Here is a 144,179-nt window from a genome sequence, read left to right on the forward strand (position 1 = left end):
TACATACATACATAGAATAGTAATGCTATGACAGTTAATAAAAAATAAATGTTTATACATAGAATAATAAATGAACATATATGTAATAGTAATGATATGACAGTTAAAGAAAACATAGCAGTTAAAATATGAATAAAGTAAAATATTAGTTAATATCAAGCTTATAAAAGAGTCTAGTTATTTTCAATTGGAATTAGCTGTAAATAGATACTGAATAGGAGACACTGAAGTAATTATAGGATGAAGATGGTTACAATTTATGAAGGAGTATTGAGGTGGTCCAGGTAAAATGGAGACAAGCGGTAGTAGTGGAGAGAGATAGATGACATTATAAAAAAGCAGCTGTTTTATTACCAGTTATATACAAGAGTGGTTACAGTTAGTAAGGGTTTGAAGATTATTCAGGAACATAACAGTTACAGAGCTGGTAACTGAGTGGGCAGAACTTTAGTTGAGTTTTAAATGATTTTAGGGAGTGTTCTTATCATATTACTAGGGGGATAAAGTTCCAGGATTTAGTGAGGTGGTGGGAGAGTAGTGATTTGCCAGTGGAATTGTTGGGTTTGGATATGATACGATATGTTTGTATGAGGCTGGAGATGCATGGACAGTTGTTAGGTTTATACACAATGTTATGGATCTGTAGAAGCTGTATTTAAGTTAAATAATATGGGAATTCTAGCCACAGTAATTCCCTTTGGGCAGCACACTGGTGGGTTCAATTTGGAAAGTTGGCAGCAAATCATGCTATTTTGTAGCAACATTGCTCAAGTTTGTCTGGCAAGGTCACTTGGATGTTGTTAAGGATCAGTGCAGAATATGTTAAAGTAGGCAAGAGGAGAAAAGACACAATGTGTTTTCTTATAGTGTCTAAGAGGAAGGGTTTGGCTCTGGAGAGAATGCCATTTCTGGTGTATTTTTTCACTATATTTTGGATGTGTGTTTCAAATTTTAGGTTTTCATCTATACAGATATCTAGCAATTTAATATGTGTGACAAGTTCATTTTTTCTTTTGTAGGATGAGGTAACTGAGAAGGAAGCTTTGTTGATTGTAAGCTGCTTGGAAGTAAATATGATTATTTTGTTTTTACTTGGGTTTAAGAATAGCTGAGCAGATGTCAGCCAGGTTTCTATAGAGGAGAAGGACTCAAGGGGAAGTTCTTATAGTTTGTTAATATTTTTGGTGTACAGATAACTGTGGCATCATCTGCATACTGTATAGGGATGCGGTTTTACAGGCTTTATGTAAGTCGTTGATGAAGATGTTAAACAGAATCATTCCCAAGATTGATCCTTGTAGTACACTGACAGGGACAGGAAAGAAGGATAAGCTGTTTTTTGCCACTTGACTTGATCTCTATTTTGGAAGTAGCTTCGGAACCATGATATAGCAGTGGTGTTGAGTCTTAGATTATGAAGTTTGTGTAGGAGAATAGAGTGAGAGACTGTCAAAGGCCTTGGATAAATCAAGGAAGAGGGAAGACACTAGGTTTCCATCATTCCTATCTGTGTTTACTATATTGGTGACACTAAGTAAAGTGGTACAGGTACTGTAGTGGGGACGTAAGCCATGCTGAGATGAAGAGAGGAGTTTATTTAGTGTGAAGTAATGCAAGAGTTGTGACTGGATGCATTTTTGGATTATTTTGATGGGGGAGAGAATAGACAGGAATAGGCCTATAGTTTGAAAGTTCAGTTGAATGCACTCCTCTGTGGAAGGGGAAGAATGTGGCTTTTTTTCCAGAGGGTAGGTACATATGTTTCACTGATGGAGCAATTTATTAGAATTGAGATAGGGTAGTCTATTGCTTCTGCAACCATCTTAAGGTATTCACCAGGTAGGCTATTGGGGGCTAAGGCAGTGGGTTTCAATTTAATATTGCTTTATGTACGTAGTGGGGACTGGTTGGAAGGAGAGGTCATGAAGAGGCATGGTAGGTGGTGCTGTTGTCTGGTTGTTGGCATTAGGGGAATTTTGAAGTAGTGATGAGACTGATTGAATGAAATAAAAGTTGAAAGCATCAGCACAGCTGGTAGAGATGGCTTAAGAGGTACGGCCGGGACTGAGCAGATGGTTTATAAAGAACCAGAATGTTTTGGGATTTTTGTAGTTTTTATTCTGCAGGTCAGTATAGTATGTTTTTTTATCTAACTTGATTTGAGTTTTAGTTTGGTTTCTGAGTTCTCAGAGTTTTTGGAAATTTGTTGGTGTTTTATTGGATAGCCATTATTGCAGTCTCTGTCTCTAAGTCTCATAAGTTGTTTTGTATTTTGAGACAACCAGGGGGAAGCTTTGGCCCTAAGTCTCTTTTTTTTCCTGAATGGAACAAGTTAATTTGCTATGTTCAAGAATGTAGAATTAAAAAGAACAACAGCATCATCTAGTGGAATGCATTTAAGAGCATTCCAGTGATATAGTTTTAAATAGGAAATAAATGAATCTGTGTTGAAATGTGTGAGGTTATGTGCTGTGCTGAAATGTAGCTGCTTTGCTTTTGAAAATTAGCTTACCTTCTTATTACGTAGGTAGGGAGATGATCACTTAGGATATCTGGAAATGTACCTGAGGTAAAGATTTTATGAGACCTAGAGGTAAGAATCCAGTCAATTAATGTTCCCTTAGTGTTGTTGTTATTATAATGGGTGGGAGTGGTGATTAGCTGTGAGAGATCATAGAGTTTTATTTATTGGTTAGGTGAGTCAGAGAGAGAGAGAGAGAGAGAGAGAGAGTGAGAGAGAGACACACACAGTCAATATTAAAATCACCCAGTATGTATTTTTCTTGGGAGATGTTGGGTGAGACCCACCAGAAGAAATCTGCTGCAATACAGAGGTTATTACCAGTTGGCAATTAAGCACCTGTGATGGATAACATCTTGTTCTGGTTGAGTTTGAGGGCAGATATTAGAATTTCTGCCTTACCAAATTGTAGTGGATTTACTATTGCTACTCCACTGGCCATTTTATTTTCTATGACTGCTTTTAGTATATTAGAGTTTGGGTAGAATTTCATTATCTTGTTTTTTTTTTGAGCCAGGTTTCAGTTAGTACTATTATATCTTGAACATGTATGTTAAGACAGGCATGGAACTATGATATTTTATTGTTGATATGTGTAAAGTGAAGAGAAGAACAATTAGTGTTATGTTGTATTGGAGGGGTATGGTTTGTGGGGGTTGCAGTGTTAAAGGTTTGTGGGGATTTAGCTGGCCCAGGGATTGAATGGATGTCATCACTGAGTTTTAGATTGGGGGAGATATGATGGTTGTAGGATAAGCATTTCATTTTAATTTTAGCTTATGCATTATGGGGTTGTGTAAGTGTAGGTTGTGTTTTAAAAAGTCTGTGGTATTGGGAAAGTATAAGGTGGATGTTATCTTGGGTGAATTAAGGGTTGAGTATGCTACAGCATGTTGAGTAGTACAACTAGCATGATGGTGATGGGTTGTGTGGAAGTGTGCAGGTAAAGATGTTATGTGAGAGAGTCAGCATGGATATTAGTATCATGGTGGTTAGTGGTAGAATGATATTTTGACAAGTTTAGGGACAGAGGAGAGGTGGAAAAAGAGGAGGTGATGTGCTGTACTGGGAAACAATGTGGTGTTGAGACGGTGGTAAGTAAGAGGGCAGTGAGTATGTTATGACATACAGGACAGAAGAGAGAACTGGATAGTGGACAGAGTAATGAATGAAATATGGGAGGGACTGTAGTTAGTCAATGTGTGCAGGCATTATAGACTGGGATTGTTTGACCTTTGAGGTAGGTGGAGATAAGGGATTTTAAATTTAAAGTAAGTGGGGGTGGGTAGGAATAGGTGGTAGGGAAGGGAAGCAGAGCAAGCCCAAGCAGCGTAAGGGTGAACAGAGTGAGTTCCACTTGCTCAGAATATTGTGTGACAGAAAACAATCAATAAGTGAGCTGGGCAAAAGAAGGTAAATGTGTGTAACTGTTACTGTTTCCAGTTTACTATATAAATTAATTATATAAATCAGGGAATTAATTAGAAAACTTATACACTTGTTACATAGGGCACTGGTAGCAAGAATAGTTTAATACATAAATTTAAGATGAGAAAAATAATAAGAGAAGTGAGATTAGGGGTGGTTTGACGAAATCTACTCCTTATGTTGGGAACCATTAAACAATGAAAAAGTGAAATTAGATTAATAACAAAAAACTGCTAGTTAATTACCCAATGTTGAAAAAATATTAATGTTTAATTTTTATAATGTATAACATTTTCTACTAATGTTTGTTAATAGAACAAGGATGACCCAGTGGTAAGTAGATTGCAAGAAAATACTACTGGTGTTAGTGTGTTTTGATGCAGAGAAAGTATTTAACAGATTAAGCTAGGATTTTATGAACAGGACAATGAAAGCATTGCATTCCCTGATATAGTAATCAGGTTAATTAGGAGGATATATGAAAAACTGCAGGCAAGAATTAAAGTGTGGGGGTTCCTCTCTGATAAGTTGTGTTTGAAAAGAGGAATCAGGCAGGGGTATCCTCTTTTGTTATTTGAGTTATACTTAGACATTCAGTGTTGTGGAACAATTTGAGACTGTCTCAGGTCTTTACAGGGTATACAATTAAAGAAGATAAAACAAGGGCTATAGCCATAAATTATGTACCCACACATGGATTGGTTCAGCAATACTTGTATTTAGGGGGCACGATAAGATGGAGTATTTAGGAATATGGATTAAAAAGGACTGTTAAAGCAGCTAAAGATATGTGGTAAGAGATCAAACAAAAGATAACACAAAAACTGAGAAATTGGAAGTTTTTATTTAAAGATATGGATAATAAAATACAAGCAGTGAAAATGTTTTAGTCTCTTTAATTTTATATGGGTCAGGCATATTTTATCAATCAGAGGAAAAGTTGTGAACAATAAGTAATAAAGAGTTGAAGGAATTTATCTTGGAGGTGAAGAGGGCTAGACTTAACTAGGATAAGCTGATCCTTATTTGACGCTGCAGATACCACACGTTTTCGTCCATAAAACCATAGACTTCATTAGAAATGCATTAAGTAAAACCATTCATCTTATATACCTGTAAGGTAAAATGGTGCACCAATCAAACACCCTCTTCAATTACATAATTCCAGAATTAATTAAAACATTAATTAAAAACAATTTGTGTTTGGAAAATCTGTTCACCAAGGACCACGTTCATAAAGTAACCCAATAATATTTTGAAAAACATACATTTACCTAAATACAAGTTAAAATTCATTTTGATAACTGTTAAAAACAAAAATATGTGAAATGAACTTCTACACAAGTTGTTGTTGTGTCTTTCGGCTTTTTCCCGGTTAGGGGTCGCCAAAGTGGAACTCCAGTCCGCTAATGATTGGCTGTAGATTTTTACGTGCTGAGTTGCCAGCCCTGATGCACAACCTTCAACGAAGGTACACCCATTCACGCATGTCTCCACACAGAAGACGCTCTAGCTGAGAATCGAACAGGACAACGTCTTACTGTGAGGCGACAACGCTACCGCAGCACCACCACCACAATTGAAATTCTACACTAGTATTAAATGGAAATAAGAATCAATACAACACCCCCACCTACTGGCCAAAAAGTTGAAATATCATAAATGAACAATAAATAACAAAGTATTTAATCCAATGTCCAAATGCTTAAAATGTATATATATATATATATATATATATATATATATATATATATATATATATATATATATATATATATATATATATATGTAATAAAATACAATAATAATAAATACATGTTACAATTTAGCAGCCCTTAACTTTAAAAGTGGGGCAATGCTAATATTTTCATTTAGACCTGGTGTCATTCCTGCATCAAGGGTAACCTGCCAGTAAAGTTCCCTGTATTCCAACAGGTTTTCCCAATGCCCACCACTTTGGTCAACTTGCACTTGTTCAAGAACAAAAAAGTGAATTTTGCCTGTTCACAACACAAAGTATGTTTAAAAAGTGCATTTTTATCATTTTTTGTGTTAGTCTCATAAATATGTTCATAGATATGTCTTTTTATCTTTCGCTCCGTCTTGCCAATGTAAAATGCACCACAGGAAGAACATATGGCCAAATTAACAACTCTTTCACTGTTACAATTAAAGTGTGAATGGCCAGTAATCTTCCTGTCTCTACTAGGTACATAAACCCATTTACAGTGTGCAATGTACTGACATTGGGAACACGTCCCACACCGGTAGGTTCCTTTACGTTTACCACTTAAATCCTTTTTCTTCCTTTTTCCACGAGCAGTTTTTTTAAATTCCTCCCCTTCTTAAAAATAAATTTCAGAGGCAAATTTTTGTCCAAAGGTAAGTCAGTGAACTCCAAAAAGTTGTTCCATTCATTTCTCACTATATTATTACAGTGAAGGAAATCAGTGTTGTACTCAATAATAAGAGCCCTATTAATTTCAACACTATTCTTTGTTTCATGAATGACCTGGTTGTAATCACTAGGAATACCCAACCCTAACACAGGGCAAAATTTGTTGGCTCTGTTAGAGGAAACATCAACTCTAATCTCATGTAGGAAATCAACCGGGTACCCCTTTTCCCTAAAAAGACGATCAAGAAAGTCACATTCTATTTCAAAATCATAGTCTAAGGAGGTCATCCCACTGGCTCGAATGTATTGCCCTCTCGCCAAGCTCCTTTTTTGAAACATGGGATGGGAACTATTAAAATGTAAAATGGAGTTCGAATAAGTACTTTTTTGAAAAACCTTTGATTTAATATTCCCATTTTCCATTTTTCAAGTGATACATCCAATAATTGTAGGATGTTCTTGGAAACATTACTTGTAAAATGCAAAAAAATTGTGGTAGATTCGATGTATAATAAAAATTCATGTAACTTGTCATCAGACCCCACCCAAAAAACACAAATATTGTCCAAGAATCTGAAATATTGCTACCAATGGTTCTTGAATTCAGATTCCAGTATAAATTCTTTTTCCCACCAAACTAAAACTATATTGGTGTATGTGGGGGCACAATTGGCCCCCATCGCAACGCCCTTAATTTGGTGGAAGAATTCTCCCCCAAAAAATATGAAGTTATTAAACAGGACCAACTCCATCAAGTAAAGAACCAGGTGTAAATCATTGGTAGAGACCTTACATTTTTCCACCAGTGAGGTTTCCAAAAACTGAAGACCAATGTTGTGGGGGATGACAGTGAATAAATCTTTGATGTCAATAGTGACAAAAGTCACTTGTTCATAATTTGCATTAGGGTCCACCCCCTTCAGAAATTCCCAAGAGTCTTTAAGTATCTGGGAACTAGTACCCCCAATTTTTTAAGTTTCACATCAAGAAACTTAGCAAGTGGTGAAGTTTTAGAACCATCGGCCAAAACAATTGGTCTAAGGGGTGGGTCATTTAAATCTTTGCAAACTTTGGGTATGCCAAATATTGTAGGGGTCTTAGGTCGAACATTTGTCAGGTAATTAAAATCATTGAAATCAATCAACTTTTCAAGAAGTAAATCATTTAATGCCAAATCAATTTTTTTATAGGCAATATTTATCTTGTTTTTAGAAACCCACCTGTAAGTATCATTGCCCCCCAATAATTCCAACATTTTTCCTTCATAGATCAAAGTGTTCATGATAACATCTCCACCCCTCTTATCAGGTTTCATAACTCGAACATTACGATCAAATCTCAAATCATTCAAGACATCCCATTCTTTTTTGTCAAGGTTCTGCTTTTTGTTTTGCTGTTTTCCAGATTGCCACTGCCTAATACGCTTGTCAACCATTAGCTCAAGGTTTTTTTAACTGGGGATGGATATGGGGATTGAAGGTAATTTTCCACCTCAAAATAGCCATATCATGTTGTTGATTCTGACCCTGAAATACAAGTGAAAGGTTGATTTTTCTCAAAAACTGCTTAAAATCTAATAAAAGATTACTAATTTCGCCTCTAGTGTTAGGGATATATTTAAATCCCTTAGCCAGTAGCTTAAAGTGGTCTTCAGTAAGTGTTACCTCACTATAATTGAAAATATTAAAATTGTTATAGGTCTGTTTAACCCCTTCTTTATGAATAAGTGGGTTCTGAAGAACTAATACAATACTCCTACAATTTTTGGATGTATTACTTGAAAAAATGGAAAATGGGAATTTTAAATCAAAGGTTTTCCGAAAAAGTACTTATTCGAACTCCTTTTTACATTTTAATAGTTCATATCCCATGTTTCAAAAAAGGAGTTTGGTGAAAGGGCAATACATCCGAGCCAGTAGGATGACCTCCTTAGACTATGATTTTGAAATAGAATGTGACTTTCTTGATCATCTTTTTAGGGAAAAGGGATACCTGGTTGATTTCCTACATGAGATTAGAGTTGATGTTTCCTCTAACAGAGCCAACAGATTTTGCCCTTTGTTAAGGTTGGGTATACCTAGTGATTACAGCCAGGTCATTCATGAAACAAAGGATAGTGTTGAAATTAATAGGGCTCTTATTACTGAGTACAACACTGATTTCCTTCACTGTAATAATATAGTAAGAAATGAATGGAACAACTTTTTGGAGTTCACTGATTTGCCACTAAAATTTATTTTTAAGAAGGGGAGGAATTTAAAAAACCTGCTCGAGGAACAAGAAAGAAAAGGAATTGTAAGTGGTAAACATAAAGGTACCTACCGGTGTGGGGCATGTTCCCAATGTCAGTACATTGCACACTGTGAATGGGTTGATGTACCTAGTAGAGACAGGAAGATTATTGGCCAGTCACACTTTAATTGTAACAGTGAAAGAGTTGTTTATTTGGCCATATGTTCTTCCTGTGGTGCATTTTACATTGGCAAGATGGAGCGAAAGATAAAAAGATGTATTTATGAACATATTTATGAGACTAAGACAAAAAATGATAAAAATGCACTTTTTAAACATACTTTGTGTTGTCAACAGGCAAAATTCACTTTTTTTGTTCTTGAACAAGTGCAAGTTGACCAAAGGGGTGGGCATTGGGAAAACCTGTTGGAATACCGGGAACTTTACTGGCAGGTTACCCTTGATGCAGGAATGACACCAGGTCTAAATGAAAATATTAGCATTGCCCCACTTTTAAAGTTAAGGGCTGCTAAATTGTAACATGTATTTATTATTGTATTTTATTACACACACATATATATATATATATATATATATATATATATATATATATATATATATATATATATATATATATATATATACATACATTTTAAGCATTTGGACATTGGATTAAATACTTTGTTATTTATTGTTCATTTATGATATTTCAACTCTTTAGCCAGTAGGTGGGGGTGTTGTACTGATTCTTATTTCCATTTAATACTAGTGAAGAAGTTCATTTCACATATTTTTGTTTTTAACAGTTATCAAAATGAATTTTAATTTGTATTTAGGTAAATGTATGTTTTTCAAAATGTTATTGGGTTACTTTATTAACGTGGTCCTTGGTGAACAGATTTTCCAAACACAAATTGTTTTTAATTAATGTTTTTATTAATTCTGGAATTATGTAATTGAAGAGGGTGTTTGATTAGTGCACCATTTTACCTTACAGCTATATAAGATGAATGGTTTTACTTAATGTATTTCTGATGAGGTCTATGGTTTTATGGACGAAAACGTGTGGTATCTGCAGCGTTAAATAAAGAGCTTTGTACACTATTTTTTCTGGGTGCGATCTCCGCTTCTTTCGCCTTGTTATCTGGTTACTGGTTGCTTTTGGCAGAATTACTCCAGGTTGTTTTATTATAAGCTGATCCTTCCAACAGAACAAGGTGGTTTAGGATTACCTGATTTGAAAGGCTATTTTAGAGCTACACAGCTAAGGCTCATATACATAATATTCAGGCAGAAGGTTATAATTCAAAATGGTAAGGGATGATAATGAAACCTGGAGGGTGGAGAGCTCAAGAAAAAAAAGAGAGAAAATGTGATTTTGGAAGCAGATCCTTAAGTAGAATAATAACAACCATGCAGAATATTATATCCGTAAAGTAACAGAAAGTATTCAAAGAACTATGCCAACACAAGAGTGGACAAAGGAGATTTTTGCCAGTAGGTATGACTGTAAGTAAGGGTACAGAAAATATGCAAGAGGGGGTGGAATTTACCGGAGAAAACTGGCAGAGGAACTAAAGCACTGGGAGCAAATAACTAGAGAGGAAAAGGTAAGAGAGTGGGATGAGACCGAAGACATGTTTGGACTGCAGGCTAGAAACTGCCTTCTCTCTTAAAGATTGATATCAGGGTATAGGCAAAGAAAAAGGGGTGGGAGAATCTTAAGTGAAAGACCTTCTCTGATAAGTGTTTTTAGTTAAATCTAGAACATAAGCTGATGTTAAAAAAGGGATACTTAGTGCAGCATGTAAAATATTTTATGGTAACTATAAGAATCAATTAGAGGAGATCAGACAAGATTGGGAAGAGAGACTGGAAAAGTAATTTACAAGAGAACAATGGTAGGACATATATACGACTCCCAAGTATGCAATCCAAAAAGTAACACTCAGAGCTGGAAACCAAGAAAGTAGCACCAAAACTAAGCTTTATTCACCACAAGTAAGCTCTTTTGTCTGGTGGGCGTCACCAGACTTCTTCAGACAAAGTAAACCATACAACAATGAAGTTGTCTCAATTCTTATTCTGCCCTGCCTCTTTCTTAGTAATAGAACCCTGCCCTTCATTTCCTTTTTAAAAACTGAAGCAAAGTATTCATTCAGTATCTTTTCGTTTTCCTGTTCATCTTTGATCTCCCACCAATCTTACACAGCCTGACTAATTCTACTCCACCCTTCCTTCTGCTATGTACCTTAAAAACCCCTTGCTTCCATTCTTTATATCCCCTGTTAAATGGCTTTCAGTTGTTCTCTTTTTGCTAGCCACTTCATACTGTGCCTCTTTTACCTTCTCCCCCCAACTTTTGTTGGCCCTATCTTTTGCCCTGATTGCTAGTCTCATAGTCCTATGTAGCCAGATAGGCCACCTTCTGTTTCTTACCTTCTTGCCTTTTCTTTATACCTTTGTCCATAGCCCTAAATAGTCCATCCCAGACCCATTGTTTACTCCTGTGATTTACTCTCAGCCTCTTAACTCATCTTTGTACACTTCCCCTAACACAACATGATCCACTTTTCTAAAATCCCACAGTATTATTACCCTTCCTTCATATTCTAAACCACACAATTACATGATCCCTGTGGGCTATCAGAGCCTTAACCTGGACACCCATGGCATCCTCTACACTGGTTAGGACAACATGTAGAATTCTATCCTTTCTGGTACAGTCCTACACCAGCTTGTTGAACCACTAATGGTCCAAGACTACAATGAACTGCCACTCTACCTTGGAGTTTAGAATATCTCAATCTGCTACTAACAGATTCAGATCACATTCACATTTCGATTCATATGAATATTATCCTATTCATCCTACTCCACTCCTTTATTCTGTCTTCCAGAATCCTTTACTCTTTCATCCAGCTTCATACTGAAATGTTGGGACTTGCAACGCCGAATCACAAAACATTGAAAATAAAAATGAAGAATGAATTTCAAATAACACTGTTCTCCTTCAAGCTTGTTTTTTTTTTTTTTTTTTGCAAGGGACAAGCCCCCAGTTCATCACCAAATGTCTGCTCGGTTCTTCATCTCATTTTGGCTTCTGTCTACGACCTAAACACTTTCCTCTCTTTTACTTCTGTCACCCTTCTTGTTGGCATGGCATGACATGATAGATGTCATGCTGTACTTTGTATTCATATGTAGTTCTTCATGAGTGCAGTGGACAGACAGAAGAAAAAAAAAAAGACAAGCATATTATGATTCAGATAATTTATCTATAGTTCTGTATTCCAAAGACTATACCTATAAAACCATAAACGTACCTCTAGGACCAAACAGAGATAGGTACACTAATAAAATGGGGTGCTGCTCAATAAAGTACAAGGTCTTATGCTATAATGCCGGTACTGCTAGTGACATATATGTATGGAGCTAAGAAATGTACATTATGACTACACGTGCCTTGTGTGTGTCATCCACAGCCTGTTTTGTGAAAGTTATAGCAGAATACTTTACTTACATGTATTAGCAGAGTTTACTCATCTTACATTCTACTAAAAATTCACAAGGTATCTCACTTTTGAATTACACAGATGAACTGAAAAAAAGCCTTTTGAAGATGCAAGCTTACAAGGTATGGTATACATTAGCACAGTCATGCTGGCAAAAGTCCTGAAGGGAAGCATGTAATCTGAAATCATCCATGTGTCTGTGTAACAAAGGGAAACACAATACATACATTAAAGAAGATAAACATCTTCTACCTAAAGTACTCTCAGTAGTTGTGCATGTATTGATCTCTTCCAGGCTAGAATTCCCTGTACCTTTGGCTGTGTGAGAGTCTCCTCAAGGGCCTCCAGCAGTTACATAAAAAAGGCTTTTTGGCAAATTTTACATCTTTACAGTAAGACAATTACATATTTTGTACACTTTTGTACATAGTGTTTCACACTAAACAGTTAAATAATTTTTGTACATTATTTTCTATTTTATACTTTTGCCGTATCTTTACTAAAAAAAAAAAAAAAAAAAAAACAGACGCAGGTAATATTTTGCAGTATCTCAAAACTCAAAACGAACAGCAAACTTCATTACATAAAAAAGGAATTAGAAGATACATAAATATGGCACATTTTCCAAATTTCACTACCCTTTCTTGAGTAAATGCAAGCTAACTGTTTCCCGGCTTTGGCAGGCCATCTGTACTAGTATTATTGGAACCACTCCATTGGCCACACTAACAAGGACAAAAGGGAGAGGTGTTGAGCTACATTAGCAAAACATATACCTCAAGGTTGATTAAACAGGATGATACCCTGGAGTTAATCCATGTGCAGATCACCCTAGAGTTCCTTATCATATCTTAACAAACTATAGGTCACCATCTGTTCACAAGAATCACGCAACTCTTATCTACTGGAGGCATTCTCCATCCAAACACTCTATTCACATGAGACTTTAATTACCACTCTATAGACTGGGAAACATGCACTGCCTCCAACTTGCAGGCACAACATTTTCTGGACTTTATTACTCCAACCAGAGGTTCAAACATACTAGACCTAGTCCTCAACAATTTGGAAGAGCACTATATCCCCCCATTTCATGTCCTCACTGGTGAGGTCAGACCACAAAGCTGTCTCAGAAATAAAAATTAAAGTGGAAAACCCAACAAAATCTGTTACAGTTAGAAACTGTTCTAAAGCAAACTATTTCCTATTACGCAACAGTTTGCTAAAATTCAAGGCCCCAACTAACCCTGAGTTCAGAACAGTCTATGCAGAATTGTTCACAGAAACTCTGGGCTAACATGTAAATGGCTGCATAGAGACTGATATAACTTCCAGAAAAAACAAAAAACAATTGCAAAATACAAACCACACTGGTGATCTCATAATCTTAAGAGAGTATATATCAAAAGGAAAAAAGTCATCACCAAAATCAGAAAGAGCAACTGTCATAATGACAGGAGCTCACTAATTAAACTAAATGGGAAGCTAAGAGGACTAATTACATCCAACAAGGTCAATTATGAAGTCAAGTTAGCCTCTCAGGCTAAAGAAAATTACAAGGCCTTTATCTACATCTGTGACAAATTCAGCTCAGTCTTCACCCCCATCACACCAACATCCTGGATTAAAATTCAATGTAAAGAAGTGCATTATAGTGTCTTTTAGGAAAACAGTAACCCAGGCAAATTACTACATTGATAAAACACCCCTAAGACTTGACCCGCTAATTAGAGATCTGGCTTTTGATCAACACGTAGCCAATGTGGTAAGAAAATCATTCTACGTTCTCTGGCTTATAAATAAAGGTAAAGAATCCAGGTCCAAGAAAGTTATAGTCCCACTCTACTCAGCCCTTATCAGACCCATCATTGAGTACAATGCTCCCTTCAGCATGTACCTAATTATGCATATGCAACAGTTGGAATGCAATCAGAGGTTCCTCACCAAGATAATCCAAGGAATTAACACATTGTCCTATACAGATTGCCTTACAGTCCTGTCTCTATACTCTATCTCCTAGAGGTTGTTGGGAGGCGATCTGTACTTAGCATATAAGACATCCTTTGATTCAGCCCTATTGGAACTTTTACACATCCTCAAAACTAACAGCACCAGAAATACTAGATCCATGGATTTTAAACTTTGCTTGCAACATAAATAGACCATGCTGGCAAGACAGATATTTGTCTCAAAGGATCCCCTTGCTCTGGAATATGCTACCAATCCATGTGAAGCAGAGACAATCCCTAACCCTATTCAAACATACCCTTGACCATTAGATGGGAAATCATAAATTCACCCCAGGCTGGCCCCCATGTTTCCTGTAGACAGAGGCCAACAGTAAACATTCCCTAACTAACATATTCCCCCATGTAACTTTTAGCAGCCCCCTCACCAACATATCCCTCCTAACTAATATAGCCCTCCAATTAAATGCACATGTTACAAGAGGATGTAATTGGACTGGGTTGCACAGCTAGGCTTATAAAGGTCCTAGTCATCTTTCTTTAGCACCAATACTACTTGTGAGATGCAGAGATTGTTAAATTCAGATTACCCCTGATCCAATGTCTCCTGTAGTTCCTGTGATATGGTTTTCATGACTTGTTCAGGCACCTTGTTTTTTTGGACATTTGGTCCCTGAATTCAGATGGTGCTTCTCCATTTGGATACTACCTGACTTGACAGTGAACATGTTCCCAAACTACTTTCATTTTGCTCAGATTTCAGCAAAGGTAGGATATAGCTATTATGAAAGTACTACCTCATTCACTGAGGTGTTATGAGGTGTCAGACCAAGCCTCACTGAGAATGTCTATTACAAGATCACCCTCTTATTCTTCCTGGCACCAAGTACCAATACTAATTACCTGTGTCTATCTGTCTTGGTAAGGCTTAATCATATTAAATGGGTAGAGTTTGTTTTTCTGTCTCCTGTCTGCCAACAACACCATGCAATTAACATCATATACCTTCCTCACAACAATGAAAGAGCCCTCCCATGCCTCCTGCAGCCTATGTCATTGAACAGGAATATGTATCTTTACATTTTGTCTAACAGTATACTTTGGGGTTCAGCTGTTCAGTCATACCAGACCTTTTATTGCATCTTTGCTTGGACTAAGTGCTCCCATGCCAAACCCATAAGATCAGCAGCCCTGACATGAAATTAGCACCATTATCTATCAGCATTTCCCAGAGAAAGCCTACCCTGCAGAATCCTTCTAACAGAGCATTTGCCACATTCTCTCCCTCAACAAACCATCTCAGGGAATCTAGTAGAACAAACCACCACCATTAAAGCACACCACTTCCTTGTGGTGTTAGATGTACTAAGAAGCCCCACAATATCCATGGCTACTCCTAAAAATGGCTCTTCAATGACAGACAAATGCTCCAAAGCAGCGCTAGCTATATATCTTGCCTTGGCAACCTTTTGGCGCTGCTCACATATCTTACAGTGCCCTCTTACACCTTTTGTAGTACATGGTCAATTTAAATTTTTCATAAGCCTCATTTTTGTGTGGTTTCTGCCCATATGCCCTGTAAAAGGAATATCAAGGGTTGTGGTCAGAAATGCTTATCATTAGACCCTTGACTCTACTAACTAATGTATTACTTCTTCTTCTAGCCCATTCAGGAGTTCATTTTCTCTACAATAACCCTTTGTTCCAGTACATGAACACTTCCACCTTTAAAAATCAGGCACCTCCTTGGCTACCTTCCTCTACTCCTGTAAGTTGGGATCTGATATCTGTGACTGTCACAGCCAGTTCTTTGTGACCATTCCTAACTCCCTTTCCACTGCAGGTCTTGTGTCTTTCATCAGTTGTGCTTCACAGTCAGGCTTGGTACTACTACCCAACTCTTTCTCTGAAATCGCCTCGCCAGCATACTCTGTCAAAGTTGTGGGGACTGGCGGAGTCTCCCCTCTGCTACCATATCACTGTATCTGCATGCATGCTTAGCTGTTTGTACCTGCACATACATAAGGCATTGTATTATCAGAATAATTTCCTGTTAAAACACCTGTTGGAGTATTGTCAAGCACTGCCACCTGCTTGCTACCTTGTTCTTCTTCCCAATCCATGTGAACTATGGCCAGTGGTACCTGAAAAGGTGTCCCTCCCAGAGTTCTAACTGAAGTAGACTACCTTGGTACATGCTCTTCCTTTTTAACAAATACAGTCTTAACAATAATTATGTCTGATGCAGTATCCCTCTTAGCAATTATCTATTTCATCTCTATCAGCTAGGGTTCAGACCCATATGGTACATTACACCAGATACAGCAGTTGTCTCCAGACACCCTCCCCCCATTACCATGGTGCCACCTCTGCTAGTGGCATTTCATGACTTTTGTTCCCCATCTTGTTGTTTTGGACATATGTACAATATATACTCCACCTGGTTACATTGAAAAGATTTAACACCAAAGCCTTGGCATGTACTGGAAATAGTAGTTTCTTCTTTAGCATGTGAAATCTGCTGGAATGATTTAGACTGTGCCTATGAATTCCCTGATACCCATGTATGGTGCTAGGTATGCTCCTTAGTAATGGTACATTCCGGGTCTGGCAACCAGATTCTCATATCTCCAAGTACTAAGTGGTTGCTTCATCATCATAAGCTCTCCCAACATTTCAAAAGTAGTATATTGCCAGCCTCTCAGGCACCTGTTAAATAAGTGATTAGTTCTGCAGTGAATTCACTGACACTGTTTTCTGCTTTTCTACTTTGTTCTATAAACTGTTTTCTATAGGCTTCAAAAGTTTATAACAACCACACAGAATATGCTTTACTTTTTGATGATGAAAATAATCAGTTACCTTCATTTTTGCTAACTTTATCCATTGCCTTATTCATAAGCAGAAGGGTCAAAAACCTCATCCATTACCTCTAGTCTACTTGGTGCTGGTTACACACACTTTCAAATGCCAGAATAAAAGCACCAAAATCACCTCTCACTTTATAATGAGGAATACACATCTTGTTGCTAGGTGTGATACACTAATATCAGACAGCCTGTATACTGAAAAACATAATAATGTGGCAAGACTGTTGTTGTTGTGTCTTTCAGCTTTTCCTGGTTAGGGGTTGCCACAGAAGAACTCTGGTCCGCTAATGATTGGCAGTAGATTTTTATGTGCTGAGTTGCCAGCTCTGATGCACAACCTTCAACGAAGGTACGCCCATTCACGCATGTCTCCACGCAGAAGATGCTCTAGCTGAGAATCGAACCAGACAGCATCTTACTGTGAGGTGACAACGCTACCGCAGCACCACCACCGTACTAATAATGTGGCAAGACTGTTGCATTGTGGATTATGCAAACATTAGTATATTGAAGTAGCTGAGAAGCATTGGAAAATATTAGCCACAGGGCAACATAGAAAATTATGAGGTTTATATCACATGGATCACCCATTACCAACAGTTCAAAAAATAGATGTGAGAAAATCAGATATAGTCCATAAAAAGAAGACAAATGTAGAATTGATCACTGAAATTGCAGAAATTACACCCAGTGATTACAGTGTCTTACGTACAGATAAACACAAAGTTGTAAAATACCAGAATTTGCAGGTAGAAATGAGGACAATGTGGAAGGAGGATACCTAGACAGTTCCATTAGTACTAGGAGCAATGAAGTCTGATAAAAAAGAATTTACAGTCTTATTTAAATATGTTACCAATACATGTAACTACATATGAATTGCATAGAGTCATTTCTGGGCACATTGCGGGTACTGCAAATAGCACTTTTGTCTAATATCAAAGACTGAAACAATACTAATTTCATGAACTTTAATCATATTTTGACTTAGGAATAGGGCCCATTCCCATCATAGTATTAGAAGAACAAAAGAGTTGGAGAAATTAAATCCAGGAATACAGGCAAAGGCACCAGGATATGAACAATTTCACAATAGAAAAAATAAGAAAATGAAGTGAGAATATAGAGAAGAGGATTAGTAAGGTATAAGTTAAACAAATAAAAAACAAAGTCATGGATTATCTGCAAAATGAAGGATTTATTGCAGAAAATCCAGCACAGGCAATGTCGCAGCATGATGGAACAGTGAGTCCCCAGATTAAGGAGCAGTAAGTGGAGAGGGAGGATTCGGATGAATTGCGGACATGGGAAAGAAAAAGAGATCTGGTATGATGCACTATTTATGCAAACTAAAGATGAGTAAAACTGCAAGGAACCACCATGAAAAGTAAAAACGTTTTTATTGTAGAACGAGCGCTTTCACGCACACACAGGTGCGCTTCATCAGGTTACAATTAAACAAAGAAGCCTCACTACTTATATACAAAATCTAAATACCAATTAAACAATTAACTAACCAATAATCAAATAATTAAAACAATAATCATTCTACAATTTAAAAGGACAGATTCATGATATACTATAGTATATCGCCCATATTGAAGCACATATACTCTATTGCCAAACTGTGCTCCAAATATATTCATCAACAGAAATTATAAAAATCATTTTTAAAAAGACATATAATGTATATCTCAGAGACTAAGTACTCTAAAAGATTTATTACTCTACACATCATTTATAGGTCCAGATGGCAAAATACATCATGTCGTGATTCACTACGAATCAAGAACAGCATCTGCTAAATTAATTAAGTATATGCAGATATATGCAGATATAATATTAAGCGGCTTCAATATAGCATATTAGCCTTTTAATAATAATATAATGCTTAGCCAAAGGTTATATTAGCTAAGTATAGGAAACCCTTATTGCATAAGGAAAATGGACCATATTAAGATCGCTAAAATTATTCCGCTGTTTGCGTAAACAAATTCAATATTACCTTAAAGATATATAGAACAATAAAACCCTATTTACAAATATCAACATCAAACAGGCTAACAATAATCATCAGGTACAGAAATATATAACGGATCCATCAAAATTCAAAAACATTAAAGATGCATCACGTTAGAACATAATAACGGAATATGCTTACAGTATGCATTCAGATTGATATTCTAAACGCTTATCCAATTTTATGGTGCATATTTCAAGCAATATTACAAGCAATATTAGTTGTACTGCTTAGCATCATACATTAATCTAAAAGTTAAGTTACTGCAATAGATAATGCCAAATGCATGCAATATGTATTCAAGAATTAAATATGGGCATAAGCTTATATAATCAATGCCATATGAATGCATACCATTCTAGTATGTGGTAGGCAATGATTATCAAAATGCAAAATGCAAAATACAATATGCATGTCTAGAGCATATATAAGACCACCAAGAAAACTGGGATACGATGTAAAGAGTGTGCAAGGCCAAAGAATACTCAAAAATTGTATAACAGCCTGTGTGTGTTATATGGGTGTATAATGGTTGGAAGAAACAAAAGGATGCCAATGTGTCATAGGGATCCTAAGAGGACAGGGCGGATACTAACCACCGAATTCAGCCCAGGTGGAACATGGGCCTTTAATCTCAGTATGAATTGCGGACATGGGAAAGAAAAAGAGATCTGGTATGATGCACTATTCATGCAAAGCAGAAAGCAAAACTAATCAGTATAAAAAAAGGAGCACCAAAGATATTTGAGGACAAATACAGGCAAAGGCACCCAAATATGAAAACTTTCACAATACAAAAATAAGAAAACAAAGGGGGGAAGTATAAAAGAGGATTAGTAAGGAAGAAGTTAAATGAATAGAAACTGAAGTTTTAGATTATCTGCAAAGTGAAGGGTTTAATACAGAAAATACAACATAAGTAATGTCACACAGTATGATGGAACAATGTGTCCTAAGATTAAAGAGAGACAGGTGGACCATGAATTATCTGAAGACTTGCCACATGGTGATGTTCTGGAGCCTTCTGTAGGAGACTGGTACAAATTTTATTTATTTATTTTACATTTGTTGACCAGGAAAGTCCGACTGGACACAGGCCCATTTTCAGTGGAGGACCGGGGAGAAAAACTTCACTTAAAAACAATCTAACAAATAACAATTTTATGAATTACAACACTTTCTCCTAAATGCATACAATATTATACAAGAACATATTTTACATTTCTTCACAGATATATGTATACATACAATTATTATATTCCAGAAACATACCACTTGTATGTAGGTAAATGTTTAACTGTCCTCAGAGATGAATAAGTATTTACGAACAGAATAGAACATCGTTAGTTAAGAATTAATATACAGAGGTTAGGCAGTATTAGGTGATCCTTGGTAGAATCATTGCATCACTGCAAATGTAGTGGATTAGCCTGGGGAGTCACATGAGCATATCCAGTTGTTAAAGTAGTGGGTTTGAGTAGTTTTTTAAATTTTGGAGCAGAACCTGTAGAAGTTATGTGTTTTGGAAGTGAGTTCCAGACTTTTGCTATAGAGCAGGCAAAAAGAGATTTGCCAGCCTCATTCCTATGTTTGATGACATTTATGTGATTTTGGTCTGTTGACCTTAAGGCTCAGGTGGTGGTTTAGGGTTGTATTAGGTCTTGTAAAATGGGGATTTTATTTGGGAGGTAATATAGTTTGTGGGCTTTGGAGAGTTGAATGCTAAGAAGTAATTGAGGCAGCTCAAGCCAGTTGAGCTGTTTGAGGGAAAGACAGTGGTGGACTCTATTAGAGGCACCTGTGGCAAATTTGGCAATCTTGTTATAGCAAGATGCCATTTTGTGTTGTTCGCTGTGGCGAAGATTAGTCAGGATTGGTGAGGCATACAGTAGGGTGGATAATAGGTGGGTTCTGGCAATGGTGGCTTTGGTATAATTGGTCATGAATTGCTTATTCCTATACAAGAGACCTAGCTTTTTGTGAACTTTTTTGATTGTTTCGGCTATGTGTATATCAAATTTGAGTTTGTTATCGATTACTACTCCTAGGAGTTTAGTGTGTGCTGTTGGGGTGGTTGAGGTATTGTCCTTGGAGTTAATGATGAAGTCATTGAGTGCAGGGGATCTACCTGAGCTGAAGAGAATTAGTTTTGTTTTTTGGGATTGAGTAAAAGTTTTATGGTAGAAAACCATGCTTCAGCCAGAGTGAAGCTGTGTTGTGTTATTGTTTGTAGCTTGGTTAGGGTAGGGGCAGCACAAATGATAGTAGTGTCATCAGCATATTGCACTATAGAGGCAGAAGGAGAGGAAGCAGCTATCTGATTTGTAAATATGGAGAACAGTAAGGGACCAAGAATGGAGCCTTGAGGGACTCCAATAGATACAGGTAGAAGGGAGGATAGTTGGTCCTGCCATATAACTAATTGCTGTCGACTTGATAAATAGCTGCTGAACCATGATATAGTGAGAGAGTTTAGGTTGAGGGTAGATAGAGTTTTGAGAAGCATACTGTGGCTGACCATGTCAAAAGCCTTGGATAAGTCTAAGAAAACAGAGGATACAAAAAGTCTGTTGTTTCTGTGGGTGTTGATTATGTTGGTATAGGATAATAGGGCTGTTGTGGCACTATGAAAGGGACGAAATCCATGTTGTGATGCTGATATAAGGTTATTTTCTAGAAGGTATTGCATTAATTGTGTATGTACTACTCTTTCAATTATTTTTGATAGGGGTGATAAAATTGCAATTGGCCAGTAGTTGGTGAGCTCAGGGGAGTTTCCACCTTTGTGGAGTGGAATAATATGAGATATTTTCTAGAGGTTAGGTACTTTAGGTTCAGACATGAATCTGTTAATGAGGACAGACACAGGGTAAGATATGGCATCAGCTGATAGTTAAGGAAATCAGCGGGAAGTTTATCAGCAGCCAGTGTGGTAGGTTTCAATTTCTTGAGGAGTTTAGTAATGAGTTGTGTGGGTGCTGGGGAGAAGGAGAAGCTGGGGGGGGAGGTTGTTGTGTAACAGGGGTAGTAGGGGTTGGTGAAGGAGTGGGAATGGTGGTGCTATTTAGGGTGTTGGATAAGGCTAGGACTGTTTCGGTGAAGAATTTGTTGAACTAGGTAGGGATGTCCTCAGCATTGGTTGGTACTATGGGTGTGGGAGTGCTGGTTTTACCTGGGTGCAGTAATCTATTTACTGAGGACCAGAATTTCTGAGGGTTGTGTGTGTGTTTGTCTTGTAAGGTTTTATAGTAATTGGTTTTGTTGAGTTTTATAAGTTTTTTGGTCTTGTGCCAAGAAGATTTGTTTTGTGGTGGTGGTTTTAAGTTTATGAAATTGAGCCCAGGCTCTATCTCTATCTTTCATTATGGTTCTGGTTTCTTTTGTCTTTTGTTAGCCAATGGGCATAGTTAGTTTTAACTCAGATGGTACGGGCTGGTGCATGACTGTTTAGGATTTTGAGAAACGTTGAGTTAAAGTAGTCTACTGCCTCATCTAGGGGTAGGTGTTTAAGGGGAGACCAGTCACAGTGTTTTAGTTTGCTGTTCAGGTCCTTGGTTTTGAAGTTTTTTTTTGTTGTGAACTATTCTGAGGATGGGTTATTTATAATGTTGGGATTTATTTCTAATAAGGTAGGTTGGTTGGTGATCACTTAAATTGTAGCAGCCTGCCTGGTTTGCCAAGGTGTGGTCAGACAGAAGCATCCAATTTAAGATGGATTGTCGTTTGGTTTTCTTATCAATTCTTGTGGGGGTATCTATGACTTGGGTAAACCCATGTAGGTTAATGTGGGTAGAGGGATTGTACTTGGTACAGTCAGACCAGTCAATATTAAAATCCCCTAGGAGTATGGACTCATGAGGATGGGAGATAGTCATCCAGTGTAGCAGGTTCTCCATAGTGTCAGTATTGTTTCCTGGGGGGATATAGGCACCTGCTATGACTATGTGTTTGCTAGAGTTTAGTTTTAATTTAGCAAGAATGAGTTCTATGTCATTGACATCTTGGGAGTTGTAGTTAAACTGTTCTACTGTGAGATTATTTTGAAACAAAATGGCTATACCTCCTCATTTCTCCCTTGTCTATCCTTCTGTATAATATTGTAACCAGGGGGTGTTATCTCATTATCATGGTGTTCTGGTCTAAGCCACGTTTCTGTAAGTATGGCTAAATCTGGTTTGTATAATGCCAATAGTGCATGGAGGTCCTGAACTTTGTGTACATTAATGTTTAAGAGCAGAAGAGAGGAGGTTGGTCTGTTATAAAGAGGATTTGGTTGGGTTAGGTCTTGGTGGAGTGAAGTAATGGGTCCTGGATTGGGGTGTATGTCTCCACAGCAAGAGAGTTTTAGAGTTAGGTATAGGTAGAGCTTAAGTAGTTTTTGTAGTATTTTATTTTGTTTCTGGGATAAGTAGGGGTTAATTTTGTTTGTTGGTTTATGATTAACATAGGGGTTGAGTTGAGTTGGGGTAAGGTCAAATGGAGATATAGGGAAGTGTGTTAGCTTTAGTGTATTGGCTGTGGTTTCTGTTTGCCACTGAGTTGGATAGGTGAGATGAAGTTGTGTGTGGTAGGATGTAAGGATGGATAACCAGAGAAGAACCAAAGTAGTTAATGTATAGAAAGCTTCCTTTAAGCGTAGGAGAGCCATTGTATTAGTTTGTTTCTTCTCCTTTGATGTTACTTTTTGTAGTGGGAGAGCAGTGGTGTGTGATAGTAGGAGGTGTTGAGTGGGTGGTGGAGGAGAAGTTAATGGTGTTAGTGAAAAGGGTGTGGTATGTGTGAGTAAAGACTGAGGGTGTGGTTAACAAACCAAAGTTATTTATACTAACAGTTTCCATTCAAAAGTTGTCATTTATATATAATAGAAGGAACCCACTTAGACAATACTGAACAGCATCAACTCTGTGTTTGGGTGAAATTGCACAGAAACAGGAAACAGTGGCAACTCAGACTCAAGCAATGGTGTGGAGTGATGGATCAATGATTTCCCATATAAAGGAGCTGCAGATGAAGCAGAATGCATATGAAAAGGATATGTCACAGGAAGATGTTCTGGAGCTTTCCGTAAAATAGCCACAGAAAACAGAGAGCAAAGAAGGTGCTCTCAGTCTAGAAGCAAATGATCTAAGGGAAGAGCTGCTTCATTTAATAGAGATGGATAGACATATTAAGATCGATAAAAGAATTCCATTACAGAAAGTTAATAAGACCCAGAATGTTAGATGTTTGATACAACAGATGAACACAGTAATCAGGACTATTGAGAGATATTCGTCTGATATAACAAAAATAAATAGAATATATTGCTATAAATTAATAACAGATAAAATATATCCAAAAACTATAGCCCAATAAAGAAAAGGCAAGGAAGGGAAGAAGTAAAATACCAGCATGGAAGCACTGAATTGAGAAAACCATAAATCAATTAAGACAAGAAATATCACTGTTAGAAGCATATAGAAGAGGGAAGAGATGATAAAATCTACTCAGATAGACATGGTAAAAGCAATGCACAGTATCAAAACAGACTACACTCTATCATACACTATTGTAAATAATAAACAAGAAATATCAGCACCGGAAGAAACACTTAAAAGATATGCAGATAAATATAAAAGTACAAAATAAGCAATTCACCGATGACCAAAAATGTTTTGTTTGTTTGTGTCTTTCGGCTTTTCCCGGTTAGGGGTCGCCACAGTGGAACTCCAGTCCGCTAATGATTGGCAGTAGATTTTTACGTGCTGGCTTTCCGGGCCTAATGCACAACCTTCAATATAGAGAATTGGGAAATAAAGCAAAAGGAATACAAGTATCACCAAAAAAAAAAGAAGAAATAGACATATTTTGGAGAAATATTAATGAAGACCCTGTGCATAACAAAGATGCTGAATGGGTAGAAAAATTAAAAGAAACTGTAAAAAGTTCTAATGAGGGGTATATGAAATGGGATGAAGTAACAGTCAGAGAAATTGAAACAAAATTGAGAAACGCTCATAATGGAAAACCCCAGGCCCAGATGCAGTATCTAACTTGTGGCTAAAAGTGTTAATACCTTTACACAAACATTTAGCACTGTGTAAGAATTACTTATCCTGAACAGACACCAAGCTGATTAACAACAGGAAAAACAATACTCCTCGTTAAGAGCGAACCTGTAAGTCATCCTAAAAACTATGGACCAATAACTTACCCACTGATGATATACAAGCTATATACTGGAATTGATGTAGACAGAATTTGTAGCCATTTAGAAAAACTCAGTTATGGTAATAGAACAAAAGGGAACAAAAGAAAGTCATATGGAACAAAAGATCATTTGTTGCTAAATAAAGCCATAATAGAGAATTGTAAAAAGAGGAAGAATTTAAGTATAACACGAATAGATAAAAAAAAAAAAAAAAAAAAAAAAAAAAAGCAACTGACAGCATTCCACATTCATGGATAAAGGAATGCCTGCAGATGTATAAGATACACCCTACGTTGATCAGTTACATTATTGTGATCATGAAGCAGGGGCAAACCACTTTGCAGTTAAACCATGACAAAGGGCGAATTATCATCTCAGGGTTAAACAATCAAAGGGGGATAATACAGGTTGATTCTTTGTCACTATTTTGCCCTTAACCCATTATGATTAGACCATAGCTAGATCCCAGAAAACAACCTTATTTAAAGACTTCTCATCTACTTTTGTGGATGACTTAACACTGCATACTTCATCAGATGAGGAGATTAAAGCACAACTGCAAGTGGTTAAAACTGTTTGAGATTACATAAGAATGTTATTTGGTCTTGATAAATGTGTAAAAGCAATGTCTAAAGCAGGGCTGCATTATCAAGAAAACATCAGTCTGGGACAGGAATGTGATATAAAGGAATTTAAGTAGGAGAGAATGTATAAATATTTGGAAATTGATGAACGATTAGCAACAAAACATGAAGAGTACATTTGGCTAACATCAAAGACTGAAACAATGTTAATTTCATGAATTTAATTTACAAATGGACCATTCCTGTCATGGTATTAAAAGCCCGGAAGACTTGGCAAAATTAAATTGAGGAAATACTTTAGTAATGACCTTGTTTTCCATAGCTGGGTGTTCGCGCTTGCCACTTTCATATACTAGGTAGATGGTGACTGTCCCCTTCTCATGCAGATGTCATCTTTCTCTTTAGTCTCACTCCTTCCTCTCTTGCATCTCAGGCTTTTTCTGCAACTAACATTCTAGTTTCTGTAAGTCAAGCTGTATTTTGAGGACATCTGTGGATGGATTGAGTTGCCCTGTTTCTGCAGGATGGACACCTACAGTCCTTGTAAGATTTTTATTTATTGACTGGACTTCAACTGTACCTGTGGTGGCTTTCAACACCTCCTTGGTGAAATGAGCATGTGAAAATCCTTTGAAATTTTTCCTTTAATGAGTTGTACCACGAATACTTTTCCTTACCCTTTAGAGCTCATTTGCCTGTTTCCTACCTATTCTGTCTAAAAATAAGATAACTAATATGAATGTATACCTCAGTGTACTTACTTTTCTGACTTCAATGGTGCACACAGCTTTGGTGGAAAAACTGTTTCATAGGCTAAATAAATCTAGTTATATCATCCATATCACTATTAACTGTTTAATATGTGATGATGAAGGATACTATCTTATTAGCCACAACTCTGTTGCTTTTTAGTATGTGATATCACAGGGGTACAACACAGCTACCCCCACTAAATACATAAATAAAAAAAAACTATAAGTATAAACAAACAAACAAAAAATAAAATACAGGAGATAAATTGTCCTTAAGAGCATCTAGCACATGAACACTGCTGCCTTTGAACATGACCCACACAAGCCTTACCCTTAAGAAGGTCACAACAAACAGCTAAGCTACAAAGCAGAGTTATAAACACTGGCTCTCAGAAACTCATGTGCTCAATCTGTTCCCAGTGCCTTATAGTGGTCAAGAGTAACTGCAACCTGACTAAACAGACATATGCACAGACACACACACACACACACACACACACACACACACACACACACACACACACACACACACACACACACACACACACACACACACACACACACACTAATTTACAGGAGAGATTAGCAATATATTCCAATGCTATAACCTTCTTTTCTGTTTTCACAGTAGTTTACTTCCATGGTGCCATCAGCCAGACAAGTCTAGCAGGCAAACTTTACAAGACACTGTACCACTCTTGAAAATAAACCAACTGTAATATGAAATCTTATGGCAGGTAAGCTAACTAGTCTCTCTCTCACTCTCTCTCTCTGCCTCTCTGCCTCTCTCTTTGAAAGGTGGATGCCAGCAAATAAAGATTGTCAGCAGAAGTTGCCATACATTATATTAATAAGCAACCAGCCATAAGCTTTTGGGAGTAAATAAGTAAAATTGTTTACTAAATGATGTTAAGCAATACATTTTGAGAATTTGAATATACAGACAGATCAGCAAATTTATAGAGAACATATAAAATAAGTTTTAAACAGATAAATGACCTTCAATTAACTATCTGGCAGTTCTAACATTAACCTCTAAAGAATTATTAGAAAATTGTCTGCTGCTTCCTTCCTCAGAAATACAGAATATTAGAGGCAAAGAAAAAATGGAAAAGAAAATTACTGATATAGAGATGCATACAGTCTTGATGCAGGTGTACCCAAGCAAGAACTGTATTGAAAATGGCTGCTGGCCCAGAATTCTAAGGTGGGAGTCATGCATCCTTAAGAACCATGGTATAGGTAAAGTAGGACTGAGACATTACTAAGTAGTGTTTAGCTAAATTATTTCTTTCAGATTGTTCCCCCTTCAGGGAGTCCATGGTACTTTTCTTTCTTGTCTTTCAAAAATCAGATTCAAACAACAGATTTTCTAGAATGTTCTCCAGAAAACTAAAGCATTACATTGACTGTTAGGAAGTAGCTGTTAAGAAACACACACCTTTGCTGATGCGATTATTTCAAGTGCATGGCTGGCTCCCCCTTCTACCCACAAAACAAGTAATAGTTTTTGTTGCATTTTATACTGTGCATTTTACATTTTGCTGCAGCTTTGTCATAAAACTGTTACATGTTTTGTATGCTGTGTCATTTAGCTTTTCAAATTAAACAGTTATAATTTCTGTACAACTTGTTTGTTATATATAGTTTTACAGTATCTTTACAGAAAGAAAGGAGTTTCAATCTATACATCTTTCACATTTCTCACATAGGACAGGGTTTGAGAGGCATGTGTCAGTGAGGGGTGCCGCTAGAAAGTTTAGAAGGCATGGCACTCCATATATGTACAGGTAGTATTCTTAAATCTGCCATGACTGCATCTGCAGCAGTATTAGGAGATTGCATTTTGATAAACTGCAGTGATGTAGTGTGCTGTTTCTGTATGGAATATAGGTGTGGTTATACAGAAGGTGGGTGCAGTGGAAGATTGCTTTTCATTCTGTGGGGCCACAGGGGTGATAGGTTAAGCTGCTACATGGACAACATCAGCCCTCTCTACAGCAGGCATGGACTGTGGAACAGCAGCCTGTTACACCGTGTGGGGATGGCCAGTTACACTCATGCCACACCAGTGTTGTGCATTGAGACTGCAGGCTATATCATTTGTATTTTGTCTCACAGGAACCAGATGACGTATATTTGGCAATATTGCTTATATAACTTTCTAATTCATAGATTTGGAACCATAATGCGCAATGCCCAGTCACGAGTTATATTTTGGAGGCCCAAGTGTCAGCAGACTGTCTCTTTCTAACTCACATTACAACTCATTGCTCAACTGTGAAGCCAGCTACATTTCCCCAGATAGGTCATGCCATAACAGTGCTGAGCTGCAGCACCTGTACATACAGGCATCACCCCTGTGCCCCTAATAAATGTGATGCTGACTGAGAGTACAGTGGCCCACACAAGCCACACCAATTAAGGGGTGCAGGAAGTGGCCACTTTATGGCTTCACTGTAATTATCATTGCTCAAGCAGGCAAACGTTGGGTCCAACGTTGTTTTGGCAACCATAGTAACAGTACTACGTGTTCATCCCTCATCAGATGAGACCACCACATTGTGTTGTGATGAACCCACTGGTTGCATGTCCTGCACATTAGAAGATATATCTATTATCTGAGTGTCATTATAAAATACCTCATCTGTGTTTTCACCACATCTACAAGGTAACACATCAATACCTGCAAGACTGTTTTTACCACATCTACAAGATAGCACATCAATACCTGCAAGACAAGTGCTAGGAAATGTGTCATCTCTGATATGTGGATCAACTTCAGAAACCTCATGTCCTGACGATGTCATGGAAAATAATTTATGCAAAGGCACAGGCACTTTGAACTGTCACATTCACACATACATGTACATTATGCCATGGCCACATGCTTGGATATTCCTTTATTAGAATCAGTACAAGGCAGACTGGAGTTTCCAGCAATGTGATGCACATATTATGATTATACTACTGATAATACAGATGACATGTATGCAGTTTGAACATGGCAGCAACCACCTAGGGTATATGTGAAGAAATCCCTGCTACCTGTGCCATCTGCTGATTCTGTAACATTATAGACAAGTTGCCACTGGAGTTCACTGATGAACAGGAAGTCTTATAGGTTCATAGATGAATATTAGACTAACTGCCCTTGTGAACCATTTTAAGCCTAGCCAATTATCCCAAAAATTCGAATTACCCTTACCCATTTCCAAGATATATATTTATATACTGCCAAAGGATAGTGATTAATTCTGGGTGAAATGTGTCTTAGATGCATGTTACAGGCCTCAGCCTTCCTTTAGCTGCCCATTATACCTTTACATTCTTCAAACCTTCACGTTAATGCCATAAATCCATAGATGACTATAACAACCTTCAAATTTTCCCTGTGCTTATATTAATATTATGTTCCTTTCTTTGTTTACTCTTTTTCCATCAAGGATGTTCACAGTTTTTAAAGCCTGGTCCATGTTTGATTCCTTTATTTTTTTTTTATATCTTTTTTCTTGTCCCCTTTTCTATCGCAGCCCAAGTTTACACTGCCTTGCATCCTGTGTACCCAAATAGCCATTTTGTGCATTCTAATCCTTCCCCCACAGACACACACACACACTTCACTGTCTGGCAGTCTATAAACATAATCTCTCTTGCATGATAAAATTGTTTCCAACTACATTGAAGTCTTTTGTTAAATTCACCTGTAAATAGGCTCATAGATTCATAGGTTCATACTAAGCAGCTGATAAGAAGAATCATCAGCAGTTTAGCCACTGTAGTTTACTCAATAATCGTGTCCATAAGGGACCTGACACCAGCAAAATTTACAGTTAACCATCCAGTCAACTAAAACTAATTTAAAGAGAGCTAAGGATTTGTTTTGTTTTACATGGAGTGAGAACTTTTACCAGATATGTAGGATACTTTTGGAGAGGTATATGTCAGTAAAGATACTGTTTATACTGTGGCAAATATTTGGGTTCCCAGAGTAGGTGTTTATTATTTTTGCTCTTTTAAGACTCTGTAGAAGGTTATGCAGCTCAGAGATATTTGTTTCTTTTTATGCTAGATAACAATTATCACAGATATTTCAGTAAGGGACAGAATAGATTGACACAGATCTTTTAAACATTCTCTGTAACTTAAGGTGCTCATACCTGTGATTTGTTGTGAGGAAATGCTGTATTTCTTTCTAAATGAACCATGAGTTGGGTAGATACATGCCAAAGAGGGCATTATATTCAATTATAGGCCTAATAAGAGCACGGAAGAGGAGGATTAATATTCCTTTGGTGATTAGCTAGACTAGGTAGAAAACATTTCTAATTATAGTGGATATGTGGTATTTGGAGGAGAGTTATTGTGCATGAATGTGCCCAGGTCTCAGAAGACAATATTCATTTTAAGGGGAGTATCACTTATTTGGTAGTTGTACAGGTGATTCTTTTTGACAAATAATACATAGCTATATTTTTAGCAGTAAGTTTTAGTCCATGGTTCAGATATCTTATATTTGTATGGGTTAGGTCCTTGCCTAGGATGTGTGTGTGTGTGTGTGTGTGTGTGTGTGTGTGTGTGTGTGTGTGTGTGTGTGTGTGTGTGTGTGTGTGTGTGTGCTCGTGCCTGCTGTCTGGGGTGTTACTGATATATCTAGCTTCTCAGTCATCAGTAAGCTTGATCAGCCAGAGACTCTCAACATCAACGTTGACATCAGCAAAGTATATGCTGAAGAGTGATTACCACAAAAATTACCAAAGGGTGCCACCATAGGTGACAAATCTTTTTGAGGAAAACATGACACCTGTACTAAAAGACTGGTCTCTGTCTGCTGATTATTTTGCTATCCGATGAGTTATGTAGGAATTGCTTTTTAGTTTGATCACTAAATCAATAATTCCAGAATGTGCGATAGTGTCAAAGGCCTTTGATAGTCCATTTACATTGTATGTACTATTTTACATTCATCTAGCATCTACATGACCCTTTCATAGACATCAGCCAGGTTAAATAATCAAGATATGCCTTTTACAAAACCACATTTGACAGGATCAAGAGATTGCAGGCTTCCAGCATCTTTGTTTATAAACCCATGATGATACATTCCATTGTCTTCACATGAGGGTAGAGGCTAATTGGTATGTACTGCCTGATTAATAGTTAGTCACCCACAAAATAAATGACTTGTCACTTTCACTCTTAGCTGGCTGTACCTGGTACGTTTTCTTAGATTTCTTCTCTAGAGACCCTATGCACTTTTATGTCAAAATGTACTCTGATAGCAAATACTGTCTTCTGTACTCTTTATTTACTTTAACTTTTTCTTTTACTCACATACTTGTGGTAGAAATTGTTACCTTTTTCCCTATTGTTTTGTATTTTATGCCCCTTTTTCCCTATTGTTTTGTATTTTATGCCCCTTTTTCCCTATTGTTTTATATTTTATGCCCCCTTTTCCCTATTGTTTTGTATTTTATGCCCCCTTTTCCCTATTGTTTTGTATTTTATGCCCCCTTTTCCCTATTGTTTTGTATTTTATGCCCCTTTTTCCCTATTGTTTTGCATTTTATGCCTGTATTAATCTATCCTCATTTTCCCATTGATGTTCCTGATTTCATATGAAACAACCTGTGTGCTATTTTCATTGTTTTTATTGTTTTCAATGTAGTGAATGATCTTCTTCAGGGAAGGTCACTGTACAGTAATTCACAACATTTCAGGTTACAAACATTATGAGTGTCCGTTTCTGTGGAAGTAGAGGCATCTTCCCTACAAAGAACCAGAACGCCTCTGGAGGGAATGAGTTTACCTCATCAGTAAGTTAGTTGCCACAGTGATAAAAGCAGTACCAAGTTTACAACCCAAGTAACTTTTAAACCTGTTTAGGTGAAATTTTCTTTTTTATGCACTTAATCACAGTTCTGTGAGCAGGTGAAAACTTGTCTCACATTCTGATAACATTTCAATATTGCCACCATGAAATAGCCAGGACCACAATGTCTGTTCAGCTGTTTCTTTTTTATTCTACTTTTGAACAGTGCAGCACACATAAAGATGCCTTAAACAATATCTTGATTTTCACAGCATATCACAGCTTTGAAGAACATCAGCAGCTGTCTTCTTGCTTGAAGTCTTTCCATTCTGTAGACTTATAATGTCAGAAAGACCTACCCTGATACACCAAGCTCGACATAATGGATGTGAACGCTATCACATACAGCTACATGGCATGAGTATATAACTGCTTCCAAAATGAACATGCGGTCACATATAGCTACATGGCATGAGTATATAACTGCTTCCAAAATGAACCCATCAGCATATGCTATCACATACGGCTACATGGCATGAGTATATAACTGCTTCCAAAATGAACCCATCAGCATATGCGATCACATACAGCTACATGGCATGAGTATATAACTGCTTCCAAAATGAACCCATCAGCATATGCGATCACATACAGCTACATGGCATGAGTATATAACTGCTTCCAAAATGAACATGCGGTCACATACAGCTACATGGCATGAATATATAACTGCTTCCAAAATGAACATGCGGTCACATATAGCTACATGGCGTGAGTATATAACTGCTTCCAAATTGAACCCATCAGTACATGTGATCACATATAGCTACATGGCATGAGTATATAACTGCTTCCAAAATGAACCCATCAGCATATGCGATCACATACAGCTACATGGCATGAGTATATAACTGCTTCCAAAATGAACCCATCAGCATATGCTATCACATACGGCTACATGGCATGAGTATATAACTGCTTCCAAAATGAACCTATCAGCACAACAAATTTCTAATCCTACTGACCCCAACAGAAGCACTATATAAAACAAAATTATCTCCCAATAAATAGAACTGGAACCTAACTAATAAAAATAATTTCAGACTAACTGATTTTCTGTACAGTTCTGCCATACAAACTGAACCCAAACTAAAAGACCCCCCCCCCCAAATAATCTAAACCACATCCTCCTTCCACCAAGCCATACCACAGGACCAATAATAATAATAATAATAGTAATAATAATAATAATAATAATAATAATAATAAAAAAGAAACTAAATTATTAAAAATACTACAAAATGGCATGAAATTACCAACTGTGGAGTAAATCTGCTTTTCTATGCTAAAGCCTCTTCACAAAACGTTCTTAGAACTGCATTTAGCACTATTCTACAAGAGAAATGGTATAAAACCAACTCACACTGACCACAATGGGAAAACAAAAATGTACTTATAATATGGAGAGAAAAAAGGATACATGGAATTTTGGGGGGGGGTAGTGTTAGATGAATGAAATATTTTACACTTTTGGGTTAAGGGACATGCTTATTTTCTACAAGACATGAAATGTGTCCCTTAAACTTAGAGTACAATAAATCAAGATATTTAAAGAATCTAACAGTATACCCAGTCCTAAACACACACACACACACACACACACACACACACACACACACACACACACACACACACACACACGACTGACTGAGCATATAGACTATAGAACTTTTATGTACATTTTCTTGTTTATCAAATACAAACATAAATGTACAGATAAATACATAAATAACATAGATGGATATAGACAGGGGTACTGATAGATTGTTAGATACATACGTATGCCCTATACTGACCAAAACCATTACCAGGGTATGGAATCATTGTTAGGGCTATGAAGCCAGCAGTTAGCCGGCTGTTTTGTTATAGTGCAGATTTGTCAGATGCAGTAAAATTGATGAATCTTAGCTATAACCGTGCACCATAATCAGTCTTTATTCAGTTGCAGACATATTAATTTTATTAGATAATCTGATGTCAGAAAAATGGTTTAGTTAAATATGTGTATTAAGTAAAACTGGATACAGTTCAATTTAGTATTCATATCTGTGAAACTTTATTATCAGTTCAGTTCTCAAAGCGCATACAGGACCTGAATGTTACCTACATCACATGACTAATTCAGTGAACTGAATGGCCCTTTCACAAATCTTTGTGGAAATAATTCTGAGGACAGAGTCTTAACAATATCACAGTGAACCATGTGACATTCCTGACTGCAAGTTGTTTAGTAAAGCAACAGATACTGAGGCAGTTCCATGACTGCCCATTTATGTGCCTAGATCTGGAGGAAAGCCTGCTGCCTTAGGCACAAGAAAATCAAATAGATAAAACCATGGGATGCATTTCATTATCTGAGTCTATAGACGCTAGAACATCAGAAAAGTACATTTTGTTGTTGATCATCAAATTAGATAGCAAAACTGTGTTGATTTCATTTTGTGTGATGTGGAGGGGGGTCAAATGTATGCGTGCAGCATATCAGGAGGAGTGTAATTTTACTGATGGTAATAAATGGTTATATTTTGTTACTAACTTGAAGAATATGTGTGTGTTTACACACAAACATACACACACACGCAGATATATATATATAGAGAAATAAATATAGACATAAACACATAGGTAAAAAAATCCTTTTAGACTTTAACAACAGTTAAATGCCAAAGTAACTACCAGACCCACATAAGTAATTTATTTTCGCCTTTCTTTATCAAGTAAGAATTCTTTCTGGGTTAATTATGGAGGTCTAACCTAGTTAGATAACTTGATCAGTTATGTAGTTCAAGTACTTCAAGTTTTTGGAATAAAACAATCATTTTCAGTTTATTTCCTTAATCACTAAGCTGTGCTATCAGTCATTGCTGTCTTTGATTAAATTGGGATGTGTTAAAACATTTCTCTTCCTCTTTCGCCTTCTTAATGACTCAGTTCACTTGTTGCATAGCTGCTCATAGCTATATATAGACTTGCTATGACTACAGGATAAAATAAAATGTTTATAACTGTTGTGACTATTTCTGAATCTTACAGTTATTTTTTTTTACACAGAAATGCTAACTCATCAGGGAATTGGTGACTTCAGCTGACAGCAGTATCTGCAGTATTAAAGCAGTTTTACATATCAGCTTAAAACAAGCTTTCTTCAGTTCAAAACGGCTTCATTTGCCTACTGTTTTTTGTCATTTCTCCTTATAAGGCGCAAGTAAGATCACTGTAAACCATGGAAAATCTGTAGCAACATTTGTTAGCATGTCTTAATAATAATATTAAAATGAGTAACAGTAGTATGTGCTTTGTTAAAAGGAAAGAAACAGATTAGGAAGTACAGATGAAAAAATCTTTGAGGTCTAATGCATATGGTACACAGAACCTGCAGAAGGTTAAAGACTGTAGCTAAAACAGGGCTACATAGCCATGAAAAATTAATGTTGTCAAAAAGTAACAGAATAATTTCAAACAAATGAAAGAGGTCAACTATGGCTAGACAAAACAGAAAATCAAACTCAGGAAGAATAAATAGCCACTAAAACCAAAAATAACTACAAATCCTTCTTTAACTATGCGAGAAAGTTAAGATCTAAGTCCTAACAATGTTTGGAGCTAGTGCACAATAATACCACATTCTCTGACCCAAACAAAATAGCTAATATCTTAGCTAACAAATTTAGTGCAAATTTTACTTCACCACAATTACAGCTATTCCACACGTTTCACAATTTCAGCCACTCCCTTCAATTACTAAGCAACAAATTCTTGCAGCCCTCTAAAAAATGAAGAATACTTCACCCATGGGCCCTGATGACATACCAGTTTGCATCATTATCAGTACTAAATATGGCCCTTCTGAACCCCTACTTGGGTCTATATTAGATGATCGAACTTCCAAAAGATCGACCATCATATGGTCGACACCATATGATCGAACTTTTAAAAGTTTGAACATCTAATAAAAAAAATAAACTACACAAATAACCTACCTGAACATTTTAAGAAGGGGGCAAGCCCCCCTTCACCCCCACACCCCCCACTCTTTAAATATATACCAACTCCGAGATCACACTACAGTGCAGAAAAGGGAAATCTTCCCATTCCGCTCTGTATAGAGCTCTCTGTTAAAATGTTCAAACTTTCAAAAGTTCGATCATATGGTGTCGACCATACGATGGTCGAACTTTTGGAAGGTCGATCAACTAATATAAACCCCCCCCACCACTTAACCTCTTTAATCTAAACCTCTCCACTGTTTACATTCTTGAAGCCTGGAACCAACTACAGACCCTAGTAAGTACAGACCCATTAGTCTTATTAGCCTCGTATGTAAATCTATGGTGCGCATTATATCAGACCTTATTAATCTGCGCATTGAAAATTTCTTATTCCTGGATCCTCATCTATTCAGCTTTGTCAAAGGAAGGCCCTGCCTCTCTGACGTCATTAATTTCTTTGAAAAAGTAAACAAAGCAGTGGATAGTGCTTTCATACTGGTTATACAGTGCATGCAGCATATCTAGACCTGGCCAAGGCCATTTGACACTACTCCCCATATAGGCATTATTGACAGACTTGTAAATCTGAATATAAATCCTTACATTGTGTAGTGGAGAACTGACTGGTTGTTTGACAAAACCCATGTAGTTAGAGTCGCAGGTGCTACTTCTGAAAACAAAACAGCTACCAGCGGTGTACCTTAACCTCAGTTTTGAGCCCTCTCATATTTGGGATTTATTTCACAGACCTTTAGGACAGCACTCCTAGCCTATGGTTAACTAAGTCTGAAGATGACTGTAATTTGAGCATTGTTATTCTGTCTTCACCTGACTCAGAATTGCTCCAACATGGATTAGGCCATGTTAACAACTGATGCAGGGATAATTGTCTCAAATTAAATGTAAAACAAATGTAGCATAGTTCACTATGGTAAACAAAACAGTTTCACTAACCATATAGGTGATACCATTCCTCTAAACTGTCCAGATTTCTGCAGAATTTCCAGATTTTTCCTTCATATTTTTTATCTGTTCTTCATAAAATTTCTGGTTTTTCTAGCAAATCACTAAGGCTTGAAGTCGCTAAATAATGACAGAGTTTCAGACTTCATACCATGTAGAAAATGCATGCTAAAACCAAACCGATTATTCTATCATCTTTAAAGTTTCTAATAGTAATATTTTAAAAAATTGTCCCTATTTTGGGGTTTAATTCCCAATTATTTTTGGCTTTGTCCAGAATTCTTCAGCTAACAGGTTGAGAAGTATGGGTGATACACCGCTCAAATCAGACACTGTTGTAGGGGATCTAGCCACTGTTGTTGATAACTCCTTATCATTTGACCAGCATGTCTCCACAATAGTTTAGAAAGCCTTTTATCTGGCTCATACAATTTCCAAAGGCTTCTCCACTAGATCCAAATAAGTCTTAATTCTTCTTTACTGGTATCTTATCAGACCCATTATTGAATATAATGCACCTTTTGGCATCTATTTGTCTAAACGTATTGCACAACTTGAGTGACCTCATTGATTCATAATTAAAAAGATCAGCAGACTCAAAAATCTTAGTTATCAGTTGAGACTGTCAGTCCTTTCTCTGTACTCAGTCTCTTACAGACTCCTCCACGGAGATCTGTACCTAGCCTTTCGAGCCATGAAAGATTCAACCCAATTTGACCTCCTATTCCTTTGCAGAACTAGTGATAACTCAAATACACGATTAAAATAATGAAATCTTTATCAGCAGATAAACAAGACATGTTGGTGTGATAGATTCACCACTGTATTCCTCACTTCTGGAACAAGCTTCCACTACATGTCAAGCAGAGAAGCCCTTGCCACCTTCAATGTCAACCTACATAATTGGATGGACAGCCTCAAACTCTCCCCCAGTCTATCTTGTCTTGCCTCCTTGAAGCTAGAAGTAACTTTTGAATAGTGTTTTTTGGCTAGGTTTGTAATGGTCTGTAGACGGATTGCCTAATACTTACCTATGAACTTATGAACCTAAGACAACAGATATTGCTGTTACTCTCAGTTTAAACTTATACAGTGGGATGGATTTCTACTTATATCTTTCTTATTAGGGTCACTAGTCACTGTACTGCAATGGCCAATTATGTGATTTGAGCTAGTGCGAAGCCAAACTTAAGAATGAAGAGAATAGACTGGGTTAAATGGAGGCCAATGGTTCAATTTGACTTTATTAGTGCTAGAGTAAAAATGTAGATAAACTACTTACCATGAGATCTGAACATATTGCCTTCTGTAGTAGCAAAAATACTGCAGTTACCTTAATTTCTGTGCCTCATTGTCAGGATGCAGGATATTGTGAGACTCCAGAACGCAAACATCTTCTGACTGTCACTGATGCTTTCTACTATCATCTCAAACTTATAACCCCTTTTAGGATATTTTTTTTCCATTTAGGTGCCATCAGCACGGGTCAGATATCCTTCGGTTTGATCCGCTGGTTTTAATTTAATGGAATGTACAATGTCCCATTGTTATTGTTTCTGTCTGCTACATTGTATGTAAAGACATAAGTTAATAAGAGATTACGCAAAGTGATGGTAAATTTCAAATCTGAAAATGTTTTGTTTTTTACATCCATCACCTTCATAACAGGTGAAGTCAGGGAATGTCTAAGACATAAAAGCAGCAAACAAAATGAGGCCCTAACTACCATGCCTGAGAAGGAATAAAGCAGAAATATTCCTGTGGTACTGGGACTGACCAAGTTTTGTGGAAGCCATAATCTGCTTGTAAACATGTCACTTTGTCAGCACAGTCAGGAATAGAAAATGACTCTGGAAGCTAAGCAGTATTTGGACTCCAGAATGGAGAAAATTTATGAAAAAAATTGTAAAAGCTATGAAAGAAAGGAAACACGAGTACACTAATACAGTGAAAAGGACTGGTGCATATGAAAGATTATTGTAGTTTCATGGTGTTCTGTATTCCAACAAACTATAATGTCTAGACATGCATTCCTAATTGGTATAGAGGGCATTCAGTGCCTCTTGAAAGAAGCACAATGTTCAAAAAGGACAATAAAAAAGACAAATAAAAGTGTTTCTAAAAGCTGCAGACACTCATTCTTGATCTAACAGATTCAAGGACCTACAAATCTCTAAGGGACTTGTTAGTAATACACTCATAGATTGATAGAGTGGTACCAAATGAGATTTGTCACTACCGGAGTAAAAGGGGAGCACAGGGTGGTCTATAAGTAGTGTGACTGAACTAACAAAACAGACATAATCTTGTGTGCGCACGCCCACACGCCCACACACTCACACACACACACACACACACACACACACACACACACACACACACACACACACACACACACACACAGAGCTGTTTTCATGGAAAAGACAAGTAAAAGCATGGAAACACTTGAAAAAATGTCAGTATTGCTATTGTCGCACTGGTAGCCAATGGGTAATGGAGAAATGAGGTAGAGTATTTAACAGCATCTCAGGGGCACTTCCTAATATCCACCTGAGAGAGCTGCAAATGGAACAACATCCTTTCCAGTACTGCATAGGAGTCATAACTGTGTGTGCAGGGGGCTATATCTGTGTTTTTATTCCAAGTACAAAATGCACAACCTATACAGTAAAATGCTTCTGTCATAATACTTGCAGCTGTAGTGAGTACATTTGCCTCATATCCACATTCCTACAAAAGCATATTTCATACTGTAAAGCTTGTTTAAATTGCATGGAGCTTATCTGTCAAATAATAGTAGACAAGCAAGCTTACTGCATCCTGAATTAAGTATTAACTGCTGGTTTCTTGTGGAACTCGGAAGCATTCTAAAGAAAAGGAGATTGGACAAGGACCTTCCAATCAGTAACAGTGCAGGTAGTCATGTGTCCAGGAGAGATTGAACAATAGGATCCCTACTAAACAAGCAGGGGATGAAGTGACTGGACAGGAGCATAGACACCAAGCTGTCGGAACAGGTTTACACTAAAGTTCTACCATTAAAAGGTAGTGATGGGAAGACTAGAGGCAATAAGGCATAAATATAGGACACTTTTGCAGACTTTTAAAAAGTGGTTAGGCTGGTTGTATGGGTAAGGCTGAGGGAGACTAACATTTATATAAACTTAATCAAACCACATTAACAAGTTCACATTTACAAACATTGTGCAACACATATATTGTTCTATGCCATATAATCAAACAACATTACATAAATTGTTCATTTCTGCCTTCTCTTAAACCTCATTCCTTCTCTACATTTATTTTGCATGTATTGTTTCCACAGTTTCCATTTTTTTCTGAGTAATTTACTCCTACCCTTTTCTAGAGATTCACTTCCTGTTCTTTTATCTCTGTTACAATATTCACTACTTCAAGTGTAGTTGATTTAGACTTTGATTTCCATTTTGTAGTAATTGCTTGTTTGGCAGTTACCAGAGTTAAACTTAACGAGCTCTTAGTATGTCTAGGCTATTCAGATCCTGTATCCCAGCTCAAATAATCATTTCTTTAGTTACTCTCATTTACTCACTCAGCATTCCTGATAGAGTACTCTGTGGGGAATTTTTAAAGTCTGTCAACTCATTACACTTCGAGAACATATGCTGCAAAGGTACCTGTTTCTTCCCCGTTACACCTCCAACATTTGCCATCTGCCTGGGGAAAATTCTTTGTAGTTTGCTTGGGGTATATCTGTGCCAACACTTCCAGGCAAAATCCTAAATCTTCTAGATTGTATTGCTTATTTGGGAGCCATACACATGTCCTCCCATTGTTTCTTTGTGAATTGCTTATCTAATCTCTCTTCTCAATCCTTTCTGACCTCCTCTGATCAATTCCTATAGTTATTTGTGATATTTTTGTGCCCTACTAATTATCCCTTTTTTAATAGCAGCTTCTCTTCTAGATTCAATTAAAAACTCAACCAGTGCAGGTCTTTCATTTAAGATTCCCCTATCCCTTTCTCTTTGTCTATATCCTGATATCAGTCCCTAATTGGGAAGACAATCACTAGCCTGCAATGCAAATGTCTTCTTTGCCTGTTCACATTCTATTATCTTTCTCTGTCCAATTATTTGTTCGCAATAACTTGGCTCCTTTCCAGCTTCCTCCAGTAACTTGCAGCCCCCTCTTGCTTATTCTCTGTACCTCTAATTGCAGTCATCACTATATGCAGAATCTCCTTTCTCCATTCCTATGTTGGCTTAGTTCTTAGTATTCTTTATGCTACTTTATGAATATAATAGTTTGTATGACTGTCATTGTATTCCTTGAGGATCTGCATGTAAAATCCCAATGTTTCCTTATTTCTTGAATTACCCCTTCTTCATTGTCACTTTCTTTCCACTTTGAATTGTAGCTTTATGCTTGCGTTATGTATAAGAACCTTAGCTGTGTAGCTCTAGAATATCCTTTCAAATAAGGCAATCCTAAAATGCCTTGTTCTATTGGAAGGATAAACTTATCCCACTTGACTCTTGACCTCTTCCCCGCCCAGATAAAATCCTTTACGTCTTTATTAATTACTATCCACAACATCTCCTCTGGTTGATAAAAATATGTCTGATCTGTGTATAAAACTAAAGGGACTAAAATATTTTACTGCTTGTATGTTGTTAACAATATTCATAGGTAAGAGCTTCCAGTTTCTCGTTTTTTGTATTATATTTTGTTTAGTCTCATCCCACATATCCTTAGCTGCCATAACAGAATCCTTATTAATACATGCTCCCAAATACTTTATTGTATCATGTCCCCACAATATGGGTATAACCTTTGTTTTATCTTCATTAGTTTTATATCCTGAAAAAAAAACTGTCTCAGAATGTTCCATAGCAACAAGCTATCTTTTATGGATCCATCAGGTATAAAATAGTAACATCTGCAAATAAACCCAACTTTTCTTGAACACTATACCAATTATATCCTTGAATTTATGAGTCTCTTATTTTCTTTGCCAGTTGTTCTAACTATACAAAGGGGAAAGAGGACACCCCTATCTGGTTCCTCTGTTCAGACACAGCTTAGCAGAGAAGAACCCTCCCACTTTTATTTTTGCCTCCAATCCCTCATATATCCTCCTGATTAACCTCATTATTCTATCAGGAAATGCAAATGCTTCCATTGCCCTACTCATAAAATTCCAACTTAACCTGTTGAATGCTTTCTCTGCATCAAGACCCACCAACAACAGCAGTATTTTTTTTACATTCTGCTTCCCTCTGGAACATCATTGTTGTATTAATGCTGTCAAATGTTTGCTTCCCCTCTACAAAATCACATTAATCAATATCTATCAATTTTGTCATCATTTTTGCAATTTTTTAGCCAATATAGACATAAATACTTTATAGTCATTGTTTAAAATTGAAATGGGCCTATATGAAGCTGGATCTGAAGGTTCTTTACCATCTTTAGATATTACATCCACTACAGCTTTTTTTCCAGGATGTTGGTGTCTCCCCTCCTTTTAAAATACTGTTAAACAAAATCTGTCAGATCTTTATCACTTTATTCCCTACTTGCTTCCAAACTTTCACCAGAATACTATTTATTCCTGGAGATTTTCCTGCAGATTGGTTGTACATCACTATTTCTATCACATATTTTCCTATCTTAATTGTTAATTGTTGAGCCTCATCTACCTCTAACCTTGGCACATTTAAGTCTTCTGTAAATGTTTCTAATTGTGCTTTTTTCATTTCCCCATATCTCTGCTTTATACAAATTTTCATAAAATGTCTGAAATATCTCTAATACCTCTACATGATATCTGGTTATTTTTCTTTTTATAGGTTCCCTAACTTTGGCAACACAACTTTCTACTTTCTGTTGCCTAAATCATTGTGCCAAAAGTTTTTGTGGTCTGGAGTTATTATCAAGAAACAGTTGCTTAACAGCAATCTTTTTAAACTTATGCATATTATCCAGGTACTCCCTTATTTTCTCTTTAGCGCTCTTCAATTGTACTTATGTGAGATTCTCGTTATTCTGCAATACTTTAACCTTTGTCAGCCCCTCCAAGGTTGGGAGGGGGATTGATGGCAACTGTGTCATGAAAGAAAGAGAAAGCAAGTGATATCAATGTGTTTATAGAGGATTATTATAAAGTTATAGGATGAGCAGATGGTTATCAGATTTCGCAGTCACATTTAGTAATATGGTAGATGGGGAGACAAGCCTAAGTCTAGGAAAGAAGGCAGTTTATTGGTGGAAGCAAAATTATTAAACTGATCTTGCTAAAAATATAGATTTAAAAGTCTTTGAGAGAGTTTTGGCTAACAAATTGAATCAGTTATCCCAGCTTAATATCAAAGCATCATGTAGGCTTTGTCATAGGCCAGAAGATCACTGGAGATGTTTGCTTAGTTTCTTCAAGCTATATCTCTCAACCTCCTAGCACAAGAAATCTTGACAAAGCCAAAAATAATGGAGGGCAAAGGCACAAAGATAGAAATAGATTTTAAATATTGCTAGAATAACAAATCTTGCATTAGCATGTATTTTCTGAAGGATATGAAGTCTGAAACACAAATGTATGTCATTATTTAGTGGTTTCAGTCTTCAATGATTTGCCAGAAAACCACAAATTTTATGAGGAACAGACCAAAAATATGAGTTAAAAATCTGGACATTCTGCAAAAATCTGGACAGCTGAGAGGTATTCCTCAAGGAGGTAAAGAGGTAAGGGTTAGATTTGGCAGAAGTAGTACTTTTTGACATTTTAAGGCGTTTGACAAGTTGAGGCTGTGGTTCCTATTTTGGAATGAGGACCAAGTCAGTTTGGGGGACATATTTCAAAAGGGGGTAATGGACATGTACATAGTCTCCAGATTACAGGTTGTGTTCAGTGATGGCCTATCTATACTTAAAATGTAACAAGAGTTGGACATAGTTTCAAGTATCATATTTTAGCAGGGAGTATCATTTAGACATATTGTGTTATTCTTTTTTAAGTTGTACAGTGAGACTAATGTTCTGATTTTCCTATTTTGCATTTATTTAGACTTTGTCTATATACTCCTACCTCTTATTTACTATCGTATGATTTGCTATTGTACCAACTCTGCTCCTCCCAAAAAAACAAACAAACAAAAAAGTAGAGATTTTTGTATTTTAAATACTCAGTTCTTCTTCCCCCAAGTTGTTCTATCTGATGTACTGATCTGTTTCCAAGTAATTTTACCTTATGGATGGACTTTGTGCTCGGTGTTAAGAGAGGACTGTATAGTTAAAAAATACGATAGTGAATGAACATTTTGGGGAGATGGAGGACTAAAAATGGTACTTTTTCTGTTTTCAGTAGACAGAAATCGTGAGAAATAGTTACCTAAATTTTTAGGGCATTCATTTCTGAAAGATGATGACTTTCTAGTGTTAGACAGAAAAGTACTATACTAATATTTTTACATGTAGAATACAGAGGGACTAAGCACTCCCAATGCACCTAGTGAATGTATAAGTGACAGCGCCTTTGGAGCACTACATTTCAGCACATGGAGTTTTATGGCAGGTATAGATTACAGCTTGCCATAAGTATATACTGATGTACAATTTACCTTCAATGAACATGTTCAAAGAGCATATTTTTTGAGCATACTATGATGAGTTTGTCTGAGATGCAAGAAACCATCAGGTGTCACTGTCACTGCTCAATGCTAGGAGCCTGAACAAAAAACTCCACACCGTACAAGCTCTCCTCACTCTAGAGAATATAGACATCTGTGCCATTACTGAGACATGGTTTAAATCCACAAAAAGTACTTGGAGAGTGCAAGGCTTCAGTGCCTTCCACACATTTAGACCATCAGGTACACAGAGAGGGACAAAAGGTGGAGGAGTTTCAATCTATATTAGCAACATGCATAACTCTGCGTTAGTTAAACAGGACTATGTCATGGAATTTATCTATGTGCAGATTACCATAGACAAAGTCACATACCATATCCTAGTAAAGTATAAGTCACCCTTTATGTTCCAAGAATCCCCTAGCTCGTACCTAGATCTACTGGAGACACTCACCATTAAACCAAATACCCTATTCATGGGAGGCTTTAACTAGCCCTCTGCAGACTGGGAAACGTACACTGCCTCATACTAGCAGACTGAATGATTTCTGGACTTTATTAACACAAATACCCTTGACCAGACACTGTTCACACCCACCACAGGTTCAAACATACTGGACCTGGTACTCACTAGTATGAGAGAGCTTTACACCCCTCCCCTAGTGTCATGTCCTCATTGGTGAGGTCAGACCACAAAACTGTCTTCTTTTAATAAAAATCAACTTGGTAACCCCAGCAAGCCATGGAACAGTTAGAGACTATTCCAAAGCAAAATATATCTTATTAAGAGCTAATTTGTTAGTCATTGCCTCTCCCAACCCCAAGTTCACAGCAACTTATGTGGAATTGCTATGGGTCACCCTTTGTGTCCCTAGAATTCCATAGCTCATACATAGATCTATTGGAGACACTCACCATTAAACTAATTATCTTATTCATGGGAGACTAATTGCCCCTATATATATATATATAATAGGAAACATACACTGCCTCATATTTGCAGGCACAATGATTCCTGGACTTTAAAACAAATATCCTTGACCAGATACTGTGCACACCCACCAGAGATTCAAACATACCGGACGTGCTACTCACCAATATGGGAGAACACTGCAACCCAATCTAGTGTCACTTCCTCTCCTCTTTGGTGAGGTCAGACCACAAAACTATCTCTATTTAAATAAAAATCAATTTGGCAAACCCGGCAAGCCCTCAAACAGTTAGTAACTATTCCAAAGCAAAATATTTCCTATTAAGTGATAGTTTGTCAAACTTCAATGCCTCTCCCAAACCCAAGTTCACAAATAATCTGTGCAGAATTGTTCTAAGACCCTGTTCAACAATGTAAATACTGTATATACTATAGAGGCTGCTGTACTTACTAGAAATACGTACAAAACAAATTCTAACAAAAGAAAAAAACACTGGTGGAATCCTAGCCTTAATAGGGTATACGACAAAAGGAAAAAAGTCATGGCTAATATCAGGAAGAGCAGCTCCCATAATTATAGGAGATTTCTAATTAAACTAAACAGGAAACTAAGAGGACTAATTAAGTCCATTAAGGTCAGTTAAAAGGCCAAGATAGCCTCACAAGTTAAAACAAAACAAGGCCTTCTACAGCTTTGTCTAAAATCACCAAGGTAGCATGCATCAATGTGCCAAATAGGTGGTCAGTGGTGCCACTTTCACTGAGTAGAGCAACATAACAAATTTGTTGGCTAACAAATTCAGTTCAGACTTCACCCTCACTTCCCCCTGTCTCCCCCTTGAAATACCTTCTATCATAAACTCCCAGCTTTTAACTGGGAGCAGGTCCTGGTGGTGCATGTTAAGGCTAAAAACACAGCCTCAGTGGGCCCCGTCACTATCCTGGGATGCCTCTTGAACTACTTGAAAGACATCCTATCAGGACCACTTGCATCACTTTTCAACTATAGCCTCAACGTAGGCTTTGAACCACAAGAATGGAGGGCTGCAATGGTTATCCCGTTTCACAAGGGTGGACCATCAGCCAACACTGGAAAAGACAGACCTATTACCCATGGAACAAATTATCATGGAATTGATCAACAAAGACATAAGCAGTGTTCAGACACTGGACCCAACCCAGTTTGGCTTTGTCAAGGGAAGGTCATGCCTACTAAACCTGGTAGACTTGTTTAAGATGATCACTGATGCAATGGATGAGGGGAAAAATAGTGCATAACCCCTTACCTGGACCTGGCTAAGGCATTCTATACAATACACTACTCGGGTATAGTTGACAGACTCATTGAACTGGGCATAAACCTCTACATAACTTAAAGGATTGTCAGCTAGCTCACAGATGTGACCCAGGAAGTCAGGATTGGTGAGCCCACCAGCGGGGTACTTCAGGGCTCCATGGTGGGGACCATTCCTATTTGGCATCTACTAAAGGCTAATGTCAAGGGCATTTGGCTGACCAAGTTTGCAGATGGCTTAAATCTGAAGATATCGTACATTCCTCCCATGACACAAACATATTACAAGAGGGTCTAACACAGACAAATGATTGGTGCCTAAGCCACAGATTAAAACTCAATGCCAAGAAATATATTATAGTGCCTTTTGGGAAAATTGCCACCCAGGCTAATTACGTCATTGATAAGACATCCCTAAGAGTCAACCCAGTAGTTAGAGATCGAGGAACATATGTAGACAGTAATCTGGCCTCTGACCAACATGTGGCCAAGGTAGCAAACAAATGTTGTTCAAATTATAAGTAAATGCATGGCTCCAAGGAAGTCATAGTGCCACTTTATTCAGACCTTATCACACCTATCATTGTGTATAATTCCCACATCAGCATGTACTTTATCAGACATATACAATGGCTGGAAAAGACACAAAGGTTCTTTACCAGGGGAATCCAAGGTATAAATTCATTGTCCTATAAGGATCACCTTAAAGCCCTATCACTATACTCCATCATCTACATGTTACTGAGAGGCAACCTATGCCTGTCATACAAGGCATCGTCATATCCAGCTCTGATGGATCCTTTGCACATCCACAAAATGAACAGCATCAGAACCACTAGAGACAAAAATTTAAATTTTGCTTGTGCCATAAATAAGTCATGTTGGCAAGATAGATATATGCCTCATAGGATTCCCATACTCTGGAATGACCTTCCTATCCATGTGAAGCAGAGTCCATTCCTAACCGTATTTAAGAGTAACCTTGACCAACTGATGGGAATCACAGATTTACCCCAGGACTGGCTCCATGTCTCTGACAGAGGCAGACAGTAATACCCAAACAAACACAGCTCCCTCCACATAACCTTTAGAAACGTTCTAACTAATATGACCCCTCCTAATAAACGCTGATGATACATAGGGACTCAGTTGGGTTTGATTGCACATCTAGACTTATAAAGGCTCTGATGGTTGTTAGCCTAGTATATACCTATAAACCTAAGAACCTAAGAGACTGAAACACATCTGAGAACTACTTTAAGTTCATGGCATCTCTGCTCCACAAGCTAAATGCCTGCAATATAGCATTGTGTCCCTCTAAGGATATTGTTACTACGTTTTTATTTGCTCAGAGTATAACAAAAAACTGAAACTGTATGCAAAATAAGTATGCAAGCTCTTTGCAGAAATATTTATGATAAGGTAACCTATGTCTATATAGAATTTAGAAAAGAAACAAGCAAGGGTGACATGGAGCATTGCTGGTAGTATTACTATGCAATGCAATGAGTCTGGGCAGTAAAAAGAGCAGATGCAGGCAGTGATGCAGGAAGGCAGATTGGACAGTGATACTAGTATTACAGAAACATATGCCAGTGACAATAAGGGGTGAGATATGCTTGTGTATGGATTGTTCTAGAATGACAAACAAGGAAGGAATGAAGGAACAGCAGTTACCAATATAAAGAAAGGCATTTAATGCAAAGTCAAAGAAGAGGAACCCTGAGTGCAAGAGAGGGGCAATGCCAGATTCTAAGCCAAGTGAAGAGGGGAATGCTGATGGACTGATACATTACTCCAACTCTCAAACACATCAAAGAAGGATGGAGAAAAAAAAACTCTATAAGAGAAGAAAGGAGTGGGATAAGAGGAAGGAGGTTATAGTCAAGGAAATATGAATCTTCCTGAAGCAGAAGAATATAATGCAGGAACAAAGATGAGACGTACCACCAAGGCTGTCGTGAGATGAACACATCACGTTAAAAAACAAATTCTTTAATACGAACAATAAAAAGTAGCATAAAACAAAGTTGGAGGATCTAAAGAAGGTTTTTACTGAAAGCGCTTATCCACCTTAGAACTTTGTTTTAGAAGAAGCAGAAGAACAGGAGAGTCCAAGCTCCAGAGAAGAAAGGGAGTGGGGACTGACTGAGCTCTTGGACCATGAGAGGTTTCCATCAGCTAGTACAGGACTGTAACAGAAAGGATAGAATTCTGGGTGTGGCCCTAACCAAGATGGAGAAGGTCAGGGATGCCATGGAATCAGCCAACAGTGGCCATGCCTCTGTGTTTTATTTAATCAATTATTTATTTATTTATTTATTCATTCATTCATTTATTTTTTTTATTTTGAGTGGAGGAAATGGTAAGAGCACAATGACAAAGAAGATAGTGTGAGATGTTATGAGTCATGATGAGCTGAGGAGGGGGTTAAAGATAAATTAAGGGACAAGGGACAGATAGAGGGTTACAGAAGGTATGGTAATGGGTTAGGAATTAAGTACTGTTTGTTTGTGTCTTTCGGCTTTTCCCGGTTAGGGGTCGCCACAGTGGAACTCCAGTCCACTGATGATTGGTAGTTGATTTTTACGTGCCAAGTTACCTGCCCTGACGCACAACCTTCAACGAAGGTACGCCCATTCACGCATGTCTCCACGCAGAAGATGCTCTAGCTGAGAATCGAACCGGACAGCATCTTACTGTGAGGCGGCAACGCTACCGCAGCACCACCTTGTAAATAAGAGTTTGGGGAAAAGTAAAAAAGAAGGAAAAAGCATGCGTTACTAAACAAGAAGATGAGGCTAGTGATTATGTCGAAAGACACAGCATGTAAAGCAATGGAAGGGAGGGATGGAGAAGTGGAACAAGTGCAATATAAAAATGCAAGCTGAAGGCAACAAGGGAGTTGAGTGCAGCAAAGGTACAAGCTGAAAGGAAACTGACAGAAAGGGTTAAACAACAGAAAAGGACAGAGTTGGCTAGACTAAGCAAAACAGTGAGTGAGATCATGAAAGACTGGAAAAAAGCAGTGATATTAAATGAATGCTCACTTCAGTCCACTTCAGTCCTCAAAGGAAAACATTGTGAGAGTGAAGCACTAGCAGGGGACAGGGTAGAGTGGACAGAGAAGTAGAATGACAGCAGCACAGAGATGGGAGTTTATGAGAGGGACTATCTTCTCCAAGGTAGGATGAAGCACAAGGATCTTATAAGCTGCCTCTCACATTCATCATAAGTCTGTCCAGGATGCTGGCAGACCCTGATGAAGATCTTCAGCAGATCTCTGGCCACTACAAAAGTACCTGAAGACAGGAGTACTGCAAGTGTGGTGCCCTTGTACGAGGTGAGGGGAGTAAGGAAACTACAAGCTTGTTCATAGGTTCATACTAGGCTATCTGCCCTAGGGCATTTATAAGCCTAGCCAGAGTGTGTTTGGCTTTCGCCACCCACTTTAAATTAATTTTGCTATGCCCTTTTTTGAGGTTAGTATACTGTGCCTCTGTCTAACAGTGACACAGAAGTGATACCTGGGGTAAACCTACGATCTCCCATCCACTCATCAAGATTCCTCTTGAAGAGAGTCAGTGAGGGACTCTGCCTAACCTGGACTGGGATTTTATTCCAGAGTGAAGGGAGCCTCTGGGTTATGAATCTGTCCCTCCAGCATGTCCTATTTATTTCAGTGCTGAGGTTCAAGTCTCTCGAGCGCATAGCTCGATGGGATTTGGATTTTCTGAGGTGCAGCATGTCCATTAATTCCGGGTTGGACATGGCTTTATACGTCAGGCACAGATCGCCTCTGAGCAGGTGGTATGCCACTGAGTAGAGCTGGAGTTTCTTTAACTGGGCAGCATATGGCATCTGTTTGAGCCCTTTGATCCTCTTGGTGAGGTACATTTGGGGTCTTTCCAGTTGTTGCAGGTGTCTGGTAAGGTACATCCCAAAAAGGGTATTGTACTCAATTATGGGCCTGATGAGGGATGAGTAAAGAGGCACGATGACCTCCCCTGATCTAGATGTGAATCCCTTCATGATTAGGTGGGCTATATAAAATGTTTTTCTAACCACTTTGGCCACGTGGTTGTCAAATGAGAGATTGCTATCAACTTGGGTCCCCAGGTCCCTAATTACTTCTTATGTACTTATTGGATTACCACCTATGTGGTAATTTGTGGGCACTTTGTTTTCGCCAAAGGGGATGACTATACACTTTTTGGCGTTCAGCTTGAGGCCATGGCTCTGGCACCAGTTGTCTGTTGACCTCAGAGTAGTGTCAAAGAAGCTGAAGAAGATTGAATGCTTAGGTGATCGAACACCTAAACATTGAACTTGTAATATCGAACCCAAAAACGTTGAATGGCACAGGAAAACACTTCAGTCGGCCACAGGAAAAAAAAAACAAAAATTTACACCCACACCCCTCCTAACTAAATATACCAACTCTGAGATCGCTCTACAGTAGACAAAATGGCAAAATCTGGCGAACAGCCATGGGAATTCTTTCCCTGCGTTAAATCAGCCGTTCGCTGTTTTTTGCTTTCGATATTACAAGTTTGGTGTTTAGGTGTTTAATCACCTAAGCATTTGATCTTGTAATATAGAACCGCAAGGAAAGCCATGGACAGACTTCTGAGGAAAAGATGGATTGCTTTCCTAGAGGGCAACAATCTCTAGGACAACAAACACAACAGGTTTATGTTCAGAAAAAAAAAGATGCCAGTAAGTTTAATCCAGTTTCATGAATGGGCTACAGGAGGACTTGACAAGCGAGTACAAGTATGTGTGGTCTACCTGGGATTCTCCAAGATGTTGTAAAAACTACACTAAGGAAAATGAAATCAGGAAAAGGAGCAGACTCAGATGAGGTTATATTATATATGATCAAGACGTCAGGTGAGTTAGTGATGAAATAGCTCCTAAGGGTACACATAGCAATATGGAGAGAGTTCAGATTCAGATCGAGATGAAGCCCAATTGACCCAATGTTTGCAGTGAAGCAGATAGCTGAGAAACTAGAGATGATGATCTATATCAAACAAAGCTCCTCATTAGCACTCCAAGAAAAATCTTGATGATTGGATGGGAAATAGGAAATTCACCCCGGGGATCACCTCTGTGGCTCTGCTCGACAGTGGCACAGGAAAATAATTTTCTTGGGTGGCAAAAGCCAGGGTACCTTTTTGGCTGGGCTTGTATAGGCCCCAGGGCTGATAGCCTAGTACCTACCTATGAAAGAGTCCAACTGGGCATTCCTAGATTTATGAAAAAGCATATGACAAGGTCCCAAGAAAGTTAATTTAGACAGTCATGTGATGGTTTGAAGTGCCAGAAACACTGACAGATTTAGTGCAGGCTATGCACAAGGACCCAGTTATACAAGTACAAACTATGTTTGGACTCACAGAGAAGTTCCCAGTGGGAGTGGGTATGTACCAGGGTTCAGCTCTAAGCACACTGCTTTTTATACTGATGATGGGCTACATTAGCAAACAGGCTGGTGGGGACAGATTAACAAAGCTGCTGTATGCAGATGATGTGACATTTCAGGCAGACTCTGATTAAGAACTTCAGCAAATGATAAGGGAATGGAATGCACAACTGAAGGCACATGGAATGAAACCGAGTAAAGACAAGTGTCATGGCAGCAAATGGGGGAACTCAGAAGATGCTGAAAATTGAGATAGATGGGTAAGTAGTGGAACAGGTGAACAAATTCAAGTATCTGAGAGGGGTAGTGTAGGAGAATAGAAGTCTGAATGAGGATGCTAAAGATAGAATCAGCAGCCAAGTGGCACAGAGTATCATGAGACAGAAGAATGCCAAAGAAGCTGAAAAGTAAGGTATGCAAAACAGTGGTGTAACCAATACTACTGCAAGGTACAGAAACCTGGGCAGTAAAGGTAGAGGAGATGAGGAAGCAACAGGTGATGAAGAGGACATGCCTGAGATGGGTGGTAAGATGCACATTGTCGGACAGATGAATAAATGAGGACATCAAAGCAGAAGCCAAAGTAGCTCCAATTGTAGAGAAGGTCAAACAGAGCAGATTACAGTGGTTTGGACACATGTGCAGGAAAGCAGAAGACAGTCTGGTGAAGAAGATTTGGGAGAGACAGGAATAAGACAAGGGGAAACAAGGGTATCCAGCAAACAGATGGATTGTATTAATGGAAAAAGGTAGGGGAGTGGCACTGAATTAAGAAAGATGGTGAGAGAAGACGCAACACCTCAACCCCATATAGAAAAGGGGGATTGATGATGATAGGTTCATAGGTTAGTACTGAGCTATCTGCCCGAAGGCATATATTAGCCCTTTAGTAGTTCCCTAGATCCTTGTACTAGCAGCTAGTACTCTTGGCCCCTATCTAGTAGTGCTGTTGGCGTGATCCCCGGTGTGAACTTTCTGTTACCCATCCACTCATCAAGGTTCCTCTTGAAGAGTGATAGTGAGGGGCTCTGTCTTATGTAGATCGGGACCCTGTTCCATAGTAAGGGAAGTCTCTGCGAAGGGAATCTATCCCTCCAGCATGTTCTATTCTTTGTTGTGTTGAGGTTTATATCCCTAGAGTGTGTAGCTCGAGTAGATTTGGTTTTGCTAAGATGGAGCATGTTCAACAATTCTGGGTTGGACATGGCTCTGCATGTTAGACAGAGATCGCCTCTGAGAAAGAGGTATGCAACAGAGAACAGTCTTAGTTTTTTCAATCGTGCTGCATAGGGCAACTGTTTGAGGCCAGTAATCCTCTTGGTTAGGTACCTCTGTGGTCTCTCCAGTTGGTGCATTGTACTCAATAATTGGTCTGATGAGGGAAGAGTAGAGGGGCACCATTACATCCTTAGATCTTGATGCAAACCCTTTCGTGATCAGATGGGTCACATAGAAGGATTTTCTAACCACTTTGGCAACATGGATGATGATGATAATGATGATTTGACTCAATCCCACAGAGATGGCTGCTAGGAAAACTAGAAGGGATGAGGTATGATCAATACTAAGGAAATGAATTGTTGCATGGTTGGATTGTAGGACAGAGATGGTCATGGTGAGATGGACAGTGTCAGGTATAAGGAAAGTGTCTAGTGAAGTAACGCATGTCTCAGTCCTGGGTCCAGTACTCTTCACTGTTGTAATTTCAGGCATAACTGAAAGAATGGGAATCAAGATCATTCTCCCCAGTGATGACTCAAAATTAGGCAGAGCAATGGAGAATGGGTTGAAATGCTAAAAAAGGGCTGGGAAAGGATAGCAATGTTGTCTTAAGCTTGACAGTTGTAATTATATGCAGACAATTGCAAAGTCCTGCTCATGAGCCTTAGCAGCCCTGGTGTGAAGTATCAGCTGAGGGAGAATTGGATTTATGGTAAAAGAGTCCATGTGTGGTAACCCCATATATTCTGGACTGCCAGGAGGAGACTTAGAGGGCAGTAGCAGCAGCCAAATGAATGTAAGAATGGAACCTCAAGGCAGCTGACTTTTGAACCAAAGAGGTAACATTGTAACTCTCCTTGATTTCTGGTCAGGAACACTGAGTACTCTGTGCAGTTCTGGAGGCCATACTATGAGACAAACATCAGACTGCAGGAAGGAATCCAGCATATGAAGCAGGGGAAAGGATATAATCAGACATCAAAGGGAGATATGAATGGGTTATCTAGACCAAGAAGGGCAGAGAAGGAAAGAGAAGCTGCTGGTAGCAGAATGTAGAGACCAACTACTACCTGGATCTGTAAAAATACTTATTCATAGAGATGGTTGTGGACCTAATCAAAGCCTGTGCACCAGCTTCGTCCCAGCAGAATGGAGGACAGCCACTGTCATCCCTGTGCACAAAGGTGGAGCGTCCACTGACCCAGGCAATTATAGGCCTATATACCTAACTAGCCTGATCTGCAAGGCCATGGAACACATTATCATGGACCTTATAAACAAGGACATTAGCAACTTCCAAACGCTTGATCCTGCACAGTTTGGTTTTGTCAAATGGAGATCATGCCTATTAAACTTGGTAGCCTTCTTCGAAACAGTCACTAAAGCCATGGATGAGGGCATGACAGTACACACCGCCTACCTTGAGCTAGCCAAAGCCTTTGACACTATTTCCCATCCATGCATAATAGATAAACTATCCCAGCTAGGCATCAACCCATTTGTTACCAGATGGGTTGCTAACTGGCTCACTGATAGAACCCACTCAGTCAAAATAGGGGAAGCCACCTCTAGTAGTAGACCCGTAACAAGTGGCATACCCCAAGGATCGGTCTTAGTGCCTCCAGTTTTACAGATATACTTCTCTGAGGTGCAAGCCAACACCAGTGGTCTGTGGCTGACCAAGTTTTCAGATAACTGCAAGCTGGGCACTGTCATAAATTCCCCTAGTGATGTGAACATCCTGCAAGAGGGCCTTAACCAAATTAATGACTGGTGCCAGAAGCATGGCCACAAACTGAATGCCAAGAAATGCATCATTATCCCCTTTGGGGAAAATGGTGTCCCCACTAATTATCACATTAATAACAATGTACTAAACACACAATCAGTAGTGAGGGACTTGGGCAGCCAGGTTGATAGCAACCTGACTTTTGAACACCATGTTGCCTCTGTTGTATGGAAGGGTTTCTACATGGCCCACCTCATAAGTAAGGGTATTTCACCCAGGAACAAGGAGGTCATAGCATCCCTGTACTCCTCTCTCTTATCAGACCCATTACTGAGTACAATGCCCCCTTCTACATGTACTTTGCCAAGCACATGCAGCAGATGGAGAGACCACAGAGGTTCCTGACCAGGAAAATCCAGGGTCTCAAAGCACCTATCCTATACAGATAGGCTAAAAGTCCTGTCCCTCTACTCAGTCTCATACAGACTGCTCAGAGGTGACCTGTGTCTGGCATACAAGGCCGTCTCAGACTCAGCCTTGATGGAGTTGCTGCATATCCGTAAGTCAAACTCCACTCGCGCAACTCTCACGCAAGGTCTCATCCTGGTCTGTGACATTAATAGAACTTGTTGGTGGGATAGATTTGTGTTCCAGTGGCTCCCCCATCTGTGGAATAGACTTCCTCTCCATGTTAAGCAGAGTACCTCACTAACCCTCTTTAACAGGAACCTGGATGACTAGATAGGAAACAGAAAATATACCCCTGGGGTCCCACCTGTGTCTCTGCTGAACAGGGAAAACAGTGCTGACCTTATGGGAACATGGGTGAAATTCTTGGCTAGGCTTATAAAGCCTCTGGGCCGATAGCCTAGGATCATCCTATGAACCTATGAACCTAATGAATAGAGTACTGGAATGAGTGTTTGAGGCAGAAATTTACAGAGGCATTCAGTAGGCATGGAACAGGTAGATAGGTAAAATGCTGAATGTATCTAAAAGGTCAGAGACCAAATCATATCTTCACACATTTAATTTGAAAATCAATAACAGTGTCACAGTTGCCATATTCTTTACCTGTAGGATGTTATTTAGCTGCCCTAATACTGCAGCAATTATGTTAGAGGACAAATTGACCTCCCATCTATTTAAATCATCTAAAACATATTTTTCACCTGAAAAAACTTTTATTTAACTAAATGAATGTAGTTTATTCTTTTGAAGATGGATGTAGAAAAGCACATTTAGTCAAGACCAAGAGACTAAATAATCAACTTAGCACGTTATTTTTTAAATGGTGTGGAGCAAAGCCCTCCAAATAAACCACTCGAGGGTGGGGGGTGGGGGGGGGGGCAGTCCCTCAATGAACTTTAAGGCCAACAAACTTAGAGGTAATTTCAACATTACATATGTTAAGTTGCCCATTATATCAGTCTTGTCTAAATGGATATCATTGAAATGATTAACAAAAAGAATTTGTATGGAAGCTAGAACAATCCTGGGATCTAAACCTTGCCTGTGATGTGAACAAAACATGCTGGAGGGACAGATATGTGTCTTAGAGATTACCCCTCCTTTGGAACAGGCTACCTATTTACGTGAAGCATAGCCCCTCCTTGACCCTATTCAAACACAATTTGGATCAATGGATGGGGAATCGTAACTTCACTCCTGGAACTGCACCTATGTCTCTTATGGACATGGGCAGTCTGCAAAATACCCAAAGGCATAGGCACAAACTTAAGCCATCCTCTATCCCTTAGGTATTGAAAATCTAGGTAAATCAGGTGGGTAATAATGATTAGGCTTGTAATGGCTTTTGAGCCATTAGCCTAGTAATCTCCTATGAACCTATGATCTCACATATAGTACAGATAGCTTCTAAATTCTCCTAATTCCCATCAAAGACAGCAGCACAGCGTAGCATACCAATATGTTTTCTGCAAACAGTCTTACATCATGAATTCTTGTATCATTTTGTTTAGGAGTTTTTTTCTTATCCTTCATTATATATGTGTTCTGCTTCTATAAACTGGATAAAGGAAACTTAATGGAAACATTCCAGATAAAGTTTGTGAAGTACCAATAATTTGTCACTGTTGACTGAGTAGGTCAGTCTGGATAATAAGACTTCACACCACAGAAATACACAGTGGTGGAAAGTGAAGGAAGTTATTGAGATTCGCAACCAAAAAATATGAACCTGCAATTTATTCTACTCTGACAACGAGAAAGTTTAGCTATGCCATGAAAATCATTTTAGTAGACAGTTTACACTGTGAATCAGTAATAAAAAAGCATAGAAAGCACTTCTGAGAAAGGCTAAAACGCCAGTGATTTATTGCACTGCTACTGTAAGTAAATGCAAGAGACAAAATACCTAAATAAGCACCTACATTTATGGTGACTAAGCTGTATAGTATTATGATAACACAGTACATCGTGAAGCAAAGGATAAACTGAAAAACAAAATAATATGGCACCCCATCAGGCCATTTTGGGGCATATCGTTTATAAACTACCTACCTAAAACAATGCAAACAGATGCAAGTACTGAATAAAAGATGAAGATACAGAGAAGCATTTTTATATTTTTTATTTTCTGGATGGAGCTTTACTTTAATGGCAATGGCAGTTCATCTGGGTAGGATCAGTATGAAGGAAGCCTATGCACTATGGCATTGTACTTCGACAAAAAATGTTTCCTTCATTTCTAGACTGAGCTGAATGGCAGATCCTGAAACATTCTCTCTTACCCATATCAAAGAATGGTTATTTCAAAAAAGGACCAATTAACTGTAATGTCCATCACTCTTTTACCATCACTAAATTTTCCAAAATTCATATGCATTCATATGTCATATATACAGACTATATGTTGTGTAGCTAAGAGTGGGAACTAACTGAGATAGACATTCTGTTTTTTCTAAAATCTGTAAACCTCCATCTGAGTAATCCCAGACTTGCATACCACACATATCTCTTGCTGGGTACTTTATTTTCCATCTATCCTTCTAAACTGTGGAAGCCTCCATTTTGGTATTCCCAAACTTGCATACCTAGACATGTGTCCTGTTGGCGGCCTTATTTTCCTATTTAAAAGCTATAAAGCAGGAATACACAACTATGAAATATATTGCACTACTACTGTTGGCCAAATACTACTTAATGTAGTAGAATATAGACAAATAGTACCCGCAGTAGTGGTGCTGCGGTAGCGTTGTCACCTCACAGCAAGACATTGTTGCGTTCGATTCTCAGCTAGAGCGTCTTCTGTGTGGAGGCATGCGTGAATGGGCGTGCCTTCGTTGAAGGTTGTGCATCAGGGCTGGTAACTCGGCACGTAAAAAAACAATACCAAACATTAGCGGACCAGAGTTCCACTGTGGCGACTCCTAACCGGGATAAGCCGAAAGACACAACAACAAAAGTACTTTATCTACCAAGTTCAACCATCAAACAATCCTGATTATTTTAATCTCTCTCTCTCTCTGTGTCACTCTTTCTCTGCCAGTGTACTGAGCCATAGTATCTCTGACAATTTCTGCTGCAAAAGTTAACACACTTTCACTACCAAGGAAACTTCTACATTTAAATTTCACTCTAGTTGCAAAAGTACAAAAGGAAAAATACCTTCTTCAGTTAAAACTTAATGTGAGGTAGTTTCCAAGAACCTTAAGAAACTTAAAGAAATATATTGGTCCCTCACTTCTGCATCACTGAGTTCCGTACTGTAGTGCTGAATCTGCTGGAGACACCCACACCCACACCCACACTCACAGGCCTTATACTGCTGAAAGCAATAATAAATTAACACTTTAACATATTTTACTCTAGCAGTCTAAAATTTCCCTGGAAAATCAATAAAAGCCCTTAACAATAAAATTAGATGTTGTGACTCAAGTCAAGTATTTTACAGTTCAAATACCTTGTCTTTGTATACATGAACAGTCTACTTCATTGATTGTTTTTGGTGGAAAACCATCTGTGGAGTGAGGTAACTACATTCATTGAAGTACCTAATTGGCCTTTCCCTCATCTCAGTTGTTCTCCAGCTATTATAGCTTCATTTCAAGTCAAACCCACTGCAGTACTGCTATTGGTTAACTTAGGTGTATGTCAACAGTAATCTAGCAGCTTGCATTACTGCCCTTAAAGTTATCAGGACTTGTCTTACCTCCTGTCGCACAGTAGTTTTACAGGTTGTTTTCCTGGTACTTGCTCCAGTTTGGGCCATAAACTCAAAACTACAAATGATCTCTCCAAATTCTCCAAAGAGTCTTTCATTGAAACTGTGAAAGCAGTTAACTGGTTCATCCTAAAAACACTGCCCTCAAATGATGCAGTTGAATACTTCCATACAGCATTTCTAAATATTCTTAACACCTTAGCCCCACAACATACAAAAAGAATTAAAAACAGCCATACCCTGTGGCTCACCAACCCATGCAAGCTCCTTATGAAAGACAGAGACAAAACATGGATTAACTGACAAAAAAAATAAATAAAAATGACAAAAAATGGCAACTATTCAGACAGTTAAGAAACCAAGTTAAGAAACAGATTAATAGAGATAAAAAGTCTTATCATATCACCTACAAAGCAGCCATAAAAACAACCCTAAAAATTCTGGTCCTCCATATGCTCTCTCAACCCAGCTACAAAAAAGGATCACAGCCCATAACCAGGCATTCCCCCTCTTCAAACAGCTACCTTTTTCAATACCTACTTCATAGACTGCATAGCCAGCTTAACCCGCAAACTCACCTAACACACCCCATTCCACGCAGCTAACTTGTCCTACCTTAGACCCAAGCACATATCATTCACAAAACTCACTTAACTGCAACCTCTCTGATACACACACACATAGGCAACTCTACCCATTTTACCTTTTGATGAGTTTCTATAATTCTCATAAAAAAAAACTTTTACATAAATTAAAATCTTGTTCCTCCTCAGACGACAACCTGTCACCAGAATACCTGACTATAGCTACAGATGCAATAGCATACCCAATTAGCAATCTTGTTAACAGATCAAATACAGAATCCTGTGTCCCTCCCTAACTTATGGAAAATGGCACATATTATCCCCTTACATAAGGGAGGTAATTCCACTGACATTACAAATTTCTGTCCCATAGCCATCCTGTCTCTCCTCTCTAAAATCCTTGAAAGATGTATGCATCAACAATTTCTCCACTATCTCTTACAAAATTAGTTAATCACCAAATCACAACATGGATTTCAGCCAGACCGCAGCACCTCAACTACATGACTATCATTTTCAGACACTGCCAATAAAACTTGCAACCAAGAGAGCCCACAAGATTTTTTGCAGAGGGATGCAAACGCAGATCCCCAACATGCAGCCCCCCCCACGTAGCCCCCCCCCAGACACGCAGCCATTCCAGTGTCCCATTACTTGGCTATTTCTTCCCAGTTTCCATAAACACTGTTCAAAACTCTCAGTATGCATACTTTTTTATTCTTTACTTCTACAATGAGTAAAGATATTTGGATTTAATTTACATTTATTTCAAATTTTATAGCACAAACACTGAGACATTTGCTAAACAAACCAATAGTCTTACATTGAAAACAGGCACCATTAAAACATCTCTGCCTTTGAAGCTCACATTCACTGAAACAGCATTGAAACTCACATTCAAAGAGAATGCGTCTGGGCAGTGGTGGGTTAAGTTTACCTTTGGGTTGTTTTCAAATCATAGGCCCTCTTGCACACATTTTTGGGACCATGCAAAAGTACTGTGATTCACCTTCCTGGTTGTATTAATTATAATATGTAATAATTTAATTATATCCCTTGTATAATACAACACCACTTGTTAGAGTGTGTTTTAAATTTATATTTTTGAACATTTTTCCAGTAAACAAAACATATGAACCAGTAATGACAAACTGCCTAGTTCAGAACATCTCAACCATAAAAGGCCACTCAAACTTCTGTCATTACAATCCACCAGTATCAGTCAGTATGCACGCTCTCTGCAGAAGTAAGATAATGAATAATTCCACATTAAAAAGATCTGAAACTAATGAAGAGATTGTTGCTATGAAACAACTTGTATGTCAGTGTTCCATCTACAAATTCAGTGCCTGTTGCCTTTGAAGAATAAATTGCCTATGTTACATTAAAATAAATGGTAAGCTGGTATATTGCAATAGAGAATGGATGACATTCTGAAAAAGAGGTTTAAAGTTACTAGGCGTCTCATCCAAAGGAGGGTATACTAAGGATTGCAGTACCCCACCCCTTAAAATACAAATTTACGTGCTGTGGGAGTTGAAGCTACAGCCCTCTGTATCAAGTTCAAGTATGCAACCTGCTGTGCTAACTAACACTGCTTTAAAACTGTATACCACAATAGTGATACCATTTGCTAAACAAAACAGTTGCACATTTTAAGCAGACCTAGCATGAGCAGCAGTAAACTTCTCTTCCCTTGAAGCTCACAAGTCCTTGAAAATGCACTTGAAAATAAATTCCACCTGCTAACTCTAACTAGGTCATGTCACTCTCTCTTTCTCACGTGCGCGCGCACACACACACACACACACACACACACACACACACACACACAGACACACACACACACACACACCATACCTGTCAATATCTTAGCACAAGTAATCTGGACAAACCTGTTATAATGTTGGGGACAAAGGCCCTAAACTATGGACATGTAGAAAGTTGATAGAATAATAGACTTTGTGTTGGAATGCATTTTCTGAAAGATATGAAGTCTGAAACTGAAATGCCCGTATTCGAATAAGCAGCCAAAGTGGTAAATCATCGTATAGTGTCAAATGAGGCATTGTTTTCAATTCACCTCGAAAAAACATCATTGTACACATGGAAGGGGGGACACCTGTTTCATCAAAATTAATCAAGCGCCAGCACATCAAAGAAAATGCAAACACAAAACCACAGAGCACCCAGCATAAAAGCATGCGGACATTAGTGTCACCAACCAAACTGGAACACATACCTTTCAACTGTCCCTGATTTTGGCTTTTTTTTTCTTTCTCTCAGAAAATGAGATGTATTGCACTGATAAACTTTCCCTCAGTATATTTTAAGTAAAGAGGGGAAAGTTGAAATGGAAAAATTTGGAGTTTTGCCAGTACATTTTTTTTTATTTCAACATACAGCATCAGATAAATTAAGAAAATCCAGGACCTGCCTGCGGGCGCCCTTGCTTGCAACTCTAATAAACTTGTATCTGCAGTATTTCCAGATCTTTCAAAAGCCTTTGACATTGTCCCTCACACTAAACTTCTCAATCAACTTTCCACCCTAGGCCTGTCATCTCCATCTATCCAATGGTTGTCTAGCTACCTTGCCAACAAGCAACAAGCTGTACAATGGCAAGGGTCCATCTCTGCATACCTTCCCACTTCCACAGGAGTCCCACAAGGATCCATCCTTGGCCCTCTACTATTCAAAATTTTTATCAATAACCTACATTCATCTTCTTGTGAAGGCACCTTGACTCAATATGCAGATGATTCTACCATCATCTGCCCTTCAAACACCTTAACTCACATCCAAGTAATCACTCAACAAGCTGTCATCTCCATGGAAACTTGGCTTACAAGAACACAACTCTTACTCAACACCTCAAAAAAACAAATTTATCCTTTACCCCCCCCCCCAAAAAAAAAAAAATCAGACCCCTAACAAAATCTATTTCAAAATTTTTTTGGCAAATGGCACTGAAATTATCAAGAGTCATAATAGATGATAATCTTAAATTTGACCTCCATATCCAAAGCAATATCAAGAAAACTCATCAAAAACTAGGTATGCTGTACAGAAACAAACATTTTCTGAGCACATCCACAAAAATTATTCTAGCTAAAAACTACCTTTGTCCCTCCTTAATCTATGGAGCCCCAAATTCTAATCAATTTACAGTCATCAGTCATCCACTAAAAACAAAGTTGAAAGCTGCTACAACAAAATTGCCAAGTTTTCTACTAATTTATCCTCCTTTCCCCATCACTGTAAAGCTCTGCTTACCCATAGCTGGCTGGAACTCCTCCAGCTCTCCTACATTCAACTTATAGCAGTACATAAATCATACTCAAACCATTAGCCTGCCCAGCTCTTACCCCTTTATTCAACAGATAGTTCCCTAAAAGAACTCTCAGATCAGAAGACAAACAACTTCTCACCTTAAATAAACCAAATAAATCTCCTGGGCAAAGCCTATTCTTGTACTCAGTAGCAAATATGGAACTCACTATCTCTAACCACCAGAACTATTCACCCTTAAATGCTCCCTAAAAGAATACTTTACAAAATCATGGACCTGCTCCTGCGGCAACCCTGGCTGAACTTACTATACTTCACTCACCCATTCAACCTAAGTCCCACCTCACAACCCTCTCTAGCCTCCTACTCCACTCCTTTCTTTTGTTTTCCCACTGCCTTACCTTATCCACTTTATTTCTGCAGACCTTCCTTCTGCCTCTTTCTCCTTCCTCCCTACGCATCTACCTAAAGACACCCTACCTTGTACTCTTCTTATAATCTCCTTCTCTCCATCCTTCATCCTTCTATAACCATAATATGAACACCTCTCATACTAAGTTAGCACTCAATTTCCTCTCACTGTCTCTAATCATGTAATCTCTAATATCTCTTTTAAATTTCTTATTAGAACTGTCTCAGGTCTCATTTACTGCAGACTAATCTGTGTAACAAATAATATCACTAATGAGTTTTTCCTCACATATTTTCTCCATCTCATGTTATTGTTTTTCATTGCACTCTACTGTAAAACATGTGTTCTATGTTTTTCTCATTACAACATTTTTTCAGTCCTATGTTTTATAGTGTAACACGATGCCGTGTGATTTAAAATATCTGTAATTGATTTTTGAAAGATTGTGATTGTGGAGTTTTTTCTCCAGGTCTCCGCTGAAAATGGGATCTTTCTGGCCCAGTCGGACTTTCCCAGTAAACAAATGTCAAATAAATATAGTAAATCTAATAATTATGTCCCTAAAATGTGAAATACTTCCATTCAAAGGACTTATAATTGTAGGGAAGACATTGTTCTGCCTTTTCCTGGGCAGATATTAAATTAAATCTTCAATGAGATCAGGTTGTATGTGTATTGTTGATTGGTTCTCATAGGTTCATAGCTTTTTTATTAGGCATATGGCCAAATGAGACCACCAAGAAGCTCAGCCATATCACCCACTACTGAGGGAAGACCAACAATGCCCCATTAAGTAGACTAGAATAATGTAAATATTGAATAAAGCTTCAGTGCTTTCAGTGTATGTGTGTGGGTGAGTCCCTGGAATGATTATATGGGCTACTTAATAAATTTGATTTTGGTTGTCAGTAGTAACTGACAGGCCGTATATTGTAAGACTAGTTGTTGTTTTGTTTACAACAAATATTTTTATAGGATCATAACTGGTGCTTTCCTTGTATAATAGCTCTATAGTTTATTTTGCATTCTTGTTATGCTTGTTTGGGCCAAAAAAATATGAAATAATGTTTTAGACTTTATTAGGAGAGCAGATAGGATATTGTTTACTTCAAGAAGAGTTCAAGCTAAAAGAAGGCTATTTTATGTTTGATGTTCAAAGATTTTAAGAAGTATCAAAACTTCATAGATATCTGGTGAGTTTTGTAATTTAGAATGTTAATAGATTAACCAAACCAGTAGTGTTTACTTATCTTAGAAAAAATAACTTATCTCAGTTACTGATGGAACATTTTGATTATTGTTGTTGTTAGAGTTGCAGGTGCCACTTCTGAAAGCAAAAAAGTTATGAGTGATGCACCACAAGGCTTAATGTTGGGCCCTCTCCTATTTGGCATCTATTTCTCAGATCATCAGGCTTGTATTCCTGGCTTATGGTTATTTAAGTTTGTAGATGATTGTAAACTAGGTTTTGTTATTCAATCTTCCACTGATTCACAATTGTTCCAACATGGGTTAGACCATGTTAACATGTGACGAAATGACAATGGTCTCAAATTAAATGTTAATTTTTTTAACATGGTGTATAGGTTACACATTCCTCCATTCAGACAATATTGCAAGGAATCTAGGCACTCTTGTTGATAACTCCTTATTGTTTAACCATCATGCCTCCAAGTAGTTCAGAAAGCCATTTGTCTGGGTCATATAACTTCCGCATCTCAGCTAGATTAAAAGAATTCTTAATTCCCCATTACTCATATCTCTTCAGACTCATTATTGAACATGATGCACATTTTGGAGTATATTTGTCTAAGCATATCATTCAACTTAAGAGACCTCATAGATTCATAATTAATATGATCAGTGTCCTCAAAAATCTTAGTTATCAGGATAAACTGGCAGTCAGCTCTCTGTGTTCATTCCCCTTTGGACTCCTCTGTGAAGATCTTTGTCTAGTCTTTGAGTTGAGAAAGACACAACCCACTTTGACTTCCTATTTCTTCATAGAACAAATGGTAACTCAAATACCCAGTTAAAGGAACTAAACCTTTGTCAGCAGATAAAGAAGACAGATCGGCATGATAGCTTCTTATCTCAATCTATCCCTCAGCTCTGGAACAAGCCTTTAATATCTGTCAAGCAGAGTACCACCTTTGCCACCTTCACCATAAACTTAGATACTTGGATGGGCATCCTAAAATTATCCCCTGATCTATATTGTCTTGCCTTCCTTGAGGAAAGAGGAAACTTTTGAATAGGGTTTTTTGGCTGGGCTTGTAGAGGTGTACAGACTGATTACCTAGTACTTACCTGTGAACCTATGAACCTATGAACTTAGACAGTTGCTTTACAGGAAACACTCTGATATGACCAGGAGTATGATGCAGTGAAAACAGGTAACTGGTCTTAGGGCGAGCATCCCCACACTTCCCAAAAGCCTATTCTTTGTGATCACAATTTTCGTGGGATAAGTGCTGCTCTGGACACAGTGTGAAACAAACACCCTTTCTCAATCAACCACCATGCAGCTGGTCCTTATCTTCCACACATTCTCTGACAAAACACACATATCACTTCCTACCAAGACACAAACATACACAGACACACTAAAAGCTCTAGAACACTGCTTCCTAATCCAAACACAGACACCACAAGCTACTGATCCCTGATCAAATATCATGCACATAAATACACACTCACCACTAGCACTGGACCAAGCATATCACAAACTCCCAGTCCACTCCAGAAGCCTCACCTGCACTCACACCATTAAAATCTTACCCATGAATATGATATTGGGGGTTGGATGGTTAGTATTTCTAATAAGTTTAAATACATGGTATTTGTTTCCTGGGTCATAGAGGGGGACCTATAGCTTGCAAGTAAGTGGTATTGGATTTTACCTATGGTGATTTGAACATGGAGCACCTCAAGTGCATTGTCTTGTTTGACCAGCCTTGAAGCATGTTTATTTTTGATGCAAATAGAGACACCTCCACCTTTAGTCCCTGCCTGTGAAGTAGCTGGACTAAATGTGTGGAAGGCATTATAACCCTGCACTGTTGGTGTGCTGTCCGTGGCTTTAAACCACATACATCTCTGAGACCACACAGACATCAACATTCTGTAGTGCAAAAAGAGCTTCCAAGGAGTGGAGTTTTTTGTTTAGACTCCTAGCACTGAGCAGTAATACCCTTAGATTTTCTTGGTTTTGATTTGCTATGTTGGAAGTACTTTCAGTTTGGCATTGCCTAAAAATGGCACTATGGAGGAAGACAATGTTTTAGCTAACATTTGAAAGCCTAGAGGGGAGAGGTGCAGATCATCCCTGGCAAAGCAGCGTGGTGTGTTGACCATCTCCTTCTATGCTGACAAATATTGCACCCTCTTAGAATGACACCAGAAACTAAGCCAATTATTAAAGTTAATCATCTTTTGTTCATATTGTGGCATCATCCTTGGAGAAGGTAAAATGCAGTTCAATGCTAGGCTCATACCAGCCTGAGACACATATTCCGAAAGTTCTATGATGTGTCTCTTCATATAGTCTAGGGAGGTACGTCTCAGGTCATTTGCTCCCACATGGACTATGACTGAGTCATATTGGTAATTTTGATCCAGTGATCCGAGTGCATGCGTAATGTGATGGATCCTAACCTCTGATAAGCAACTGACCGTAACGTTCTCCTTACTCAGCCTGGTGAGAGGGACATCAGTGTGTTTCACAATGGAGTCTCCAATTACTAGAATATTGGATTGTGTGGTGACTTACCTTATGGGCTTAGAGGTAGAAGCTCCATGAGATAGAGCTCTATGTGTTGATGTGGGTGTAGTTTTGAAAGAGTGCATTTGGGGTTTCTGAGGACATTTCTTATGTGTACTTTATCTAGGAGGTCTTTGTGGTTTAGGAAGGGTACATGTAAGTGCCTCAGTATATGTGGGTCTCTATGTCTGCTTTGAACTGGGTGTGATAGGTGCAGCATGTGTACTACTGATAACCTTATTGACATTAGGAGTACTTTTATGTGATAGCTTTGCCTCCAGTGACATTGTGTAAATACATCTCTCTCATACCGTATGTTTGTTTGAGAATTAACTGGTTGTCAGTAAACATGAGGCAATTTCTACATTGCCTCAGGATTCCCATATCCACCAAGCCAGTAACAGAGACAGTAGGAAAGTTCATATTTGTGGCAACAGACCCTTTTTTATTGATTAGACTATTGGAATGAGAATATCAATCACTGTCAGGAGTATCCGGTTTGCAACTATGTGGACGGTGCTTGTCACTGCAAACTAGTTGTCCTGTGTGCAACTAGATATTGGAGAAATTTCAATTGTGCTTTTACAGGAAAAATGTCACTCAAGGTGTCTGAGTCTGTACAGAGCACTGCCAAACACTTGAGGGGAAACTAATATGTAGACCCTGAAAATTTAAGGATGAAGTATTTAGATAAATATTCTGAAGTTAGAAAGAAATCAAGCAATACTTACTGAAAACAAAGAATTAGTTTGTCAAGAATGATGAAAAGAGGGGAGTCACATGAATGGCTACTGCCTGGCTACTACTAATGCTGGTCTCACCACAGCTTCACTCTGTTGGCATACAATACTCCTTTGCTTCTTCTCTCACCAGAAGCAAAATGTTAGCACCAAATCCAGGAAGAGAAGCAGGCCACAACCTGTTAGGTGATCCACAGTCTTGTCCCAGATGATGCAAGGGTTTGTAGGCTTGTAGTCTTTTTCTGGTAGATGCCTTGAATAGCAACCAGACCAATCAGGTATGTTAAGCACAGACACTCACTCTCCAACCAGAAAGAATCAGGAATCAATGCACTCTGCTCCTACACTTACCAGGCTCAGAATATAAGCACAGATTCCAAGCTGTCACCTATAAAGCAGTTATTATGCTTTCTGGTGATCAGCAGTCTCCAGGAAATAATGTCACTGTATTCCTTCACTCACCAGGAGAAAACAGAAACACTAATCTTAAGATAACTACTGAGAGCCAGAATGTGGGCTGTCCAATAACTGGTGGTCTTGCAATAGACGCTTAAAGGTAAGATGAAAACAAATATGAATTACTGCAGTCCAAGGTATTGTGTTTCTAGGAAGTAAAAGGAGTTTGCTGCCTTCTCCTTCCCTCCAAGTCTGTGTGATATATATAAATTGAGATTTGAGGTTTCAGGCAGTCTTGTTCTTCTGCAAAAACACCTCTTACCTCCTCATCCTGTAATTATTCATATTTTTACAACCATTTAGTTTGATGACTTGGATGAAAATTTATATTGGATCTGGTTGAACAATTTTGCAAACATGCAAAAGAGTGAAATAAAGTATAAAAGACATGATCAAGTTCAAAAGACATATACTACACAAGTGAACAGTAGAAATTTTAGAATATAAACCGTATATGCAGTAGCAGATGTATTATAACATGAAGAAAGGTCTACTAGTAAATAAAATGAGTTGTATGAATACATGATTCATAAGTTAGAAAATATAATAAAATCACATGTTAAAATGACAACAAAGAGAAAAGTAAAAGTACTAATAGAAGCAACATTATTTAGAAATATTAAATATGAGCATAACTTGACATTTAAATTCTGAATCATATTTGCAAAGAACACAAAATAGCCTGTATACAATTCAGGCAAACTATTGCTAATAAAAGAATGTATTCGTTTGAGTCATTATTTATTACATTTGTAAACTAGAAATATCCATTTGGGAAATCCCATTTTAGCAGAATTCTGGAGAGAAAGGCTCCACTGCAAAATTAACAATGTTGAGAAATTTAATACACAACATGTTAGGAGTGGAATGTTAGCTCTGGTGGCATAAAAGGATAAAGGCTTAGCTACAAACTACATACTCCAAGTTTGGTTAGTGCCCTATTGGCCTACCAGAGCTGGTAAGGAAGGATGGAGATATCCAAACAAGATAGAAAGGTGGTGAGGAGACAACTGCACACTGCTATGACCTCCTCAGAGGAGGGGCAGCAATGGAAACATGCAGCCTGAGTCAGGCTTTAGACTCTCTAAGCCACTACCTGGTGATAACATTGAAGGTGAGTGTACAGAAGTGTGTACTTACATGGAAAAGGTATTGTAGACTTCTGAGATGATGTGGCTCTGACATCTCCCTACCCAGGGGTGGTAGTTATTGCCAGTACAAATGCATTCATTGCTATGATACCTGTGAGAGCACTAAGTACTTTCATGGCTGTTGGAATTTTGGCCCTCTTCAGACATTTTCCCAGAATTAAATTTCTAATGTTGGGGGATGAATGGACTGTGTGTCCAGCTGGGGGAGGCTTGACAGTTGGCATGCATGTGCGGGGGTACAACAGAGCATATAGAAAAACATATTAATAATGAATAAATATAAAGCATCATGCAGCATACAAAATAAAAAAGAGAAGAATATGAAACTTCTGTTATATAGTGTGTTAAACTAATGTATCAATGAGATCCTGTACCAAGGTGTACTGCAACATACAATGATTGTACATTCGATGAACTTACCTGTCATTAAAGTGTTCTGGCATAGAATAAGCACTTAATGTTTGCACCATGATATATGGTGCCTCTAGAGTCATGATGCATTTTTCCTCCTGTATCTTTTTTTTTCATTTTTATCTGACTTGTTTTCTATAGCATTCATGATTAGACTTTTTCACGTTGCGGTCATCTGCTGACCTATGTGACCAGTGATGTGAAGGTAGGGTTAGCCTGGGGAAGAATGCATTGATTATAATTTGACACATCTCCAAACATTTGTGGAATGCCTCTGTTAAAGTCTATGGATGTATTACTACACAAAGCTTACTTTGACTTCACCAAGAATTCAATTTTTTTTTTTTGGGGGGGGGGGGGTTGGGGTCCATGGCTTAATGAAAAGTTGATGCAGTATTTTTTTAAGTTAAAAACTGACATATATATATTAAAATTGGCAGGGTGGAAATGTATCATTGCACTAAAACCACTAATATGCCAAGAAGTGAAAAGAAAGAAGGCTGGGTCTTACAGAAAGTAAAACACATTTATGTACAGAACAAATGGCATAAGAAGGAAATACATTACCCAGATTTCAAAATCATAAAAAAATATGAGAATTGTAAAGATGACATTACAGTACCAGTGACAGGAAGATATCTATTAAAAGGCAGTAAGTTAATTGTTTTAGAAGCCTTACAGGAAAAAGTTCATAGAGGTTGCTAATGAACAGTACTTGAAGACTGAAAAAAGCAGGGCATCAGTGGGAGAAAAATAACATTCCCAAGATAGGACTCCATGTTGCACAACATATTAAATATCAAATACCGTCAGCACTGTGAATGTGGTCAGGTATCAGTAGAGATGTTATAGCACAACTGATGAGTATTCATGGTCCTCAGTTTTAGAACCTTTTGACAGTATCTAAAGATGTCCTTAGTTTTCAGGATACCAGAAAACTTTAGATCAGATAACTGTCCACTACTAAATAGTTTCATAGAGCTTTTTTGTGAACCAGCCTAGTTTCCTTTCATTGTGGGACATGGATCCAGGAATAGCATAAATGAACCTGAGGGCTCATTTTAAAGAGTATGAGTTGGTGAATCTTCATATCTACTGGTATTTCTAAAAATACAGTTCAAGAATACTTCTAGGAAAATAATTGAATATGTTTCTGCATACGCTTTGAGAAGTTAAAACAGAAACACATTCCTTGATGTCTAAATGAGTGCTTTCATCTCTAGTTCATTCAAATGTGGGCTGTACCATAGAAAATGATGTCACTACTGCATCAGGCAAACAGGTTAGTGGATAAAGTGGAAAAGGTATAATAATTGCCAAAATGATACTTGTGCCATAGAAAATACCATATTTTCATAGTGCTATGAAGATTCACAAATACTGTACAGCTAATCACGGAGATAATTCCAGCTAGCTTGATGTTTAGGTATCTGCATTAATTTTTTTTTCAAATTCAGGTTTATTAAGTTCTGTGCAACCAGTCATCACTGTAACAAGAAGAACAACAACAAAAATAAAAACAAAAATTCCATCTGTTGTACAAGCCAAGAAAAGAGCCAGATGAGATGGTCAAACCTAGAAACAATCAAAATAAAAATAAGAAACAGGCACAAGAGACCGTGGAATGTGCCTTATGTGTACCCTGAGAGGGTCTTACACTGCAAGTCATGATATAGCTTCTGGAAATGCTCATGTGAGCGTGTTTAGTGACAAAATATTATTTCTCTGAAGTTGAGATATGTGAACACAGAACAAATGCAGCTACGATGGATGTCAAAATCCCTGTGCTAATGACCATATTAATATGTATGATCTTTTGGTATCAGCTCTGTAGAACTCATTGAATATATTGTACTTTAGAACTAAAAAACATGTAATCTCCATGGTATCCCTGAAGTCTCAAACAACCCACTAAACAAATATGTTGTATCTTTCAGCTTTTCCCAGTTAGGGGTCACCACAGTGGAACTCCGGTCCACTAATGAACCAAAACAGTGTAAGAAACTTTTCTGTGTGGAAGATATCTCTAGTTAATCACTGTATATTAATCAGATCAGATAATGGCAGTAGAAATAGCAAACTTAAACTCGTCCTAAGTAAATAAATAAATAAATAAATAAAAATTATATAATTTGAAATATTGTACAGAATTACTAAGTATTCAAAAGTAATCCAAGCAGGTTAGGCAGTCTGTTTCCAGACAAAAATCCTTTATTAAGTACACAGACAAGCAATCCAAGTAAAACAAAAATAACAGAGTGATAGTTTCCTCACAAGCTAACTGTAAGTTATTTTCTTTCTTAAATAGTACCAATTTGGTGGCATGTGGTTTTCTTTACATACTATAAAGTAGAGTTGTTTTCAGTTATTTAAGTGTAATGAGGATTTTAAACAGGTGATGCTGTTCTTTTTTTCTTTTCTTTCTACCTTCTCTCTCTCTTCTTATTCAGTTTTAAGAAATGCAGGCACTGCAATATATAAAAAAGCCTGTTTTAAAAGCATGATAAAAGAAAATTAATGTGCTTTTTCTCATTTTTGCATGGGGAAATGACTGGATTAAAGACTTTAGACTGATTTAGTAACACGTTTTAAGAGAGAGCAAGTAAATGAAAAACAACATTGAATATTATGAGGCTTTTTCTAGCAAATACATGCATGCTCAGTAACAATTCTGCCATTGGTCTTTATATTTCCATGGAAACAATCTGATAAAGAGAAACTGGCTGCCTGGTTCTCATGACTCCATGGAGACAATCTGATAAACAGAAACTGGATACATTCTGGTAGAGAGCGATTGGCTGAGGAAAAAAAAGAGAAATTAGCTAAGAAATAATGTTCCCTAAAAGCATTCAGGAGTTTTCCCAAAGTAGATAATATTCTCTGAAAGCATTCAGGGGCTTTCCCAAGGTAGTTAATATTCTCTGAAAACATTCAGGGGTTTTCCCAGCTGGGAGAGCTATAAAGATAAGACAAAACGAATCAGCACTTAGTAAAAGCACAGGCTGCACCATGGATCTTAGCGTGGATGACCTTTCTTTTAGGTTAACTCAGGTGTGTGAGTGTGGCTGTCAGTTTGGGACTTTTGTTCCTATTAGGAGGGCAAAACTTCAATATTTGAAGGTGTATATAGTTTTGTGTGTTAGTATTAAGTTAATAGGTTTTAGGGGTAGTGGGGGTGTGTTTGTTTATTTTTTTGTTTGAGGTCTTTCAATAAAACAAAAAGTTTTATAAGATGTGACATAGACTCAAATGTATATAATAAGAAACAACTGTATAAAAGTTCAACCTGCCAAACAGTGTATGCATGTAACACAAAAGCTGGAACTAGACATTTAACAAAAAAGGTATTAGACATAAAAGGTGGGAATAATACATTTTTAATTTTAATACAATGATGCTTTCTTTAATGTCTTTAAATGTAAATGGCCTCACGGATAAATACAAACAAGAAAGAGTAGTGAACTATATTAAAATGTAGAGTGCAAATAGTTATGTTACAGGAGACACACTTAGAAAGAACTGAACATGTGAATGTGATAAAGAAAGGTTTTCAAGATGGTTATTCAGTGGAATATCTGGGAAAGAGGAAAAGATGAGTACTTATATTATTTGCAAGAGGAGCTCCAATAGTGGTAGAAGAAGATAAAAAAGATAATATTGGCAGATTTGTAGTGATAAGGGGTTACTGCCAAGAGAGGAGGATTATACTGGCATGTATTGCATTCCACCTAAAACTGCTGTAATGGAGCTTAATAAAATTAGGGAAAAATTATTAGTTTTCAGCAAGGAATATTACTTATAGGTGGGAACTAGAATTTGATTTGCAGCAGTAAAGATGTCTCTGGGGGCCCTGAAGGGAGACTATAACAAAGGAGGGTAGATCTTTGAAGAAATTTATAAACATATTTGGCATGGAAGATGCAAATTCCATTACAGGAGTTTGGAGTGAATTTACATATTATTCCCCAAGATCTAAAAACTGGGCTAGGCTAGACAGAATTTACATTTCACAGGAACAAGTGCTTTTAATTGAAGGTCTTGATACCCACCCAATAACTATTTCAGATTATGCGCCAATAGTAGCTAAAATAAAAACACAGGGTAATGAAATAAAAATGAGACATTGTCACTTTCCGACCTATCTGTTGAAAAGGGAGGAATTTAAGGAATGGGTAGTAGAGATTATTCAGGAGCTGTTAGGATAGAAATTTCTTCTGAAAATATAGCTAGAGAGTGAGATAAAATTAAGGTGGAGTTTAAAAATAGGGTGGAAATAAAATAAAGGGAGCTATGTTTAAGAAGCAACAAGACTTAATTAGAGGGACTGACAAATGTTAAAGTATTGTAGAATAGGGGGAATCTCACATAACAAGAAGAGAATCAACTGCAGAATGCTAGGGAGAAAATAAGGGATTACCTCGATAATATGCACAAGTTTAGAAAGATTGCTGTTAAGCAACTGTTTTTTGATAATAAAATTAGAGCACAAAAACTTTTAGCACAACTCCTCATGCAACAGAAAGTGGAAAGGACTGTTGCCAAACTTAGGGAGCCTGTAACAAAGTAGGTAATAAGAGATCCTGTAGAAATATTAGTAATATTTCAGAAATTCTATGAGAGTCTCTATAAAACAGAGAAATATGAAAATCAAGAAAATACGCAAATGGAAATGCTTATGGAAGAATTAAATATGCTAAGGTTAGAGGTAGATGAGGCTCAATTACTAACAGTTAGGACAGGAGGAGATGAGATAAAAATTGTGAAGTATAACCAATCTACAACAAAGTCCCCAGGAATAAATGATATTCCTTGGGAAGTTTGGAAGCTAAAATGAAAAAAAACTGATGAAGTTCTGGAAGGTTTTGTTTAACAATATCTTAAAAGGTAGAGAAGCACCACCATCCTGGAAGAAAGCAGTTTTAGCTGCAATAACTAAAGAGGGTAAAGATCCATCAGATCCAGCTTCATACAGGCCCATTTTAATACTAAACCATTATTATAAAGTGTTCATGTCTATAATGACTAAAAGAACAGTAAAAGTAATGCCAAAACAGATAGATATGGATCAATGTGGTTTTGTGGAGGGGCGGCAAACATTTGATAACATTAACAGAACACTGATGATCCAGAGGGAAGCAGAATGTAAAAAATACCATTGTTGTTGGTGGGTCTTGATGCAGAGAAAGCATTTGACAGAGTAAGCTGTGACTTTATGAACATGGCAGTGGAAGAATTTGCATTTCCTGAAAAAAAATACAAGGTTATTTAGGAGAATATTTTATTTTATTTATTTATTTTATTTATTTTACATTTGTTGACCGGGAGAATCCAACTGGATATATGTCCATTTTCAGCGGAGGCCCGGGGAGAAAAGCTCCACATTTAGAGTAAATTACATACAGGATAAAATAGATACATATTAATACATTATTGTAATAACCAACAGAGTTGCAGGATAGCATTCATAGACAAGACATAATTAGGAAAAGATAGGCACAGGCAAAGAGTAATTTTACTTATACTAGATAGTCTAACTTTTCAAGGAGTGAGAATAGTGTTAGGTAGTGTAGAGATGATTGAAAGAATCATTACGGGGGTAATAGAGAAGATCAGAAGAGTACAACAGAAAGGAGATTGCTTGATAGATGAGAAAAGAAGTAGGCTAAGTTGGAAGAAGTTAATCTGGATATGAGCATTGGCAAAGCCAGTGAGACTGGAAATGGTGGGTAAGACTTTTTTTGAATTGGGGTAGGGAGGTAATGGTGGTAATAATGGGTGGGAGGGAGTTCCATATCTTACCAATGGAATTGGCAAATAATGCATCTCCTCCAGAGTTAAAGGATTTGACTGTTTGAATGAGTGTCCTACACGAGGACCGAAGGCTATTTAGATTGGTGTATGGTATGATTAAATTCTCCAGTGCTGGGGACTTTTCAGGGTGTTTGAGTATTTTGAATGCCTCAATGAGTTGGTTTAGTTGAAGAAGGTTTGGGAGTTCTAACCAGCCAAGGTATTTTAGGTTAATACAATGATGAGTTCTATATGGTTTGCCAGTTGCAAATCTGGCTATGTGATTGTAGGAGCATGATAGTTTATTTAGGTCTGATTTATTAAGGTTGGTAAACAATGGAGGCGTATAGAAGGGTAGAGAGTAAATCTGCGAGCAAGGGTTACTTTGCATTTGGTGTTAGAAAGGATTTGATTCTATATAGTGACCCCAGTTTCTTGTTAACGGTCTTAATGGCTTGATTAATATGGATGTCGAATTTGAGTTTATTATCAATGGTCACTCCTAATAGTTTCGTGTGGGAGTCTGGGGAGATAATTGTCCCATTATTGGATTGTATGGTAAAGGCAGTGTTTGGGAGTTTTTGGGTAGGATGGAAGAGTAATAATTTGGTTTTCTTTGGATTCAGAATTAGTTGCCATCCAGATAGCCACTTTTCTATTGCTGTGAAACAGCTTTGGGTGTTAGATAGTAGTTTATCAAGGGATTTGTCAGAGCATATTAATGTCGAGTCATCGGCATATTGAATACAGGTGGCCTCAGGGATGACTTTATGGAGGTCATTAATAAAGACTGAAAAGAGAAGTGGACCCAGTATGGACCCCTGAGGAACTCCAATGGTGTTTGGAAGGAGGTTGGAGAGCTTATTTTGCCAAAGTACTGCTTGCTTCCTACCAGAGAGATAGGCCTGAAACCAGTCTAGAGTTAGGTTATCCAGGTGGAGATTTCTTAGGGTATCATGGAGTAGTCGGTGGTTTACCATGTCAAAGGCCTTTGATAAGTCTAGAAAGAGTGCTGAGGATATATTTTTGTTATTCGGTTTTGGTTTATTATATCAGTAAAAGAGAGGAGTGCCGTAGTAGTGCTGTGATTGGGTCTAAAGCCATGTTGAGAGTTGGTGAGGAGATTGTTCTGGGTAAGATAGTGAAGGAGTTGTTTGTGTAGACATTTTTCCATGATTTTGGCTAGTGGTGACATTATGGCTATAGGCCGGTAGTTTGATAAGTCAGTGGATGAGCCACCTTTGTGGAGTGGGATTACGTATGATATTTTCCATATTGAGGGAATTGTAGATTCGGAAATGGTACGATTAATAAGTATAGAGATGGGGTAAGCTATGTCCTCTGCAGCTATTTGTAAGTATTCAGCTTGCAGGAGGTCTGCGGAGAGGATGCTTGGTTTAAGCTTTTGAAGTAAGGATCTAATGGAGGAAGTGGAGACTGGTTGTAGGTGGAAAGTGTGAAGAGTTTTTGGAGTGAGTTCTGTAGCAGTGGAGGCTGTGGTGGATAGTTGGTTAGCTAAGGCTTGGATAGTATCCGTAAAGAAAGTGTTAAAGGTATTGGCTACTTCTTCAGGGTTTTTATCTGCTATTATTTCTGGGGTAGGAGTGGAGGATTTCCCAGGATGGAGAAGGTTATTTAGACCTGCCCAAAATTTTTGAGGGTTGTTTTGGTGTTTATTTTGAAGTTGGCAGTAGTAGTTTCTTTTGTCCATTAATATGGCTTTTTTTGTCATATTTCTTTGTTGCTGGAATTTAATGCGGTCTGTGGGCGATTTGGTTGTACGCCATTTTTCCCAGGATTTGTTTCTGAGTTTTATTTTAGATTTTGATTCTTTTGTAAGCCAAGGTGTAATATTTGTTTTAGTTTTGATTAGTCTTTTTGGGGCATGAGTATTAAGTATTGTTAGGAAAGTGGTATTAAACTTAGAAACTGCCTCTTCTAGGGGGAGATACTTAAGAGTTGCCCAGTTACAGGATCTAAGTTCCATTTTAAACTTTGAGAGGTCAAAATGTTTCTTATTTCGAATTGACTTATCGTGGGAGGTGTAGGACTACCTGTTTTATTTTTCCTTATATATGTTATAAGGTGATCGCTGAGTTCATTTGGGAGGGTCCCAGATGTATACATTTGGGGTTGACTGTTTATAAGGATCCAGTCTAGGATACTCTCTTTTTGGTTAGAGTTCCCAACTCTGGTAGCAGAAGTGATGGTCTGAGAGAACCCATGAAGATTTATATGGGTAGGGTTAGTCTCTGAGGAGCATAGGTACCAGTCAATGTTAATATCACCCAGGATTATAGTTTCCTGTGGGTAGTTATTGGTTAGCCAGTTAAGAATGCTCTCCAATGTGTCAGAGTTTTTCCCCGGGGTAATGTACATTACAATTAGATTAATACTTTTTTTTCTATTTAGCTGTAGTTTTAGAGCAAGTATCTCAGCATTAGAGATTTGGGGTGGTTGAGTAGGGTTAAAACTGACATTTAGATTGCTTTTGTAGAGCACTGCAATACCACCACCCTTTTTTTTTATACGGTCAGCTCTATGTATATTATAGCCCGGTGGTATAATCTCATTGTCATTGGTCCCTGGTTTTAGCCAAGTTTCTGTTAAACACATAATATCTGGGAGGTGGGTAGCTAGTAGAGCATGCAGGTTGTGTATTTTATTGTTGATGCTTCTAACGTTTAAGTGGCAAATTTGGAGGGAGTTAGTATATCTTGGTGGGCTATTAGAGTTGATTTTTGCTGTGGGGCCAGGGTTCGGGTGGACATCTCCATCTTTAGTGATGTTTTTTCTGAGATATTCCACCAGCCTCATAAGTTTCTGCAACAATTTCTGCCCTTGTTTAGATTTGGGGCGTGTTTGGTCTGGTTTGTAAGGGTAGTAGTAATTAGAATTTGTGGTTTTTCTGTGTAGTTGTTGGGTTGTGTGGTTGGTATTACACAGAGGTAGGGGAGCTTTAGTTTGATATCTGGGGTAATGGAAACCTGAGTAGGGTTGATCTTCATATTTGGTTATAAGGTAGAGTATGGTAATTACTGATAGTAAAAAGGATAAAATTTTTAGTGTTGCCCTTCTTTTTCCCTGTAGGGCAGATTTAGTTATCTTTGAGCTGGGGTGCATTGCTGTAGGAGGAAAGTAGGAGCCTTTGTTTTTTAAAGTTTGAAGGGGAGGAAGGTTTTGGTGTTTGAAAGGGGGTGGGGGGTAACAGGAAGTAAAATTTGGTAGGCTAAGGAGGATAGAGGGGCGTGGCTACCTAGCTATAAATGTAGGACTACTGGGGGCGGGTGGGATTTGGGGGCAGGGCGGGGCGCGAGCCAGCTTAGCGAGGGGAGCGGGGTTTTACCAGTTCCAAATTGACTATGGGCAAGTGGAAAACAGGCAAGTAGAATGTTAATGCAGGAAGTAACCCAAAATACAATATACTCTAACTGTGTTTTAGGAGCTCTGTTTGTTTCCAGAAGCTTTGGGAGATGTACTATTAATTTCAATTTATATGGACTTTACTGCCGTTTCTTTGAACCCAGTACACCAGCGGTTATACTTGTATAATAGTACTTATTTTAGTTTAGATAGACTCTTGGTAAAGTGATTAACCTTGGTTTTTTCAGAATTGAAGGCACCAAGTGATGAGAGCTTTTCGAGGGCGAGCGGAGCGGGGTTTTACCAGTTCCAAATTGACTATGGGCAAGTGGAAAACAGGCAAGTAGAATGTTAATGCAGGAAGTAACCCAAAATACAATATACTCTAACTGTGTTTTAGGAGCTCTGTTTGTTTCCAGAAGCTTTGGGAGATGTACTATTAATTTCAATTTATATGGACTTTACTGCCATTTCTTTGAACCCAGTACACCAGCGGTTATACTTGTATAATAGTACTTATTTTAGTTTAGATAGACTCTTGGTAAAGTGATTAACCTTGTTTTTTTCAGAATTGAAGGCACCAAGTGATGAGAGCTTTTCGAGGGCGAGCGGAGCGGGGTTTTACCAGTTCCAAATTGACTATGGGCAAGTGGAAAACAGGCAAGTAGAATGTTAATGCAGGAAGTAACCCAAAATACAATATACTCTAACTGTGTTTTAGGAGCTCTGTTTGTTTCCAGAAGCTTTGGGAGATGTACTATTAATTTCAATTTATATGGACTTTACTGCGTTTCTTTGAACCCAGTACACCAGCGTTATACTTGTATAATAGTACTTATTTTAGTTTAGATAGACTCTTGGTAAAGTGATTAACCTTGGTTTTTTCAGAATTGAAGGCACCAAGTGATGACAGCTTTCGAGGCGGAGGGTTTTACCAGTTCCAAATTGACTATGGGCAAGTGGAAAACAGGCAAGTAGAATGTTAATGCAGGAAGTAACCCAAAATACAATATACTCTAACTGTGTTTTAGGAGCTCTGTTTGTTTCCAGAAGCTTTGGGAGATGTACTATTAATTTCAATTTATATGGACTTTACTGCCATTTCTTTGAACCCAGTACACCAGCGGTTATACTTGTATAATAGTACTTATTTTAGTTTAGATAGACTCTTGGTAAAGTGATTAACCTTGTTTTTTTCAGAATTGAAGGCACCAAGTGATGAGAGCTTTTCGAGGCGAAGCGGGGTTTTACCAGTTCCAAATTGACTATGGGCAAGTGGAAAACAGGCAAGTAGAATGTTAATGCAGGAAGTAACCCAAAATACAATATACTCTAACTGTGTTTTAGGAGCTCTGTTTGTTTCCAGAAGCTTTGGGAGATGTACTATTAATTTCAATTTATATGGACTTTACTGCCGTTTCTTTGAACCCAGTACACCAGCGGTTATACTTGTATAATAGTACTTATTTTAGTTTAGATAGACTCTTGGTAAAGTGATTAACCTTGTTTTTTTCAGAATTGAAGACACCAAGTGATGAGAGCTTTTCTGTGGGTACTGTTCAGTTTTAGCGACCCTCAGGATAGGTAGTATATAGCCAGCAGGGAGAGTAGAAAGGGTAGTGCCTGTAAGGAAAACGCAGATACATAGACAGGTTTTACATCATTCCCATTTACATTTGCAGTACAAATGGCAAGTAGTAAGCAATGAAAAATCAAACTTATTGGGTAGTATGTAATGAAAAATCACAATTATTGGGTACAGATTAATGTTTAAAACACAGCGTTAGTAAAACTCAAGTACGCTATCTATTTAAAACACAGCGTTAGCAAAACTCAAGTACACTATCTATAAGTTTAAATGCAAGCATATTCCTTCAGCCATTCTTAGAGTGAAAACAGTTACTGCGTAGTTTAATCCTCCCTCACTACAGCCCTGTAGCTGATATTAGTGCAACGCACTTGATTGTTGTACTCCACGCTAACAATAAGTATTTGCAGAGCCCAGGATACTAGGAATTTGTTAAAATTACAAAGCGCTAACCGCTTAATAACCACAAGTATGTTTAACCAGCAAATATTAGAAGTAAAGCCAGTAGACTTCAGTTCGCGGTAACTCTAATACTGAATACAGGTTAGGTAAGCGTGCTACACGCTTAGAATTATCAGCCCTCTACGCTGTTAAAAGCTAAGTCCCAGCGTGTAGATGGAACAGATATACAGTGTTTTGTAGACAAATTTCGACACCAAGTATTGTCGCAAACAAAGTAAATTCTAGAGTATATCATAGTGGTATAAATAGTCAAAAAACATTTACATACCCTGGTTTATGGGCTAGCGACTAGGTTCAGGAAGACAGGAGTAATTAAAGATTTAAAAATGGCGCTACTTGAGGGTAGATAAATAACCTCACCTGCATCACAGGTAGGAGGAGGAGGGGTTTTTCCAGTTCCAAATTGACTATGGGCAAGTGGAAAACAGGCAAGTAGAATGTTAATGCAGGAAGTAACCCAAAATACAATATACTCTAACTGTGTTTTAGGAGCTCTGTTTGTTTCCAGAAGCTTTGGGAGATGTACTATTAATTTCAATTTATATGGACTTTACTGCCGTTTCTTTGAACCCAGTACACCAGCGGTTATACTTGTATAATAGTACTTATTTTAGTTTAGATAGACTCTTGGTAAAGTGATTAACCTTGGTTTTTTCAGAATTGAAGGCACCAAGTGATGAGAGCTTTTCTGTGGGTACTGTTCAGTTTTAGCGACCCTCAGGATAGGTAGTATATAGCCAGCAGGGAGAGTAGAAAGGGTAGTGCCTTGGTTTTTTCAGAATTGAAGGCACCAAGTGATGAGAGCTTTTCTGTGGGTACTGTTCAGTTTTAGCGACCCTCAGGATAGGTAGTATATAGCCAGCAGGGAGAGTAGAAAGGGTAGTGCCTTGGGTTTTACCAGTTCCAAATTGACTATGGGCAAGTGGAAAACAGGCAAGTAGAATGTTAATGCAGGAAGTAACCCAAAATACAATATACTCTAACTGTGTTTTAGGAGCTCTGTTTGTTTCCAGAAGCTTTGGGAGATGTACTATTAATTTCAATTTAAATGGACTTTACTGCCGTTTCTTTGAACCCAGTACACCAGCGGTTATACTTGTATAATAGTACTTATTTTAGTTTAGATAGACTCTTGGTAAAGTGATTAACCTTGTTTTTTTCAGAATTGAAGGCACCAAGTGATGAGAGCTTTTCGAGGGCGAGCGGAGCGGGGTTTTACCAGTTCCAAATTGACTATGGGCAAGTGGAAAACAGGCAAGTAGAATGTTAATGCAGGAAGTAACCCAAAATACAATATACTCTAACTGTGTTTTAGGAGCTCTGTTTGTTTCCAGAAGCTTTGGGAGATGTACTATTAATTTCAATTTATATGGACTTTACTGCCGTTTCTTTGAACCCAGTACACCAGCGGTTATACTTGTATAATAGTACTTATTTTAGTTTAGATAGACTCTTGGTAAAGTGATTAACCTTGGTTTTTTCAGAATTGAAGGCACCAAGTGATGAGAGCTTTTCGAGGGCGAGCGGAGCGGGGTTTTACCAGTTCCAAATTGACTATGGGCAAGTGGAAAACAGGCAAGTAGAATGTTAATGCAGGAAGTAACCCAAAATACAATATACTCTAACTGTGTTTTAGGAGCTCTGTTTGTTTCCAGAAGCTTTGGGAGATGTACTATTAATTTCAATTTATATGGACTTTACTGCCGTTTCTTTGAACCCAGTACACCAGCGGTTATACTTGTATAATAGTACTTATTTTAGTTTAGATAGACTCTTGGTAAAGTGATTAACCTTGGTTTTTTCAGAATAGAAATCACCAAGTGATGAGAGCTTTTCTGTGGGTACTGTTCAGTTTTAGCGACCCTCAGGATAGGTAGTATATAGCCAGCAGGGAGAGTAGAAAGGGTAGTGCCTGTAAGGAAAACGCAGATACATAGATAGGTTTTACATCATTCCCATTTACATTTGCAGTACAAATGGCAAGTAGTAAGCAATGAAAAATCAAACTTATTGGGTAGTATGTAATGAAAAATCACAATTATTGGGTACAGATTAATGTTTAAAACACAGCGTTAGTAAAACTCAAGTACGCTATCTATTTAAAACACAGCGTTAGCAAAACTCAAGTACGCTATCTATAAGTTTAAATGCAAGCATATTCCTTCAGCCATTCTTAGAGTGAAAACAGTTACTGCGTAGTTTAATCCTCCCTCACTACAGCCCTGTAGCTGATATTAGTGCAACGCACTTGATTGTTGTACTCCACGCTAACAATAAGTATTTGCAGAGCCCAGGATACTAGGAATTTGTTAAAATTACAAAGCGCTAACCGCTTAATAACCACAAGTATGTTTAACCAGCAAATATTAGAAGTAAAGCCAGTAGACTTCAGTTCGCGGTAACTCTAATACTGAATACAGGTTAGGTAAGCGTGCTACACGCTTAGAATTATCAGCCCTCACGCTGTTAAAAGCTAAGTCCCAGCGTGTAGATGGAACAGATATACAGTGTTTTGTAGACAAATTTCGACACCAAGTATTGTCGCAAACAAAGTAAATTCTAGAGTATATCATAGTGGTATAAATAGTCAAAAAACTTTTACATACCCTGGTTTATGGGCTAGCGACTAGGTTCAGGAAGACAGGAGTAATTAAAGATTTAAAAATGGCGCTACTTGAGGGTAGATAAATAACCTCACCTGCGTCACAGGTAGGAGGAGGAGGGGTTTTTCCAGTTCCAAATTGACTATGGGCAAGTGGAAAACAGGCAAGTAGAATGTTAATGCAGGAAGTAACCCAAAATACAATATACTCTAACTGTGTTTTAGGAGCTCTGTTTGTTTCCAGAAGCTTTGGGAGATGTACTATTAATTTCAATTTATATGGACTTTACTGCCGTTTCTTTGAACCCAGTACACCAGCGGTTATACTTGTATAATAGTACTTATTTTAGTTTAGATAGACTCTTGGTAAAGTGATTAACCTTGTTTTTTTCAGAATTGAAGGCACCAAGTGATGAGAGCTTTTCTGTGGGTACTGTTCAGTTTTAGCGACCCTCAGGATAGGTAGTATATAGCCAGCAGGGAGAGTAGAAAGGGTAGTGCCTTGGTTTTTTCAGAATTGAAGGCACCAAGTGATGAGAGCTTTTCTGTGGGTACTGTTCAGTTTTAGCGACCCTCAGGATAGGTAGTATATAGCCAGCAGGGAGAGTAGAAAGGGTAGTGCCTTGTTTTTTTCAGAATTGAAGGCACCAAGTGATGAGAGCTTTTCTGTGGGTACTGTTCAGTTTTAGCGACCCTCAGGATAGGTAGTATATAGCCAGCAGGGAGAGTAGAAAGGGTAGTGCCTTGGTTTTTTCAGAATTGAAGGCACCAAGTGATGAGAGCTTTTCTGTGGGTACTGTTCAGTTTTAGCGACCCTCAGGATAGGTAGTATATAGCCAGCAGGGAGAGTAGAAAGGGTAGTGCCTTGTTTTTTTCAGAATTGAAGGCACCAAGTGATGAGAGCTTTTCTGTGGGTACTGTTCAGTTTTAGCGACCCTCAGGATAGGTAGTATATAGCCAGCAGGGAGAGTAGAAAGGGTAGTGCCTTGGTTTTTTCAGAATTGAAGGCACCAAGTGATGAGAGCTTTTCTGTGGGTACTGTTCAGTTTTAGCGACCCTCAGGATAGGTAGTATATAGCCAGCAGGAGAGTAGAAAGGGTAGTGCCTTGGTTTTTTCAGAATTGAAGGCACCAAGTGATGAGAGCTTTTCTGTGGGTACTGTTCAGTTTTAGCGACCCTCAGGATAGGTAGTATATAGCCAGCAGGGAGAGTAGAAAGGGTAGTGCCTTGGTTTTTTCAGAATTGAAGGCACCAAGTGATGAGAGCTTTTCTGTGGGTACTGTTCAGTTTTAGCAACCCTCAGGATAGGTAGTATATAGCCAGCAGGGAGAGTAGAAAGGGTAGTGCCTTGGTTTTTTCAGAATTGAAGGCACCAAGTGATGAGAGCTTTTCTGTGGGTACTGTTCAGTTTTAGCGACCCTCAGGATAGGTAGTATATAGCCAGCAGGGAGAGTAGAAAGGGTAGTGCCTTGGTTTGAGGGATCGGAGGCAAAAATTAAAGTGGTTGGGATCTTCTCTGATAGTTTCTGCTTGAGTAGAGAAACCAGGCAGGTCTGTCCTCTTTCCCCTTTATTATTTGCATTATATTTAGAAGCTTTAGCAAAAAAAATAAGGGACTCAGAAATTTGAGGATATAATTGGTATGATAGTCAATTGCAGCTGGCTTTATTTGCAGATGATATTATTTTGTACCTGACAAAACCAAAAAAATACATTACAGTGTTGTGGAACATTTTGAGACATTTTCAGATTTTTTTCAGGATACAAAATTAATGAAGATAAAATAAAGGCAATAGCTATAAATAATGTACCCACACCTGAACTGGTGCAGGAATACCCATATTTATGGGACATAATGAAATTAAATATTTAGGATTATGGATTAAAAATGATTATAGTGTGGCAGCTAAGGATATGTGAGAAGAGACTAAACAAAAGATAATACAAAAACTGAGAAAATGGAAGCTTTATTATATGGATATGGATAGTAAGATACAAGCAGTTAAAATGTTTTTAGTCCATTTAGTCTTATACACAGGTCAGGGGCAGCCCCGGTGGTGCAGCGGTTAGCGTTGTCACCTCACAGCAAGAGGTTCTCCGGTTCGATCCTCAGCTGGGGTGCCTTCTGTGCGGAGTCTGCATGTCCTCTCTGTGGCCACGTGGGTTTCCTCTCAGTGTTCCGGTTTCCTCCCACATCGCAAAGACATGCTGCAGGTGGATTGGACACTCTAAATTAGCCCTAGGTGTGAGTGCGTGTGTGTGCCTTCTGTGGAAGGGTGGGTGCCGGGCTGGCAACTCGACACTGTAAAACTCCACTGCCAATCATGAGCGGACAAGGTGATCCGCTGTGGCAACCCCTAACTGGGAAAAGCTGAAAAAAGAAGAAGAAGAGGAGTCTTATACACAGGTCAGGCATATTTTTTATCAACCAGAGGAGAAGTTGTGGGTAGCAATTAATAAAGAGCTGAAGGACTTTATCTGGGAGAGGAAGATGGCAAGCGTCAAGTGGGATAATCTGATTCTTCCAGTAGAAGAGGGCAGATTGGAATTACCCAATTTGAAGGGGTATTTCAGAGCTACACAGTTAAGACTCCTATGCATGTCACAATCAGAAAAATATAATTCAAAGTGGAAAGGGATGATGATGAAACACAGGGGAAGCTCAATAAACAAGGAGAGACTGGGATTTTGGATGCAAGCCTTTAAGGAGACTAACAATAATCATGCAGAATATTATATCCGTAAAGTAGCAGAAAGTATTCTAAGAATTAAACCAAAACAGGAATGGAGAAAGGAGAATATGCCAATATGGATGACTGAAATTAGGGATACAGACAATAGGCAAGAGGGGGACAGAATGTATTGGAGAAAACTGGCAAAGAAACCAAGGTATTGGGAGCAAATAACTAAAGAGGGAAAGATGATAGAATAGGAAGACACCAAGAGTTTATTTGGATTGGAGGTTAGAGATTGCCTTCCCTATCAGGGATTGATATCAGGGTATAGGCAAAGAGAAAGGAATAGGGGGATCCTAAACAAAAGACCAGCACTGTTAGAGTTTTTAATAGAAAGACAAACTAAGTACTTTAAACAAACCGAATTCACTAAAAAAAGATCCAACGCGTCACTGAAGACTGAAACACACAGGTTTATTACAAGTAAACATAAAGCGCTTTTCATCGCTCAATGTTTGAGCGACTTCTTCAGACATTCAACACCTTAATTAATTTACGTATTTATACATTCACGTCACTAAAGTCATTATCATTAAATGTCAATTAGCAAGTTAAAAATATTTTAAAATATTTTAAAACAGTAAATGTGAACACACAACTTGCAGCAGCAATAAAGAAGTAAATATAAAGAAGTAAATATAAAGAAGTGTTCTGTGTTCATATATGATGAAATTATAACTATGTATATAAATAAATGAAATTAAATTAAATTTCTGAGAACACTTATTTATAATAAGTCTTAATCAACTCTCAAGACATAGCTCAATGCTCACTTGTATGTAGAAACAACCAACAAAAAATAAAAATTGATTTTAAATGTAAAAAAATTATATATACTATGATACAATTTGGCTAAATCAGTTTTTTAAATCAGTTAGCCAAATTGTATCATAGTATATATAATTTTTTTACATTTAAAATCAATTTTTATTTTTTGTTGGTTGTTTCTGCATATAAGTGAGCATTGAGCTATGTCTTGAGAGTTGATTAAGACTTATTATAAATAAGTGTTCTCAGAAATTTAATTTAATTTCATTTATTTATATACATATATATAATTTCATCGTATATGAACACAGAACACTTCTTTATATTTACTTCTTTATATTTACTTCTTTATTGCTGCTGCAAGTTGTGTGTTCACATTTACTGTTTTAAAATATTTTTTAAATATTTTTAACTTGTTAATTGACATTTAATGATAATGACTTTAGTGACGTGAATGTATAAATACGTAAATTAATTAAGGTGTTGAATGTCTGAAGAAGTCGCTCAAACATTGAGCGACGAAAAGCGCTTTACGTTTACTTGTAATAAACCTGTGTGTTTCAGTCTTCAGTGACGCGTTGGATCTTTTTTTAGTGAATAGAGTTTTTAATAGAATCTAGAAATAAGTTGCCATTAAAAAAGGAATATTTAGTAGAGCATATAAAATTTTGCATGATAACTATAAAAATCAATCAGAGGAGGTTATAAGACTGGATAAGCAATTCACAAAGAAACAATATGAGAATATATGTATGTCTCCCAAATATGCAACAAAATCTAGAAGATTTAGGATTTTCGTCTGGAAATGTTTACATAGATATTTTTATACCAGAAGTAAACTCCAGAGAATTTTTCCTAAGGCAGACAGTAAATGTTGGAGGTATAAAGGGGAAGAAAGAGTTAATTGGGAACATGTTTTCTGGGAGTGCAGTGAGTTGGCAGACTTTAAGAATTCCCTGTGGGATGCACTGTCAGAGATGCTGGGTGGACAGATTTGTCTGATGAGGGAGATGATTTTTCTGAGCTATAATACGGAATCAGAATTGCCTAGACATGGTAAGGCCTTGCTGTGTCTAATAATGGTGGCTGCCAAAAAAGCAATTACTAGAAAATGGAAATCAAAATTTAAACCAGCTATAATGGAAGCAGTGAATATAGTAACAGAGATAAAATAATTGGAATTGAGATTTTTAGAAAAGGGTAGGAGCAAACTTCATAGGAAAAATGGGAATTGTGGGAACAATAGATACAGGGAATGAATGAGATCTAAAAGGCAAGACTTAAATGAGCTATGTAATGTTTGAGTGAGAAAGATTCGGTAGATTATAAGTCATTTATAATGTTTGCAACTGGGAGCCTGTCAGTATGGTTTGTGAAGTAAAATGCTTGCGACTAGGATTGTTTTGGTGTGATTTGATTTCATTTATATAAATGTATGATTGCCTATGCAGTAAGTTATGGTTAAATAAACATGTTTCTTGTTTAAAAAATGGCAGGAATTGAATAAATTGATGTAATATTGCTTAGATTATATGATATATAGCAATATATGTGAAGTATAATGTTTGTTATGTTAATATAGTTTGATTAGTTTTATATGAATGTAAATTTGCCTATGTAACAAGTGATAATTCAATAAAAGTGTTTGAAAAAGAAAACTCTTGAAAAGGTTTTATATAAGCAACTCATCACAAATTACTGACCACTGAATTTTAAACAACCCTCAGCACTGGTTCAAAGCTGTCTTTAATACTTTTACTATCTTATTCCAAGCCACGGTTCATAGTTATTCTAATATGGATAGAGAACAGATGCACTATTTGTTAACATAAAAAGAACATTCAATCCAGTCAGTTACTATACTCTTCTTGAAAAACATTGGAAAAGAAGACGTTTTTAAATTACTTCACAACTATCTTCCTAATCATTCCATATGAGCTCTGATTGGCAGTCTTTGTCTATTTGCCAACAACGGGTGCCTCCCAAGGGTTAATATTAGGGCTAGTTATATTTTCACTTTTAACAAATCTTCCATTTTCATTAATATCTCTAAATACGGCGTTGTATGCTGACATCTTGCTAGTCCTCAGAAGTGGATCATCCAGGTTCTCATTCCAAAGTCACCTCAAAGATTATCTAAATAAAATCTTTATCTGGTTTTGCAGTAATTACCAACAGGTTAACACTTCAAAATCAGACTTGTTAGTGTTTGATACTTTTCCCAAACTACTGTCTGACCAAACTCTACAGATCGCTGATCACTGTGGCAATACTGTCAGTGGGTTTAGGTGTCATACAGGCTTTGGCAGCAGCCTCAACTCCTCCTTTTAGCCTCAGCCATCAGATTTTAGCTGTAGTTAGAAGTCTTATTTCAGCTAAAGCAGACTATAGAATTACTAGGCTATTTATCTCTGAAACACTTCTCTCCGTACCAAAGAATGTTGTTGTACCTAAACTGGAATATACCCTCCTATTGCTCATGTTCAGTAACTCTCATAATATTCGGATGTTAGAGGTTCATAGGTTTTTTCTAAGCTTACATCCAAAGGAGACCATTGAGAAGTTCAAACACATCACCCATTACAATATCCCCCAGTAAGTAGGCTTTCTCCGCATATCCTCACAGAGAATTTATGTTCACCCAGCCAGTCATCTAGACTGGTTTTACTAGGAAAGGGCAGCCTATTCCAGAAATGTGGTATATATTTGGTTAAGTATCTGTCACACAATTTGGTGCTTTTGATGTGGCAGTGCAGGTTTAAGTCTCCAGAATGGGTGTTTGCTTTATCACCGGTTATATCTAGGTTAAGGAGTTCAAAGAGCGCTGGGACATTCATAAACAAGAAGGCCAAAGAGAGATCACTGCTTAGGAGTCTGTATGGCACTGAGTGCAGGCAATAGGATTTTTAGTCTATCAAAGTAGCTAAAGGTACTGAGGCTTGAGATCTTTTTGGTGAAGAAACATTGAGATCTCTCAAACTGGTTTAGGTGCTTAGTGAAGTACATGCCATGCCGAAGTGTGGCTTATATTCAATGACGGTCCTAATAAGGAATGAATAAAGTGGGACTAAAACTTCTTTGGACCTTGGTGAGATACTATGAAGGATAGGTTGTGCAAGATAGAAGGATTTTTTTAATCATCAAAGAGACAAGGTGGTCAAAGTCTTTTATCAACATACATACCTACCCAAGTTCCGGATGATTTTGATGATTATGTCAAATTTAAGTGGAATGTTATCTATGTGTTAAGCACCAGTGGTGCTACATTTACAAAAAGAAACTATGCTTCATTCCTTGATGTTGTGACATAACCCATGATTAATACACCAAACATTTGTTTGATCCAGCCCTTGCTGGAGAATTTGAGTATCAGAATTGGATTCCAGTTCAAAAATCTTCAACAAACTTGGTTAACAATAGTCCCTTGATAGTGGCTTTTATGCCACATAAATTTATACCAAAGAGGAAAGGACCCAGGGTAGAGCTGCATGGGACAGCACTGGTGACATTTTTCTATCTAGAGCAAACAATCCCAAATTTAGCAGTATGGTTTTGCTCAGACAGCCAGTTACTAATCCAGTGAACAGTGTATGGGTTAATATTAAGTTGGGAGAGTTTGTCAGTTATCCAAACATACAGAATGGAGTCAAACACCTTGCTGAGATTCAGATAAGTAGTGTGGACTGTATACCTCCTATCCATGGCATTAGTAATCCTTTTAAAGAACTCAATCAGGTTAAGCAGACATAATCTGCGTCTTATACGGGGGTGGCTTGTGACATTGTCTGCTGGGCAGCAGCCGCCCCCCCCCCAAAAAAAAGAGTAAAGATACTATTTTTTTATTTTATTTTTTTCTTTTCTATTTAAAAAAAAAAAAACTTTACCATTGGGATTCCTCACATGGACATGAAATCAACCAGGCAGAGCAAACATTATCTGCTTTTAAGCCAAAGTAGTACATTTCCAGAGATATAAGGTTACCTATAATCATTTATTAGTTCAGCTTTCCAAATAATACTAATGAAACCAATATGCCTGTATTCCCCATGATCAGCAGAGGGACCAGTTTTATAAAAGGGCTCCACAACTACCATTCTCTGTGCCTCAGGACATAACCAATGGAGAAACTTAGGTTAAAGAATTAATGGAAGGGTTTTGTCACTTGTAACTTTATGCTTCTCAGCAGATATCCAGGGATATTGCCAGGACTTATGGAAGCAGTGTCGTTGTTTTTTTGACTTTATAAAGTGCCAAAATGAATTGTTTCAAAGTGATTGGTAGTTGGTGGGGGGAATGCATGGGACAAGGGAGAAGGTGGTTGGAATGAAGTTGGAAAAGAATTTTCCTGCAAAGTTGGAAGATAATTGTTATACAAAGAAAATGAGAAAAAGAAAAGAGAAAACTCTTCTAAACATATGACCTATTTATCAATTATACTAAACTGAAGGATATGCTCTTTGGCACAGCTGCCGTGATCAGGGAAATGCCCATCTGGTCTGCAGAGCTGTTATCATAAGTTAACCTTACTGTAACTAGTGAGAATGAATTTGTAGACCATTTTGGGTTCCTGCATATTCTGAATGGCTCATTTCCATGAGGTTCCTCATTTATTTGCCATTATGCACTAATTAGCATGCACTGTATGACATACTCTATTCATTACTGCATGGTTGTGTAATCTGCAGTTTATGAAAAACCACACCCTGCACATGGCTGCTACTTTCACTTCTTTGCTGTGCATACTACGCTAGCACTCTGTGAATCCCAGAAAATGTCTGTAAACCATTACTTCAAACTGAGACTGCTTGCCAAACTGATATTAATGTAGCAGTGCTGTATTTGGCATGTGTGTGTGTGTGTGTGTGTGTGTGTGTGTGTGTGTGTGTGTGTGTGTGTGTGTGTGTGTGTGTGTGTGTGTGTCTGTGCATCTGTGTGCACATGCATGTGTCTGTGTTTCAATGAGCAGTAACATTTTCATTATAAACATTTCTGCTGAGCTGAAGCTTATTTTAATTAGGTGACACACATACTCATGTAGCAAAGGCTGAAGCAGCAGCAGTTGTACTAATGACTGCTGTAAGAGCAATTTTGTTAAGCAGTTGAAACTCTATATTTCTTGCTATAGTCTTTTTATTTGCTTCATTCTGAGGTAACCTAACACCTTAATGTGATTTATCAGTTTATTCATTAGTGTTGTATAAAGAAGATTACAAAGCTTCAGTAAACATAATCATGAAAAAGTAAACATTTGGAGATACATCAGATAATTAAGACAAACACATTGAACAATAGGTCATGCAATCTGCTTTCTCACTATAAAAACAGTAATGAGTGTTCTACATTGCTCTTAAAAAGGGCAGATAATGGTGATGATATAATCTAGACAATTTATTGACCTTTTCAAATCTTTTGGTGATAAGATTGCACTTGTATTTATCGCAATAAAAATCTTGGACCTAATAAATGATCACAAAAACATTTTCATAACCTAAGTACCTTACTAAAGTATCTGCTAATGGAAGAAATCTAGTTATTGTGAACATGTTATGGCATATTGAAAGACCTTCACAGTGATTTTTCTCATCACATTATAGTTTATTATGTTTTTGTATCTCAATATTTGGTACATAAACATTTTTATAGCTAATGTTATAACTAACATTATAGGGTATTGCCCCAGTAAGAATTTAAAAAATTGTTAGAAAATTTATGGTGCAATACAAGGCTATGACAAGGACTTTTAATAATTTCCCCAAAGATTATGTTATATATTTGTTTACTGGATCTCCAGCTTTGTGCTCCTTTAACTTCCTTCACCATTTCTTTCCCCACATATAATCTAATCTGTGGTTCCAGACAATGGTTGTTTATGTGTCTGTGGCTGGGGTATATCCAAGATCTTTCTAGCATTCAAACTCAGATATCATAAGTGCACTAAGCTAATAATATAATGCCTATAACAATTTACTAACCTTCCTGTCTCAATTATGTGCATGCACGAAGCTCATCAGCTTCTACTCTCTCAACTAAAAATAATTCACTCTGTACTATACCTAAAATCCTTCTGCCCTAGCTCATCTCCCCTCTTTTCTCAATATTCCCCCACAAGGTCCCTATGTAGCTCTGACCTTAACCTGCTACAATATACAAACCTAAGACTAAAATCGACTGCAACCTCTAAAGCTACAATCCTACCATATCATGGAACAAATTACCACTAGAAATCAGGTGCCTCAAACATCTAAATCAATTCAAAACTGCCACTAGACAGTATCTTCAAACTCACTAGTCCTGCCTTTGCACTTGTCCTCCGTGATTTAGCCCATTAATTCATATGTAATCACCAAAACTTCAAACCATTTTAGCTTGTAAACCTCTTCAAAATGTCACTCTTCTTCTCCATCTCTTATCTCAATTTCTAATGTCACATACCTCATGAAATAACTACTTACACTGTGAACTCTGTCCACTGTTTATTGAAAATGTTTGTATCAAATAATTTCTCTTATGTATGCTTATTATGTTTTTTCCACTATTATTTTTCTGATAAAATGTATTCCATTGTATGTATACATTATAAACCACTGACACTGTTAACACTAAAATTGTAAAACTGTGGAGCTTTTCTGCCCGGGCATCTGGTGAAAAAGGGCTACTTAGCTCAGTCGGACTAACCCGGTCAACAAATGTAAAATAAATAATAAACAAATCTTTATAAAGCACTACATGACTGCCATCTGCTGCAACAAAATCATTAATAAGAACTCTCTATGGTAATTAGATTTTCTTGCTCAGAGACTGGTGTCATCTGCTCTTAATAGTGAATAGTACCTATCCTGATACATTATCTAACCTCTTTCAAATAACACAGAGCTCCAAATTAAGTTTGCTTCCAAACCAAATCACTGAAATCAAGTGGATATAATGATATATGTTTCATATTGTGATGATGTGAGATATGTCAGGAGAAGTAGGGCAGTGGATGTGTAACTAGTGATGTGGAATTCTGAAAATAATTATATGCCATTTGTATATTTACTGATTTGTACAGTTGCTTGTGTTGAAAATTTTATTTGTAAAGTTGCTTGTGTTAAAAATGTATCAACAGTGTGCTCTGCTGGAAAGAAAAAGAAATAGACATGCATTGTTGAAACAGTTTAAATGTATATGATTTAACAGAGAATAATGGAAGAGAAGAGGTTAATCTCAAACTTTAAAAATAGTAAGAAATTAAATTACTGGGCCTAGGCTATAAATATGTTATCTGACAGTTTTGAAAGAAGCCAGAGACACAATGTCTGTAAGAAGTATGGTTTACTAGCTCCTGTGGGAAGAGTGGAAGTGTTTTCTGATTTTATGTCTTCCAGGAACTGCAGCAGATCTTAGCAAGGCTCTGTCTGTGTGTATTATTGACACATAGGTGCTAAATTCTGGCTGTTTCTAGCAATGTGGAGGGTTGCATGGGAACCAGAAGTCAGATGACCAGATCTATGTAATGTCATTCTGTAATCTAGGACAAAAATAGTGTTTTAATACTAGTTAAGACTGAAGTCTCAGGGCACTCTGTTTGGGAACCTGACATAGAAGGATCACCCACCTACTTCATCTTGCCTTGCTGTAGTAAATAACTTAACTAGGGAATAGTAACTCTGGAGATCAGTCAGGTAAATATAGTGAGATTAGTTAAGTGCTGTTTTTCTGTCTCTGTGTGAATCTATTCATGTGTGCTATTTTAATATTTCCTGTGGTTGAAACTCTGGTGTTTAGTGTAAATATATATTAAGTCATTTCATGTTTTTTATTATTTATTATTAAATATATTTAAACATTTCACTGTAGCTGGTCCTGTACAGAATATTTAAACCTTTGAGCATACTCATATCTGTTTGGTGATTCTGTTGCCAGTCCTGAAAGCCTTACTGCATTGGTCAACTACCATTTGTATTAGTATTAAGTTCACTCAGCATAATTGGGTACCCTTGTATGAGCCTTAGAATAGCTGGCTTGGGAGTGTCAGGTGGCAGTAACTACCTTATAATCTGGGCATAAGGGGCATAGCTAGTAAACCTGTGCCAGCCTTTCCCAACTGTGTGTGTGCGTGTGTGTGTGTGTGTGTGTGTGTGTGTGTGTGTGTGTGTGTGTGTGTGTGTGTGTGTATGTGTGTGTGTGTATGTGTGTGTGTATATGTGTATATGTGTACACGCGTGCGCGCACAAATCAAATCTCAGAGACTGTGTGTGTCAGCTGCTTGGGGCAGGGACACAAAGCACTTATTTCACAGAGATGGTGCTGGAGGACTTAGCTTGGACACTTGTCTGAGGACTTAACTCAACAGCTGTGACCGTGGGGAGCCTTACAGGGGACCTGGAGCAAGACAACGAAAGAAACCCAGACCTTGGGCAGAGTCTGTTCCTGGTGTGCTCTTAAAGGAAATAGTGCTTGATGCAGAGATCTGCATCTGGAAATGCTGGGTGTATCCATTTTAGTTCCAAGTAAATATCCCTCTACAGTGTCAGTTGTGAGAATTCAGGCTCCTTGATTACTGGCCCAGAGAGGGGACATCATATATTGGTGACAGTGGTGGGATATTAATTCAACTTCTGTAGCCTGTTGGCAGAGGTCACTAAAGGTGTGTCCTCTCAGCAGCCACAAGGTAAACATTTAGAGTTTCATTTCACAACAGTTTTATTTATTTATTTATTTATTTATTGGTTTGTTTGTTTGTTTGTTTGTTTGTTTGTTTTGTTAGTTTAGTTTAGTCAGAGAAAGCAGACAAAGATGTCAGCAGAGGACTATGGCAAGCTGACAACCAGTTGGCCATGATGTGTGAAGCCAAAGGACTGGTGCATGCCAGCCTGACTAAAAAGGCAATGATTTCAACCTTAGTCACAGCTCAGAACACCAGGAGGATAACCAATCTGTTGATGGAATTTGCAGATCTCAGAAACAGGACAGTTCACCTTTTCCTCAGAGGACTTAAAATCTGTCTGGAGTTAAAGATATTTTAACTGGAGGCCAAACAGTGGAAATTAGAATCAATAGAGAGAGAGTGCAGTGTTTGGAAGCCAAAGAAAATGAGAAGCAACGTCATCAAGAGAGGGAGATGCTGACTCTTTGACAGGGTCATGGAGGTAATGGGGAAGGGAATAACCGCAAACCAGAAGCAATCAAGGTCAGTACATTTCTTCCACAATTTACAGAGGGGGATAATTATTTGAAAGGGTATCTAAACAGCATAAAGTTGACAAAGGGCTCTGGGCACAGTTCCTGACACCCTTACTCCATGGTAAAGCTGTAACTGCTGTTTCTAAATTGTCCAGTATTGATTGTTTAAACTATGAAAAAGTAAAGAAATGTTTACTTGAATGTTTTAGGTTAACACCTGAAGCTTACAGAAAAAAAATTGTTGTGAGCATAGATGCAAGGCAGATGAATGTTTATGTGATTATATGGCTGTTAAGCACTTATTTTCATAGGTAGGTGGGTGTCAGGTCCCCACTTTTGAAGGGTGGGCAGACCTTTCAGTGAGGGAACAAGCCCTTAGCACTTTACCTGAAGACATGAGGATCTGGTTGACAGACTCAGAATGTAACTCTGCAGACAAGCTGAGGAAAAAGAGGGATCTCTACTTAGCAAGCAGGGCATCACTATACAGGAATGGGATACCCAATGCCACACATTAATATAAGGTAACCCGTGATGGGCAGCCTAAGCCACCCCAACAGAGTCCACCAGTAACAGGGGAAATCACTAGTTCAGGTACACTTTCAGGATCAAGGGTTAAATGTTTTAAATGTAACCAGTAAGGCCATGTATCATACAGATGTGCACAAAGGCAAGATGGGGAACAAACGCTGAAGGTGCCAGCAAGTGGGAATAACAGCATGCCAGTGGTAAATTGTCTGGAGACAACAGGGGTACCAAACTATCATCAGAGTTTATATCCAATCTTAGTAGATGGAAAACAGGTCACTGCTAAGAGAGACACAGTTTCTGACATAACCATTGTGAAGCTTGCAGTGGTTAAAGAGGAGCAGTACTTGCTTGGGTAGTCCACTCCAGTCAGAACTTTAGGAGGGACCCCATTCCAAATGCATTTGGCCAGGGCTCACTTTGATTGGGAGAGTGGAAAAGGAAACAAGCAAGTAGGTGTGTTTGAAGATATCCCTGCAGATGTCTTCACAGGGAATAATTTTGATAATGCAGTACCTTGTGTGCATGCAGTTACACACAGTCAGGCTTGGAGACAGGCATGTGGGTCTGGTTGCCTTGGGGAGACCCAAACAGACCTGACACCTGTAGCAAGGGCTAGTGAGGTGGCTATTTCAGGGAGGGAGCTACCCTGTAGCAGTGAGCTTGAAGGTGAGCCACAGCTGCTGGTAAGTACTGATGTTCCCTTGGACAGAGTGATATCAAGGGCAGAAATGAGTGGTAGTATCCAAGCTGACAGTGAGGCACCACTGTCAGAGGATACTAGACTTCCTGTGGAAGTGAAGCTGGGAAAAGTCACAAAGGTAGAGTTGAGACAGGCTCAGCTCTCGGACCCTACGTCAAGAGGCTTGAGGGAAGTAGCTAGGGAGGCATCTGATTCTCAAGGAAAAGGGGAGCCTGTATGATGGAACAAAGGGTTACTATATAGAGAGTGGACCCCTAAGGGAGGTCTAGAGAGTGAGATAATACAGCAGTTGGCATTGCCCAGAGCCTACCATCTGGCAGTTCTAGCCATAGCCCATGACATTCTTTTTGTAGCTGATATGAGCATAAAGCATACCAAGAGATTTATTATGCCAAGCTTTTATTGGCCTGGGATTGCAAAGGATGCATCATGGTACCACCGGACATGTGAGCAGTGCCAAAATGTAGGCAAGGCAGAAGACAAGGTCAAAGCTCCTTTGATGCCTTTGCCTGAGACTTAGGAGCCATTTTAGATGGTAGCTATGGATATTGCAGGGCCTCTGAGTACCTAAAGTTTCACAGGAAAGAAGTATATCCTGGTGGTAGTAGATTATGCTACTAGATACCTTGAGGTGGTGGCTCTGTCCTTCATCGAGGCAGAGAAGGTGGCAAATGCTTTGTTAGAGATTTTCAGCAGGGTAGGTTTCCCAAGAGAAATACTGACTGACAGAGGTGCCAATTTCATGTCAGACCTGTTGGCTTGTCTGTGAAATTGCTGTGGAGTGAAGCACCTAAAAACATCCCTCAACTATCTTCAGACTAATGGTCTTGTGGAGAGGTTCAACTCTACATTAAAGACCATGCTGCGGGCATTTGCAGAGCAGTTTAGGAGAGAGTGGGACAAATATTTGCCCCATCTGCTGTTTGCATTCAGAGACGTACCCCAGAAATCCTCAAGTTGTTCACCCTTTGTGTTGCTGTATGGGCAAAGGGTGAGTGGGCCTTTAGATTTGTTTCATGATGAGTGGGAGGCTAAGTGTGAATCCCACAAGGAGTCTGTTGTGGCATATGTCGTAAACCTCAGGACAAGGCTTAGGGAGCTCATGGGCTTGGCCCAGGAGAACCTGGCAGGAGCCCAACAGCAGAAAAAGGTCTGGTATGACAGGAATACTTAAGCCTGAAATTATGCTGTGGGACAGCAGGTTATGGGTCTCATTCCTGTCAGACACAATAAGCTGCAGGCAGCTTGGGGGGGACCCTTCAAAGTAGTAAGGAAGGTCAGTGATGTTAACTATATGGTAGAACTGCTAGGCAGGAGGCAGGGGCACAAACTGTACCATGTTAGCATGATGAAACCTTACCATGATAGGGAGGCCCTTGTGCTAAGTATTTGCAGTGGGAGTCAAGAGGAGTCTGAGGGAGATCTATGGCTACATTGAGCCAACCAGCAAAATGCCAAGTTACTAAGGTGGAGCCTAGGGTTGCAGGCATATGATACGATATGACACTGCAGCACCATAGTGGAGTTAACAATGCCAATGTAGATGGGCTGAGTATGGCTTAATGTATTCCTTATTTTATCTTATTTTATTTTATTTTAATAAAGTGCTGTTTGTTTGTTCCTGCTGTTTCAGTTTTTTTTCCTTTAGTTTGTCCATTGCAGTTGTTTTTTTCCGATTAATGTATTCCCAGACAGGCCCATTTCTCTCAAGCAATGTTTCTCAAGGGTCACTTAAAAAACTAGCTTGAGTCTTCAAAGTGGAAGAGATATGACAATGTGTGGTATTGCCAACTATGCCAGGAGAAGTAGGGCAATGGATGTGTAACATAAGCCAGCACAGCTAGCTGCAATTTTGTAAAGAATTATATGTCATTTGTATATCGAACTAATTTGTACATATGCTTGTGCTGAAAAATGTATTTGTAAATTGCTTGTGTTAAAATGCATCAACAGTGTGCCCTGCTGGAAAGAAAAAGACATATACATGTATTACTGTAACTTTAAATGTGTATGTTTTAATAGAGGATACTGGAAGACAAGAGGTTAATCTCAGACTTTAAAAATAGTAAGAAATTAAATTACTGGGCCTAGGCCATAAATATGTTATCTCACAGTTTTGAATAAAGCCAGAGATGCAATGTCTGTAAGAGGTATGGTATATTAGCTCTTGTAGGAAGAGTAAATGTGTTTATGGTTTTATGACTTCCAGGAGCTACAGCAGATCTTAGCAAGGCTCTGTGTGTGTGTGTGCATATTATTGACACATAGGTGCTAAATCCTGGCAGTTTCTAGCAAATGGGGGGTTTGCATGGGAATCAGAAGTCAGATGACCAGATGTATGTGATGTCATTCTGTAATTTAGAACAAAAATAATGTTTTAATACTAGTTGAGACTGAAGTCTGAGGGCACTCTGTTTTGGAAACCTGACATAGAAGGATCACTCACCTACTTCATCCTGCCTTGCTGTAGTAAGTAACTTAACTAGGGAATAGTAACTCTTGAGATCAGTTAGGTAAATATAATGAGATTACCTAAGTACTGTTTTTCTGTATCTGTGTGAATCTATTTATCTGTGTTATTTTAATATTTCCTGTGATTGAAACTAAGGTGTTTATTGTAAATAGATATTTAGTATTTTCATTGTATTTTATTATTCTTTATTAAATATATTTAAATTTTTCACTGTGGCTGGTCCTTTAGAGAATATTTTGACCTTTAAGAGTACTCATATCTGTTTGGTGACTCTGTGGCCACTCCTGAAAACCTTACTGCATTGGTCAAACTACCACTTGTATTACTATTAATTGCTCTCAGTATAATTGGGATAATTGGGTACCCTTGTAAGAGCCTTAGAGTAGCTTGCTTGGGAGTGTCTGGTGGCAGTAACTACCTTATAGTCTGGGCAGAAGGGGGCATAGCTAGTAAACCTGCACTGGCCTTTCCCAGGTGTGTGTGTGTGTGTGTGTGTGTGTGTGTGTGTGTGTGCGTGTGTGTGCGTGTGTGTGCATGTGTGCACGCGCGTGTGTGTGTGTGTGTGTGTGTGTGTGTGTGTGTGTGTGTGTGTGTGTGTGTGTGTGTGTGTGTGCAAATCAAATCTCAAAGACTGTGTGCGTCAGCTACTTGGGGCAGGGACACAAAGCACTGGTTTCACAGAGAGGGTGCTGGAGGACTTAGCTTGGACACTTGACCAAGGACTTAACTCAACAGCTGTTCCAGTGGGGAGCCTTATAGAAGACCTGGAGAGAGACAGAGAGAGAGAAAAACCCAGACCTTGGGCTGAGTGTGTTTCCTCTGTGCTCTTAAGGGAAATTGTGCTTGATGCAGAGAGCTGCATTTGGAAATACTGGGTGTATCCATTTTTGTTCCAAGTGAATGTCCCTCTACAGTGTCAGTGTTGAAGATCCAGGCTTCTTAATTACTGGCCCAGAGAGTGGACTTCATACACATATTATCAATAGCATTTAAAAATCATTTACATTATATTTTTTCTCATTTACATGTTAATGAAGAAAAGTCTATGGACTGAAAAATAACAGATACTTTTTACTATATCAGTTGATGTACAATAGGTCCTTCCTTGATAGGCTCTTGGTTAGGTATTACTTCTCCAATGGGAATTCAACAGTTTTCAAAGTCTCATATTTAGGGATGTCTACTGGCCTGGCTAGCATACTGCATGATATAAGGTACTTGCTGTATAAGCGCTGTCATCGCAGAGGTACATTCCTTTGCCCCAGTGAACATTATTGTGTAAATGTAAAAAATAAACATAGATTTGACACCACATCATTAAACACTTGAAATAAGACTTAGGTAGAATTCCAGCAGCATCTTCTGATGAAAGAATTAGTAGTGATCTACAGTGGGATAGTTGAGTGATGATCACCAGGAACAATGTTTATCAAGCAATGAACTTCTGTGTTGCTAAGCTAACAAGCTCAAATGCCTGTCTTGAAGTTTGTGTCTTACTCAAGGGACAACTTCCTCAGTGAAGGCTTGAGATGCACCACTCCTGTAAGAAACTGCTTGACCAACCATTGTTGGGCCACAGTTCCATGTTCCACAAGGACATGACACTCAGAAAGGATGGCAAATGCATCATAACTATGGAGTAACTGAGACTAGATCAAACAGCTGTCTATGATGTTACATCAGAATTGTCTGCAGACCAGGGAAGTACCAAGTACTGTTCCACACAAAATTCAAGCCTGTGTCTTTTGAAAACATGGACCTGATGGCTTCTTGGAAATCTCAACCACTTCTAAGACCCCAGATGACAAGTATGGCAAAATGAGGAAGTACACATCAAAAACTAGGTCCTAAAGTGCAGCTGGATGCCCTCCTAGCCACAACAACATACTTGGCTAGAAAATGTAGAGTTCAATGCACCTCATATCCAGAAACTGCACTATCTCAACCAACAAGGATCGAAGAGAATAAGTTTTTATCTGTCGTTCCTGAACTTTGTGATGTGGTCCACAAACAATGAGAATGGTGGGAACGTATCTGGCAACATCCCATGCCAAGGGAGACAGGAAGCATCCAGTACTACCACCCATTGCCTTGCATAACGAAGCAAAAGAGGAAAAGGATCAAATTATCCTAAGTAGAACACTACACTTTCAGAAAATTCTGACCAGGTTTTCTCCGGGAAAGGACAAAGAGCTATGCTCTGAGCATCTTCTAGCTTGTTTGTTTTATTGGGGATATGAATGGTAGACAGAAGGATTCCCCTTGTTTCATGCTCCTTGCTTGTTCAGACACTATACAATGGACTTGTTTCTAATTAGATGAGAACAGACCTTCAGAAATAGCAGTTTTCCAAAATCTTCAGGGTTTGGAGAATTTTTCTAAATTTTCAGATTGCTGATGTGGAGCTGCAGACTCAATGGAAATCACACTCCCTGCACTGTATGGAAGCCCAGGTGAGCTCTCCAGTTCACAAGTGATGAGTCAGGCATCAAGATCTACAGTGGGTTTTACCGTAAAAAGGGGAGACTCAGCAGAAGATGTGTGTGTGTGTGTGTGTGTGTGTGTGTGTGTGTGTGTGTGTGTGTGTGTGTGTGTGTGTGTGTGTGTGTGTGTAATCCACCACTCTAAGTCCAACAGCATGGGTATAAAACCAAAAGAAGGTATGAGTATATAGTGGATCTGATGCTAGTGATACTTTACAATACATAGCAATTCAGATAGTTTAGGTGTGCAGAGAGTACCATAAAGTTCAAAGCAGCCATCAAGCAACAAAAGCACAACAGAGTATGAGTCTGGACTCTGCACTACATCCTCATTCAGATGGCTATAACCATGACCTTTTGCCCCTCCCCATGTCAGAAACCAGAAATGGTGGAAACAGTCCAACTCTGACTTGATGAAGGATTTCTTCTCAACTGGGATCAGAGAGAACTTCTTCCAGTTAATAGAGACCATTAGGTACTATGTCTAGTGGACTGCCAAAAAGAAGCCCACCTGCACATATAGTCCCATGATTGAACTAGCAAAACCAGGTTGTGAGGGATGAGAGCACAATGAGACCCTTTTCCTGTAAGACTTCAGCCGCTATGTCCAACACCTTGACACAAATTTTAGATGCTGAAGAAAGATCAAATAGCAACACTTTATAGCAGAAAATATGCCATCCCAGAGGGAATCTGAGGAGTTTTCTTTGCGGACTTCACATATTGATGTTCCTGAAGAAGTCCATCATATAAAACAGCACCATCCAAGCCCCTCCCCTTGCAGGAAGACTGTCAAGAATCAGATGTACTCGATGGATTGTTGAAGGTGCTAATGTCCAAAGTGGGAAGGAAATCATATTCCCTTTTTAGATTTTTTGCTTCCACCAAGCTGTGGCAGTCTCTGTGGTCCCTTCGAGTAGTAACACCTGGACATTTCTAAACAGATCCACTGAAATAGAAGGAATCTCCAGTTAAGCTTTTTGTGTCTTTTTGTGGAGGAAGATCTTTGAGCTACAAATTGTGGCCAAAAGTAAAACTTACTAATTACTTGTGATGCTCCTCCAACCTGGAGTGAACTTGGAGAATCATCTCTTAAAGGCAGTCATTGACTATATTCAGGATTGCAGGGGGGGGGGGGGCACCAGGAGTGTTGTAAATGTGGGTGATTTTTATCTGCACCAGAGGATGGAAAATTGTATTTCTCTTGGGGGCTTTCACTGGATGCCAAGGACATGTCTGTCTCTTTTAACAGACCAAGTTTACCCGAGGGAAAGGTGGAAGTATTAGAAGAGGGTACTGGAGATGCTTTACAAAGGAGAGGACCTGCTTCTCCCTTAGTAGATCAGTATCCACGTCCTGACAAGCTAATCAAAGGGTAAACGCACACAAAGATCTCATCCAGGATTTTTTCCTGATGTACTTCTTAAAGAAGGACATTTTACAGGCATACCATCTTTTGCAGACTTATATCTGAGCCTGAGTCACTTGTCAAATAATTATTACATTCAAAATTACAGTGAGGCACATGGCATCTCACCATGAAGGCAGTGGTCAAGGTCTTGTGCAGATAATCTTTCTACCCAGACTCTGGTTGATCCTTAAGTTTCTCCAACATCTTCCTCACCAGATAGGCCTAAAACTTGGAGTGAGTGGTTGAGTAGTTGAGTGCCTTGATCCCTAGTGTGGCAGAAGAACTGAACATCTTCCCCAAATAGCTGAACGATCTGGCCTTCCCATCTACTGACAAAGTGGAAAACGTTCTGTGACCTCTGAGACTTGTTCTGGATGGAGTAGACCATGTAAGGGTCACCATTGGGACGATTAGTGAGGACACCTACTTAGGCAGCAGCATGAAAATATTAACAGCACTGAAATAAGTTATATTTAAGGAGAGACACATGCAGATAGATTGTTAAATGTAATTTTCGTGATCTAGTAAGCTATTAATAATTTAGGTTTCAAAATATATTGGCTTTCCATCTCAGGGTACATTCAAGGCATAACTTTTTTATTGTGACATATAGCTACTAAACTGAAAATTCTATGTTCTATATTTTTCTAATACTCTATGTCATATTTTGACCTTATTTATTTTACATGAAACCTGTCCTTTTAATATTTATCAAAATCAATGCAAAACAAAAATTTTGTACATGTAGTTTTTTTATACTATGCAAAAATCTTCATGCATAAGAGACATCAGACCGTTCCATTGACAGAACATCAAAATATTATAATTGTGAAATTTCCTTTTTGTTAAATCATTGCTGTCATATTATCAGTCAATGCATTATAATCAAAAAGAACTATATGGTACTCTTAAAAATCTACAGAATGCTACACATTCCAAATAATTACAAATAAATGTAACACTTTTCATGTCTGCAAGTTAAAAAGCAACGTTGTACTGAAATGCTAAGATAAAAACTGTAAGAACTGCTAGAACGTAGCAGCATACTTGCGTGACTATTAAAAATAAAGTAACAAATGTCTTTTAATTGTCTAATCATGATGGTGTACTTGATCGGAAGCTTAAATTTATTTCTGATGGAAGAAATATCCTCCATCTTGAGTGAGAAGAAGTCCAGAACAGTTTACTTTTGATCAGTGGGAATGTATTCAAATTGATCAAATTCTCGTTTAGTTTAATGTTAGGATTAAGGTGTAAAGGTTGGAGAAGGTGAAAAGCTAAATGTAGATTTAGGGATTTAAACAGGGTTTGCGTACATCTGATTTGGGACCATAAGTCATTTTGAATTTTATACTTTCTTTTGGCAGAGATATCTAAGAATGGAAAGGCCATGGGATTAATGGAAAGAGTTTTGATATAATTGTGATAAAGCTTGACCCAAGATGGACACCAGGCATTTAATTCTTCTCTGAAGGTCGCAACATTAATTATTCTACTGCTTCTATTTATTTCATACATTAGCCTAAAATCTGGAAGACCTAGACCTCCTTTATCCTTAGGGTAAACAAGTTTTTGATAGCTTATCCTGATGGGTCTTGGGTGCCATATAAATTTCGAGAGAGATGAGTGTATATTATTAAAGACTTTATTATGTATCAGGGTGTTGGTAGCATTTAGAACATACAGTAGTCTCGGTAGAATATTCATTTTGATAATGGCTACCCTCGAGAGAACCGGGAGTTTTAGTTGAGTCCATCTTTCCAGGTCTTTTTGTATCAAGCTCCAACATCTAGACATTTGCAGCAGATTCTGGATGGATATGGACATTCCTGAATCCCAAATAGAGGGGTGTAAGGTATTATGGAATCTACTAACTCGTAAAAAAATGGTCTCTCACACTTATAAATTAATCTCTGCAATCAGATGCTCGAAAGAAGCTATCCACTCTGATTTTTGGATAAAGCAAGACCCCTCGATTTCCTCTAAGTCCATTGCCCAAGCCATTCAAAAATTTTCCAAAGCTATTCCTCTGCTAAAGTTCAGGTATACCCAACTTATGATAGTAAATAACGCATACTACACCCCAGCTTTACTAAACAAGATGTATAATGAAGTCCCACCTTTTTGCCAATTCTGCCCTATGATGGAAGCAGATATCATTCACATCTTTTGGAGTTGCAAATGCTTGTATAGGCTTTGGTGTGCCCTCAGAGTCAAACTAGAAAAAATGGGATATGAAAAATCTACACTCTCTTGGCGATTCGCCCTCCTTCATATACCCCCGGTAGGCAAGGACATTAAGAATATACACTTTCTAATAACGTCTTTTATGCTGATAAAATACTATATCCCCCTAAATTGGAAGGATAGATCGGCTCTTTCATGGGAAGGACTCAAACAGATAGCTGGGAAGCATTTTTCTGCTCACAAATATTTTTGGTATTCCATGAGGCTAAATCCTACACAGAGGGATACATGGAAAATGGTGTATGAGTTTATACTAACATAAATACACAGCATTTAAACCTCCTTTTTAGGTGCTCTGCATAGATGGGTTTTGTATATAGTTAGTTTATTGTAGAGAAATTTCTGTTAGTACATATTATTTTGTCTTGTTGTTGGGTATGATTTGTTATGATATGTTTAAAAATCAATAAAAAGAAATTAAAAAAAATAAATAAATAAAGTAACAAAAGCAAGCAACACATGTTGTGGGCAAACAGTCCTTCAGTGAGTAAAACATAAAATGATGCAAGACAGTTACTGCATTTTTTTTGTCTGTTTTCCCCTGTTTCTATAGGCATATCAGGTGGGAATGAGGATGACTATATTATGTTATAAAAATGAAAATTATATAGTAGATTACCCTATAGGAAGATGGTCCTAAGCTATTATGTGAACTTATCATCCTACTTGACATTGATGGGTTAATTTTATATCTAATTCGTACCTGAGAGGATGAGGATTTCTTTATTGGTTAGTATCAAATGTTATATAAAAACAAGACCAGCAGCAGAACGATAACTGAAAATGACAGGAACCAAAAAAAAAAAAAACCTTCAGCCAGTGAAAAGAAACAAATGATCTGGTCAACACAATATGATAAGTATTAAGCACTTTAGTTCTTTAATTGATACCAAGAACTTCTTCAGACTAACGTAACATAAAACATCAGGCATTCAAATGACAATTAATCATGGTCACATACTATCATAATGCCAATCACAAATCACAATTAATAAACTATTATAAAATCCTTAAAAAGACAATTCATTTGCTTAATAAAATTATTATAATAAAATCACAATTTTAAAAAAAATTTTATATTAATGCACTCATTTAAACTGGAAAATTTGTCAGCATCAAGCATGATGCTATTGTTTAAGGTTAATTAAACCCTGTGCTGAAAATATGCAGTGGCATCAGTACATCTCCAATATGCGTTCACACATGCAACACAGCATGTCTTCTGGGATCTCACATTCATGTGTGAGCCCCTGTAAGCTGTTCTTTCCACAAAAGAGCAATTCAGCATGGCATGATCTTCATCTTACTCTCCCATAAGATGGATGAACAGTCACTAGCTGTTAAAACATCAGTTTGTCAGCCCTCGACCACCCAAGCAACTAGACAAAGTCAGGCTGCTTGCAATGGAGATTGACAGTGGGTGGCTTGAACACTGTAAAATCTGGTATTAGGATCATTTCTGTTTGTATCCAGCATTGCACTGGAGTAGGGAAGTGAAATCAGCTTTTATGCAGTGGTTCTCAGTGAAGGGGATGGTCTTAAGAATAAGTTAACCTTTAACAATATCTTGCAATAACTTTTACTGTAGATCCTTATAATTTAATATAAACATAAAGGGATATATGCTTTGGTATGGGCAAGTTAAAAAAGGTTGTTTGTTTGAGTGACAGTAAGTACTGACCTTTAAGCCAAATCAGACTATATTCTTTACAGAACATTGGCAAAGTCATATGACAACTATCTTGTTCTACAAAACATAAACAGGAAGGGAAATTTTGTTAGGAGAACTATACAAAGTGAAGTTACCAAAGTAATGCAGGAAATGGAGGTTTGAGGAAGGACTTAAACAACTGGACATATATAAATTAAAAGCAATAAAAGAAGGTTACGATGTTAATTAACTAGTTAGGGGGCAACTGGATGGGGTGGAAATAAAACAAAATAATTTGTGGAAGAAGGGGACATGGAGAGGCTTGTGAAAGCAAGATGTTTGAGACAGGCCTAAGAAAATGCTACATAATAGAGAAGGTGATAGGACCACTAGAGTTATTGCCTGAAGCAAAAATACAATTTATATCAACAGTATAGTTCAAAGATACCTGAGAAAGATCAAGGGAAGAATGAAGGAGTGACATCACACACATCACATAATAAGTCATTTTCCAACAATTTACTTATATAAAGTGTCTTTATGACGGCAGCTTGGTAAATATGTTTTAATGTAACCAGTTAGACTGCATGTCAAGCAGGCAGCTGATTTAGTAAACAGGTGATGATGAGAGTCTGGAGAATCAAGTTATGCCATTTGCACAGTTCCACATTTATGCTGATGTAAAACAAAATAAGAAGTTGAGCAAAACATAAGTGATGATTACTGATGCTAACAGTCACATTCCCAGGATTTAAGGTGATCTTAGAATAAATACATTACATTGTTTCATAGGCATGGTAGCCAGAACACAGGCAGAAAAAACAGAGAGAAACTATTCACTGGTGGAGATGTTTTTTTCATTTGAATGACACTGGCACAGACTTGTTTAACTTGGTCTTTATAAGCCAAGGTTTCAGTGTCCAGGAGGAAAGAGGGTAAAGTGCTGTTGGTTTAAAGAACAAAGAAATAAAAGCACTGCAACTAATCTATTAATCATGATTCTATATCTGCCAGTGTTATCTTAAACCGCTCCTCTTTAAACATAATAATTATTAATATTTAATAGTACAGTCAGTTCCAGAACACGGTCTGGATTGTTAGCTTGATAGTGCTATTACTTTTAATGTTAAGACAACCAGGACTGAAGTCTGTGGCAGTGATGAGATAACTGAATGAGAAACAACTGAGCATGCAACACAGTTTTCTTGCCTTATGGAAAATAACAGCCAGGGCTCTACAGATCCCCAGTGGAACCTAGGGTCCAGTCCACTTCCTCTACAGGAGGCATTCGGCATATTTTAATGGAGCTTTTGGAAAAGAATCTCCAACATTGATCTCCTGGTCCACCTTTTCTGTCAAAAGACCACTGGACTTTCTGCCTGACCATTTATGTGACGTCTGAAGATTATGTTGTCATGGTGAGACCACAAAATGCTTATGAAGGCTGAGGAACCTGAGAGCTCAGGAGTGAAATACATATAACTCTAGGCTAAGCATTAGATACAAAGAAAACAACTGATTTATTGGGCACACTAAAGAGTTTTAGAAACTATTTAATGCTGGTAATATAAAAGTCATCTTTAGGGAACAGTCTTACTTTCTCAAGCTGACATGCATCATTTTAGTGGTTTGCAAATTTTGTGAATGCATGGCCTGACACTTCCTTGGAGAAAAACCCTCCTAAGATACATCATGTTGATTTGTCAGTGAAATTAGCATATTCGCTCTGCTGCTCTCTGTATTACCCTACAAGGCAGTCTGCAAGACCCTTTTCCTTCAGCATTCTACAGTTATCATCTGGTTCCTGTCAGCAAAAGATGAAGAAAATGTTTAAAAAATACAGACTTGTATCAGGCACAGGAAGTCCAAACCTATGTCCACTTTCTGAGTACAAAACAATAACATTTAATAGCTATATAACTGGCATTTCCTACTGGAAAATGACATTTTCATTTTTTGGACAGGATTAGTCAGTTTCCTTCCTGCAAAGAAATCGCCAGAAGACCACTTTGCTGCTCCATGCTGTAAGCAGACCTCATGCTATCAACTAAGACAGCAAAAGCAAAAAAGGTCAAAATGTTATATCATAACATTTCTTAAAGACACACAAAACCTCTTTCCAATTATTTCTGAAAATGATTACAAATACATTTTTATCTATGTATTGATAATATTTTATAGTTTTATATATGTGTGTATGTACATAGATACACACATGCATACACATACAGATTATCTATATATATCTGCCATATATATATATATATATATACATAGATATGTGTGTGTGTGTGTATATATAATATATATATATATATATATATATATATATATATATATATATATATATATATATATATATAAAATTCTATTTACTTTAATTGTCAAACCTTGATCATCAGAAAATATGTTAAAAAGGTACTCTCATTGATTACTTGCTCTGCCCTCACAAACACACCACCAACATGAGGACTGTGCCCCTACAACTCCAGAAATTAAATGAACTAACTCCATGGTCACACTACCACAGGGAAAGGGAAGCACCTTAATTGTATGCATATATATATATATATATATATATATATATATACATATATATATATATATATATATATATATATATATATATATATATATATATATATATATATGTGTGTGTGTGTGTGTGTGTGTGTGTGTGTGTGTGTGTGTGTGTGTGTGTGTGTGTGTGTGCACACATATATATATATATATATATATATATATATATATATATATATATATATATATATATATATATATATATATATATATATATATATATATATATATATATATATATATATATATATATATATATATATATATATGTGTGTGTGTGTGTGTGTGTACACATATATATGAGTCCACTGAAATTCAGTTGCTATTAAGACATTCAAAACACTGACAAATAATACCTAGAACACAAAATATCAACAAGATCTATGTTATAGCAGGGAAGGGAATATGCCCTTTCTCCACTACTGTGTGAACTCAAAGTTAGTGTAAATATAAGTTGCAGGGGAGGGGCAGGGGTTTGAATTTGTATGCTGTCTTGGAGCATGCACAGTTTCAGTTAATATTATGAGTTTCGGATGCTCTGTGCTCAGTGTTTTGAATGTCAGTTGTGCGGACCTGACATCAGCATGTTGGCACTGTGCCTGATGAGCTTGTCCTACAGGCAGGCTGGCAGCACATCCACCAGAGCAACAGGACAGGTTTACAGCAGATATTAAATAAAATAACTTACAAAAAATATTTCATAGTAATGTCTTTTGGCTTTTTTTTTCCGGTTAGGGGTCGCCACAGCGGAACTCTGGTCGACAAAAAATATTTTATAAACGAAAGAAAAGAAAAAAAAACTTTTCTCATGCTCATAACAGTACCTGTTTATCCTCTTCATTTTGTTGTCATCCATCAATCACCTGAGACAGTCTGAGCCAATAAGAAACAGATCCAAGCTACTTTGAACAGTAGATCGGCCAGATGTCTCTAATGCTCTATTTCTGCCACACAGTCAGTGACAAGAAGACCTGTGATAAGACATTGAGTTGAAGTTGGTCTAATGCTGGACTCTTTTAGAATACACCCCAGGAGTCCCACCTATGTCCTTGTTGGACAAGGATGATAGGTGCTGATTGTGGAAAAAAGGGTAAAACTTGGCTAGGCTTGTAAGGGCCCTAGGGTCAGTAACCTAGTAACTTCCTATGATCCTATGAGCCTATGAATATAGCCCAAAAATAGTAATCCATCTTTTCTTTTCTTTTAAACAAAGATCAGAACTCTGTGCATATACAATACTATGGTTGGAGTTCTAAATCCCTGAAATGGAAAAGTCAGCTATTTTTTAAAATGAAACAAAAGCATCAGGAAAAGTATTTCATTTGAAATAGAATACTATATTCTGATAGTTTTTTAATGGGGTTGGAGCACAATAGACAGTACCACAAGCTGCCGCAGACTTTTTTACATAAGAAAAAATATCAATTAATGAAATAAAGTAGCAGTAATGTTTGAAAATATAGAGGATTAAGACATTTGGGGTTTATTCAGAAAGAATCATAATCCAACAGTGCTGCTGTAAATAGTGCAGTCAAGGTATTATAACATGGCCCAAAGAGGCTTAGGTACACATATGGGCATATGTGTTGAGATAGCAGGGTCATCCCTGAAACAATGCTGCATAATGAGGCCTCACATTCAGGAAAATGGTAGCCACACTCCAAGTAAGTGGACTTTGATATAAGTGGTCATGTGACCTGAGGACATCCATGTGATGGTACCATGCCTGATGAGATGCATGCTCATTTGCACATTGAAGAACCACATACCTACAACATGGACAAAGCTGGGAGCCCATTCATGTGCTACACAATAAAGTGCCATTTAGTTTTATTTTATAAATTGGAAGGAAAGAGGTTGATAGGGCAGTCAGAAAGGGGGATGAGCAAGCAAAGCAACACAGAAATGCAATAGAAAGAAAATAACAGTATGGCAATAAAGCCATAACTAGGGCAGGGTGACTAGACAGGTGCTCCAGGGTGCAGATCGTAACAAGTGTGATCAGCAGTTGTAAATGGGATGCAAGTGCAGTACTTGCAATTTATTTAGGAATCTACAGATGATATTGTAGCTTTGTAAATGAATGCATTTAGGAAATGAAGTAAGGAGAGTATGCTACTAAGGTACTAAATATTCATGTAAGAAGCATTGAAATCACCCACAGCTTTTTAAATAAAAAATGGAATGCCAGTAATGCACGTGCAGACTATAAATAACTGTCAATCCGCTGTTGCTGAAACCTTTTTTGTATTAACTTTGCCAGTGTAGGGAGATTGCCAGGGAGATATATAAAGAAGCATGGTGAAGCTGTAGGTAGGAAGGAGGGTATGAAGACTGGTAGAGAAGGGTGCAGGCTACCAGCCTAGCCAGATAGAATTTTATAGATAATTCTATAATTTGTAAATATGAATGTAAACTACAGGCTTGTTGTCATAAATGTAAAGAAATACTGTTACATGTGGAACTGGAAATAAATGTGACAACTGTGCACTCTACTGACCAAAGTAAAGCATGTGGTGACCCTTTGAACTAGCAGTGGTGCCGAAAAATCTAGATGAAGAAATTATTTTTATCATTTTAACCAAGAGTTAAATTGCTAGATTTAAACATGCAAATGTATTTTTATTGCTCTGTTCCTGAACAGCTGCAAGATAACAAAAGGGAGATGTTAAGAATGTAAATGCAGTTAATGTGTAGCCTGGGAACACCAGGAAAGTGTAAAAAGATGATGTAATGTTTATCAGAACTGCAATAGCAATTTAAACAGAGAGAATCAGAAGGCATAAAGCATTTTTGATCATCCCACTCACAGCACTGCCTCTTGCTCACATGTAAGTTATCTTAGACTTGTGTTTTCTTGTAGAGATATCTAGAACTAGAAAGTTTAGACTAAGTGTTTTCTGTTATGTCAGAACTGTACTACTGAATTATTTTAAGTATTTCTGTGTTATCTCTGAACTCTTGATTAGCACTGACTGTGTAGTAGAAAGTATTGTCTTGTGGTTTTAATTATTTATTGTTAAATATTTTACAACCTTTTAACTGTGGCTGGTTTGTGTACAGATAAGTTAAGCTCTAGAGTACATTGCATGTATATAAGGATCCTGTACCAAGTCACTGTAATAAGTTTTGAGACTGTTTAGTCACATCTACCAATTGAATAATAATATTGCACAGTAATAATTGGACACCCTTTTAAGGGGCCTTTGAGTAGCTGATAAATATTAGCTGGGTGGTGGCAGTAATTACTACTGTATAGTCTGGGTAAAAGGGGCACAGCTGGAGAACCTGTGCCAGCCTTCTCCAGAAGTGTCTGTGTGGTTATATAAACTCTTATCTCAAAGCGTGTGTGTGTGTCAGCTACTTGGACAGGGACACAAAGCACTGGTTGGACAGAGAGGGTGCTGGAGATTTTAGCTTGCCCAGCTAGGCTGAGATCTAGACCCTATAGCTGTCCCAGTGGGGAGTCTTATTGGGGACCTGGGGAGCAAGGAAGCGACCAGCCCAAGACTGACTCTGATCTTTGTGTGCTCCTAAGGGAAATTTCACTTTACTCCCTCCCTCCCTCCTATATTAGATGCCCTGTCTGGTGTTACTGGTGAGGATTGAGGCTCCTTGATTTCTGGGCCAGGGCACGGGAGTCACATATTAATTGGTGGCAGTGGTTGGGATATCCTGACATATTAATTGGTGGCAGTGGTTGGGATATCCTCACATATTAATTGTTTGGCAGTGGTGGGATATCCACATCACATATTAATTAGTTGGCAAATACTAATTGGCTTGTAGTGGTGTGGGCAGAGTGAATCCTGTAGCTTGTGTACAGTGAGCTTTGAAGGTGTTTTGTAATCTGAAACAGCCATGCAGTGAATACTCAGAGTTCAGATCACAATTGTTTTATTTCTTTTCTTAGCTTAGTTAGTCAGGGTGAGCAGGCAGCATGTCAGCAGAAGAGTGTGGAAAGCTGACAAGGAGCCAGCTGGCAGAGATGTACCAGGCTAGGGGACTATTGCATGGAAACCTGACTAAGGCTGACTAAGGCAGACCTGGTTGCAGCCTTGGTTACAGCTGCATCAGAAAACAGCAACCAGGAGGACAATCAGACTGGCAGGGGAGATATAATTCCCTTGGAGAATGGACAGCTCAACCTTTCTGCAGTGGACTTAAAAATCCAACTGGAGCTAAAGAGACTTGAGTTGGAGGCCAGGCGTGTGGAATTAGAAGCAAATAAGAGACTGTGACATTTTCAGGCTGAGGAGCATGAGAAACTGTTATAGCTGCAAGCTGAGGAACAAGAGAAGCAGAGGCAGCATGAGAAGGAGATGCTGACTCTTCGCCAGAGTCATGGAGATAATGGGGAAGGGAGTAACTGGACCCCAGAAGCACAAAAGGTCAGTAAATTTCTTCCACAGTTTAAAGAGGGGGATGATTCTGATAGTTTTATTCATATGTTTATGAGCGTATGTAAACAGTATGATGTTGACCAAGGGCTCGGGGTAGGGTTCCTGACCCCTTTACTCCATGGTAAAGCTGTAACTATTCTGTCCAAAATGTCTGATGTTGCATGTTTTGATTATACTGCTGTAAAAAATTGTCTGCTAGAACTGTTTAAGCTAACACCTGAAACATATAGTAATAATTTTTGTGAGCATAGAAGCAAGGCAGATGAAAGTGTGTGTGAATATGTTGCTGAATTGAGCACTTACTTCCATAGGTGGGTGAGTGGATGTCAGGTCACCACTTTTGAAGGGCTGGCAGAACTTTTGGTGAGGGAACAAGCCCTTAGCACTTTGCCTGAGGACATGAGGATATGTTTAGCTGATAGGCAATGTGCTTCTTCAGATGAGTTGAGGAAGGAGGGAGACCTATACCTGGCAAGCAGGGCAGCCCTGCACAGGAAGGGGACCCCCAGTACTGCTCATGGGTCTAAAGGAACCCATGGTGGGCAGCACAGACTGCCCCAACAGAATCTGCCAGTAGCAGGGGAACCCACTAGTACAGGTACATGTCCAGGAGCTAGGGTTAAATGTTTTGAATGCAACCAGTGGGGCCATGTGGCATACAGGTGTCCATGGAGACAAGGTGGGGAACCAAAGTTGAGGGAGCCAGTAGGTGGGAAAGACAAAATGCCAATAGTAGGTTGTCTTGAGACAACAGGGGTATGGAACTACCATCCTGCAGATGTCATGATAGGGACGGAGTTGGATAAGGCAGTACCATGTGCTTATGCAGTTACATGTGGTCAGGCTAGAAGACAAGCATGTGGGTCTGGTAGCCTGGGGGGGACCCAGACAGACTGCATAATTGCAACCAGGACTGGTGAGGTGGTTACTTCAAGGAGGAAGCTATGCAGTAGGAATGAGACTGAATGTAAGCCACAACTGCTTGTGGGTACTGATGTTCCCTTGGACAGAGTGACTGCAAAGGTAGAGGTGAGTAGTAGTACCCAGGCTGACAGTGAGACATCACTGTCAGAGGATGCCAGACTTCCTGTGGAAGGGGAGCTGGGAAGGGTTACAAGGAGAGAGTTGAGACAGGCTCAGTTCTCAGAACCTACATTGCAAGGTAGCTAGGGAGGCACCTGATTCTCAAGGAAAGGGGGAATCTGTATACTCGGACAAAGGGTTACTATACAAAGAATGGACCCCCTGAGGGAGGGCTAGAAGGTGAGAGAGTACAGCAGTTGACAGTGCCTAGAGCCTACCATCTGGCACTTCTAGTCATAGCCCATGATATTCCCTTTGCAGGTCATATGGGCATAAAACGTACAAAGAGGCATATTATGCAGAACTTCTATTGGCCTTGAATTTTCAGAGATGTAACAGGGTACTACAGAACCTGTGTGCAGTGCCAAAAGTTAGACAATGCAGGAGACAAGGTGAGAGCTCCTTCGATGCCTTTGCCTGTGATTGAGGAGCCATTTCAGAGGGCAGCTATGGATATTGTGGGTCCTCTGAGTATCCCAAGTTCCACAAAGAAAAAGTATATCCTAGTGGTAGTGGATTATGCTACACTATACCCTGAGGTGATGGCTTTGTCCTCCATTGAGGCATAGAAGGTAGCAAATGCTTTGTTAGAGATTTTCAGCAGGGTAGGTTTCCCAAAAGAAATACTGACTGACAGAGGTGCAAATTCCATGTCAGACCTGCTGGCTTGTCTGTGGAAGTCCTGTGGTGTGAAGCACATGAAGACCACCCCTTACCATCCCCAGACTAATGGTCTTGTTGAGAGATTAAACTCTACAATCAAGTCCATGCTATGGGCATTTGCAGATTAGTTTAAGAGGGAGTGGGACAAATATTTGCCCCATCTGTTGTTTGCTTACAGAGAGGTTCCCCAGGAATCCACAGGTTTTTCACCCTTTGAGTTGCTGTATGGGCATAGGGTGAGGGGACCTCTAGATTTAATTTGAGATGAGTGGGAAGGTGAGTGCAAGTCTCACAAGTAGTCTGTTGTGGCACACATCCTAAACCTCAGGACAAGGCTCAGGGAACTCATGGGTTTGGCCCAGGTGAACCTGGCAAAAGCCCAACAACAAAAATGTGTGGTATGACAGGAATGCTTGCGCTAGAGAGTATGCTGTGGGGCAGCAGGTAATGGCTCTCATTCCTGTCAGACATAACAAACTGCAAGCAGCTTGGGAGGGACCCTACAAGGTGGTAAGAAAGGTAAGTGATGTTAACTACATGATGGAACTGCTAGGCAGATAGCAGGGGCACAAATTGTACCATGTTAACATGATGAAACCATACCATGATAGGAAGGTCCTGGTGCTGAGCATTTGCAGTGCATTGCAGGAGGAATCTGAGGGAGATCTCAGAACTGATCTCCTCAGTGAGGCTCGGGCAGACACCTCAGTGGAAGGGGTAGCAATGTCCCAGCAGCTGTCTCCTACCCAGGTTCGAGAAATCTGAGCAGTGTTGCAGGAATCTGGGAATATGTTCACTGGGAAACCAGGGTGCATCCACCTGGTGCAGCACCAGGTGCAAACAGGACTCCAAAGGCCTATTAAGCAGGCCCCTTATAGGGTTCCTGAAAGAGTCAGGCAGACCCTGAGGGAGGAGGTACACGAGATGTTGAAACTAGGGGTAATTCAAGAGTCCAACAGTCCCTGGGCCTCCCCAGTGGTGCTGGTGCCAAAGAAGGATGGCAGCACCAGGTTCTGTGTGGACTACAGGAAATTAAATAGTCACACAGAGTCGGATGCTTACCCTATATCTAGGACAGATGAGGCCCTAGAGCAGCTGGGTGGGGCTAAGTATCTTACAACCATTGATCTTACCAAGGGTTACTGTCAGGTGCCCTTGACTCCCAGTGCTAGAGAGAAGTCAGCCTTTGTGACTCCTTTTGGCTTGTATGAGTTCACAAAGATGCCCTTTGGGATGAAGAATGCCCCAGTGACTTTCCAGAGGCTGGTAGATAATATCCTAGCAAGAGCAGGAGGGTTTGCCCTTGCTTACCTGGATGATATTGCCATCTACAGCCATTCCTGGCCAGAGCACTTTCAGCATGTCAGGGAGGTGCTGGGCAGACTACAGAGGGCAAGGTTTACCATTAAGCCGAACAAATGGCAGGTGGGTATGGCAGAGGTCTCCTTCCTCAGACATAGAATGGGAAGTGGTAAGATAAGACCAGAACCTGCCAAATTGGAAGCCATTCAGGCATGGCCTGCACCTGTTACCAAAAAGCAGGTGAGGGCATTCTTAGGGACAGCAGGGTACTACAGAAAGTTCGTCCCCAATTATAGTACCATAGCTGCTCCTCTCACAGATCTGACAAGGAAGAACAAGCCAGATAAGGTAGTGTGGACCCCAGCATGTGAGCAGGCATTCCAGAAGCTTAAAGAAGCTTTGGGAGGACCCCCTGTGTTAGTCAGTCCAGACTACAGAAAATAATTTGTTGTACAGGTGGATATTTCGAACTATGGGGTGGGGGCTATACTTAGCCAGATTTTATCAGAGGGAGAAGAGCACTCAGTGGTTTATCTCAGTTGTAGGCTCCAACCCAGGGAGGAATGCTATGCAGCTGTAGAAAAGGAATGTCTAGCCATAGTGTGGGTTCTGCAAAAATGTCAGACTTATCTGTATGGAAGAAAATTCACTGTTATGACAGATCCAAACCCCCTAACATGGTTAAACAGAGCCAGCCGGCAAAATGCCAAGTTGCTAAGATGGAGCCTAGGGTTGCAAGCATATGATATGTCAGTTCAGCACCACAGTGGGAGTAGCAATGCCAATGCAGGTGGTCTCTCAAGACGGGGAATGGGGTAGGTACACTCAGATAGACATAACCCTCTCAAGCGGCGTTTCTCAAGGGTCACTTGAAAAACTAGCTTGAGTTCTCCAGGGGGGAAAAATGTGAAGACTGGTAGAGAAGAGTGAAGGCTGCCAGCCTAGCCAGATAGAATTTTATAGATAATTCTATTATTTGTAAATATGAATGTAAACTACAGGCTTGTTGTCTTAAGTGTAAAGAAATACTATTACATGTGGGACTGGAAATAAATGTGACAACAGTGCACTCTACAGACCAAAGTAAAGCATGTGGTGACCCTTTGAAGTAAACGCAAAAAGAATTGGCTATCAGTAATTAGTTAATGTATTTAAGGTGAGTTCACCAGAGTGCTGTTATCTGATGAAGTCAAGGACAAAAACATGTTGTGAATTTTCAGCGTTACTTGTATTAAACTGTTCGTGTCACAGTTCTTGGTTTTGGTGCTTTACTTTTGATTATCAGTGACCCTTTGAAGTAGCAGTGTTGCCGAAAAGTCTAGATGAAGAAATTCTTTCTATTGTTTTAACCAAGAGTAAAATTGCTAGATTTAAACATGCACATGTATTTTTATTGCTCTGTTCCTGACCAGCTTCAAGATAACAAAAGGGAGATGTTAAGAATGCAAATGCAGTTAATGTGTAGCCTGGGAACACCAGAAAAAGTGTAAAAAGATGATGTAATGTTTATCAGAACTGCAATAGCAATTTAAACAGAGAGAATCAGAAGGCATAAATCATTTTTGTCTGGATCATCCAACTCACAGCTCTGCCTCTTGCTCACATGTAAGTTATCTTAGACTTATGTTTTCTTGTAGAGATATCTAGAACTAGAAAGTTTCGACTACATGTTTTTCTGTTATGTCAGAATTGTACTACTGAATTATTAAGTATTTCTGTGTGATCTCTGAACTCTTGACTAGCATTGACTGTGTAGTAGAAAATATTGTCTTGTGGTTTTAATTATTTATTATTAAATATTTTAAAACCTTTTAACAGTGGCTGGTTTGTGTAGAGATAAGTTAAGCTCTAGAGTACATTGCATGTATATAAGGATCCTGTACCAAGTCACTCTAATAAGCCTTGAGACTGTTTAGTCATATCTACCAATTGGATAATAATATTGCACAGTAATAATTGGATGCCCTTTTATGGGGCCTTTGAGTAGCTGATAAATATTAGCTGGGTGGTGGCAGTAATTACTACCATATAGTCTGGGTAAAAGGGGAGGGCAGCCACGGTGGTGCAGTGGTTAGCATTGCTGCCTCACAGCAAGAGGTTCTCCGGTTCGATCCTCAGCTGGGGTGCCTTCTGTGCGGAGTCTGCATGTCCTCCCTGTGGTCGCGTGGGTTTCCTCCGGGTGCTCCGGTTTCCTCCCACATCCCAAAGACATGCTGCAGGTGGATTGGACACTCTAAATTGGCCCTAGGTGTGCGTGTGAGTGTGCCTTCTGTGGAAGGTTGGGCGCCGGGCTGGCAACTCGACACCGTAAAACTCCACTGCCATTCAAATGTGCGGACAAGGTGATCCGCTGTGGCGACCCCTAACCGGGAAAAAGCCGAAAGAAGAAGAAGAAGAAGAAGAAGTCTGGGTAAAAGGGGCACAGCTGGAGATCCTGTGCCAGCCTTCCCCAGAAGTGTCTGTGTGGTTATATAAACTCTTATCTCAAAGTGTGTGTGTGTCAGCTACTTGGGCAGGGACACAAATCAATGGTTGGACAGAGAAGGTGCTGGAGATTTTAGCTTGCCCAGCTAGGCTGAGATCTGGACCCTATAGCTGTGCCAGTGGGGAATCTTACTGGGGACCTGGGGAGCAAGGGAGCGATCAGCCCTAGACTGACTGTGATCTCTGTGTGCTCTTAAGGGAAATTGCACTTTACTATGTGCATTTGTTATCCTTCCCTCTTATATCAGATGCCCTCTCTGGTGTTAGTGGTGAGGATTGAGGCTCCTTGATTGCTGGGCCAGGTCATGTACATCACAGAGGGTATAGGGATAGTAGCAGGGGCAGATTCACAAACATATAACACAAAGACAGGCAGGGGTATCACAGACATCAAAGGGAGGCCTACAATGATGAACAGACAGAGAGGGGGTGGGCAACTGATTATGAGGACTGAACTACAAGTAGGGGAGGGGCAGTGTCCCACAAGGAAGAGTAAGAAGAAGCATACGTTGATGGGGGAGAGGGTGAGATGAGGAAGGCTTGCTAAGTTGGCCAAAAGGAGATCCTCCTAGGGGTCAGTCACCTCTGTGGTTGACATCAGAGTAGGCTCCACTACTGGTGTCCAGTGATTGGGACTGACTGGCTACATGACTTTACTAGCTGCATTGGGGAAGGGCTGCAGGATGTCAAAATAGGCAATAAATTGTACTGCCTTGTTGGCAAGATGAGCTTCCAGGTGATAAACAAATGTGTAGATATCTCTGATTCAGTGTAAAGCATGCCATTCTAGTATTAAAAACAGTAAGCTTAGCAAGCAAGAAATGTATACACTTTATGCTAGGATATGTTAGTCAACATAGGTTATTGCAATCAAGACAGTTCTAGGCAGATATATACGATAGTAGATCTGTTTCTTCTGTAACCTGTGGAAGGGGTCTTCTGTGGTTCTTATCTGTATATAAGGGTAATGTGGTAGCCCACAGAAATTACAGCAAGTGGTAAATCACTGTATTAGACTGAGCTGAATATTTATGAGTTGAATGAGTACCTCTCAACTGTTCAGATTTTTGCCTCATATTTTTGGTTTGTTCCTCATAAAAGTTTGGTTTTCAGGTAAATCATTGGCAAATCGTTGAGGATTGATGTCAGAAAATAATGACAGACATTTGAGTTTCAGGCTTCATACCCTTCGGAAAACTCATGGTAATGCAGTCAATGTTATTCTATCAATTTTCTAAGTCTGTAAGAGCAATATTTAAAAAGTACCCTTATTTTTGGACCTTTGTTCCCCCAGTATTTATGACTTTGTCCAGACTTCTTGCTCTAAGAGGTTAAGAGGTATGGTTGAATTATGTTCCACCAGCCCAGTATGTATTTTAATTACTGTATATAACTGAAATAAATTAAATGTTTTATTTACTTTTCTATTATTATTAACAGGTTTATGCACATTTTATATGCATGACCAGTATGGCTGGATGGCCAAGCTAACCCTCTTAACTGCTCAAGCAAATAAACAAGACTAGTGAACTCCTTGCACAATGTCTCTTTTTAGGCTTCTAGATTTTCTGTCTTTAAGTTTTATTACTGGATACCTTAGAATAACAAAATAAATATTATTTAGTTATATTGATAAATATAGTGAGCACTAGTGAAAAAAATCATTATTTCACATTTGATCTGATGTCCAGTTTTTCTTTATTCTGTTCCATAACAGTGCACAATGATTTACATGGAAAAATAAGCTTTGTCAGAATGATTGTATATTCATTAATTTATTCATGTGAACCTACATCATGGGATGCAAATAATATCTTGTGGCAGAACAAGAAGGTCTTACTCTTATTCCATTAATGAAAAAGTGTAAGCCATCCCAGCAGTTCAATTCTGGTATAATGTTTCAAAGTTGTTAATGACAGTATGACAAATGTTGCCATGTCAGTAGTACTGCATCTATGTGTTGAGAAAATAAAACAGAAATGTAACCAAAAAGTAAGAAAATGTAAAGTTATATCCTGAATGATTAATGGCTGTTTTAAAAAGAATAAAATCTGAAACCTTTTAAAAAAATAGGCATCAAGTTGCTGGTCTGCCTTTGTCCTAACCAGAATGCTGGGTAACCAGTGATGGCTCTGCCTCTCGACTGTCTGATGAGCAGCCTATATCACTTATCAGATGAGCATCAGCTGAGGACACTAGTGAGCCCTTCAGCTTGCCCTTCACAGGGTAATCTTCATCAGACTGCAGAAAAAATGCCTGGGAACAGCTGGAGGAGACCCAAGAGATCATGTGGTGGCCAGTGCAGATAATGGAGACTGCTGCCTCACCACTGCCTGCACCATGACTGATCCAGCAGAATAAATAAAAATAAATGGAGTAAAGCAAAACAAAACAATGAAGCAACATAATAAAAACAGGAACAAAAAAGAGAAAAGAACAAGACACAAATACAATGGTCAGCGTGACGTAGTACACTTTATTAAGGCAGGCCCTGGAAGGAGAAATAGCAGTCAGCAAGTCAATGTAACATTGAGAAAAACTATTATACAACAGAGTATAATACCAGGGTATATGAATACAGTGAAACTGGCACAGTGAGTAGGACAGTAGTACAGTAAATGGATGAAAATTAATGTGCAAAAGGAATTATCAGTGAAGCAATGGTGATGTATTAAAATGCAAAAGAAAAATAAAATGCTTACTACAGTGGTAAACAAGTAAATGTGTTATCTAGGTATAGCAAGTATGGGGATAGTTGGCATAGTTTAAAACATCAGCACATTAGAAATGGATGAAAGCTAGCACTCTACAAAGCTAATGAACAACTAAGCAATGGTGAAACAGCACAGTGCAGAAAAAAATACTCAGTGCACTGGTAAACACGTTAAAGTACAGATACTACAATGATAGCAATATAGTAGATGTACCCTGCCACTTAGAAACTCTAGCCTGTCTTATCTGGCAAGCAATTCTGCTTTCTGCTATTTCTTCCTCTACTGGAAATAGAATTAAACTAATGACCCCAGTGTACCAATGACAGCAGAAAGCATGTATAGCTATATTTTTCGACCCTACTGCACCGTGACTCAGCAAAAATAGAAATATTTTTGTAATATGGAAGCTGTCTCTCCCTAACCTCTTCTTCAATTGACAAAGAAGATCTGGGTGGCACCTCTGCAGATCATTATATTTATGTCAGCACTGATCTCCAGAGCAGTTGATGTCCCTGCCATCACTCACTGCCCTGGAAAATGAATGCTAGACATCCACTTTGTGGCAGGGACCTTCATAATTCCCCAACAGGTGCACTCCCTGCTGCACCACACAAGTGTTCTGCCACAATCATTTCCTGAGGCCATGTTCACTGGCTAGGTCAAGTCCAGGAGTGAAAATGACAGCTGGGGATCAACATGCTTATTATGGACACCACATGATGCTACTCAGTACTGCAAAACCCATCTATGGCAGCATGATGCATGTGGTCAGTAGTACAGGGGAGAGTGGCAGCTGCACAGCTAGGCCTACATGCCCAAGTGTGGGCATGACACACAGGTGGGTAGTTTCATGACTTTGGTCATAAATTGATAGTTCCATGACCTTGGTCATTGGTGCATTGCATATCTTTAGCAGTGTGGCCAGTCTATACAGCAGTGCACACCTTAATTAATATCTGTACTCATGCACAAGCAAGGCTGGGCCCTCAGTGAAGAATGGAACTGATATGATATTGCATTATTGGTGGAATTCAGAAACAATAGTCCACTATCACCCCATTAGCATAATGACTGTGCTAAATGCCTTGTTGTAGCACTACAAAAAGCTTGCTCACCATTTTGCAGGAGACCATGTTACAGTGAGCAGCACAAACTACAGAGGAAAGCAGATATCTGGGTATACTAATGTATAGGGATGCTGACAACAAACAGGAATGCAATGCAAACCACCATTATAGTGAGTGTTCAAGAGTGCACAACTGCCACATACACTGTCACACAATGGCATAGCATGTGTGCTAACACTACACTGACCATGACAGGGATCTGGCAGAATGTGAGTGGAGGCTTAAACTGAAAGGTTGCAGGGAATAGGCAGGACAGGTTATATTCCTACTGAGACCAGTATACATTATCCAACCAGGGCTCAGGGTAAAGGTTGGACTGTTTGCAGTCTTGGAGGTTTGTGCAATCAGTCCAGGCAAAGGGAACAGGCAATATAATTTGCAGTCCTGTTGGAGGTACAGCAAACAATTAGGATGAGTTGCAGTTCTGCTGTGTAAATGTCTTCTTCACGGTGTTGCATAGGCACAGTGTTCAGAACAGTTATCTCACAATAATGCACAGTGCTTTGCCCCCTACAAGGGGTAGTCAGTAGGAAGGTGTTGGCTGACATATACAGTCCTGCATATCCACTCTGATCCACGTGTGCACTTGCAGGTGTACCTACGCTACCATGGCACCAAAAGAACAGCAGTGCCTGGAAAATAATTCACCCTACAGGAAACTGGGTGCTGCTGAAGGCCCTATTCATACATTGCAAGAGAATCATGGACAAGGCCTTACTTCCAGGAGCAGATGTGGTAGGAACTGGTGTGAGCCATCAGTGCAGTAGGTGCTCATAATCAAGCACAGGTGAAGATGTATTGCAGGTTCACCAGCATGATCCTCCATGCCAAGGTCAAGGTCCAGGATATAGCCAGGGACAAGTCAATGAATGAAGTTCTTACTCTCCCTCATTGATGACACAAGGAGAATACTAATACTTGTGGATTAGATATGACAGCCAGGCTGATCAGGACTGCCCAAGTGTCTGTGGGGGATCTTCTAGGTGGGTGGTGACATATGCCATTCTTGTAGGACATTGCCTAGCACATCTTTCTGGTTTACTTACACATGCCCATCTGCATTTATGTTACTCAAAACAAAGTTAATCCAGAAAGCTTGAGTCAGGTCTGATATCTTACCTGTGACAGGATAATAAGAAACAGAAAATAAAGGATTAGCCCTGGTAAAATCACTTTAGCTAGCAAATAAGGAGACAATATCTGTGATATCCTCCCTTCAGGAGGAAAAAAACACCTTGTTGAAGTTTCAAGAAGTTTATTCAGTTAAGTAGGTAGATGGACAAATGTTCTTGTTCCACTTGTGCTAGAACTGATGTCCAATGCCACTATGCCACCCACCTGTTCAAATGATGATGACTGTGTCCTTCCCACCCATCTGCCTAATGTATGTAGGTAATGTCTGATGCACCAAGGTTAGTCAGTGTGTACTGTAATGTATTTCTTGAGTGTACCAATTCATGTGTCAATTTTTATGTATTTGCCTTGTGAGGGCCTATTCGTGTGGGTTAGACATTGCCTCTTTGCCAGTGCTATATCTGCAGTTTCAGTAGCTCAAAATGTAGCACACTTGCCTTTGGTGCAGAAGACTGTGTGTTCTATTCCCATATCTGCTAGTTGGATTAACTTTCCAGTACCAACACTGCAGTGAAACATAAAGTGAGTGCTGCACTTCTTAGTGTGCCATTCTTTAGATGAGGCATTAAACTGAGGCCTCGTGTATTAGTGTAACTCAGGTAGAAGTAAAAGATCCCATGGCAGTTATCAAAAAGGGTAGGGGTACTTTATTAACATTTACATTGATTTTAATACATATAAAAACATGAAATCAATTATTTACACACTCTTTTTTTACATTCATAATTAAAAACATTTACAAGTTATCAATGCAAAAGAACCTAACTATACAGTTCTATTTCTTTAATTATTTTTTATTTTATATTTACCCTATATCCCCCACCTCTTCTTTCAAAGGTTTCTTCTTATTTCAACTCATACATCATCCTCTTCAAATTTATTTATATAACAAAGCCTCTTTTTTTCTTCAGCATCCATATTGTCACAAGGAATACTTTTCCTATTTATCAATATCACATTGTTTACATTATTGTACTTCTCATATAACATTATATTCATATTTATACATTTAAATCCTTCCCATGTATATTAATTTTCCTACTTTCCCAACATTCTTTATTATTTTTGCAGTCCAAAACACAATATTTTTCCTTCTTTATTACAGTCAAAACATTTTTTCTCTATGACCTTATATTTCATACTCTATACCACCATTAACTTGTCTAATAAAATTCTGCACAAAAATCCTCTGCTTCATAAAAAAATTCAGATATTTAGATATTTTCTTCTGTCTTTTATTGCCTTTTTTTATTTTCTATAATTCCTTCCGTGGATATACCCAGTTTTTATTTCTAAAATCATATTACACCATTCTCTTCTTTCCCTATCAACCTCACTTATTTTTAACTTCCATACTTTTGTTTTATTCTCATATTCATTTTATTCTATCCTGTCCATTTTTATCTTTTCTCTGTTTTTCTTCATATACATTTTTATATTTTTTCATATAACATCTTGCACATTATTTCTTTTACCTTTTTTCATTACTCATAAGCAATCCATATATGCTAAAAGCAACACTGGAATTTTAAAATTTAAAAGACCTTCTTTTTTATTATAAATTATCCATCTTTTCACCAGGCTTAGCATTGAGCTCCAAATTAACCTAAACATTTTCTAACAACTTTTTTCCCATTGGCTTGGAAGCATATATATTCCCCCTAAATTTGCTATTTTTTTCTAATACACAAGTATTCAGCATTTATGTATTTTTCTGAAATGATAAATAACTTTTCTACCAAGCTAACATGTTTTCATTTGTTCAAGTATCTCACTCAGTTAACTTATTACACTTTCATACTCAACAAATGCCATTTTTAAACTCTTGATTTCCTTTCTTGTGAAACATATTCCTTTTATTTTTATCTCACCAAATCCCTTACACTTCATTTTGTGTAACTGCAGACCAGCTGTTTAACAGATGATTGATCCTTATTACAACCTCATCCATCACTTGTTTTTGTTATTAGAACTCAGTCATCTGTATATGTCATGCCTATTGGAAATATAACCTTTCCTTCCATCTCACATCTTGCCTCCCTCATTTGATACATACATGTCTGTACTACTGCACTAATTACTGGTGCAAATAAGCACATACTCATTGGCCACCACTGTTTTACTCCTCTCTTAATACTTATTTTTCCCATTCATCCATTTATTATAACTTGCACCCATGAATTTCATAACATTTATTATATTAATATTTTTCCCTGTACCACATGCCTCTAAAATCTGACATATTACTTAATGGTTTCCTTTATCAAATGCTTTAGCTACATCACATGCTAACAGTCTTGCTTCTTTGTCTTCTTACAGTGTCATCTCTATTACTTATTTCACTATAATTAAGATCTCTTTTATATCTTTTCCTTTTAAACTATAAACCCATTATCCAACTACCTAATCCAATACTCTCTCCATCCTTCTTTGTGCTATTTTTATAAATATTTTATAGCCAGTATTCCCTAGTGTTATAGACTTCTAATTTTTATATCGTTTTTTTCGTTCTTTTACCATATAAATGTTATCACTCCACCACATATCTTCTTCCATTGTACCTTCCTTCATCCATTCATTAAACATTGTTAAAAAGTCTCCTTAATCTTTATTAATTTCCTTATGATACTAATAACTTATCAGAAACAAGATAAGAGAATGGTCCTAAAACCCTTCCTACATTCTAAAAGCCAAAAAAAGAAGGACTGAAGTAGCAATGAAGAAACACAAATGTGCCACTGTAAAACACTTTATTAACACTACAAAGATACTCCCCCTGATTTACTATTCTTCTGTGCAGGACTAGCTTAGTCCTGCACAGAAACAGCCATTTAGGAGCAGGACGGCAGTGCACCATGCGTATTAATGAAGGCACACTGCCTGAGCTCCTAATCTTACACAGAGTGTGTAAGAGTGCAGGGGGCATGTCTGAGAGCAGAGCTCTCAGAATATATATGCCCCCGAAATGAAGAACAGCAGAAAGCCCAAAAGAATGAGTGAGACCGCTCATAGGTGTCCGCATACCCCCAGAAACATGCCCCCACATGTACAACAGCAATAGTAAACACAAACAATATAAAAATACCATTTTTATTTTTATGAAACTGATTAAATCTAACCTTAGGTGCGTGGGTTTGCACAATGCTTAGCTACATATAATGCAGCTTAAATGTCTGAAGAGGATAAAAAGGAAGATATATGCAAATTAAGCAGTAGAGCAATAGTGTAGTGGGAAGAGCATTCGCCTTACGAGCAGGCATTCCCGGTTCGAGTCCCACTGCAGAACATTCCATTTTCCATGTCAAATCATGTTATGACCAATATTTTAGTTGCATAACCTACTAAATAAAATATATTTGTGAACTGGAGTACTGCATTAAATGCAGATGTGAGGTGTCAGTGTCATAATGTTGCAAATTCCACAGATAATCACATGTGCCCCATACAGTATATGTACACAGAAATCATGGATACAAATGGAAGGTAAAATGTGTAATGAATGATAACTCCATACAGCTTCCAAATCCCCCACCTTCCCAAGAACCATTAGACATTACTGTCTAAATCAGTGCAGTGGTAAATGAGAGTAAGCAAGTGTAAGCACAGTTAAGCAGTAGTAAGCAGGAGTGAGCATATGTAAGCCCTAGTAAGCGGGTATAAGCCCATTTGCGCGGGGTAAGTAATGCGCACACAGGTTAAGCAATATGGAAGCTAACTCTCTGTATTATCTTTAATCGAAGGTTAGCAGTGCTTACCTTCATGCAAACCCACACAAACCCGCTTACAACTGCTTAAAAGTGCCTTAAGCACTCTGTATGCATCAGTCGCTGTTCTGGTCAGAAACAAAATAAACTGCCTTTGAAGGTCTTGAACCCAGGACCCTGTACACTATAGTCACAGTAGTTAACCACCAAGCCATCACAGCAGTACATAAGAGTGAGGTATCACCAAACAAACCCTCACTATAGTAAAATCAAACTGAACATGTGAAAGGAATCAGTATACAGTCATATGTTCTATAACCTACTACATAACATAAATATGTGAACTGGAGTACTGAAGTAAGCCCAGATGTGAGGTGTAAATGTAATAGAGTGTTGAAGTCCCCTACTAAGCGCAAGGACCCCATACAGTGTAGGCACACATGAATCATGGATACCAGACATATATATAAGATGTAATGAATAATAAATCAATGCCAAAAAGCAAATATAATGCAAAATAAATTTTAAGCAACACTAAACATTGCACAGGCCAGCTTAGGAGGTGTAAGCAATGTGTAGGCCAGATAACTCAATGTGCCTAGTGGTATACCCCTTTAAACAATGCCAACCTTGGGTAAGCAGGTTTGTCCATAGCTTTGCCTTTTCAAAACAGGCCAATCACAACAAAGTGCAGGTATTTGGCCCTACTTAAACCCAACAGGTGGGAATACATCTCATAACTGGTTGTAGCTTCCCCTTGCAGGCACCATGGCAAAAAGGGGCAAGGGAGTGTGCTTCTGGGTGCAGCGCTGGGGCATCCAGGAGTCCAGAGTCATGGCAGGACTCCTTGTCAAAGAACATGAGCAGAGACTGCTGCAGGGCCAGTACCAGGGTTCCCAATATAAGGCAGAAGCCTGGGACCATCTTATCCATGACCTCACCAGTGCCACTGGCATACCCCGAACTAGTGAGCAGGTCAGGCATCACAATAATGACCTGAAGCGGTGAAAGGGGGATCTCTTGGATCAGTTCATCCAAGAGGCTAGGACAACAGGGGAGGTCCCAGCTGTGTGTATGTATCACTCCACTATGTGTTTAATAATTGCCAGCTCATGTATATTATGGATAGGTATGGCTAAATATTCCACTTATGTCCTCCACAGCTGCAAGTGAGCATACAATGTGTAGGAATGTCTGTATATGACTGGTGTAATCCGTAGAGGTCACTTAGTACAACTGAGAGACACATAGACAGAAAACAGTGAAAAGACAGACAACATAATCTGACTAGCACATGCAACTGAGATGTGAACTGTTGTATTTTTAGCACACACACAGCCATGGTTTGAATCCTGGCAGTGGTAGTAGTCGGCATACAGAATCATACCCCACAACTGTACAGCTATGTCCAGAATGTCCAGTAAATTGGCCCATATCTGCTGCCTGTCACCCTGTCCGCCTGAGAAATCAGTGGGATGATTCCAGACGTATAGGCAGCAAACAGGAAATACAACTGATTGTCACACATCTGTGAGAACAAAGCTGGCACACTAGCAACTCCCCAAAATCTTATGAGAGTAATAAGCTATGTATGTCGCATTTACACCCCCATGTTGTCAAGCTGTGACCAGACTGTGTACAGTAACAGAGTGAGATGTATGTGCATAATAGTAATGTGGAATCTGCTACTTTATGTGGCAACATTCAGGTAGTGCTAACAAACATTGCTCCCAGAGGTCTGTCAGATATGAACACTGTGCCCAGAAATAAAAGAATGATACCCTGTACTGGTACTGTTTACTTTGGTATTGTATGGCATTGTGACTGATGCAGTTGCTCTGAATAATAAGGTATTACTCATCACTGTCACCCAGATTGTCCTACAAAATATAACTGTCTAGGAAATCCTGTATAAGAGTGTTGTAATACAAGGTCAGAATGCAAAACCACAGGAGAATTGTAAGACAGAAAGTCGATAGGAGATATACAGCAATATATATATAGCACACACAACTGTGATGGACAGTGTTTTAGTTTTAGCAGACACAGCTGTGGTCTGAATCCTGGGAGTGGAAGTAGGCTGCATACAGAATCATACCCCACAACTGTACAGATAAGTCCAGAATGTCCAGTGTATGGGCCCATATCTGCTGCTTGTACCCCTGGGAAATCAGTGGGATAATCCCAGATGTTTAGGCAGCAAACAGGAAATACAACTGATTGTCACACATCTATGAGAACAAACCTGTCACACTAGCAACTCCCCAAAATCTTATGAGAGTAATAGGCCACATATGTCCCATTTACACCCCCATGTTGTCAAGCTGTGACCAGAGTGTGTACAGTAACAAAGTGAGATGTATGTGCATAATACTAATGTGAAATCTGGTACTTTGTGTGGCAACATTCAGGAGTGCTAACAAACATTGCTCCCACAGGTACGTCGGATACGAACACTGTGCCGAGAAATAAAAGCTTGATACCCTGTACTGATACTGTTTACTCTGGTATTGTATGGAATTGTGAGTGTTGCAGTTGCTCTGAATAATAAGGTATCACTGATCACTATCACCCACACTGTGCTACATAATATAACTGTGTAGGAAATCCTGTATAAGAGTGCTGTAAGTCACTAAAAGTTGAAGAGGGCAATAGTCTACATATGTCCCGGTTCACCTGCATGTAGTCAAGACATGGCCAGAGTCTGTGCAAAAAGAGATGGACCGGTATGTGCATAACATCAACCTGGAATCTGGGAGTATGTGTAGAAACAGTTAGTGTTAACAAACAATTCCTCCACAGGTATACCAGGTAAGAGGTGTATACTGCAGGTAAAACCAGTTCATGTATAAAGATGAAGACAGCCATATCACTGTCCAAACTAAGGCAATAGGGTAGTGTAGTAAAACTTGCAAGGTACAAATAACAGCACTGACTAGGAAAGTAATGCGAAATACAGGAATATACTAGTTGTTAATTGACATCTTTCTCTCCCCCCACCATATCTCCCAACAATACACTAAATTCCCACCTCAACTGGTATATGATGACTCCACTGTTATGTTGTGACATATGTCCTATTGGTTGATAATTATTTAAATCTGTTTCTATGCATGTGCTATGTTGAAACACTCCGACACTGGTGGCATGGTGCCATCAATGTACCTGCATGCTGTTGTTATTACCACTGTGGTCTCATATATGCATGTGTTCCGTTTGCTATGCAACTGTTCCGCATCTGGTGTCTGGGTTAATGGGAATATCTATGCATGCTGTTATACCTTACCCTGGAATATGTTGACTATTACTAACCCACATATGTTGATACACCATAAACACCATAGCACGTATGGGAATGCGGGTCCCAGTGGACCCACCTATCCCACCTCAGCTGGCTGTGGCACCGGGCACCAGCATGTCGGGGGCCCAACCTGGGACCTACTCGTCAGTTGGTCCTGCACCACCTTTGGGTGGAACCACCTCAGGGTATGGGGCTCTCCCCCCTCAGGAGCGGGTGCGGACAGGAAGCTCTCACCCATCACCAGGTCTGGGTTGTGATGCATAGAAAGCTCGATCAGCAGTTTGGAGATCTTCTACGCCAGCTCAGGGGCCACGTTGCGACAAGAGGGTCGGCCTGACTGTCTGACTCAGCCCCCAGCATAGCCACCTTTGGGGCTGTGAAGGTACAGTGGTGACTGCCCATGGGTGGGGATCTCAGTCCCACTGTTTCCACTAAGAGGCTCATGAGCTTCCAACTTCCCAACACCCCTACCCATTAAGGTGTTTACCCCCCACATGTGTCATATACCAACCCTGTATGTATCTTGTTTGCCTTGTCTGTTAACCTACCCAACCTACTTCCCCAAATATACTGACTATCCCACCCCAACATCCCACTCTCACCTGAAAAAAAAGGGCAATCTGTTCCCCCCAAAAAATCTCACCCCATACATAGCCTTCCATTTTGCACATGTCCACTGGACAAATGTAATCTGGTCTAATTGGCATCACAACATATTATTGTTGTCCTCACCCATCTCTCAGGGGTTTGAGTGTCCAAATCTACCTCCAAAGTCAGTGTATATGCACAGCTGTTGCTGTAGAAGAAATGGGCAGCTATGGACCTTCCCTACACCCTCTTGCACATCCCTAGCTATTTCCCCACTGTCTTTCCCTCTTTGTGCCCTTTTTTTACCACTGTCTTATCAAACCTTTTTCATAGGTTCATAGGTTGGTACTAGGCTATCAGCCCTAGGACCTATACAAGCCTAGCCATAACAATTCCCTGTCTATTTCTTCCCAAACTATTTACTTCCTTGGATCCCTGTCTAGCAGGGCAACTGACGTGATCCCCAGGGTGAATTTCCTTTCTCCCATCCAATCGTCAAGGTTCCTTTTGAAGAGAACCAAAGAGGCGCTCTCCTTGACATGTTGGGCAGTCTCTTCCAGAGTCTGGGGAGTCTCTGGGTCAGGAACCTATCCCTCCAGTATGTTTTGTTTATTGTAATGACAAGGTTTAGATCCCTGGAGCATGTGATTCTGACGGATTGAGATTTCTTTAAGTGTAGCATGTCCAACAGCTCTGGGTTTGACATGGCCTTGTATGTTAAGCAGAGATCGCCTCTGAGTAGACAATATGTGACAGAGTATAGCTGGGGTTTTTTAAGGCGGTCAGCATAGGGCATCTGCTTTAGGCCTGTGATTCTTTTAATGAGGTATTTCTGTGGCCTTTCCAGTTGTTGCAGCTGTCTTGAGAGGTACATACCAAATGGGGCGTTGTATTCTATAATGGGTCTAATGAGGGATGAGTACAGTGGGACAATGACCTCTTTTTTCTGGATGAAAAGCCCTTAGTGGTGAGGTGTGCCACATAGAAGGATTTCTTGACTGTTGTGGTAATGTGGTTATTGAAGGTGAGACCACTGTCCACCTGTGTCCCTAAGTCTCTTATCACACTTTCGGTGTTTAGTGTACTGCCACCTAAGTGGTAATTCATGGGTACATGTTTTTTCCCAAAGGGGATAATTATACATTTCTTGGCAATTTGCTTGTGCCCATGGCTCTGGCACCAAGCATCTGTTTCTGTAAGGCCCTTTTGTAGAGTATCCACATCATTTGGAGATTCAATAATGGCACCCAGTTTGCAGTAATCTGTGAACTCTGTTAGCCAGAGTCGCTTAGTACTGGCCTGTACTTCAGAGAAGTAGATGCCAAACAAGAGTGGTCCCAGGACTGAACCCTGAGGTACTCCACTTGTCACTTGTCTGGAGCTGGATTTGGAGTCAGCTACTTTTACAGTGCGGGTTCTGTCAGTAAGCCAGTTGGCAACCCATCGAGTGACGTATGGATTAATGTCCAGCTTAGTAGGTTTATCTATGATTCCAGAGTGGGGGGTGGTGTCAAAGGCCTTGGCGAGGTCCATATAGGCTGTGTGGACCTCCTTACCCTTGTCTACAGCTCTGGAGACTGATTCAAAGAAATCAGTCAGGTTCAGGAGACAAGATCGGCCCTTCACGAACCCAAACTGGGAGGGGTCCAGTGTTTGAAAGTTGCCAATGTCTTTGTTTATAAGTTCCATGATAATACGTTCCATGGTCTTACAGATCAGGCTCGTCAGACTGATGGAGGTGGATCCCCCTTTGTGGAGTGGGATAACTGCAGCTGTGCTCCACTCAATGGGCACAAAGCCTGAGGTGAGGCTGTGATTAAACATGACACTTAGGTGAGCTGCCAGTTCATTTTGAAGTTCATGTAGTACACAGCTCGGGATGTCATCTGGTTCCCATGGATGCTGTATTCTTAGCTTTAGACAGTGCATTTTTTACCTGTGTGGCCATTATTACCGAAATTTGGCAATCTTCCGGTATTACGATGGGCCATTTAGGGGGTGAGAGGGGGGTGAAGTTAGCACTGAATCGATCTGCCAGGATATTGGCAATATCCTTGGGATCAGTATATTTAATGCCTTCTGTTGTAGCTCAGAACAGATCTAAACATTGCCATTTAGATTCTTGACATAGTTATAGAATGCCTTTTGTTTGTCTTTGGAATCTTTGGCAATTTTATTTTCATAACTAGCTTTGGAGGATTTTATGAGGGATCTTAGCTTTTTACTGAGGCTGGTAAGGGAGTTTTTTGCATCCTGGGATTTTCCTCCTTTCTGCAACAGTTTCTTCCTTTTGTTGTAATGTTTGTTTATGGCAGGGGACCACCAGATTGGCTTCATTTTTTTGGAGGAGAGCATCTTGGTTCTATTTGGGATGGCATGATTCATGCTGAATTTTTTAAATTTACATATTCTATCACACATCAAGAGATGGATTTCCTGGATGTGACCCCGAGGAAAGTGAAGGAGAGTCAGGGGTTTGAATCAAGGGTTTACAGGAAAAGTACCTTTTCTAACTCCAACCTGTACTTTACTAGTCAACACCCCTTTAAACATAAAAGGAGTATCCCTAGGGGTCAGTTCATACATAGTAGTAGGATGACATCCAAAGATTCATGTTACGAGAAGGAAAGTTTGAATCTGAAAAACATGTTTTTGGGAAGGAAGTACCCCTTAGATTTAATTGAGGAGGTTATGGTAGAAGTATTAGAAGAGAGAAAAGGGAGATTTTGCCCTATTTTGGGCCATGGTGAAAACACTATAAGTGGTAGACATAATGAGAATGGAGCAGAACAGGAGGGGGACTCAGCACCTCCAGGGGCATTTGTTATGAAATATGACACCAATACCCATAGAATTAGGAGTATTATTAATCAGCACTGGGAAAAGTGTAAAGGGTATTCAGACTTGGATATTTTGCTTAGAAACCCATTACAGTTTACTTATAGAAGAGGAAAGAATATCAAGGAGCTTTTAGAGAATAGCAACCAATAACTACATAACCATAGGAAGCTGGGTACTTACAAATGTGGTACCTGTGCACAATGCCCCTATATTTTGAATCAGGGGAGTGTGCATGTTAAAGTGGGGAACAGGACCATTAGAGCTAATTCATTTACTAATTGTAATAGTGAAGGTGTGGTGTATCTTGCCACGTGTAAAAGTTGTGGGGCATTTTACGTGGGCAAGACTACACGTAAGCTTAAGAGAAGAATTTATGAACATCTGAATGCCATTAAAAACAAGGACAGTAACAACGCCTTATACAAACATGCATTGACATGTGCAGATGCAGGATGGCATTTTTTCATTCTGGAAAAGGTGGAAAAGGACCCCCGGGTTGGCCCCTGGGAGACCAGAATCGAAGTTAGGGAACTTTATTGGCAGCTGGTACTGGAGGCTGGTCAATTCTTTGGTCTTAATGAACACATATCCATTGTTCCAATTTTGAAGATGAGGGCTGCTAAGTTGTAAGTGTGATATAGGGATTCAGTCACTAGATGGCAGTTTTGACCAGCAACAGGGTGGATTAGCTTGGTTGATTCTTAGGTAACAAGTTGTCTCAAAAACCTTGTATATTGTGATGTCTATTTTTATTTTTAACATTCAGTTTTTATTTTGTGGTTTTAAACTTGGCTTTCACCAACAACATATATATTTTTTAATATATTTTAATTAAAAGATTATATATATAAATCAAGTAGGATTTTACACATAAACCAAGTAGAATTTTAGTAATTGTTTTGTGATTGTTAATGAGTTTGCACTGGGTTAATTGTTCAATTAAAGGAAAGGGGAAGGGTTTATATAAAAAGAAAGGAGGGCTGTTTTATTCTTTATCCTTACTCTATCTGATGAAGTCCATGGGAGATGAAAACGCTTATTTTTTATACATTTGGCGTTTATGTGTATGTGAATAAACGGCTGTTCATTCCAACCGTTGGTTTATTTATTTTTACCTCTAAGGACTGGTGCTTTGTTTTGTTGGTTCTGAGTTTTGGTCAGCACATTGCCTCCTTCATCGTTGTCTTTGTATGTTCCATGATAATACGTTCCATGGCCTTGCAGATCAGGCTCGTCAGACTGATGGAGGTGGATCCCTCCTTGTGGAGTGGGATAACTGTAGCTGTGCGCCACTCAGTAGGCATGAAGCCTGAGGTGAGGCTATGATTAAACATGACACTTAGGTGAGGTGCCAGTTCATTTTGTAGTTCATGTAGTACACAGCCCGAGATGTCATCTGGTTCCCATGGATGCTGTATTCTTAGCTTTGGACAGTGCATTTTTTACCTGTGTGGCTGTTATTACCGAAATTTGGCAATCTTACGGTATTGAGATGGGCCATTTAGGGGGTGAGAGGGGGGTGAAGTTGGCACTGAATCGATCTGCCAGGATATTGGCAATATCCTTGGGATCAGTATATTTAATGCCATTCTGTTGTAGCTTAGAGCAGATCTGAACATTGCCATTTAGATTCTTGACATAATTATAGAATTCCTTGTGGTTGTCTTTGGAATCTTTGGCAATTTTATTTTCGTAACTAGCTTTGCAGGATTTTATGAGTGATCTCAGCTTTTTACTGAGGCTGGTAAGGGAGTTTTTTGCATCCTGGAATTTTCCTCTTTTCTGCAACAGTTTCTTCCTTTTGTTGTAAAGTTTGTTTATGGCAGGGGACCACCAGATTGGCTTCATTTTTTTGGAGGAGAGCATCTTGGTTCTATTTGGGATGGCAGGATTCATGCGTGAGTGGATGTGCTCGTACAGTGCCTTAGTGTAGGACTCAGTAGTTGAACTTTCAGTTCCCATTTGCATGGGTGTCATGAAGTTTGTCACTTCTGACTTGAGTAGCATGAAGTTGGCTTTGGAGAAGTATTTATGGCGGTTTCCTTACTGGAGGGTGGGGGTGGGATGTGGATGTTAAGGGTGATTAGCTTATGGTCTGACCTGAACAACGAGGGGGTGATCATAGGTGTGGAGCATCGATTTCCCATGTTGGTAATGGCCAGGTCTAGGATAGTGGAGCCCCTGGTGGAACAATGGATTAGTTGATCCAGGGCACTGGAATTTATGAATTCCAAAAACCGTCGGGCAAAGGTGTTGGAACACGAGTAGTTTTACTAGATTTTTTTTAAATCCTCCAGAAGTCACCCAGTATTAGGATGTTTGGTTGTATTTTAATATTTTCCAGTATGTTTAGAAAGGTCTAGTGAGAATCTTGGGGCATGGTGGGGGATCTGTAGCAAGCTGCAATTTGGATTGCAGTCTTACCTAGTGTTAGTTGCACCTGGAGAATTTCAGAAGCATTGTGTTGGGCAACTAGCCTGGTGGTGTGAATATCCTTGGTGAATATGGACACTCCTCCACCTTTAGTGTTTCGATCTTGGTTTGGTGGACGAAAAGTGTGGTAAGAGTTGTAGCCTGGTATTGCAGGGGTGCTTTATGGAGCCTTGAACCAGGTCTCAGTTACTACACAGATATCGATGTTCTCCATTTTTAGGAGTGCCTCGAGAGAGTGCATTTTGAGGTTTAGAATTCTAACATTGAGTAGCATTACCTTCAGATTTTGCATGCTTGTACCTGTTACGGTGGTGGTTTTGTCCTTTGAACTTTGCATAAAAAAGGCACTATAGGGGTGGCAAGAGCCTTAGCCAGTAACCTGAATCACAGGGGTGACAGGTGCAGACCATCTCTGGCAAAGCATCGTGGTCTGTCAATCATGTCATCCCAGGCAGACAGATACTGGATCCCCTTTGAATGACACCAGAAGCTTAGCCAATTGTTGAAGTCAATCATTTTGGTCTTATATTGTGGTATCATTCTGGGCGAAGGCAGGATGCTACTCAGGGCTAGGGTCATACCTGCCTAGGCCACATGATCTGAGAGCTCTTTCATGTCTCTTTTCATGTAGTCCAGGGAGGTACATCTCAAGTCATTCACTCCAATATGGACAATGAATATTTGTGCTTGTGGAGTGACTTGAGTGCATGTGTTATGTGGCGGATCCTGGCACCCGACAGGCAGCTGACTGTAATTTTCTCCCTGTTCAGCCTGGTGAGTGGGACATCAGTGTGCCTGACTATAGAGTCACCCATGACTAAAGTGTCAGGTACATTGTCTTGCTTTAGGGGCTGTTGATGGGTGGCACACTGGTGTTGTGAGCTATGTGACACTTTGGTTGTGATTGGTGTTTGTTTGCGTTTCAGCTTCGGCAGTCCTTGTTGCTTGGGCAGGTTACAGTTAAGGGCCTCTGTATATGTGGATTTAGTGTTGCTATGTGTGGGTGTTGGTGGTGTGGGTTTAGAAGGGCTATGTGTTGCTTGAGCTGTAGTGCGGGTGTTAACCTTCTCCTCTTGACTGTCTAGCACAATCTTGGGTGGAGAGAGCTTTGCTTCCAGTTTGGCTATGTAAGTGCATCTCTCACAGGTTGTATTGTTGGGTGGTAGGAGAAGATGGTTGTCTGTGTACATGAGACAATTGCTGCATTGCCCCAGTATGCCCAGATTCACCAGGTGGACAGGAGAAATCACTGGAAGTTGACCCTTGGACATGCCTGGTTTGGTGCTTTTTTTGTAAAGTACAGGAGCTGTTTTCCCTTACCTTAGCAAGCTACTTTGCAATTATAGGCTGTTTAGTGCCTATGATTAATTTCTCCTTATTAACAAGGAGAGTTGAGTGCTTGTATCAGTTTAAGGCTTCCTAGTGCTTTCCAGCAGGTATTAAAGCAAGTGCTAGTTACAGGGATGCTTAAAGGTAAGATGAAAAAAAAATGTTTATCCTAAACACTGCAGTGTGCACTAGAGAAGTTAGATGTGAAAGTAGGTAACTTAAGTTTTACCTGTCTAAAACGTTAAGTTTTAGTGGGGAGTCACTATTTTTAAAACAGCAAGATAGATTGAAAGGGGGTGGTCACTTTTGTTTTCTGGTACTATGGAATACAGTAGAATGGCCAATAAATTTAAATAGCTGAAGGGGAGTGATTTCACAAAATGATAATTTTGTGCTTACTCACACAAGCCAGTGAAAGCAGAGAGGAAATGAAATATATGGTCAAATTAACATAAGAGGGAGGCAACTAGAAAGACAGTGATATTTAAGAACAAAATAGTAACACGGTGGGCGGGTGGGAAAAATTTCTGCCTGACTCACAAGAGACAGAGCTGTGGTCTCTTTTGAAGTTTTAATATGCAGTTAAAAGCAGACTACAAGTAAAATACAAGATAAAGAAAACAAATCACAGTATTCAAAATATAAAAAGGCAATAAAGTAATACAAAATACAACAAATAAAAACCAAACTAACCTTTCCTTCACAGCAAAGTGTAGAAGAGTCTGGGTGAGCCTTTCCTAGTAAAGCTCTGAAATGTTTTATTTTACCCCTTAAATAGAAGGTTTAATTCCTAGCTCCATCCCCTCAGTTCACAAATGATTAACCTTAAGTGACCTCTTCTATCTTATGTATGAGTCCTTAATTGATCAGTTCTAATTTCTACCTGACTCACAAGAGAAGAAATTAGCGCGGGGGTGAGTGTGACTAAGCACTTTTAAGCAGCAGTAAGTGGGTTTAAGCCTGTTTGCATGGGGTAAGCAATGCCTACTCAGTTTAAGCAATTGAGAAGCTAAATCAGTATAAGAAGCTGTAACCAGAAGTTAGCAGTGCTTACCTCCGCGCAAACTCGCACAAACCCACTTACAACTGCTTAAAGGTGCCTTAATCCCTCTGTATCCAATGGCCCTTGTTCTGCCCAGCAAGAAAATAAACAGCCTTTGTAATGCTCGAACCCAGAACCCTGCACACCACAGCCAAAGTGATTTACCACTAGGCCATGCCAAATACACATAACCCTGATGTTTTCGCAAACATATCATCCAGCCCAGTCATTCAATAGTACAGGAAATGTATTTCAATATGCAGAGGCATGTGAGTGTGTATATATATCAATATCTAAATAGATATAACATATCTATATATAAACAGGTCTACTTCATTTGCCCTAACTTCCGATTGACCGACACCCATTTGCCTGACACCAAATGACCGAAATTTCATTTGACCGAAAATTCATTTGACTGACACTTCATTTGACTGACAAGTATTATTGGCAAGTAAATGGTATATGCCCCTTTCCCCACTGTAGTGCGACCCTGGAGTTAGAATATATAGTTAGGGGGGAGGGTGTGGGGACATATTATAATGTTTAGTTTTGCTTTAATATTGTTTAGTAAAACTAAAGTAAGTGGGGGATCTTCACCCCCAGACCCCCCTAACTATATATTCTAACTCCAGGGTCGCACTACAGTGGGGAAGGGGGGAATATCCCATTTACTTGCCAATAATACTTGTCGGTCAAATGAAGTGTCGGTCAAATGAAATTTCGGTCAAATGGGGTCGGGCAAATGGGTGTCGGGCAATCGGAAGTTAGAGCAAATGAAGCAGATCCATATTGTGTGATTTTATCTGTGACTTTTGGAATACTTCAGTGTGATTTTATCTGTGACTTTTGGAACACTTCAGAAATAAAAATACAGCCTTGTGGACTTTAGCAGAGTTCTGGTTCCTTTCTTCAAGGTCGTGGATTATTCTTTGCTTGTCTTTGGTTTTTTGTGCATTACTTCACTAGATCCATATAAACATATATACATACATATGCATACATCTATATATATATATATATATATATATATATATATATATATATATATATATATATATATATCTACATCTATATATATATATATATATATATATATATATATATATATATATATATATATACATACACAGCAATATATATATATATATATATATATATATAAGCATAAATATATATCTATATAGGTATATACAGACATACATCTGTAGATAAAAATGGGAACATAAAAACATATATATCCACATGCAGCTTTAATGGGGTTGAGGGGGCCCAAACAACATACGTCTTGTACATATACATATCCCGCCCCACAGCCAAACACGTCTGCCCAGCAATACAACACCAACTGTTGCAGATCACATAACCAGGACCTGACACAACATGGGCACAAGATGTTAACAGTACTCCATCCCACATGTATGATGTCAGGCTGGTATCAGTAACATATCATGCAGTACAGTCCTGCTACCATAGGGAATGTACAATGTGGAAGCAATCAACATTCCTAGGATACATATACACAGACACATATATGCAGATACAGATATATATATATATATATATATATATATATATATATATATATATATATATATATAGACATATATGTAACTACACATACACACACAGAGATATGTATAGGAGGATACATATGTAGAAGGTGCACACAATACAGAACAGCCACTATGCCTACAGTTGCCACCTTACCAACTGGACACTGTATGAGCCACCCATACAAATGACAATTGTTGCCTGCAACATATACCCACAGAGAGGCCAAAGGATATAACACCACACACAGATTTGCATACATGGGAAAGTTTTATTTGTGTACTACTATAGTTGTATATGCCATGTCATATAGCTGTTTAGGCACTGACATACATATAAACAGAGTAATGCAACTGTGAAACAGTTATATTAATACAGTAGTCTGGAAAGATTTACATATGTTGCTGTCCAGGCCGAGCCCTTCAAGTAGTACAATAGTAAAGACAGACTGGGCAACAGGATACCAATCAATCAACAGTAAGTAATGCAGATGTATAGTCTAGTAGCCTCTATCTACACTCTGTACACAATCCCTAGGGGGTAAAGACCTCAGTTGACACAATGGGATGTATCTGTTACATAACAAGGCATAACTAACACCATCACAATCACACTGACAAATAGAACAGTCTGTATGGCAGGAGGCAGTAGGCCTGCATTTACCCAAGGTGAATTGTATGGTAATGTACATACAGATACCTTAAGGCAGCTTACCCCTGATACCCCCACATATTGTAACAGCCTAGGTTAGTTATGGTGCACCCCCCCCAGACAATATTACAGGGCCATATACCACTGTTACATACACTGACCTTTGGAGTGCATAAGGGCACACATGCATTGTGTAGGTGAAGCCCACACATATATGGACCCAACCCCACAGTATGTGTGGGGGACACAACAACAGTGGACTGATGGCAGGAATAGCAGCATGACATACTCACAGCCCACTACATAACAACCCCTGACAGCATGTCATATGTACAAAGCCTGGTATGTAGGTGGAGGACAGAGGCTGGAACACAGGCCCATATGTGTAAAGCTGTTGTCATACACTAAGCAAGTAGCTGGTGTTACAGGATAGTCTGCAATATACCCGTAGTCAGGAATATGACGTTAGAAACAGAAATAGATGTAGCCATGTACTGATAGCACTCAACACACACACTGCCAGTGATATATCTGACACAAGACCTGTGTGGTGGACAGATAAAACATAATAGGCACACCTCTGGCCATCAAGTGGATAGGCCCACAGTTGAGAGCTATGCAGACAGACTGCATTTGAAGTTAAACTAGTATATACACACAAACCCTGTAACACAGGTGCTATACAATGCATACAACAACACTACTCATACTCTGTCTGTAGTTCTGGAACCTCCTACAAATATGTAGCTGGCCTGAGTGTGCAGGTTCTCCT

Source organism: Protopterus annectens, chromosome 6.part0 (assembly GCF_019279795.1).
Source record: "Protopterus annectens isolate FY-2018-M chromosome 6.part0, PAN1.0, whole genome shotgun sequence".
Taxonomy (NCBI): domain Eukaryota; kingdom Metazoa; phylum Chordata; order Ceratodontiformes; family Protopteridae; genus Protopterus; species Protopterus annectens.